At 40.7% G+C, this 116,378-nt stretch overlaps 4 protein-coding genes across 5 annotated transcripts; 2 read left to right on the top strand and 2 right to left on the bottom strand.

The window, feature by feature from the left end:
• Positions 1-6,933: 6,933 nt before the first annotated feature.
• PEX19 (peroxisomal biogenesis factor 19) lies at positions 6,934-12,678 on the bottom strand. Its single transcript, XM_044673097.1, has 8 exons — positions 12,601-12,678; positions 11,142-11,251; positions 10,382-10,544; positions 9,858-9,943; positions 9,450-9,611; positions 8,713-8,889; positions 8,285-8,329; positions 6,934-8,080 (listed from the first exon to the last, which is right to left on the bottom strand). The coding sequence occupies exons 1-8, from the start codon at positions 12,662-12,664 to the stop codon at positions 7,997-7,999; spliced, it is 891 nt and encodes a 296-aa protein (XP_044529032.1). The 5' UTR covers positions 12,665-12,678; the 3' UTR covers positions 6,934-7,996.
• A 16,489-nt stretch (positions 12,679-29,167) lies between these two features.
• COPA (COPI coat complex subunit alpha) lies at positions 29,168-71,429 on the bottom strand. Of its 2 annotated transcripts, none has more exons than XM_044676531.1 (33): positions 71,315-71,429; positions 68,332-68,445; positions 66,139-66,212; positions 62,961-63,041; positions 61,096-61,172; positions 60,101-60,210; positions 54,728-54,837; positions 53,856-53,955; positions 53,307-53,442; positions 52,382-52,464; positions 48,336-48,486; positions 47,308-47,374; positions 45,592-45,667; positions 43,397-43,479; positions 42,086-42,225; positions 41,891-41,976; positions 41,654-41,819; positions 40,191-40,353; positions 39,915-40,061; positions 38,282-38,471; positions 38,092-38,187; positions 37,501-37,589; positions 37,183-37,306; positions 35,832-35,921; positions 35,539-35,648; positions 35,103-35,180; positions 32,713-32,781; positions 32,233-32,369; positions 31,788-31,974; positions 31,594-31,704; positions 31,111-31,272; positions 30,145-30,339; positions 29,168-29,906 (listed from the first exon to the last, which is right to left on the bottom strand). In XM_044676531.1, exons 1-33 carry the CDS (start codon positions 71,352-71,354, stop codon positions 29,847-29,849), a joined length of 3,702 nt encoding a protein of 1,233 aa, XP_044532466.1. In that variant the 5' UTR covers positions 71,355-71,429; the 3' UTR covers positions 29,168-29,846. The 2 variants fall into 2 exon arrangements, with proteins under 2 accessions (XP_044532466.1, XP_044532467.1); XM_044676532.1 differs by having other exon boundaries at positions 41,654-41,792.
• Positions 71,430-71,482: 53 nt separating this feature from the next.
• On the top strand, positions 71,483-89,299 carry NCSTN (nicastrin; the record flags this gene model as incomplete). Its single annotated transcript, XM_044674997.1, has 17 exons — positions 71,483-71,657; positions 72,792-72,896; positions 78,784-78,907; positions 79,314-79,432; positions 80,012-80,157; positions 80,726-80,876; positions 81,221-81,330; positions 81,683-81,835; positions 82,598-82,702; positions 82,914-82,991; positions 84,241-84,413; positions 85,693-85,795; positions 86,060-86,152; positions 86,530-86,617; positions 86,881-87,035; positions 87,335-87,547; positions 88,562-89,299. Coding segments are annotated over 17 exons (2,214 nt in total), but the record flags the coding sequence as incomplete, so codon positions are not given.
• An 11,980-nt stretch (positions 89,300-101,279) lies between these two features.
• NHLH1 (nescient helix-loop-helix 1) lies at positions 101,280-101,681 on the top strand. Its single transcript, XM_044676724.1, has one exon. The coding sequence runs from the start codon at positions 101,280-101,282 to the stop codon at positions 101,679-101,681; it is 402 nt and encodes a 133-aa protein (XP_044532659.1).
• Positions 101,682-116,378: the final 14,697 nt, after the last annotated feature.

Raw genomic sequence — 116,378 nt, 5'->3', positions numbered from 1 at the left:
CCGAGCAGGTCAGGGGGTGTCCGGCTGGGGCGGTTACAAGCCCGGGAGCCGGCGAGGCTCGGCGCCCTGCTCCCTGCCTTGGGGCATCCTCCTGCCAGCGGCTGCTCTGGCTGCTCCGGGCCGGGCCGCCTGGTCCGCTGCCACCGCTGCCGCCGCCATCTTACACTGGCCAGCCGCCGCCACCGACGCCACCGACGCCGCCGCCGCCGCCGCCACTCTCTGCGCTTGCGCCTGCGCCGCCGCGCTTTCCGGCCCCGTTTGCGACGAGGCGCCCGAGTAGACCTGGAGATGGGTAGGGCGCGAGCTCCCGTCCCCCAACACTTCTCTGCAGTCGTGCTGGGCGGGGTGAGGCCGGTGGCTAACGGAAGACCTGAGGTCCGGCGCGTGCGTATTGCGGCTCCAGAAAGCCCCGAGGCTGTGGCTGAGGCGTTCCTTCAAATGGTGGAGAACGAAACTTCAGCTCGACCATCCTCGGAACAAAAATAGTCTCCGTATCTCAGGGGCTGTGCAGAGGTCCTGGCCTGCACGCAGGCGACGCCTGCCTGCTGCAGGGTACGGAAGATAGGCTATCGGAACGAGAAGCCTCAGCCGTCAGTGCCGTGCAGCCCCCGCCTGGCGAGGCACGCGGTTCCCGTGCCCCTACCCGCCAGCCAGCTGTGTGGCCTCAGTGGCCCTTCGCCTGGAGGAAACGCGTCTCCTCCGTCCTTGAGCTAATTTCTGCTGAGCACTTCCAGCGGCGAATCCAGCCTTCCCCTGAGAGCGGCCATTTCCACGTTTGTCTGATTGTTTGGGAGTGGGGCTGAGGTGTTGGGGTAAGAAAGCTTAGGTAGAGCGAGGTGTGGCAAGACTCCCGAGAGTCGATTCTCTTCCGAGATGTGACCTTAGGAAGGCTATTCCTGTTTTCAGGCTCCTGGGATCGTGGGCTGAATACCATTGATGCAGCTGAGCCTGGCAACGGGAAGGAGAATAGTGGTTCTTTGATCCTCTTACTAGAGTTCCTTACCTAGGAGGAAGAGGTGACCCAGGATTCCTGGGACCCTGGGGTGGAATGGGAAATGCAGGCAGGGAGTGTTTGGGTTACCCCAACAAGGCACTTCAAATAGGTACACCCTATTGGACACTATGTCTGAAATGCAATTTGAATCTAATAAAGGGATATGGTTAGATAGGACGCCATCCGTCAGGCGGCTGGGTTACTATCCAAGGTGATTTGGAAATGTATAGATTTTGAGATTAAAGGTATCTGGTATAGTAAAATTAACATGTCGTTAAGAGAAACTGTGATGTAATTAGTTGGGCCAAGTTGTTATAGCATAAATATGGTGTGTGTAGCACATGCATACTACAGTAGGATACAAGGAAAATAGAGCTATCCAAAGTGGATGGACTGCCCAGGGGAAGTAGTGCATGTCTCCTCTCTAAAGATCAAAGGCCCTCAGCCATCTAGTATGACCATCTTCCCCATTTTACAAATGAGGAAACTGATGGTTTGCCCAAAGTTACAGAGGTATTAAACCTTGGAATTGGGATTTGAATCCATATTTCTTTGACCAGAGTTCCCTGTACCAAGCTGCTTCCACATCAAGCAAAAGCCATTTATCAGGGATGCTGCAGAGTGGATTCTTGTTCAAGTACAGAGCTAGTCTAGATGCCCCCTAATGACCTTTTAACTATGAAATTATATGAAAAGGAGTGTTATTTTGTCTCTAGCACCAAGTAGGCTAGAGAATGCTGATTTTAATGGATGGTACCCATTAGCTAGACATTAATATGTAGAAATGGGAATAGGCAATTCATTAAGCTACCACCAAAATATTACTAGATAGTTTAAGTACAGCTTATTTTCCCTTTTCTCTGATTCTGTTTCCTATAATTGGCCTCCTAAATCAACTTAACTATTTAAGAAAATAGTGTTCTGTGTAAGTATTAACTTAATAGATTTGTGGGGGACAGTTTTGTCCTCCATTATAAATTAGTAAATTGCATTTTGACTTATGGGGGTCATGAGTTTGGTTAGAACAAGTTAGTTCCAAGAGCCTGATAGAATTTGGTTTCTAAACCTAGAAACCTAAGAACTAGACTCTAGATCCAGGATGCAGACATACTGTGAGACTCAGCCTAGTCTCATAACATCTTAACTGAAACTGTACTTGATGGGATTTTCTCATGGAGGCTGAGTATACTTTGACAGAAAGGCTCAGGGTATGGACAGACTGAATTTCTTGACACCATAAAAATAGTCGTTCCAGTGATAGTCCTGAGTTCTACTGACAACTTTGTAATAATGATCATGTACTTAAGAGTGGAAGTGGGAATATGAAACCTGGTGTCCAGCCTCCCAGCACTGAACAAAACAAAAACAATTCTTGATTTTGCATCATAACCAGAGAAGCCCATTTCCTAACTTTCATTTTCCCCTATCTGGGGTTTTTCCCCCTTTTTTATCATAAAAGCCTGTTGAAGCCTAGTGTCTTCACTGTCTCCATGTCTCAGGACAAAGGGAATGTAAGAACTCTTTCTGTCTTCTCACTTTATAAAGCAAGCAAATAAGCCTTGAAGAGAAGTCTTAACAAAAATACAGCCTCCCAATCCCAGAAAAAAATACTTTCTGGTTTCCATCTAGGTCAATGCACATTTGGAAATTTTTCATCTATAACCTTAGCTTTAAGACTTCTTCCAGGGAAAGAGAACCCTCCCTCTGCAGTCTCTTCAGCTTACTCTTGTCCTTTGTTGCCTAGTTTTCCAGGTGTTGGACTAGATAGCACCTGAGGTTCCTTCGATCTGTGGTCTGACAAAGCAAGCACGGCAGCACTTTCATCTTCTTGGAAGCTCTGCTTCAAGTAGTCTTAAGTTTTCTTGGCAACCACACCACTATAGACACACATAGAACTTGAGATCCACAAAAAAAGGCCCAGATCTTTTTCCAACTGTCTAGTCTTGCCTAATCCATCTTGTTCTTTTAAAAGTGACACTAAAGAAATTCAGAGGACTTTTGTCCCTTGGCTAAAGATAGTACATTGTAAGTGTGGAATGAGGGATACATTCAAGATAGCCAGTGTACAAATTGATTTTTTTAAAAATTAATGCATAAAACTTTTAAGTTCACTATTTAATCTCATCTTGGATGACAATTTGGGCATTTCAGACTAGATGTCCTAGAGATATCTTAAACTCAGCATGTCTAAAACTGAGATTGTCATTTGTTAAATTCTCCCTCTTCCTAACTTATTTTTAACACAGGATTTATCTTGGACTTCTTACTCTTATTCCACCTATCCAACTGGTTGCCAAATGTCATTTCTACTTTTCTAACATCTCTTGTATCTAACCTGTCTCTCCACTCACAAATCTATGATTTTTTTCAGTCCCTCATTTCAGCAGACTTATTGTCTGCCTGCCTCAAGCCTTTCTTGTACAAAAATGCTACCAGAGTAATTTTCCTCAAGTGCAGATCTGACCTCTACAGGGTCAACACCAGTGGCTTCTGTTATAAGCTATTTACCTTTTAAATTTTTTCATAAGGGGCAGTTAGGTGGCACTGTGGACTGGAGGACCCTGAATTCAAATCCGGCCTCATTCACTTCTTGTATGAGCCCGGGCAAATCACTTAATCCCAATTACCTAACCTTGTCCTTCTGTCTTAAGAGTTACTAAGAAAGTTAGGGTATTAAAAAATAGTCTTTCACAAGCTGTTCCCAACCTGTCTTTATATCTTTAAAGGACATTATTCTCTCTCAGATTCTGTGATTCAACCAAACTGATCCTCTGGATTCTCACACTGTCAATTCTCCTTTTGCACTAGCTATACCTTATGCTAGGATGTGATTGCTTTAGCTCTACCAGAATCCCTCTCTTCCTATAAGATACAGCCCAGACATCTGACTCCAATTGCTAGTTGCCTCCTTCCTAAACTCTTTTAACTCCCTTGTATATATTTGCATTAACTTTATATTATGCCATACATATTTTCACGTGTACTTGTCTCTCTCATTAAAATGTAAGCCCATTGTGATTGTTTCATTCTTAGTATTTGTATCCCCAGCTCAATACACTTTAGGAGGTGCTTAATACTTGATTTGTTATATTCTATCCAGTTTTTTAATGTCAGCTAGTTTCATTCCACCTGCATATGTTAAAGTCTGCTTCCTATACATCTTTTTCCAAGTTACTGATAAAAATCATAAACAGCACAAATCACTTACAGATGTCTGGGGCACTACACTGCTGATCTTCCAAGCTGATATCAACCCATTAATAACCACTCTGCCATTTATCTAGCTTAGAGCTACCCAATTGTATTATTGTCTGTCCCAAAATCCATGCCATAAGAAGCTAGGTAAGCTATATCTACAACATTCTTATCTACCAGTTTAGTAAGCTGGTTGCAAAACAAAATTAAAAATTTTGCATGACATGATCTTGTTGAAGTCATATTAGCAATTCATTGATAACCTTTTCTGGAGGTTCACTAGCTATCCTTTTAATACATTGTAAAACTCTGTTAAGGTTTGAAGTCAAGCAATATATGTAACTTACAGATTGCATGTTTTTTGCTTTGTAGGGGGAAATAATGGCATTTGTTGTTCTTCAATCCTACAGAACTGCTCCACTTCCCATTCTCCTTGCTCCAAGAATGATTAGATAGTTGTTTAACTTACATCTGCCTTCTCAGTACCCTAAGATGTATTTTAAAGTAACCTAGATCAAGTGACTTGAAATCACTAATAAAGGCCACTAAGTACTCTCACAAGCTCCTTATCATATTAGCACTTTAGCCACATTTGTTCATGTCCTTTCAGGTCCAAAGAACATTGTTTGGCAAAGAAAAATAGAAGCAAAAAAGGAGGTTGGAAAACTATGTTTGTATCTTTTAAGTTTTCCCAATGTAACTAAACAAAACTTTGTAGTTTTTAACTCTTCTCCCCCCTTTGCCCATTTTGATCCCTAGAACTGCTGACATTCTTCTTAGAGGAAGCTGCCAAATCTGTCACCATCTTGTCACCTGCCCTTGCTTTTATCTTTTGAGTCTTAAAATCTTGTTTGCTAAGACCATTGAGTATGTACTTTGGTCTCTAATAAAATAGCTATTTTTTTTTTCATTAAATCAATAGTCTCCTACTTTATCTTACCTTTGAACTGTGCTGTCTCAAGATCAAGGGTGCACCTCAAACTTCCTGGCTTTCTTTTTTCCTACTCTTTGTTAGGAAAAACAGAGGGGTAGAACCTAAGAAAATATTACCATTTGCCCCCCAGACATTGAAAATTATATCAGACCCAAGCTTCTTACATAGTAAATACTTTATCATTCCCTTCTAGTGCCACAGGCCAGCTTCCTCCTATTCTATCCCCCTACTCTCTATATTAAAATTCTTGGCTGGGATTCATCTCTGTTCCTGGCCTACCTTCAGCCTAGCATATTGTAAATTTTTGGGGACTCTCAGAAAAAAGAGCAAAGTTAGATAGCTTCAAAGGACAGCTAAAATGAGAACAGACTAAACTAGCCTTTCCAAACAAAAACAAAGATGATATCAGTATCTATAAAGCTGATTCATCTATTACCTCCTAAAATTTGTGGTTAAGGAAAAATAAAATATATGTCATAGTAATATGGTATCTTTAAATAGCAGAATATTGAAGCTAGAGTCAATTTAACAAGCATTTATTGAGTGCCTATACTATATGCTTAGACAGTTATTGATGGTTAGAAGAGCACTGGGGACTAATGTACAGCCCCCTTTACAGATCAAGAAACTGAGTCCCAGAAATTAAATGACCTGCGCATGGTCATATTTAGTGGGAGAGGTAGGATTCAAACTCAGGTCTCATGAGTCTTAACCCCAGTGATATTTCTAGTGTACCTTACTGTTCCCCATAATGGAGATGGACTGTGGGGCAATGATCTATCAGGGAAGAAGGCTCAATAGAGGAAACAGACTGTCTGCCATAGCCTTCTGTTACAGTGAACTAGTTTATAGTGTTGGCATGAATCTCCTCCTCCCAATACAGACCAAAAATCTCAGGGAATGGGGTTTAGAAACAAAAATGGGTAGGACAGCTACTTGAGTTTCTTGTTAGTGGTAGCCAGTACTAGGAAAATAGATGGCAGGAGGGAAGTCTTTCACTTGCAAAGCCACTTCCTTTCCCTCCCCTATCTGAAGTGATCTTAAGCCTCCTCAGCGTCCTGGTCATCTTCCCTCAAACCTGAGCCAACTTGTCAACATCCTAGGAGTGCTTAGAACCAAGTACAACACTGAAGTTGTGCTGCCACCCCAATAGAAAATATAAGCTTATTGAAAGCAAGGACTGTTTCTTTTTTTATGTTTGCCTAACACATAATAAGCACTTAAGTCAATATAATTAGCACTACACTCTTCTTTTATTCTGAACTTTTCTAGCACTGCAACAGAAAAATGTTTCGGGGTTGGTTGTTGTTTTTTTTTTTTTGGCTACCATATCACAGTAAGCTCAGAGGTGTCTAAAAATTCCCATATTTTAGTGAGCTGTACTTGACTTTAAACCAAGCCTGACTTCACCTTAATATCAGATAATCTGCATAACACTTAATTCAGAGGGTTGATCTGGCATAGTGCTTACATTATAAGGTAAACAAGAAGCCCCACAATATCAATGGCTCTCAGATCTAGGGCTGGGGAGAAGAAACAGTAGCTAAGAGAAATAGTTTTAACATTAAACAATAAGTTTGAAATATCAAGTAGGATGAATCAGTAAAACAACTTTAGAAACCTCAGAACTTTTGGCTAAAATCCTTTTACAAGCAGAAATCTAAGCCTAAGCTGGGTGGGAGGTGAGGGGAACCACTGTCAAACCTCTGAACAGGTGGTTTAGGACCAAGCTTTTATAAGGATTCACCCCAATCTATCTTTTGCCTGTAGAAGCTTATGGCAAACAAGAAACAGGCCAAACTCCCAAAAACCTAGCTCAGGATGTTTATTAGACATCAGCCAAGGCATAGGGGACTAGGAAGGATTGGGACAGGACAAGCTGCCAGCCCTCTCCCAAGCCACTGCCATGAATCAAGGTTTTTGATATTAAGGGGATCAGAATTCTCAAAACTGCCAAAAGAACAGCTAAAGAGAGAAACATACTCCACCCTTTACAACTCTGTATTTGCCAGGGGATCAGCTGTTGTGCTGAATAAGAAGGGGGAAACAGGGGTCCCCTCAGTCACAGGCGAAGGAAGGTAGAGGGATGAGACAAGTGGGAAAGGGAGACAGGAGGCACAAGAAACAACACTGGTACATTCAGGATAACATTTGGCTTCTCAGTTTAGACCAGGAACAGAGGCATCTAGTATCTTAGAATTGAATTTCCACCTCTTTTCCTCATGTATACATGCACCTTAGGGAAAGGACATATGGCTGGCAAAGGCCAAAAAGACCCTATTATTGCCAGAATATGACAACTATCCCTTCTCTTAATTTCTACACTAACATTTCTTCTCTGCCCTGAGGATCAGATAACCAAGGATGGGTGTTCAAAGCCAAGGGTCTCCCCTAGCCCCATGCCCAGAACTGGCACAGCACCTAGACCCCAGAAGGAATAGGGAACAAGGCACATAGACCCTGGGAGTCAGAGAGGGGAGCATCAATGCAGGTGTACACATACATAGACACAGACATACACCCTATCTTGGGGGGGAAGGGGAAGACATGGTCTATAAAGGATACCCTCCTAAACCTTAAGCAGGTTGAGATAGGCACCTCACTAGCAGCAGAGAAAAGGAGGGGGAGAGGGAGTAGGTAGAAGACTCAGTAAGAACGATTTAAATTATAGGTCCCATTCCCAGAAACAATAGTCTCAGTGGCTACAGAGGGACCCATGCTGGTGCAGAGTAGTTTTGGGGTAGGAGCTTGGGAAGGGGAAATGGGCAAGAGGCAAATGGGACAGGCAGGCAGCTCCTCCACAGGATCACCACCCCTCCCAGCCCCTGATGACTCTGCTGACTTCAGGCTGGGGATGGGAAGGGTGAAGAATTTCACATGATCAGACACTGCTCGCCACTGGCACTTGCAGGGCCCGACAGATTCAAGGTGTCAAGGTCAAAGTTGAAGCCAGGGGGCTAGAGAAAAAGGTAAAGGAATAAGTTCAGAAGTTTTATACATCCTAAATCAGGACTCCCCACATTCCATTCCCCAAGGTTAGCCTATAATCTTTCCCCATCACCAGGATTAACAGCCTCCTCACACTGTTTTGAGTTCACTGTTTAATCAGAGTTCTGAGAGTTGGGGTCCTAAGGGCCATCTAGACAAGGAAAGATACTCACCGTTTCCCCTGCAAGCTCCTTTGGGGGATGGCCCAAATCCTGAAGCTAAAAGATAAGAACTTGATTAAATTGTACAAAATACTTCAGTACTTGGCAGACATTTAATATGTGGTTAAGGAATAAATAAGGGAATTGGGGAAATCCAAATACCTCAATCTCAAGAGGGGAATCGGAGCCATCTCATATCCATGTCCCCCATGTTTATCCAAGGTTTCTCACTTTCACTTTTCACTTAGTAAACTAACATATGGGGGTAAATATATTGTTGCTAGTTAGGTCAGACAGGCCTTGGTGTCCTTCCTAAATGCCATCTTGCAATACCTCAACATTATACCTCAGTCACCGGGGAAAACTACTCAATACTTCTGTCCTTCATGACTCAGAGTCCATAAAAGAGGAATGATAGGAGATGCAAGATGTGTCCTTACCTGCTGCATGAGATCTAGCACCATCTCAAATCGGGCCTTCTGTGTGGCCTCACTGTCTGCAGCTGTCTCCTTTTCAAACTGCTCACAAATCTTGCCCATGACATTGTGCTGTTCCTGGTACTTCTCAAATTGTTCTGGAGGCAGTGCTTCTCGGTGGCTATGCAACCATTCTGGGTACTAAAGAAAAGGAAAAGAGGTGAAGTGTCCAGGCAAAGAATTATAGGAGTCTGATGTCAAAAGATGAGGCAAGTAGACAAAGATCATGGTGTGAAAAATGGAGTGACTCAAATTTCAAATTACCCAGTGCTTATTATTTATACCACTTCTAGGCAACTAACTTTATTCTATTACCTAATTTTTTCCAAGTACACATTTTGTCTTCCTAAAGAGAGTATAAGTACTTTGTTGTGGGGAATTTTATATTTTTTATCCCTCAACACAGAGCAGTGCTTGACCATACAGCAGATACTTAGGGTTAAATAAAAAGAGAGAGGCTTCTTAAGAGTACAATAATGGGTCTTATACCAATCTGATATCTCCTCCAAACACATGGCCCAGTAGTTCATAATGCTGATTCTTCAGGGCAGTGGAACAAAGCAAAGTAAGAGTCAGAGAAAGCATGAACACCAGCCACTACTATCTATATTGGAATTGATCAGGCCACCGTTAAGTCATGATGCCAAGGAGGCAGAGATGACCCTAGGAAGATGAAGAGTGGGCATCGGAGGCTCACTAACTTTCTCTGTGATCTCTTTTAGTGATGGATATAGTACATCCTTAGATAGTAGGTTCTGCATGATGCTCTGCATAAGGGGGAGTATATTGCCTTCTCCTTCCCCTTCTTCTATGCCCAGCCCCTCCATGGCCTTGGTCAGCTCTTCTTCAGACATGCCAGAGTTCTAGAAAGGACAGAAGAAAGGTAAATTGAGATAAATAACATTATGAGATAACTCACCATTTCATAAGAGGCTTTAAAAGGGATGTTTAAAGAGAACATAATCTGCTAATAGTCAGAGTATGCATATTTTAGATAAGAATTTAGGTGCTAATTTTTTCCTGTTGAAAATTCTATAGTGAAACAGGTTGCTCTTAGTTTAGGTCTCTAAGAAATTATTTTCCTTCATATCCTTTCCAAATGGCCTCACCTGAAGGTCAGTGGCATTCTTTGCTAGTCCACTGAGTGTCTCCTTCAGACAGGAAGCAAACTCTTGTTGGGATGTTGTATCACTGCCTGGGAAAATGAAAGGACAAGAGTCACTGAGGATATAATCTTTGTGCTTCAAGTCACTGGTGCAGTGTAGACATATGCATGAGCTAGAGGTAGAGGTATAGGAGACAGTGAATTCCCCAGCCTCTCCAAACTTAAGACAATAACTCTGGCTAGAGGTAATTTTCGAGGTCATAAATCTACAGAGGCTATACATTAAACCATATTCCACATTTAAATTGAAGATAAATTTTCTATCTTTAAAATTATGGTCTCCTCCTCCCCTTTTCCCTCCTACTATACTCTTCTTTTCTCTCACTTCAATGAGAAATCTTGTTCCCTACTGTCACAATCTGCCTGGGGAGAAAGTGCATTGTTGATACTGCTAAACATTTTGATATGCCAAGCAACTACTTGAGAAGCTAGATAAGACTATGTCACCAAGGATGCCCCACTGCTCACCCACTCTCCCTGCAGCCTCTGAGAGCTTCTGGAACTGCTCCACCAGGTGGGGTTCCTCTTCAGCCAGCTCCTTCATGGCTTTCTCAAACTCTGCAGTGGCTTGGCATGCTAGCTCACTGTCAAATAGTTCTTGGAAAAATTCTTGGGAAGCAAAGAGGGCATCCTACAAACAACAGAATTGGGAGACTTAAGTATTTTCCTAGGCTTCTCATTATATAACTTCAGAATTGAGAGGGAATGGAACTCAAAAGTTCTAACTTCTCTAGAAGACAGCAAAAAAGACACCTGGCTAATATGTGGGTTCAGTGGTTTCAAATTATCTATTTTAGAATGCTCTTAGAGGGAACAGCTGGGTGGCTCAGTGGATTGAAAGCCAGGCCTAGAGACAGAAGGTCCTAGGTTTAAAACTGGCCTCAGACACTTCCTAGCTATATGACCCTGGGCAAGTCACTTAACCCCCATTGCCTAGCCGTAGCACTCTTCTGCCTTGGAACCAATACACAGTATTGATTCCAAGATGGAAGGTAAGGGTTAAAAAAAAAAAAATAGAATGTTCTTAGACCTAGGAATTTCCCTCTATCCTAACTTTCTTTCCTTTCCCCTTCTCCTCCAATCCATTTCAAAAAGGCAATCCAAAAGTATTAAAGCCAGATGCCAAGTCCCTCCTCCCCTCCCCTTTGGCCCACACAGGCTCAGTCCAACTTTTGTTAAGAGCTAGTCACCCATCCCCACACCCTCCCTTAGTGGGTAGATTTTGTACTTTAGCAGTATCTGCAGGCGATCTCTTCTGGGAACCTGAAGCATCAGGGGTGGTGATGGTAGGAGGGGATGCTGGGGTGGGTTTGGCTTTATCGAAATCATCAAGGGCACCTTCAGAAACAAGAAATACATATGTGTATATATGTATGCATATATTTGTGTGAGAAGAAAGGGTTTTGAGAAAGGGGAAAGCCTTGAGGGAAAAAGTCTTATAGATAATTCTGCAGGAAGGGTACTAGGGCAAAGGTCTTTCAGATTACCTACCTGATTTCTCCTTTCTTTCTTAATTTCTTCCTCCTATTTCCCTCCTATGAAAGGAAGGATCTTTGGAATTCAACACTCAGTAGTAGGTCAGCCTATTTCAAGACTTAAGAGGAATGACGGAAGATCATAGAAGGAGGCAAAGGGGAGTATACACCACACAAAAAGTACCTTTAGCACCTGTGCCCAAGGCTATGCTCTCCCCTAAACCCCACACAGATATCTCATAGGAACAGTATGCCTTAATCTTCAACCTAAATTTCCTGAATGAATAAATAGCTTTTTGGCTACAAAGCAGAAACCAGAGGAGAAAGGGAAATCGCACATTCCCCCCTTCCAAAATAGCACTGTTCCTGTGCAAACTGCCCCTAATTTGCCAAATTAACTTCTACCAAATGTCTTTTTAATAATTTTTGGAGGTTCTTTTTCTACAGAAAATTATGTGCAAATACAGAGTTATATCAATTTGGCTCCCCTTATCTTTCACTCTACCCATATTTCCGTGCCCAGGAGTCACAGCAGAGTTTGTTCTGCCCTAGAACGCCCATTACACTAGTTTGCCAGGGGTGGGAGGGTAAAGCAGATGTCCCAGAACCAATACAGGACACTAATAGCTTAGCGGAGAGGTACTTGTGGTCTGCCTAGTCCCAGTTTTTGTGTAACTAAGGTTAAGTCACTTGTATCAGCCTTTCCCTTCTTTCAATCTTCTCCAGCTAAAATATCCATGACCCTACCAGAGCTAAAGGCCACCAACCACCATCACGACGAGGTTGGAAGGGCACTGGAGCTGGAGTACCCCAAAGCTTTGGTATCTCAACCCAGTTGGCAAGGGGCCAGCAGTAAGGGCGAAAAAGCTGGAAGCTAGCCTAAGGAGTCAGGGGTGACAAAACTGGTTTCACCATGCCGATGGAGAAGAGACTGGGGAGGAGTGGGGGAGGCAGACGGAAGACCTTATGCCTACGGAGGCTACCGCAGTTGCCCGGTGCCCCGACCCTGGGCTCCCTGGCCTGAAGAAGTTCGTCACCGAACCGGGCCAGGGGTTGGCAGCCCTTCCTTGCAGCGAACCCCCGACCCCAGCAGGGTGGACCCTGAAGGGAAAGACAGCCCTCACCCGGCGCCAGCGTTTGCGCTTTTTGTCATCCTCTAAGCCTGTCATCCCAGGTCCTTCGGCCCCGCAATGTCCCCAGCCTGCCCCTTACTTTCCAAAAGCTCGTCCATCTCCGGGTCCGCGCTGGAAGGACTCTCTTCCTCCGCTGCGGCCATCTTGCTACCTTCGACTTGCCGTAGAAGGCTGGGCTCCCGTCTTCCTACCACGTGCTCCCCTCTTCCTACCCGCTGTCCTTCGGCCTCGCGCAGCCAATAAGAAGAGAGGCACGCCGGGCGCCGCCATTTTTAAAGAGACAGATGACCTCATTTTTATCGTGCTGTTGACTTCTCTCCTGCTGCTTCTGCCAGATTGGGCTGTTCATCATCCCCGCCCCCGCCCTCCTGCATCCCCCTTCCACAAGTCTCCACCTGTTGAAATTCCTTCAAAGCCCAATTCTGGTATCACCCCCTCCCAGAAATTTCCCTAGCCCTGTCTGAAAACGATCTTTCTTCACTTTATTCAAAGCTTTGCACCGTCCCTTGACACGTTATAGCTCGCATTAGCTATTTTGTACAGGTTTAGTCCTTTTCTATTGCAAACTTTGACGGGAAATACTGTAGCAGTCCAGGCATATATTAATCTTGATAATATTTTAAGGGTGCTCAAAAAGCTGACATGATTGGTTTCTGTAACCTTGAGTTAAGTTGAACCTTAACCTAGTCAAATTCCTAGCCCTTCCCTGAGGCTAAACTCCTGAAGACTGGCCAGTTAACTCAGTCTACAGGTTTTGCCAATAACAATTAACATGTATCAAACAAGCTTATATGCTTTAGGCCATATGTACTCTAGATTTTGAGTGTTAACTGCATCTATTGTCTTTGGGGGCAGTTTGTGTCTTGTGATGATTACCTAACTCGTAAGACCACCTTCCCCCTTCCTTTTTGTAACCCTCACAAAAATGAGTATGGCCGAACACAAGGAGGCTCTATTCCATCCAAACTCTTGACCACCAAGCTCTTCACCAACCGAACACAGCTTACACGCTCTCAAGCCTACTCTTTGGCTACAATTCTTTTGTCTCTGAGTCTTTCTTCCTTTGTTGTGTTCCCACTCTCTCTCTGTTCCCTTCACCCATTTTCCCTCCATTTCTAGCTTTCCTTCTCAGGTGTCCAGCCACAAATATATCAATTTGTAGCTGCAAACAGCCACAACAAATCCTTTTGTGTTTTCCACAATGGAAAGAATACCAGACATCTGTGTGACTGTGAAGGCCATTTAACCTCATCTGTAAAATGTTGTTGATAATGTTTGTAAATACAAAGCACTATGCAAATATATAATTTCATCTTTGTATATAGTGCTTTGCATTTTTAATAAATGTTTGTTAATTTGAGCCTACAAATTAACCTAGACCTAGATCAGACACAGAGTTTAGTAACATGACTTTTTTTTGCCCTCCTTCCCTTAATCTTTTTAGAGACTCTATAAAGTCATAATAAATCTTCCACAGTCCCATCCTGAGATGTAAGGAGGTAACAGCTTGAGACAAATTTGAAGACCACATGTAAGTAACTGACAGGTACAATCTTACAAACAAAAAATGAATGCTTAGTAATTGCATATATTTGAAACCAATCTTTCTGCTGCCTCTCCTCACTTCTTAATTTATTAACTTCAAATTTTACACTAGTATCCATCTTTTCAAGCAGTTAAAATTAATAACAGCAGGCTAACCCTGCTGGTAAATAGGTAAATATCCATTCAATTCCTTAGCACATCAACATACTTTGTGTTCTGTGTTTGCTATATTTGTCAAAAAGCATTTTAGGAAATTGAGCCTGTTATCCTCTTGGATGCGTCTGCTTCTCCACTCACATAATTCAGGCCCTCATTGACTCTTCTTCACCCCTTACCTGTATTTAATAGCCTCCCCCTTAGGACGATGTAAGCTCTGAGAATGAAGGGACTAGTTGGGTTTCAGTGGAGTTTTTTTGTTTATTTTTTTCTTGGTTTTGTTTGTTTGCCTTTGTACCCCCATTACTTGCACAAAACAGGTGCTTATTAAATGTCTGTTGAATTGATTTTTTTGGGTGGGTGGTGCTTGAGCCTGTGATTTCATGTGCTAGCATTCCCTTCAATAATTCATAGCCTCAATTTCCCTTTAACTTAGAGTTTTAGAGAATTTTCTGAAACTCTGAGAGTTAAATAACTTGCCCACATCACACAATTAAAATGTGTCAGATACAGAATATTGATTGGCTACCAAACTGCTGAATGTGCATGCAAAAGGCACTAAATGGCCAAATAGGTCTGGCTCTTTCCTGGTGATGATCAGATTATGAACTACTTTGTAAACCTTTGTTTTGGATGAGATGTAATACACAGCAGCCTTCAGCCTTCCACTACCTCCTCCAACATACATACCCTGGGTAAGCATATCTGTGAATGTGATGTACTTGGTTTTTTGCCTCTGTAGTTTTTCTTTCCTGCTTTTAGGTATGTGAATATTGGAAATGAAATGGACTAAGGTGCAACCTTGTGAAATCTTTAAAAGTCTCGTCAGCAATTGAACCTTGAAGAACAAGCTGTAGGATCAGTAGCTCAATCAATCAACGATAAATATTAAATATCTACTATTGTTATGGGGTTACATCCGGGTGTTGTGGGGTACAATGGTGAACCCCTGGGTTCAGGAAGGATACCTTTTGCAAGAATGCAAGGCTCTGAAACTTAGCTTAAAAGTAAAAAAGAAAGATTTATTAGTAAGTTAACATTAATGGCCAGCAAGATGGCATGAGTGGAACAACCATGGGGGTTGCTCCCAGAATTCCTCAGTTCAGGAGTTTTTATACCCTTTACAATAGTGAGTACGTGAGGTTATGTCATGGTGTGGATGAGACTCTAGACACTCAGGTATTTTGATGGGGTGTGGGGTCTGCCTGAGACCCTCATGGTTTAGGGAACAGATGGATGCCTGAGATAGAGCCGCATAATATTAAGGTGTAGCCTGGAGGTGCATCTCTTTTTCTATCTCAACCTAAAGGATGATCCAAGGATAAGAGTAAACTCAGGGTCTTATAGTGGCTATCAGATGTTCTTGGGTAGAGTCACAAGGACAGAAAGGAGCAAAGGAATTTCCCTGCTTATAGTTTGCCTGAGTTAAAGAGTACAGTGTTCATGGCATCTCTGTACAATGTCCATGCCATCTCCCTTCCATGCCCATGCCATTATGTTGTAAGCACTGTGCTAAATGCTGAGGATACAGAATGGCAAAAGATCCCTGCCCTCAAGGAGCTTACAAGCTAATGGAGGAGACAACATGCAAACAAATAGATACAAAGCAAATTAAACCTAGAATAAGTAGGAAATAGGAGAGGAGAGGTACTAGAGATGGGGGGAAGGCTGCCTATTTTTAATAAAAGGGATTTTAGTTGGGACTTAAAAGAAACCAAAGAAATCAATGGGCAGAGTTGAGGAGAAAGAACTTTTCCTGCTTGGGGGACAGCCAGAGAAAATGCCTAGAGCGTAGGGAAAGAACAACACAGAGGAGTACTTACTGCTGGGGGAGTAAGGCATAAAAGGACTAAAAGGCAAGGGGGGCTGGTTATGAAGGACTTTGAATGCCAGACATTTTAAGCATTTTGAATTTGACCTCAGAGGCAATAAGGAACCATTTAAGTTTACTTAAGTAGGAGAGTTGTCATGGTAGGATCCTCACTTTAGAAAAATTACTTTGGTGTATGGACTATGGATTAAATGTGGGCAGAGATCTCAGATAGGCAGAACTATCAAAAGACTATTACAATAGTCTATTCACTTTATCACCTGAACTGAGGAAGAGTGGAGTGATTAGAACCAGAACAACTTGTATGGTGACAATAATACTATAGAGATAAAAAGTTCTGAAAGACTTGGGAATTCTCAACATAACAACTACACAATTCTAGAAGTCTGATGATGCAATATACTACACAACTCTTCCTAAGAGGTGAAAGGTGCAGAATGTGACAAATACAGTATATATTATATATGCTTATATGTGTATACACATTTATATTTATATATTTTTCTTTAAGACTTAGTCAATGTTTAAATTTGTTTTACTTGATTATACATGTTTGTATCAGGGGTTTTGTTTTTCTTTGATTTTCCATTGCAGGGGATAGAATGGGAGGGAGAGAGGGAAACTTTATGCTAATCTTTTAAAAATTAATAGGTAAGTTCAGAAGAGAATGGATGTTTAGGAAAAAAGATGAGTTTTCTTTTGGACATGCTGAGATTGAAATACCCATGGGACATTCAAAGGCAACTGCCAATACAAGGAGAGAGACTAGGATTGTCTCTGTTTCTCTTTCTGTCTGTCTCTGTCACCGACTCTTTAAATATTTACATGATTGAAGAACTTGCAATTAGAGTATTTGAGAAAGTGCTAATATAATGTTCAAATTCCCCAGTGCTAATATAATGTTCAAGTTCCCCAGTATGAAGACAAAAGTAGGATGGAGAGAAAGACTATCAGCCAGGTACAAATCTCATTGAGGTAGAAAGGAGAATATGGTGGAGCAGTGGATAGAGTGCTGGTTCTAGAATCAGGAAGATCTAAATTCAAATTTGTTTTCAGACACTTTATTAGCTACATGACCCTGGGCAAATCATTTAGCCTCTATTGGCTATTTCTTCATCTGTAAAATGAGGATAATAATAGCACCTTCCTCACAGGGTTGTTGTGAGGATCAAATGAGACGATAATTGTAAAGAGCTTAGCACAGTGCCTGACACATAGTAAGCTCTATATAAATGTTAATTTTTTTACATGTTGATGAGATTTTTAACAATAGTTTTCTGACATTTTGTGATCCATGTTCTCTCCCTCCCTCCTCTCCTCCCTACCCAAGACAGAAGTTAATATGATATATGTTGTACATATGTTATCATATATTTCCATGTCCATCATGTTGTGAAAGAAGACACATATGGCTTGTACTAGAGAATAATTCGTGGAGGAAATAGAATGAAGAATAGCATACTTCAATCTGTATTCAGATTCCAACAATTCCTTTTTCTAGTGGTGGAGAGCCCTTTTCATCATGAGACCCTTGGAATTGCCCAGAATCCTTGTATTACTAATAATAGCTAAGCCATCCATAGTTGATCACTGTACATTATTGCTGTCACTGTGGACAATGGTTCTCCTGGTTCTGCTTACTTCACTTGGCATCAGTCTTTCCAGGTTTTGGGTTTTTTTTTTGTGTGTGTGTGTGATCACCTTGTTCATTGTTTTTTATGGCACAATAGTATTCCATTACAATCATATACTACAACTTGTTCAGCCATCCCTCATTTGATAGACATCCCTTCAGTTTCCAATTCTTTCCCACCACAAAAAGAGCTGCTATAAATATTTTTTTACAAGTTGTTCCTTTTACCCTATCTCTGATCTCTTTGGGATATTGATCTGGTAGTGGTATTACTGGTAGGATATGTACAGTTTTATGGCCCTTTGGGCATGGTTCCAAATCATTCTCCAGAATGGCTGGATCAGTTCATAGCTCTACCAAAAGTGTATTACTGCCTTAGTTTTACCATACCTCCTCCAACATTTGTTATATTCCTTTTTTGTCATATTAGCTGGTCTGATAAGAGTGAGGTGGAATCTCAGGGGTGTTTTGTTAGCTATTATTATTATTAATTGATAGATAAAGGCAAATAGGATCTGGATTATGTGGTAAATTTGGATTAAAATGAAGGGAAAAGTTGCTAGGTATAGTGGCTGAGGCTGTTTGGAAGTGGCCATAAGGAGCCAGGAGCATTCAGATCCCCTCTTCCCTAGACTAGTGAGTCAGGAGTATGAATGAATGAATATACAACCAGAAATTCTGAACTACAGTGTTGATTGAATGGAGAGAAAATGGATGAATTCAAGAGATGTAAAGGTAAAAAGGAAAGATTTGGTAATTGAAGGTATACATGAGGTAGAAGTGAGAAGCTAATGCTGAACTTAGTAGTATGACTCTTACTACAAAACTGAGAACCCAGGAACCTGGAAGGATGTTAGTATTCTCTACAGAAATGGAGAAGTGTTGAAGAGGGCTGGGTTTGAGAAAAAGATCAGTCCCATTTGGGACATATAGAGTTTGAGATGCCCATTGAACATCTAATGAGAAATATCTAGTAGGTAGTTAGTGATGTGAACTCAGAAGACAGAATAGGACTAGATAAATAGATAGTCATAAAAATGGCCCCCAGGCATAGAGATAATAACTGAACCCACGGTAGCTGATCAGATGGTCATCAAGTGAGAGTCTAGAGAGAAAAGAGGGCCCAGGATAGCCTTAGGTACACACAGAGTTTGGGAGTGTGATATGCATAATGATCCAACAAAGGAAAATAAGGAGTGATAGGAAAGGTAGGAGGAGAACCAAAAGAAAAGTCACAAAACCCAGAAAGAAACATATAGGACAGAGAGTTCTACAGGGTCAATGCTACAGAGAGGTCAAAAATAAAGCACAATGGATTTGGCAATCAAGAATTCATTGGTAAATTTGAAGGGAATGCTTTCAGCTGAGTTATAAGGTCAGAAGCCAGGATGCAAAGGGTTTAGAAAAAAGTAAGAGGAGGGGAAGTGGAGGCAAAGCATATACAGCTTTTTCTAGAAGTTGGGCTGAGAAAAGGAGGGGATACAGGACACTTTTGTTAAGGGAAAGATAAGATTTTTATTAGTCTAAGGCCAGGCACACAGTGAAGAGAGAGTTTAAAAAGAATAAATGAATTCAGCACAGCAACAGTAGCAGATACCAAAATTGGGCACCTGGCATAGGTCTACTATATCAGACACTGTGCTAAATCTAGTACAAAGAGAGGACTCAACAATTCTTGTCTTTAAGAAACGTACATTGTGGTGTGGGAGGCTTAAAGGCTTGTACTCAAATAAGTAGATGGGTGTGCTGGGAACAAAACAGAGAACTAAAATGCTCTGGAAAAATTTGGGGAGAAAGAAAACACTTGCTTCAGTGATGAGTTTTGCTGATGGCACAGCTGTGTAGAACCATGATGAAAGGGTAAGATTTTGAAAGATGAAAATATGGAAGGAGTAAGTTTGGGTATTGGTGGGTCTATGTAAATGCACAAAAATGTTTAAAAAGTTGTATGAAGGGGAATGTGTGAATGAAATACAGCTGAAAATTGGACCCACACTGTGGAAAACCTTTGATACCAGAACTCACTGATATGGCTTGATGGTACTCATATTGGCTACAGAATCTAACTCAAATTCTCCTTTTAATTGATTTTATTCTTGTAAATATTGTGTGCACTGTTCCTTTGACTCTTTCTTTACTTTATACCACTTCATATAAATCTTGTTTCCCTAAATTCATAATTTCTCATGGTATAGTAATATTATATTTTCCCAAATGTTGAACACATTTTGATTTCACCTTATCCCAGGTAATGATTCTGGTAAGCATTTTTAAATATATAGGTTTTTCAAGAAACAAAGAAAATTATGAAAATATGCTTCAATCTACATTCAGAATTCATCAGTTCTCTCTCTGTAAGTGAATAGCATTTTTCATCATGGGTCCTTTGGAATTACTTTGGATCATTGCCTTGATCAGAGTAGTTAAGTCTTTTAGAGAAAACCATCATTATTGCTATTACTATGTACAGTGTTCTTGTGGTACTGCTCACTTTGCTTTGCATTTTTCTATGTTCTTAATATAAAATGCTATTAACTACCTCACCTACTCTGCTCACTCTCTTGTGTGATGTCTCTGCCCATTAGATTCCCTGATGGCTAAGATTGCCTTTTTCTTTCATTTTTTAAAATTTTTATTTGTAATCCCAGCAATTAGTACACTGCCTGACATATATTAAATGCTTAATAAATTCCTGTTTCCTTCTTCCCTATCTTAAAAAAATTAATATTTATGCTTTTTCTTATGAATAAAATTCTTGAGATAGAATCCCAGAAGTGGAATATATGGGCTAACAGATATGAACAATTCAGTTACTTTTCTTGAATAATTCCTCATATTTTTCAGAGTGGTTGATTCAATGAACATATCCAATAATCTTTAGAACAATGAATGTTTCTGTATCTTACCTATTTGCTAGCTTGTTAGGTGTGAGGTGGTACCTCATGATTATTTTAATTTGTATTTCTCTGATTATTAGTAATTTTGAACATTTGTAGGTGGTCACTGATGGTTTGTGTTCCTTCTTTTAAAAAGTTTTTTATAACTTGGCCATTAGGAATGGCTCTTAATCTTATATATCTGTCAATTCTCTATAGATTTTTGGATGTCAGACTTTTTTCAAATTATTTACTGGGGGCAACTGGGTGGCTTGGTGGATTGAGAGCCAGGCCTAGAGATGGGAAGTCTTAGGTTCAAATCTAAGCTGGGAAGCTTCCTAGCTGTATGACCCTGGGCAAGTCACTTAACTCTCATTGCCTAGCCCTTACCGCTCTTCTGCATTGGAACCAATACATAGTAGGTAACAGAAGATAAGGGTTTTAAAAAAGAAAAAAAAAGAGAGTTATTTACTGAAAAGATCTTTTCCCCCAACCAGATTAATGTAAATATTACGTTGGCCAATCAGTAAACAAGTATTTAAATACTTATTATAATAATTGTGTCAACATGGAATGACTCTTCTTGACTTTAGAAGCCTCTCCCAGTATATCACACCCTCCTTTCCAAGGATCAAACTCTGGATCTTCAGTTTATAAGACTTATAGTCTTAAATAGTCACTTATAGTCTTAAATAGTCACTTGGCTTAGGCTTGGGTTTAGCCCCACCTAATGATGATTGTCTTTTACCTAAAGGTCCACTATTCAGTCTGAAACTGCTAGCCTGAGATTCCCTTCAGGGTGGATTCTCAAGGGAACAGGGAAACAAGTATAAGCTTTGGGGTCTCCAACTTACAAGCTAGTCCTAAAACTTGGGGTTCATCAGATCTTACTAGGCTACAAGTTTGGGGTTTCTAGATTCCATGTTGACAATGTCATGCCACTTTTCTACTTAAGAAACAAGTATCATTCTAAGTTTCATGCACATGTTTATAGGCTTGAGAAGGGATTTTAAGAGATGATCCAGTTGAAACCTCCAATTTTGCAGATAAAGAGACTGAGACCCTAAGATTGTAATTTGTATAAGACCATATAGGTATGAAATAACAGAACTACTTTCTCCTAGCTACCCTATTCTTACTTTCCTCCTCTATTTCTCAGGAAGACAAAAACTAGGTCCCTGCCTTCTGGAAGCTCACATTCTTATGGAGGAATGTGAGGGTTAAATTTAATGGTTGGACAATAATTTTATGAAATGATGTGGTCACCAATATTTATTATATCTCAAGTCAGAAATGTATTTACAAATATTTACAAAATGGAGAGGAAACAATAAAGTGTAGAAATGTGAATAGGTTAGAGAGGTTATCTATCCCATCAACCGAAAAGTTTATTCGGTGTCTGCTTAATCCAGGCAGAGATTAATTAACTCTCCATCAGGAAGAGGAGGTGAGTAACCATATGGCCTTCTCCAAGATGGAAGCTAGTTTCTTAGGAAACTAGGAAAGGAATCAATCTTTCACTCATCCAATGAAGTAGTCCAGGAGTCAAAGCTGAAGCTTAACTTCAAGCCTAGGATCCGAGGCGCAGTCTCTACTGAAGCTCCCTCAAAGACTCTCCTCAGTCAAAAGACTATCTCCAGAAGACAATCTCTTCAGACTCTCTTCTCAAAGACAATCCCCTCTGTGGGAGTTTGGGGCTTGCTTTTATGATGACTTATTGTCCCTTCCCCTTTTTCACAGGGGCCAATCACAGTTTCCAAATTGTCTAGCACTGCCCAGGGGGCAATGTCTGTGGGATTCACACCTCTCATCCTCTGAAGGTGTCAACTCTTGTCAAAGGCCTCTGAAGGTGTAAACTCTGATCACAGAATTCATAAGTTTGGGACTGAGATAAAAGGGTGGAGCTCTCCAAGTGACTGTGAACTCCCTTACTTAAGTAGGGGTGTTTTTAAGTTTTTGGTTCCTTAACTCAATATAGACAAAGAGAATAAAGAAGTCACTTTCAGGAGATATACAAATAACTTTGTACCTCAAAAAATTTGCCAGAAAGGGTTTGCACTCAACATCTCTGAATCTTTTTTCACTTTCTTCTGAGCATACTCTGACTGACCAACTGTCATTCCTGGCTTTTACCACAATCAGTCCATTTTGAATTCCTATTATTCATTTTCCTGATGCCATCTTTTAATCCTTCTCTTATTCCAAGTTTCTCATTGGTTTTATACTCCAGCCTGCATAAACACTATAGGCCTCTCCATTACCCCTTAGGTGATAATCATTTTTAATTCTTCAGATTGTTTTATTTCATATCTCACAACTCTACAGTAACTCTGTGTAAGAAGGGGGGGTAATTAGGAGGATTGGGGTGTAGTTGGGAACCCACTAGCAAGATGTGCAATGTCCTCTCCCTCACAGCCACCCCTCCTTACTGGGAGACAAACAGGGTTCCCTAAGGAAAACAGGGGTCCCCAGAGAATTGTGCTGGGGTCTTGAGATCTATTTATCATCTCCAGATAATCTGATAAAGACAGCTTAGTTGATAAGGAAGTAACGGGACACGGGAGATCTTTCTCTTAGCTCATAGCTGCTTCTTCCAGCTCTCTCTTGCAGCATGGAGTTTATTATATATATTTCAAGACTCATTTCACACAAAAGAACCCCCTGGAAACTTTGCATTTGCGCAGAGAAACAAATTATGTCATATCAAAGCACAATAAAGTTATAGTCTTACAAAGACTTTTCTTATGAAGATAATGCTGGATGAGAAAAAAGTCCCAAGGTTAAAAATGAGCCTCACTTTATCTGAACGTTATTTTGCCTGAGCTTGCCACTCCGTGACCTTGGGATGCCTGGAGTAGTTAGAGAGAAATACCCACAGCTGCAGCTTTACTCTGCTGAGTGAAAAAAGGCTGTTAACTCATTAAGTGCTGGTTTACTAAGAACTTAAAGTTTTCCTAGAGGGCTATAATGTTTTTCAATAAGAAAAGGTGTGGATCATAAAAGGGGTCAAAAGAAGAGTATTAGATTTTCATCTATTTGAAACTTTGTTTCTCTTATTGGCCTCCCACACTGGGGTTAAGGGGCTAAAGGGATATTTTCCCCTCAAGGGGAAATGAGTGTAACACCCCCCCCCCCCACACATAGGATGATGGTATCAGTTAGGGTATACAGAAATCTCCCCTTGCTTCCCCAGCAGAGTCAGGCTTAAAATGGAGATTCTGCCTGCCTCCCTTCACTAACCCTTACACTATGCCTCCCACCAATAGGTACATGCAGATCTGACTTGATAAACTTGAGGGTTTATATCAGGAACTGATAACAAGAATGGGATTCACAGGAAAGAGGGTGTAGGGTAATTCCCTAAGCCCAAGTCCTTCACCACACCAGGACCCACTGAAATTCAGACCCCAAGATCTAAACCCAGTGTTCCCTGAACACAGCTTCACATTCCCATGCATGGGCACTATTCTATTTTCTCTAAAGTTATGATTTGATATTAGACACAGAGGGATACTACTGAGCAATGCCCACAGCAAGTGAGGGGTCTGGGGATCGGCTCCCCAAAAGAAGTCCAGATACCATCCCCTCCAACTCTGTTGAGGCAGTTGCTGGTTATCAGTGAACCTCAGGAATTAAGATGTATCAGGAGAAATGCTGGTTTTCTTTGAATGTTTGAGGAAAAACCTCCAAAGCTCACTTCTGAGGGTCTCTCTGCCAATTATCAACCACCTCCCACATTGGCTTTGTTATGAAGGGGGCTGGCTACACAGCAGGGGAAGACTAGTAGATGGAATTAGGCCAGTCCAAGGGGCTTTAGGCAGGAGTAGAAGTTGGAGTGCAACTGGGTCCAGCACCTAGTTGAATAAGAGGGTGAAGAAACTCCCTCACTAGTAAAGCCAAGGCCCCTTTAAGATCAGGGTTCTGTGCTTCTGCCCTGGGAAATGGAGACTCTTCTATTGATCAGTTGTTATGGTCAATAGGAAGGAGGCAGGCACTTCCTGAACCTAACTGATTAGTTTGTCAGCTGAAGCTAATAGTTTGTTCTGGTTGCTGATGTTACTTGGTCTTTGGTGAAGGTAAAGTAATTGACTTTAAAGATCTTTGAGCTTGTAGGTTTCAAAGGGTTTATTGGTAAAGTTTGGATCAGGTAAAGGGAGTAGGTAAGAGGGTGAGGTAAGCTGAGATCTTGAATAACTAAGTTCACTAAACCAGTCTTAGGAAAGTGCTGAAAGGTCTTCTTATGGTGCAGAAATAAAGAAAGCCTTGAGGGCAATCTCTACTCTGATGTTCTTGGTTGCTGACCCTAGCCTGACAGTCTCATGTAATCATTTTCATTATTCACATCCCATTTCGGGTCTTGCCAGGGTCAATGAACCACTCCCCTTCCCTGAGCGTGATTGGCAAGAGAGATCATCTTTTCTCCCTTTCCGTTAAAAATTCCTGTAATGCATTTTCAAAGTCAATCCAAGTGGGGTCATACGTTTGACAAATATTCTCTAGCTTTTTGATAACTGCTATAGGCTCATCCTCAAAAGGAGTATGCTGCTTAAATTTCTCAATATCTTGAGGGGTGAATGGTGTTTGATGTCTTACAGAAACTAACTCTTTATAATTAAAGGTGGGTACTTCTCTTAAGGGGAATAGGCCAATAACTAGATTATTTCTTGTTTTGTTTTTTTTTTTCTCTTGGTTTCCTGTTTGAGTTGCCATGGAGTAGGTGAAAGGAGTAGAGTAGTAGGAAAAGAGAGTTTGGGGAGAGTGAGATAGTTTCAGTAGGTTGATAGATAATTTGGGCTAGTTGAGAGATTTAATTTTCAAGGTATTCTATCTGAGTCTCCATTATCTTTCTGTTGTGTTTTCTTGAATTTGTAAGGATCCTATCGGAATAATTCCAGAAACAGTAATAACCAGAGACAATCTAAAATTATGAGCTGTGCCAGCTCAGTAAAGCGGAGTTGTTTGAAACAGGTCAGAAACTGCTCCTTCATTACATGTGCCATGATCTCCAGCACCATACTGAATTGCCTATATATTCTTAACATTTCTAACTAACTACAGTAGGGATAGTTTAATAATAAGTGAGGAAAATAATCAGAACAGAAGATTAAAAGATTAATCAAAACTCCTGTTTGCCAAGAAATGTAAAGGTTAAAATTTGGAGCTTGACAGAGACAGGAGAGCAGTTTAACAAATTTTTGTTTTAATTGAAAAAAAAAAAGTAAAGACTTAGAGATAGGAGAGAGCTTTAACTATCTACACTAGTACTACCTAAAAACTACCTAAATCTTGTATCAACCTATAAACTATCATTTGAGAGAATCTAACAATAACTCTTCACCTAGCTAACCAGGCCAAACCTACACTATATATATATAAAAATACATACATATGTATGTATCCCCCCCCCCCCAATTCACTAAACAATGGTTACCAACCCACACACTCTCCTTCAATCAGATTCTACAATAGCCAACTGTCACCAGCAACTACCAGCAGCACCCTGCCCACAGGAAACCTTAGAGAGAAAAAGCCCCTCCTCACACTGTGCTTGCCTTTATATCTCACTGTCCAACAGTCATTCTTACCTCATTTCCTCTCTGAGAGCAGTTTCTATTTCCTTTAATTGTGGGCTGGTCTTTATGGTAAAAGAACCTCTTTTCTTTGGGCCTGGCTCTCTGTCCACTGGGCCAGCCAGCTCTTTCCCTAGCTAAATTAGAGGAAGGGATTAAGAATTCCCTTTTATAGTGGCAAAGTCTATCACATTTGATCATTCTATAATATTGCTATTACTATGTATAATGTTTTCCTGGTTTGCTTATTTTACTCTATATCAGTTCATGCAGGTTTCTGAAATCATTTTGTTCATTCCTTTCAGCACAATAGTATTCCATTATCATCATACACAAGTTGTTTAGCTATTTCCTGATTAAAGGACATCCTTACAGTTTCCAATTCTTTGCTACCAAAAAAGAACAGCTATAAATATATTTGCACAAACAGGTCCTTTCCCATTTTTAAAAAACTTTTTGGGATATAGTCTTGGTAGTGGTATTATTAGATCAAAAGGTAGGTGCATGAACTTTTTTTTCTTTTCCAATTTTTCCCCATGATTTTTTTTTAACATTTTAAAACCCTTAACTTCTGTGTATTGGTTCCTAGGTGGAAAAGTGGTAAGGGTGGGCAATAGGGATCAAGTGACTTGCCCAGGGTCACACAGCTGGGAAGTGTCTAAGGCAGGATTTGAACTTACCACCTCCCATCTCTAGGCCTGGCTCTCAAACCACTGAGCTACCCAGCTGCCCTGGTTACATGATTCTTGTTGTCTCCCTCCCCTCACTCCTCCCCACTCCCAGTTGACAAGAAATTTCACTAGGTTATACATATATTACCATTCAAATCTTATTTCCATATTCATTTTTGTAATTGAGTAATCTTTTAAAACCAAAACCCCAGATCATATACTCATATAAACAAGTGATAAATCATGTTTTCTTCTGTGTTCCTACTCCCACAGCTTTTCCTCCAGCTGTGGATAGCATTCTAGCATTGTCCTGGATCACTGCATTGTGTTTAGTAGCAGAGTCAATCATATTTGATCGTCCCACAATATATTATACTACATATAATGAATGTTCTTCTAGTTCTGCTTATTTCACTCTGCATCATTTAATGTTGGTCTTTTCAGTTCTTATAGAAATCAAGCAGTTCATCATTCCTTATAGCACAATTGTATTCCATCACCATCATATACCACAATTTGGCCATTCCCCAACTGAGGTATACCCCCTCATTTGGCACATGAACTTTTTATTTATATTTCAATATATTAAGTTTCCTATGTAAGCCTATATATTTTTTCTTTTATTTAAATCTGACTTTATTTGGATAAAAACCTTTATAATTTTATGGATTAAATGTTTATGAAATAAGTTAAATAAAAATCATAAAAATTTATGAATTAAAAAATTCTCAGGAGTCCATAGACTTCACTAGATTGCCAAAGGGCTGGGTTGCAAGACACAAAAAGGGTTTAAGAATCACTTGTTTAGACCAAAATAGATGCACAACCTATGAAAGGTCACACCATAAGAAAGTTAGAAGAGAACCAGATGAGTTACCTTTCACAGCAATGGCTAGAGGGTGAATTTTTAATTAAATAAAAGGCAGAGACCACAAATAAGAAAATAGATAATTTTGATTACATAAAACTAAAAACTCTGTGGGTACAAAATCATGTAACTAAGAATGGAAGTTAATGACTTCCTAGTGAAATGGATAAAAGTGTTAATTTGAAATTAAGAAAATGTGGGAACAAACTGTAACGATAGTGGTCTTACTACTTAAGTGACTTGTGAGCAAGTTAACTTCTCTGGATCTTGGCTTTCTCATCTATAAAATGAAGGGTTTGTATATAATAACCTGTAAAGTTCCTTTTGCTACTAAGTCTATGATCCTCCAATTAAAATACAAACTAAAACCCTTTGTATTAAATAACCCTGATATTCATGTTTTATAGGGAATTAACACAAGTATTAATACAAAATCATGAGCTATTCCCTAATGGCTAAGAGGCCAAACAAATTAGACTATTAACAATAATGAAAAATCACTCTAGATTACTATTTCTAAGATAAATCAAGATAACTCTGAAGTTTGATCTTATATCCAGCAAACTGGCAAACACGACAAAAGATGAGAAAAGATAAGAACATCAATACTTTGATGAAGCTGTGAACTGGTTCAACTATTCTAGAAAACAATTTGGAATTTTGCTAAAAATGTCATCAAAATGTTCATATCCTTTTGACTCAGACATCCCTTTGCTAACTACACACCCAAAGGAGATCAAAAACAGGAAGATGGGGCAGCTAGGTGGCTCAATGGATCGAGAGCCAGGCCTAGAGATGGGAGGTCCTGGGTTCAAATCTGACCTCAGATACTTCCTAGCTGTGTGACCTTGGGTAAGTCACTTAACCCCCATTGCCTAGCCCTTACCACTCTTCTGCCTTGGAACCAAATTCCAAGGCAGAAGAGTGGTAAGGGTTTTAAAAAAAAAAAAAAAGAAGAAGAAAGGTCCCATACACACACATATACATACACTATTAAGTATTCAGAGTAGTACTTTTTTTGTGGTAACCAAGTATTGGAAAGAATTGGGGAATGGCTAAATACGTTGTGGAACCTGACTAGAACAGAATATTACTGAGATATGTTAAGGAACAATAAATAATTTCAGAAAGCATGGAATAATTTACATGGGACTCATTTGATGGTTGCTTAGTTTTACTCTACTGCTTTTTCTCCTTATTTATTCTTTGCTAAAAGAGGCACAGTTCAGTGAGTATGGTTGGGGGAAGTGTTCCATTTTGAAAATGTGCTCCAGGCAACTTTCTAAGGGAGGTACCAATCAGCACTGAAAGAGATAATCTCCTTACCAGTTCTTTATGCCAACAAACCACAATTCTAGTACCCATCCCTTCAGCACTGCATACAGTATACTTAACATAGTAGAGATTAATAAATATTTGTTGAATGAATCCCTAACTTAATAAGAGCTAGGGAAGATGAAGGTGGATCTAGAGAAGTATGTGATGAACCAAGCTAATCAAGTAGTAAATTTACTTTATTAAATGTAAGAAATAAAACTTAGGAACAGGAACAGTGTCAAAGGGTAAATCAATATGAAAATGTTTCTTTTTTGAGAATCAGCTAGATCTTTCAGAACAGAACTCGGTCCCCTAGGCAAAAAAAGGACATTTACCTTTCTATGGAACAAGGAAATGGGATTCAGTTCAAAGGTCCAAGTAAACATAGTCAGTCCCATGTGGTGGTTGAGGGTCAAGTGGGGTTAAGGGCAGATATACCATACCAGAATATTTTTCTCTCTGAGGGGGGACAGAAAGAGAAGAGTACAGCGACAAGAATGAATGGTTGATTCTTTGCTCTGTAGAATCTTCATTCTCCTCTTGGCAGATCTTAGTCAAGGAGGGAATTGGGTGGGGGTGCAGGGTGAAGTGATGATTTACTGAGATAGGCCAACTATCATCCAAATAACAATTAACCACGAAAAAACTAAGGGTTGCAAAGGAATCAGTATTAAGTCATATATATCTCAAATGGCCACAGCCAGGAAGGATAGGAAGCGGGAAATGGAAGTAAGGAAACTTGGGTGGGGAAAGGTTAGAAATGAAGATACAAACAAATAAGAACATGGAGGACATTCTCTGGGAAGAACCATCAGTAGCAAAATGGTTCTATACCTCATCTCTACTCAGTATAGAGCCTCAGCGGAACTGCAGAGGACTGATTCTTAGACCAATCACATCTTTGCCAATTTCTGTCACCTATGAAAGAGAACAAAGAAAAAAAAAACTAGTAAGACAGAGAGAAGTTTAGAGCATCCAAGGATGAGGGGGTCAAAAAGATATTTATGTGGGTCTGAGAAGCCCCAAAACATATATGATGTTCCATTTTATTCAGTAAAGATGGACTCAGAATCCTTTATTCGCTGTCATGGAACAGTAGGGCAGATCAGAAAATAGAAATCTCTGTCCCTGAGGAATCCCCTTAGAAAGTACTTACTGTGGTGACACGGCAGATCTGGCCCTGAAATTCAGGACAATAACAAGCTCCACTGAGTGGACACTTCTCCACTGGCTTGCCACGGTAAATAGGTCGATAGGATGCAGCACAGATGTCAAAAGGGTTGTGCATGTCATAATTGAGTTGGTAGGCATCTGTTGGGTTCTTCTCACAAGCAGACAAGATCTTTCGAGTCTAAGGGAATGTTTGAAGAGAGGAAAGGTGGTGGTTCACAGAAGATCCTACCACCATTCCCTAGCTTGCTTTAGCAGTTTTTTGCCCCTTGTTACAGTGAGAAGAGCCCCCATCCATTTAAAGTTTCCTTTTATAGATGGTCCAGAACTATGACTAGTATGGCAGGTACTAAGAAGTTTAAGTCACCTTCTCAGGGTCACATGGCTAGTATGTATCAAAGAAGGGACCTGAACCTAGGGTCATTCTGACTCTGACTCTCTTTGTACTATGCAAGCTGCTACTCTAAACAATACATATCCCCAAGTTTCACAGGGTGAGGGGATACCTGTTCTTCTTGTTTTGTGCTCAGATATTAGATACTTTTGATCCACAGAGCTTTATAAACTGTATATTTCATCTCAGCCAGGGGAAGCCATGACTTTTTCATTGAACTGATGGGAACACTGTTATTTGGATGAGGGATGGAATACACACACACACATTATAGATACAGACATATTACACAAACATATGTTTTTTTAATTTAGGAAGAGGGGTTGCTATGGAATCCTGCAGAAACTGGGGGTATGTAATCTTCCTGCTGGCCCCATGTCTTTCCTTTTACCTCTGGATGGGTAAGTCTATTTTTTCCTCAAACTCCAGAGCCAAAGAAGTACCCAGTGAAGACTTGTCTGCTTCCATAGTACCTATTGTGGGGGCAGAGATCCTAGGGTTTCTCTTTCTGAACTAACACCAATTTCCCCTCTATCTGTCTAAGAAAGTGCTGATTACCTGTTGGGACACCTCAGGCTTGGGTCCCAGCTCTAATAGGCGCCGTGCAAAGGTAGCAGCTGTCTTGAAGTTCTTGAGTTTAAAGAAGAGATTAAGAGCTGTTCGAAGCACCAGGATCATATGCACAGGCTGCAAATTGGAGTGGGTGAAGTAAGCTGCCATCTGATGGGGGAAGGGAGAACGTAATTAGTGCTCAAGTTCTGGCAGCCTGAAGGTTTCCACATCAGGTTGGTGCTATAAAAATTAAGAGTTTAGTGTGAGGCTATGACCTAAGTTTGTCAACAGAAGGACTAAGTAGAAGGTACTCCAGAAAGAGAGACCTTGTGACTTGAATAAAAAGGAGAGCTGTTCCAGCTCAACCAATCTTATTTCCTAGTGACCCTGGATGAACAAACATGTGAAGATGGAGCCCCATTACCAAGCTATGGTGAAAGCAGATCACATAAAGAACCCAGGCCTGGTGAGAGGGCCTATAGTTCTCACCTCGCAGATGCGCTTCTGCTGTTCTAGGCTTTCTTTAGGTAACTTCTTTCTCTCAATTTCCATGGACAAACCCACAATGTACTCACGACAGATGGCAATGAGCTGCTGGGCCTAAGAAAAGAGGCCAAAAATGGCACAGTCAGGGCCCAGAAGAGAAGGTATGAAGAGGACCAAGAGGTCACAACACTTCTTACCTCAGCTATTTCTTGCTTATTGTCTACTACAAGGAGTGGAACACTAAGCAGGATAGAACGGAATTTCTCCACTGCCTCCTCAAACTTGCCCGCTGTAGTGAGCTGGTAGCACAGTTGCAGGCGCTGGATCAGGTCATTAAGCTTCAGCCCCACAGCTGGCACACCATTCTTCAGCCCTGCATCCTTCCTGGAAAGAGGAGGATGAGGAAAGGAAGATGATAGTAAGGGCTAGATAAAGGACATCACCTACTTTGTCAGTGCCCTAATAGCTGGTGAGAACATTGTCAAGGGGAATGAATATTTTAAATCGCAACTTTTTGCTGGCATTGATTCAAGGACAAATCTGGCTTTGTCACTAGCCAACTTGTGGGCTTTGAAGCTGAAATCTTGTTATTTTCAACATTTACTCTATTATTTGGAGAGCAAGGGGAGAATAGGTCCTTACCAATTGCGGTTTGGGTAACCATACATAGTAGGTAGGCATGGCAGGGCTTGGTATGTGGTCCGGCCCCGGGCATATGTCTGGAGAAATAACTGCTTATAGGGACCAAACTGGGTTACCCCAACCTGGTCATGAAGGAGCTGTAGGGAGAAGAAAAAAATTTGTGAAAAACCTGTAAAGTAAACCAGGCTACTTTTACTCAGTTTACAGTATAAAAATGTGTTTTTGAAAAGGTAATTATTCCACTGATAATGAACTAGAAAGAAGAAAGAAAAGAAGGAAGGGGAATTGAGAGGAACTTCTATTAAACAGTGGGTCAATTAGAGATAATGGGGAGAGGAGGAGGGAATCAGATGGATGGAAAGAGGCTTATATATTCAAGGGAAAAGAGAGAGGACAGCTTTTATAGCATCGAGATAAATGCCTTGAGTTTCCTAGGGGTCCTAGATGAGTTAAGCTGGAAGTTACCCTGAGAGGACTTACCCGCATAGCTGTCTCAAAGGAGCCTGCCAGGATGTGGTCAACTGGCAGCTGGGAATTATTGCACCAGATCTGATAGGGAAAAATAAATGCCTTAGCAACTAGATGACATAGTGAGGAGAGTGCTGGACTTTCAAGTCAGGAAGATTTGAATTCAAATCCTGCCAAAGACATAACTGTGAATAAGTCATAACCTCTTTCTACTTCAGTTTCCTCATCTATAAAATGACAATGCTGAACTCAAAAAGCATCTAAGGTCCCTAATAGTTCTAAGTATGGATTCTGTGATCTTATGGAGGTGAAAAGCTCATTACATATTTTCTTCTCTTACCTCATACCCCTTCAAGTTTTACCAGACTCATTTCTCACCAAAGACATATATTAGCTAGGTCAGAAAGAGAGCAACACCCAAGGGAAAAAAATCAGAATTATGTGTAGAGATAGAAAGAACATCAGTGGCCAGCTAATCTAATCTATGCCTGGAAAAAAAAATACTTTATATCCTTCTACAAGTAGTTATTCAATCTTTATTTGCAAATCCCTGGTAAAGGAGCACCTACTACATAAGGAAGTACCTTTTATTTTTGAATAGTTCTGTAAAAAAGTTTCATTACAATAAGTTTCAATTTGCTTCTTTGCAATTTCAATACACTGTTCACAATTCTGTTTTCTGGAGCCTAGAAGAACAAGTCTAATTCCTCCTCCAATACTTGAAGAATATTAATGTGCTCATTCCCATGTCCCATCCCCTAAAACTTCTCTCCTCCAGATGAAACAGCCCCAATTCCTTCAACCAATTTTCACTTGGTTGCCCTTTTAGGGACAACAATCAGTTTTTTAATGATTATCCTAAAATGTGATACCCAGCACTAAAGACAATATTCCAGTTGTGGCCTAACTAGGGATGAATACAATATGATTATCACCACTTAATTCTTGGCTATGCCCTCATTATGACCTACGATTGTATTAGTATTCTTTTTTTTTTTTGGTTTAAATATTTTATTTTTTTAGAAAAATTTTCCATGGTTACATGATTCTTGTTTTTACTTTCCCCTTCAACCCCTTTCATCCCCCTGTATTAATATTCTTTTTTTTTTTGTTTGTTTGTTTTTTTAAACCCTTGTACTTCGGTGTATTGTCTCATAGGTGGAAGATTGGTAAGGGTGGGCAATGGGGGTCAAGTGACTTGCCCAGGGTCACACAGCTGGGAAGTGGCTAAGGCCGGGTTTGAACCTAGGACCTCCTGTCTCTAGGCCTGACTCTCACTCCACTGAGCTACCCAGCTGCCCCTGTATTAATAGTCTTGACAGATGGAATCACACTGCTAATTCTTGTTAAGCTTGCAGTGCACTAAAACTCCCAAATCTTTCTTGAACCAACTACTTAGTAATGCCTTCTGAAACTCATTTTTTGAAACTGTTATCCCTATGAAATTTGATTTAAATAGATAAAACCCAGTATCCTATCCTGTCAAGACCCTTTAGAATACTGTCATGTTAATTAACATGTTCTCATCTATGTCTTTAGCTAAATCAATGGTAAAATATTAAACACAAAGTGCAAAGTCTAGCTCCCTGGGAGTGTCTACTCCAGAATCTGAGTCCAGCTATTATTCAACCACCTCCAAAGCTACCTAATTTGACTATTGCTTAGCTCACATCTCTGCACATGTTCCACAAGAATAGTATGAATTATTTTATCAAACATTTTGCTAAGACCTAGGCAGTTCGTTGCTACAGCATTCCCCTAACTGACCAGCTTAGTAACCTTGTTAAAAAAAGGAAATAAGTTATTCTGCCATGACACATTTTTGATAAAATCATATTGGCTCTTTGTGATCACTTCTGCCTTTAATATATTAACTATCTTACCTTAGAATAAAAGAAATAAAAGTTAAGTGCTGTTTTCTTCACTTTTTTGAAAACTATTGTTTTCTTTTTTCTGTGCCTACAGCACCTCTCCAGGTGATACCCTTCCAAACAGCACTAACACCTGGTAGTTCTTTGAGGACCTGAGATGACTTAAACCCAACAAAGGTGGCTAGGGTTCTATTACTATCTTACTATCTTCTTTTTATCTTAGGTATCAACACCCTAGTACCTATATATCCATGTCAATTCAATAAACATGTTTAAGTGCCTACTATGTGCCAAGCATTGTGCAGACCTCACTTCCCTATAGACAAGTAGGTGAAGTAGTGCATATAGCATTGAGCCTGGAGTTGGGAAGGAGTTCAAATCTGGCCTCAGACATTTTCTTAGCTATGTGATCTTGAGTAAATCTCTTAATTTATTCCAGTTTCTTGGGAATAATAATAGCACCTACCTCTAAGAACAGTGCCTGGTACACATGAGGTACTTAATAAATGCTTGTTCCCTTCTTCTACTTACCTGAGTGGGACTTGTTCCCTTGGTGGGGGGGACAAAGAACCCATCTTCAGCACCTCCAGCTGCCCCAGGAGAAATATCCTGCAAAGTAAAAGAATTCCCTAACTTGGCTTTTTTATCCCTTTCCTCTGAGGAATCCAAAGCACAGGAACTGCTGTTGTCTCAAGCCCCCACACCCAGTAAAATGAATAAGATTTGTCTAAAGTCATGGAACCAGGATGAGAATCTAAAAACTAACTCACAGAAGAAAACTATTTAACATTTTCTTAATGTGGGCCCTTACCGACACCATCTTATCCCGCCAAAAAAAGATCAGATGAAGCCCAAATAGAAGCTACCAAAGGATAGAAATCCCAGATTGCCATCCTTTGGGAGACTTCAGTTTGTGCCACATCCCCTTCTGAGCAATGCACAAAAGCAGGAATGAAACTCTCCATACTAGTTCAGGTGGGAGTTCCAAGTCTTCCTCCACATCCCAGCCACCTCCTTCTTCCTGTCCTTTAGCAAGCACTTCATCGCCAAAACCCTCTGATGCTTCCACAAAGCCATCTGTAAGGAAAATCCAAGTTTCTGTTGGCCTTCAATAAATGTACAGCCATAGTCTTGGGAAAGCAGAACTCTATAGGTTAAGTTGGCCCTCAGTCTGGAAATCTTCAGATTGTCCCTCTATGTTCCTATCCAACAGCCCCCTCAATCCCTTCATCTGTTTCACTGGCTTTCCCTTGTTCAAACCTTCATCCAGTTGCAGCTCTGCATCTTCTCCCCAGCCTTCAGTGCCAACAGTATCAATGTCAATGTCAGCGGCTAGTGCGCCTCCTTTTCCTGCAAGGATAGGAAAGAGAGGTCACACAACTAAGGGAACAAGAAGGTTCTGACTCTCCAACAGATGATTTTTTAAATCTTGTTTATTCCTTACAATATTCCAGCATAACATATATAGGAAGGGTTCAGCAACTCTTCAGAAGGAATACCCAGGGTTCTGTTGTTTTCTCTTTTGGTATTTGGGGGAAAAAGGGGATTGTATATTAATTCTTGAAAGTTGGGAGCTATTATTGTGCTGAACATTGCAGTCAGGTCATAATAAGGACAGAAGGAGCTGTAATAGAACCAGCCTATATGCATCTGAAAATTAGTCTTTGGGCCAAATATACTACTTCCTTATGGTCTTTCAGTTCTCTCTGAAATCTAGCCTAAATCTGTCTTACTACAATTCAAATCCATTAAAGATGTTAGCTACTCTTTACAGATTGATATTTTTATTCTGTGTTCCTTCAGCTTTCCCTGTAGGTGATTCAATCTTAAATTTAACTTTTATCTCTACACATCATATGTAGCCCTTCTATTACTTCCACTCTCTTTTCTAAGTTTCCCATGTCTTTTTGTGAATAAAAACCAGCATTCTTCTCAGACCCCCCCTCCCCCTTCTCTTCCCTACTATATTATTACCCACATTATATAGATAGAATTCTGAGTGGAAAAAGGCCCTTGAGCAAGAAAGCTTGAGTATCATTTTTTTTGTATATACTTGGTCTGAAGGATCAGAAAAGAACCCTTCCTCTATATGTTATGCTGGATTCTTTACTGGAGGCTCTAAGTATTTTATAATCAATGTCCTGGGAACAGATCAATCTGTTCCTAGCTAGAAGGCAGAACAAGGGAAAAGATGTCCTTTGACTACATCTAACTACAGGTTTGTCTTATCAAGGTGAGGATAAGGATAAAGTGAGGTGGAAGTTATGGTTCTTATAGCATACCAGGGTTTTAGTTCTCAAGAACAGACAGAATGATAGCTCAAATGCTTAAATAAAGAAGGTGGGAAAATGGTAACTGCCATTTTAAAAATCCATACAATAGAGTGTGAAGCAGATGAAGCTGCATTTTAAGGCAGTGTCGTAGTACAGGCAGCTTTTCAGAGAGCTCCAGAGGCTGCGTACTTCATAGGAGTCCACTCAAAAAAAGGGCAGATGGAGCCAAAGTAAAGGATAGAGTGCTGACAGTACCCACTGAGTTCTACCCTCTACAATTAATCAATCAATAAACACTTATTAAGCACCTGTTATGTAGATGGTAGATGTATACTTACCCTTACTAGCAATAGAACCCTCAAAGAAGCCTTTGGAAACAGTTAACAGGGGCCAGTTTGTGTCCAATGGCATGATGGGTGCAGGTGGCTGGAGTAGCCTGGCATTGGGGTCAATGTCTGGAATCTAAAGGGTGATCAAGAATAGTCACAAAGTTGTAAAGAACAAAGGGAAAATGTCTGGGGTCCTCTCTGATCACTGATGTTACCCTCAACCTTCTGGAAACCATGTGGGAAAGATAGAGATTTATAGACCAATGTCCCTATGAGAAGCTCACATTCCCCCTGATTTAGACCAAAGGAACCCAATCTGGGACTTACTGTCTCCTTCTCTGGGTCAAATGTCTCCTTGAGGCTCTCTGCTTCCTCATCCAGACCATGAGTAGCAGCTGTAAGGTAGGCCAGAGATTCTGTGGAAGAAACAGATCTCAATTCCAGACATCTACTCTATTTTAACCCGAGTATCAGTGTTCTATTTAGTGAGATCCTTTTCAGTTTCTGGTTTCTTAAGAAGTGAAAGCTCCTTTTGGAAGAATGAGGTGTGGAAGGTTCTGAGGGGAGGAAAAGCATAGGTCTAGGGGAGAAGCAGACCCATTATTACCTTCTCTACCAGTTGATTCCTAAATTACTATTCTAACCTGTGGCTGGTTCTAGTCTCCTAATCTCATCCCCTTCCTTCTAGCTTGCTAGGACATCACAACCCAACAGACCCAGTAATGTGAATGATGTCCCCCTTGGTACATCAGGTGGTAAAAGTAATAGCGGATGGATAAAGCAGAAATTATTCTTGATCTGAGAGACTTAAAGGAAGCATATGAATCCAAATCCCTGACCATAATAGATAAGTATAATGGAATGGAAAGCATATGGCTCTTTAAGATTCTAAAGGACTGAAAGGTATTTTAAACTCACTCTGCCCACAATTCTTCAGGATGCGCACACGTTCTGAAACATCACCCAGGTACAGAGCATTCTGGTAATGGCCACTCATGTCTTTTCTGATCTCAGCTGTACAATAGAAGAAACATCAGATCATGGCCCTTTCTTTTTCTCCCTCCTCCTCCATAAACCCTCTTTCCATCCCTGGCTTTAGGGGCCTCACCAATCTTCATCATCTTGCGAAGTTTCTCAAGGTTGCCAGTGATGAGATAAAGGAAGGAAAGCTTATCAAAGTTCTTGGTACGTTGGTAGCACATCTCCACAATCTGATGGTTTCCCTGGAGTAGGGCCACTTCTCCTAGCTTTTCCCAGCAATTCTTATCATCTAGGGCTTTGGCTGCTTCTAGGGCAATCTGAGGATATCCGAAGAGACAAAATTGAGTGCCAAGAGTGACTGTTGCTGTCTTTGGTACTCTAACGGGTAAGATTTCAAGTAAATTTGCTGGGATACTGGCATGCTTTGATTTGTAATGTAATCAGACTCCAACAGTTCCTTGTATAGTTTTTCAACAAATTATTCAACAAAATGGTATCAGAAAAGCTGTGGGACTCCATGGAATCAGTTCTAGCTTAGCTCTACCCTGTTGTCTGAATGTCATATTATTAGGTCCTTAAAGGTGAGTCACCTGAGGTCTCATTTGTTTTAGTTGGATCTGAGTCTCTGACCCCATTTGAGGTTTTCTTGGCAAAGGTATTGCAATGGTTTGTCATTTCCTTCTCCAACTCATTTTACAGATGAGGAAACTAAGGCAAAGAGGGTTAAGTGACTTAAGATCATACAACTAGTGTCTGAGGCTAGATTTGAACTCAGGTCTTCCTGATTCCAGGATCAGCACTCTATCTGTGGGAAGCCAATAAGAGAATAGATAAAAATCGGAGACTCCTCTTTTGACCCCTTTTGTGATCCTTGTGATTTCTTGTTGAAAAGTATTGTGGCCTTATTGAAGAGCTTTAGGTTCCTAGTGGGCCAGCATTTAAAAGATTAACACTCTCCGCCTTTGGCCAGGAATGCAGCTGCCTGGTATAGCCAAGGCCAAAACCTTAGCAGGGGCAATTCAACCCTGAGAAAAATATTCCCCAACTTGGCTTTCTGATAAGAGCTCAGTCAAAATTCAGCCTTGGCCTTGGTCTGTTCTGAAGCCAATGAGACCTTTTGTATTTTGATATGACATAATTTGTAACTTCTGTGCATTTGCAAAGTTTTTTTGGGGGGGGGATTCTTTTGTGTGAAATGAGTCTTGAAATATATATAATAAACTTCATGCTCCTGGAGTCAGAGCTGGAAGCATGAGCTAAAAGATCTCAGTGTCCATTAATTCCTTATCAACTAAACTGTCCTTATCAGATTATCAGAGGTGATAAAGAGATCTCGAGATCTATCCACTGAACAAGAATAAAAAGGAGACTATTCAGAGTTGAATAGATATGATTACTCTTTCATATCATCATGACATTTCATTGGACTGTTTTCAAAGAGGCATTTTATTAACTCCTTTCTCTCTCAGCAATCACAGCAATGAATACTGGGATTTGTTCTCTATTTTGACTATCTGTTCCTGTCTTGGGAGTAATATAGTGAAAATAGAAATATGACAGGTTATGAGATACTCAGATAAGGATACTAAAGATAAGGAAAGGTAGGCGTCAAAGAGGAAGCAAATATATTGATGAGATAGTTTATCATTTATAAACCCTAAACTACATTTAAGGACTTTCACTTACAAACTCAGGACCAATTATCTAATTCTTCAAATACCAAACCATGCCCTGTTATTCCAAGAGACTGGTGGCTTTACCTCAATGTTTCCACATTCCAGGGCCAGACTGAATCGAGTCTTCTCATCCTTAACAAAGTGCAGTGCCACTTCAGGATAGCCCTTCTTCTGAAGATAGGCAATGATGGACTGGCCCACCAACTTGGCATTCCTCACCATGTGCAGTACCTACAGGTAGGTGTGTGTGTGGGTGGACAGAGATGGTGGTGAAGTCTACTCAGAAGAGAAGTAGCAATTCTTGCATTTTCTGTTACTCAAAGATATTCCCTCTCCCCCCAGGCCTTTTTTCCATTGTACCTCATCATATTTCCTGTTGATTAAGGCTAGTTTGAATTTAAACTCAGTGGGATCAATGGTAAGCACTCGTGGGCGACATTCCCGATCAAGGCAGTACACATTGTTGCCTTTCACCCGTGTGACATAGATTGGCAAATCAAGGGTACGAATTATCCCATGGTCCCTGAAGGTGGGAAGAGAGGAATAAAAAACAGCTATAAGTACCTGTGGAGACAGGGCAAACAAGGGGCTCCAACTCCTTATTACACTGCTAAATCCTATCCAGCTATTCTTAATCTGATAATTGCTACCTGAGTTGATGAGGAAAGGACTCATAACATGAGGATGATACCTGCTGATATTTTTAATTTTACTTTTTCATGTAGTGTGCAAATGGAATCAGCTCACCCCATTCATAGTTAAAACTCTAGCCACCAGAGATAATGTTATCCCACCTCCCTGAGTGGGGAAGGGAGATTAGTTACCTATACATGACAATAAGTAACAAATCAAGAACAAGGGACTGCCCTTGGGCAGTCCAAAACAGTGTTGAGACTGACATTGTCCACTTGAAATTAGAGGTGGGTGCAGGAAGTGACGAAAGCGGCTGGTAACTTCCTGTGAGGAGTTGGTGCTTTGAACTTGGGGTAGAAGGATCTCTGGTGAGACCTCAGATGGCTTCCCTCTGAACTGTCACGTGGGTAAGTTAGGCTGACTTCCCTTCGCCTCTCTTGGTGTTCTAGAATATCTACCCTCAAGGCGGCTTCTTTGACTCTCTAATTGTCAAGGCCTTGTGGCCAGTAACCTTGTTTGTTTAGCTCTAAATCTGTCCATTTCTCTCTCTCTCTATCTCCCTACCTTCAACCTTCCTAATTGTAAATAAACTACAATAAAAGTCATCCTGACTTGGGCCTATTTTTAATTATGGAATCAATCTAAATCTGATTGATTCCTGGCGACCACACCTTATATTATATTATATATATATATATATATGTACATATATATACATATATATACATATATATATATATATATAAAATTTCCCTTCTTACAGTAGAATGAAGGTAAAATAGGGAAACTGGGTTTTCCTTCAGAAAAAAATTATTGTTAGAGGTGGGAGATAGATAAAAGAAATTGCATGCATTGTTAGACTCTTAAAATATAGGTTAGTTTTACTAAACTGCTTTTTTTTTTTATTTTGTCAAAGGGATGATTCTCTGGGGAGGGAAAGGGAAAAAGATATGGTTGAAAAATGATGATATAAAAGAAGATATTGGGGATAGAGGAATGTTATATAATTATAGGTGTAGAGGAAGTCACTGGTGAGCAAAATGGATTGCTTTTTCAGAGAATGAAGCTGACCACTGGATTTGGCAAAAAGATATCTCCAAGTCTCTTGAGGAATGAGACAATGGTCTTAATTATACCTAAGATAGTTCAGTCTTTTCAGAAAAACACTTTCTCCTAAAAGGAGAACTTACCCAGTAGTGACAGCATATTTGATGTGGTTGCTGGTGGTATAGATAAACACACCACTTTCATCCCAGGCTCCACTCTTGACACGAATATTCTCATGGATGTTACAAAGTGATTCTAGTTTACGATTGCAGATCATGATGGCTATGAGAATCAGAGAGCAAGAGATATAATGAGTACCCAGCTGGAACAGGAAGGGAAGTACAAGTAGATGAAGGATCCTGCTCTGAGTTAATCCTTACCATGCTTGGCTAGCAGGGCTACATGGGACATATCTGCTGACCAAATGACATATTTCACTTTGGAAATTTTCACTGATGCCAGAGTTCTAGAAGGAAAGGGGAGATAACAGAATGAGAGAGATGTCATCCCTTTATCCCAGGACACAACCTAGACCCTTTTGTTCTTCAGGGGACCAAAGGAATTGGGATAATTACCGCTTCTGTTGTACATCAAAAAGTGTAATGGAATCAGCATCTCGAAGTAGCAGGTTCCCTGTGCCTGCATAAAAGATCTCATCACAATTGGGGACCTGCACTTTCTTGGTGATTTCATTCTTCAAGTTCTTGATCAGAAGCTGAATTGAAAATGAAAGGATGAGGCATTCAGTGTACAAAAAGAATGTGGTAAGGCTCCTTTCTGAGTAGCTAATTTCTTTGCTTTAATTAGTCTTTTCATTCCATAAATCTTATGCTGACAAGAGCTCAAGATTTGTTACTAGGTGGGAGGTCCTAGGTTCAATCTGGCCTCAAGACACTTCCTAGCTGTGTGACCCTGGGCAAGTCACTTAACTCCCATTGCCTAGCCCTTACTGCTCTTCTGCCTTAGAACTAGTACACAGTATTGATTCTAAGACAGAAAGTAAGAGTTAAAAAAAAAATCTGTTACTAGTTAAGAGTATTTTTTTTTCTAATTTTTTTTTTTAAACCCTTAACTTCTGTGTATTGACTTATAGGTGGAAGAGTGGTAAGGGTAGGCAATGGGGGTCAAGTGACTTGCCCAGGGTCACAGAGCTGGGAAGTGTCTGAGGCCGGATTTGAACCTAGGACCTCCCATCTCTAGGCCTGGCTCTCAATCCACTGAGCTACCCAGCTGCCCCCTAAGAGTATTTTTATATCACCTCAACACTAACTTCTTCTAGTCCTTTCCTCAGTGGGGCATTCAGAGAAGATTGGCCAAAGATTATATCAAAGAAACCTGAAATCTGCAGTGTTGGCATCATAAATATGCAACTGATCTTAATATCTAATGGCAGAGGGGCAGCTAGGTGGTGAGGGATCTGAGTTCAAATCTAGCCTAAGATATTTCCTAGCTGTGTGACCTGGGCAAGTCACTTCACCCCCATTGCCTAGCTCTTGCCCTAGCCAGAAAGTTAAGGGTTAAAAAAAAAAAACCTACAGGGAGAAAGATAATACTGCTTGCTGATTACTTCAGTTTCCTAATAGCGCATAGTGGTAAGAGAGACATTTAAAGTATAGTAGGCTGGAGTTTATTATAAACCTCAGGGTAAAACATCTTTCTTAATCAGTATTAAAGGAGAGGCACATTTTATTATAGACCACAATTTTTCAAACTCTGTGGCTTTTTGTTACTGTAAAGAGCACCTTATTTTAGAACTTAGTCCTGAAGTGAAGTAACTATGATCTCAATTGTCAATCTCAATAGGAAAGGAAAGATATTAATAAACCAATTCTGCTTATTCCATACCACTCAACTGAACTCTAACAAAAAGATCTGTCATAACTCACCGAATGCATACGATCTAGAACAGCAAACCGATTTCGGGCAACCCATACAGCTGTCAGACCAGAAGACCGTTTCCCTTCAGGGGCTAGAGAGAACAAGATTGGGGGTAGAGGGGGAGGGGTTAGGAAAGAGGGACATGTGGTGAGCCACTGGCAGGTGACAGAGTCAGGTGCTATGGAATTGCCAGTCCTGCTGGCTGCCATCTTGGCTATGCCAGCTCAGCTGCTTCCTAACTAATTCAGTCATAACCCGAGGCTATTGATGAGTGACTTTTCCCCACCATTTTTCTCCAAATGCCAGTACCAGTCCCCCAATCCTCTTTCCCTAGGCCAAGTGGCTGCCTGTCAGCCAATGCCATGTGCTGGCAAAAGGGCTGCTTGTCCCGGGAGACAGAATACTCTGTCAAGCTAACGAGCAGGGCCTTCCTGGCCAAGCTGTGGCACAGTGAGGGGTCTGTCGGTGGCCCAGGGCCCCCTACTGATAGGCCGCTAAACAAGCTGGAGGAGAGGCAGAGCCCTCTCCCTAGCTCGCAGCTGTTCTACTGCTTTTAACATGTAAATGCAGGCCTCCTTGTGGAGTCCTGTGGGACTGGGTGCAGAACTCTGAGAGCATTCTGAGGGGAGTTCTTAATAAGGAAGGTATACAATTAGTACAAATCCAACCACTGCTATTAGCCCTTAGAAGACTTATAAAACTTCACCATATCATATTTTACTTTTACCAGTTGAATATTGAAACTAGCCCCTATTGTCTGGGCACTCAGTATGAGGAAAAACAGAAGGATGCATTGTAATGCTCCTTTATCCAACAGTAACAGGAGATAATATGGCAGAACGTATTGACCAACATACCAACTGGCCTGGCCTAAATTTCTCAAACACCTGGGGTGTCTGGCTATTTACAAGGCTAATTATTATTGTAGCCAACACTCCATTACCAGGAGCTTGTGATCCACTGTGTGGATTATCCAAGTCTTTTACTTCTCCTCCTCTTTTCTTCTGCTGCCCATCTTTGGGCTGTTTCTTTGCTAATTAATAATCCCATCTTTTTCCTCCAGGATAAGCAAGGAAAAGGAAGAGGTAAGAAGACAAAACTAAAACTCTTCAATTTTTCATAAGCAGTTGAACAATCCTGAGAGGAAAAATAAGTTAGATTAGAGAGAAGGCTCCTCTATGATTAAAAGAAATTCTAGAAGGATCCCTAAATATCCATCACTGAGGTCTCTGATTCTATCCATTTTTGTATCATCTACACTTTGGTGGTCTTGTGAAACTTATGGTCCCCTTCTCAGAGAACAGTTTAAAAAAGAAAGTTCCTAATGGAAGGAAGTGCTAAATTTCAGTTACAAGTTAGTAAAACAAGTTCACATTCCCTGTTGTGACCTAATAGGTCCTTATGGTCTCTGTCACCATCCACCACAGAGCTGGCTTTAATAGAAAGAGCAACAGCAGTAGCAATGCCACAGAACAGAGCAATAGTCCCAACAAAGAGGACACACCCCAACAATTTAAACTATCAATGAACAAAAAAAAGTTCCTCTGGAACCTGCTAGTAGGGGTCAAGAAATGAAGACCTAAGGTCTTGCTGGCTCCTGCAGGATGTATAGGAAGGACCACAGGAAGAGAAGTGTGAATAGGAATCAGAACCACTCCAATAATCAGCAACGTCAGCAAATTCTGACAGGAAGGCCATTTGCAGTGGGGTAGGAATGATGGAGGAGGCAGCAGGGTCTCAGCTGGATCCTGAGATCCCAGGTGGGGCTTGGGGCTGTTAACAGCCACATCTTTCTGACATGTGAGGGGAGGCAAATTGGAGCTGGAAGTGGATCGAAGAGCATAAATCCCCAGCCCCAGGGTGACACATTCCCAGATTGGAATCACATTTTTAAATAAATGAAACTACCAGGGTGAAAGTCATCTCAGCTGACAATAAACCAGGAGAGCACACTGTGCTGAAAGGGAAAATGGAGAGTTTCTAATAACCAAATTATAAAATATATATATCTAGCTAGGGTAATAAAATGTGGGAGGAACATGAATTTTTCACAATGTCTATGCCTATGATGCAGTTGTCAACAGCACCTGCCAAAAAGCATGAGCAATGTGGATATGATCTGGGAAAGGAAGGTGGAGGACTTGAGGAGAGATGATGTGAGTTAGGGGTGGAGCTGGAATGAGTAGAGCAGCTGAACACTTACCATCAGGATTCTGAGAGTCAGCATCCTTAGGAATGGTATATAAGTCATAGGTGCTATTTTCTAGGTTGCTGGCTCTCTGCAAAAGAGGGTAGTGAAATTGTTAAGGAAGAGAATAGCAAAGCTCTTCAATCTAACCTCCCCCTGACCCCAAAATTTTCTTTTACAACCATGTAACCATGTAATACTCTGAATATCTGATTTTAACATAGCCAGTCCCTCCTCTTTTTGAGATATGTAAAGAATGTACATATAAGCAGGGTTTATAGGAGCCTTTTCCAAAAAATGTTCACATATACATAATACCACTCATCTTCCTCAAACCCTGAAAACTTAGGATAACCATAGGCATTACTCTTTTTCTTTTTTTCAATTTTACAGATTATCAAGTTGAAAGATAGACGGGAAAAGAATCTTTCCCAAATTTCAGAGAAAAATGCCTGACTGCAGGTAATTTGTTCTGCTCCCTTAGAGTGCTATTACTCCTGCTTCTGGTATTCTTCAGTGAACTGGAAAAAAAAAAACAAAAAACAAAAAACAAAAAAAACCCAACAGATGTTTACTTAAAAGAGAAACTGCCATTGAAGAATTGGTCATCTTTTAAAAATGGGGATTGGAGGAAGAAGAAAAATTAGCAATTGAGACCACGAATCAAAAGTAGAATAGGAACACTGGTCTCATTTTCTTAATTTGGCAGCAGGGGAATATTGGGAATTGTTTTTTTTTTTTTTTTAATTTCACTGCAATATGGACTGCAAGAAGCAGAGATGGTTACATGGAGACTCTAAAAGTACCTCCACTTAAAAGGCCTATTAGTCACCTGACCCACTCTTTTAGGTGATCCAAAAAGGATCAAATTAACTGCTTCCTGGGTTAAGAGCAATACATTGTTAAACACTATCAATTCAAAAGAAAAGTGTCCCTTTGAAAATCTAGGACAGTTTATACTTCAAAGGACTATAAGAATGAATTCGCCATTCTTGAAGTATATGTCATTTAACAATCTTTTACCCATGATAATGGAACTATACCTGATTTGAGTCTACTGACATTTGCTAGACTAATCCTCAAGAGAACATTAACTTTTTTTTTACTTAAAAGACTCATAGCTTTCAGTTTTTTTTAAATTAATTAATTTAGAACTTTCCCCATCGTTACAGGATTCATAGTCTTTTCCTCCCCTCATCCCATCCCACTCCCATAGCTGATGCACAATTCCACTGGGTTTTACATCTGTCATTGATCAAGACCTATTTCCATACTATTGATATTTGCACTAGGATGATCGTTTAGAATCTACATCCCCAATCATATCCCCATCAACCCATGTGATCAAGCAGTTGTTTTTCTTCTGTGTTTCTACACACACACAGTTCTTCCTTTGAATGTGGATAGTGAAGAACATTAACTTTAAAAATCTAAGCTAATACCTAAGGTTACTCAAAACTCTTGTTACCATTGGAAAGAAAGTATTTAAATCCTGGATGCTCTGAGGCAGGGGTCAGCAACCTTTTTGGCCGTGAGAGCCATAAATGCCACATGTTTTAAAATGTAATTTCGTGAGAGCCGTACAGTGCTCACAGTGCTGCTCCTGTAACAGTGCCTGAAAAAAAATTGACTTTATGGCTCTTGCAAAAAGAGCCAGATATGGCTCGAGAGCCATATGTTGCCGACCCCTGCTCTGAGGTTTAAGAACCCACCTCAATGGTGATTACTCACTGTGCACAGCAAGACTGCATTCTCTGCTGGGTTATATGACATATTGAATACTGGAAATTTGGAACCACTAGGAGGATAAAAAGAAGAAATTGTGAAGAAACATCAGAATAGAATTCAGAGAATTCAGCCTTTGGATTTTTACATTTCTTTCAAAATTATGTTCACTTTTTTCCTACCTTATCTAACTTGAGTCTTTTATTCTAAGTAAAAAGCTTTTTGAAACAAACCCAGTACACCAAGTCAGTGAATAGAAGGTGATGGCAACAACTGGGAAAGGACAGGCTGTAGGGGAGTAGGATCAACCTTACTGAAATCCAAATTCCTACACACAATTACAATTGACACCACAGAGCAACACGACTTTGATTTGTCTCTGGCAGTTTTCTCTAGTTCCTTGGAACATTTATATCAACCCAACTTTTATTACAGCAATACTGGCAGAGGACAACAAACCTTCCATGCCAAGGTTTGTCACCATGAATGTTTCAGCATCCTGATGCAGCTGGCTTTCCAAGAGGACAGTGCCTTCTGCTAGGAGTCCCAGAGGTTATCATATCATCTGTGTACTCTAGTTTGAGGTACTATATATATTTTCCTGCTGGGCAGTAGAAGAATGAGGGAGAAGAATGTGTACCAAACAAATACAAATGCACCTTCCCCTCAGATGACATTCAACTCTTTAATTTATCTCCCAGTCTGACCTGGGATGATCCAATCTAAGGTGAATGTGGTACCACTAAATTGGGATACTCTATTAAAAGAAAATTTCCCTTGTTATGGATAAGAACAGATAGATGAGTCAAGACCCTGGTAAAAGAATTCTTTATCCCAGGATTCATTAACTCATAGAGAAGACCCACTCCCAAGGCTACCTAAAGCTATCCTCCTGGGTAGCAATAAGAAGATCCAAACTGTGATATGAATGAAAAAAATCCCAAATGCTATTTAAAGAAACCTCAGATGAAAGGCCTGAGGGGATCTGTTTTATTATAGCTTTAAGAAGACAGAAGAATTTAAGCCAGACTTACCTCCTCAACTGCATGACAGCAACATCTTTAGAGCTGTTAAAATCTAGCTGGCGCAAGAATCGATCTTTGACGTAGTGTAGCATGTTTCCATGAACGGCATAAGCTGGTCGCTCCCGCTCCAGTTTAAAAACAATCATGCCACCATCATGACCTAGGTGGAAGGAGAAAGAATGGTTAGCTGTGCTCAGAGACAAAGCTAAGGAACAGACAAGGTTAGAGAAAGGCTTAAGACTTGGTAGGATGTGGGGTTGAGAGGAGGTTCAAACTAGAATGAGAAAGTCAAGCAAGTCTGTTGAATGTTTGCAGAACAGAAAAAGATTCAGAATCACAGACTTAAAGAGTTAGAAGAGAGCTCGAAGAACAATCTAAACTACTGTAGAGATGCAAGAATTCATTCAACTTCCTCTTTTCTTTATAGACATGGAGGACTAAGGATGCAGGAAACTTGGAAATGGTATATAGGTCATAGTTGCTATCTTCTACGTTGCTGGTTCTATACATTCATGGACTTAAATGACAAGAATGGCTCTGCATGGGGGAGGTGAGTGATATATTTTGAAATGAAGGTGATTAAAAAAAAAAACCCCAAATGATATCAATACTTTATTTTGGTAAAAATATACAACATTCACCTATATAACTATACAACATTCACCACATATAAAGATCCAGTGATTATTTGAGGCTAGGAAGATCCCTTTACCTTCTTTATTCCTATTTGTGTGCTGAATACCACTGGAGGAAGCCAAACAACTTTGTTGTCTAGGTCTACTGTTATAAATTTTTCAGTTTTTCTAAACTGTGTCCTTGCTTTTGCATAACAATCTTTTTATTCTTCCTTATTTACTCCCTATCTTCCTCCACAGAGAAGCTGTTCAAAATCTCACATTCTCTGCTCATACCATCTCATGCCACTTCCTCTTTGAAGAGGACCTCACTCTATATTTTATTAAGAAAACAGAGGCTAAGAGTTTCCTCTTCTCCCCAACTCTATACTTCAAATGCCTTTAATCTCATCCTACATTTTGCTCCTCTTTTCTCTAGTCTCTGATGAGGAGGTAGTCTTTTGCTAAGGCAATCTCATTATATCCCTGATAGAAGTTTCCCATTTTTCTTCAATAAGTGATGTTTCCATTAGTCCCTCTCTTTAATCTCCATTTTCCTTATACACTGGTTTGGATTTGCCCTTATCTTAAAAAACATCAATTTTATATTGCTACACTCTTAAATTACTGTCCTATATCTCACCAAACTCCTAGAGAAAGTCATCTATACTCTGTCTCTACTTCCTTACCTCCTACTCACTTAAACCCTAAAATTTGGCTTTAAACCCTACACCCTCACTGAAACCATTCTATGGTTAACAATGATCTCTTAATTGCTAAATCCAACAGCCTTTCCTCAAATTTTATTCTTCTTGACTTCAATCTACTTTTGACACTATTGACCATCTGAGAATCACAGAATTTTAGAATTAGAAGAACCTTAATAGTCATCTAGTTTAATCCACAAGTGAAAGAAATTCTCCACTATAATATGACAAATGGTTGATCAGCCATTACTTGAAGACCAGCATGGACTCACCATCCTTCTAGGTGTTCCATTCCACTTTTGGATAGCTTTCATTGTTAGAAAGTTTCCCCCTCACATTAAGCTTAAATTTGCATTTTTGCAGCTTCTACTCACTGTCCCTTTGGGGCCAAATAGAATAAGTCTAACCCTTCTCCATGACAGAACTTCAAATACTTGAAGACAGCTATCATATCTCTCTAGTCTTTTCTAAGTTAAATGTGCCCACTACCTTCAACCTTTCATCATATGAAATGGACTCAAACCCTCCTGTTGACACTAGCTTATCAATGTCCTTCTTAAGCCATGGTGCCCAGAATTGAACATAATACTCCAAATGGGAGCAGAGTACAATTAGACTATCATCTCCCTAATTTTTGGATGCTATGCCCCTCTTAAAATAGCACAAAATTTTACTATTTTTTGGGTGCTGCCACAACATACTGTTGACTCATATGGAGCTTACAATCCACTAAAACCTTAAGATCTTTTTTTCAGAAAAAACAAACAACTGTTATCTATGTCTTCTTCATGGACTTAAGTGCCTTAAATTTATCCTGACTGAATTTCACCCTATTAGATTCAGTCCAATGCTCTAGCCTGTCAAGATTTGTTTGAATTTTTTATCATCCAGTATGTTAGTTATCCCTCTCAGCTTTGTGTCATCTGTAAATTTAATGAGCACAACAATCCAAGCACAACTCCCTGGGTTACTTCCTTAGACCCTTCCATGTCATATTGACATCAAACCATTAACATACAACTACTTTTTAAGTCTGGCCATCAAACAAGTTCTGGATCCATTGAACTGTATTATTTAAATTAGGGGGTTTTAATTTGTAGTCCAATAATTTGTTTTTAATATTTTGATAAATATAATTACAAATAACTGTAATTCTATATATCATATATATATATATGTATATTTTACATTTTACACATTTAAGAATATTTTTAGAAGGGTCCACAGGTTTTACCAGATTGCCAAAAAGGTCCACGCCTCTCCCAAAATTAATGTAACTGTCTTTTCCACATGAACATCATGAAATGCTTTATCAAAAATTTTGCTAAAATCTAGGTAAAAAATATTGATAGCATTTCCCCAACCTATAAGTTTAGTAATCTTACTAATCTTGTAGATTCTCTTCTCTTTCCATCTTTTCCTGTATAGTTCCTGCCCTCCAGTTAATACTACTCTCTCCTGCTTCTCATCCTACCTGATTATTCCTTTTCAATCTCTTTTGCTGGCAGCTCAGCTCCCTCATATGCCTCTATATAGAGGACCTCAGCGTCCTTTCCCCTTTACTTGTATTCTCTTGATGACATCATCACTCCTCTAAGGTCAATGATCATTTTTATGCAGATGACTTTCAAATGTACTCATTTCCTTTCTGAGCTTCAGTTTCATATCACCAGTTACCTACTGGACATCTCCATGTGGATTTTCTCTCATAAGTATTACAAATTCAACAAATCCAAGATAGGACTCATAACTTTTCCCCTAAACTCACTTTTCTTTCTAACTTTATTTTTGTGGCAGGCAACCTTTGATCTTCTAGTCATGTAGGTTTTCACATCAGAGTCACTTGCAAAGTAAAATATTCCTTTTAAACTTTTAAAATAATTCTTTTACCTATGACTCTCTAACAGTACAGTTCTCAAGAGTCATCCTTAACTCTTCTTTTTCCCTCCAAGTTTCGCAATTTCTATTTTGTGTGTGATATGCCTGGCAAACAGGTGGTCATTCAGTCTTTGCTTGAAGACCTTCGGTTATGGGGAACTCACCATGCCTTAAGGCAATCCTTTCCATGTTAAGATTGCTTTGTTAGGAATTTTTTTTTCCTAACAAGCCTTAACTTGTCTTTTTGCAATTTCCAATCATACTGCTCTTGGAGGTTAGGTAGGATAAGTGTAATCTCTCCTCAACATGACAGTCCTTCAAATAGTTGAAGAAAATTATCATATCCCCTTCACTTCATCTCTCCTCCCAGCAATACTTATATTCTCCAATTTAAAAAGCTCTAAGTTCTTTCAACTGATCTTGATATGATATGACATGACCTCTAAGCCCTAGTTGGTTAAGAAAAATATGAAAAAACTTGATAATTTCTACTAGTGTTTTCCACTCTCATAAGGAGACATAGCCTCTTACTACTTTTCCCTATTGGTCTGAGAAAACTATACATGTGTAGTTTCATATTCTCAGGGCCAGGGATCAGCATTGGATAGGCTCTAGAAAGAGAAAGCTTGTGATCTGTCAGTGAAATTCAGAGTAGGTAGGTCTCTGAGAAAAGAGAGCATCTTTTCTCCAAAAATATTGGAGAAAAAAAGAAACTAGAAATCTAACCAACTGACTGAGAATCTTGCTCTCTCCTAAGTCAACCTCATGTACATCTCCTTAAAAAGTGATAGAGAATAACTCTGCTCTATTCTAGACCCTGAGGCACAATTAGGAAGGAGGAAAAAAGGACTCTTACCTGCAGCAAAGAGGTTGAGGTTGGGATGGGCAGCGAGGACCCAGAAACGGTCATGATCTCTACGAAAGGTCTGAACTCCAGTCCTATTTATAAATTGGAAAAGAGGGGGGAAAAAATGGAAAAATAATCATCAGTTCCCCAGGAATCTTCAATCTGAAAGACAACAAATTAAAGGAGGGAATCAAGCCATGCCAAGAGAAGATAACCAAGAATGCTGGACTTGGAATCAGTAAGACCTGGCTCAAATCCTGCCTTGAACACTAACTGTGTGACACTGGGGAAGTTATTTAACCTTTATGAACCCATTTTCTTACCTGCAAAATGAGAGTTGGATTCAGTGACCTCTAAGGCTATAATGATAACTGATCAATACCTACCCCATCAAGAGACTATAATGTTCTTCAGTTTCCTCATCTCAAGCATGTTTCTGATTTCCTCACTTCTTGAACTTACCATATTAGCAAGGAGAAAAAAAAATTTTGTTTGAATTTAGAGGAATAAAGGTTGGGAGATCCCCATTTGATTGGTAGAGTGGAATGAATAGCTTATCAATGTATCTTCAAACTTGTACAGTTCTTGGTTTGATTTTCAAAATACTAAAGATAATGGACACACGAAAAACTAGTATGTTTAAAGAGAAAAGAGTGGACCTTACTACCTTCCTCCACTCTTTCTTAGGCTTATAACAATTTTATTCCTAGTATTAAGCTCACCACAAACTACCTTACCATTTTTTTTTTAAAACTCTTAACTTCTGTGTATTGATTCTTAGGTGGAAGAGTGGTAAGGGTGGGCAATGGGGGTCAAGTGACTTGCCCAGGGTCACGCAACTGGGAAGTGTCTGAGGCCGGATTTGAACCTAGGACCTCTCGTCTCTAGGCCTGACTCTCAATCCACTGAGCTACCCAGCTGCCCCCTACCTTACCGTTTTGACATATCCCACACCCGGATACTTTTATCTTCGGAATTACTAAGGATGAGTTCTTGGCGAGGGTGGAAGACAGCACAGGAGACATTGTTGTAGTGACCTCGGCAAGTATCTACTTCCCAAGCCTTAGATTCTGGTAAGAAGAAAGGAAGAATGAGGTTGCCAGAAGTACCCCTCTCATTTTGTACTGTCACTGAATTTGGCTATGTGGTAGTGAACTGCTCTCAACCAAATGCTCAGCATCAGCAAAAACAACAACAACAAACAACTCTCTAAGAGTGGGTTTTAAAGATCAAGGTACTTCTTCCCTTCAATAATTTCAAATTTCTTTCAACTTCTCTTTTAAAAATTGCTCTTCTTATTCAAACTCCACGATGCCAGAACAATATTTTTAAAAGAAAGGGGAAAGGCCAGCTTCTGTGCCTCAGAATTAATATGAAGAACATGATTTCACAAGAAGCTTATGCCCTTCTTACCTACAGATGGTAGGAGTACATGTCACAAGTCTGGGTTTCCTAGTACCCAGGAGTGGAGTGACCTACTCACCATTCATACGCCAAATCTTTACTTGACGGTCATCTGCCCCAGATACAATGAGAGGCATAGTAGGGTGGAAGGCAGCCCAGTTAACTCCACGATCATGGCCCTATGTAGAAATCATATAGGAATGAATCTTTTAACATAGTTTTGCACCTTGTGACACTTTGCCCACAGTACATCAATGACTCATGCTAGATGACGGAAAAAGATTCTAGTGTCACTGATTTTACTCCTGTGGATAAAATCCTGGAATCATAGTTCTCTAAAATTATGAACTCAATATCACCATTTCAAGTTGTTCAATATTACCAATTACATGCATGCCATCTCCTTTTCTATGTTTGGAATGTACTCCTTCCTTATCTTTATTTCCCACAATCCTTATCTCCCCTTCATGACTCAAGTGATAGCTACTCTGTGAAGCTTTCCCTGACATTTTCTTACTTCTCAGTTATCTACTATCTTTCAATTCCTTAAAGCTAGGGGTCATTTTTTTTTAATCTTCATATTTTTTTAGCTGAATTATTCAGATTTTAATTTTTACATGTAAAATGTTGTTTCCGTAACTAAATCGTAAGCTTTTCAGGGACAGGGACCATGTCTATTCCTTATTTGTATTTCCCTAATTCAACTATGAACTGTACCTATTTGTAGAGAGAAAGTGGTATTTTATAAATATTTATTTAAAAACTGATTAGATCTCTTGTAAGAGGCTTGAAAAAAGGCTTAATTCTGTGATGACAAGTGAAAACTATGATCCAGTCTCTTCCTTCTTCTCTTTAGATACACACAATGAAATAACTATGCTTGAGACCAATATGGTCACTTAATCCCTTTCTGGGGAACCTATGCCTAACCACAGATTCTAGAAACAGTACCTCCAAAACGTGTTTTACGACTGCATCCGTTGTCCCAAAGAGATCAACCCCTGTTATTCCCCTCACATCTGACTCCACAGCTCCAGGGGAAAGGTTCTTCTTCCTCAGACCTTTGAGGCATGAAGAGTAGGCATGGGAGAAGCAAACATAATATTACCAAAATGTAAAGCATCAAAGGTGAGGTGGGCACAGCGATAGACAAACATTTAAGAAAAAGAGGGGAAAAAAAATCAGAGACAGGAGAAAAGAAAAATCAGAATATAGATCCAATTCTTTCCTTAAAATGTTTAATACTGGCAAGAGTTTGTTAAAAAAATCATGTCAGAACTTTACTTGACACTTCAGCTGTGTCATACTTTATAAAAGGACAATCAGAGTTGGCATGGGCCTTAGAGATCATTTCTAAACCAACACTCCCATTCTACAAATGAGGAAACTGAGCATCATTTGGGTGATATGACTTACTCATAGTTATAATACTAAGTGGCAGAACTGGGACTTAAGTCCAAGTCCTCTTACTCCAAATCTAGTGTTCTCTTCACCTATGGTATATCATATTCCCTTTCTTTAAGAGATTTCTTTCACTGTCAAGTCTAGAATCATCAAAAATTTTTCTTAAACTTTAAAAATACAATTTCTAAAAGAAGTTTCTCTCTACACTAAGCTGAGCAGTACTTTAAAACGATCCATTAACTTCTACAATCTTCCTTTCATACACAATGGTCTCTGTTTCCAAGTATTAAACAATTTGGAAATGTGATCCCAAATGGTAAGTCAATTTCACTTTATCTATAGAATTTTTTTTTCCTATGTCATCTCAGGAGTTCCAAAGAAAAACTATGTGGGAAGGCCAAAGCTCAGAACTTAAAAGTTATTTGTGGGCTGAGTAAATAGGGTAAAAAGCAGACCTCCTTTTATGGCTTACAAGGCTTATAGCACTGATCGATTTTTTTAAAGTTATTTTTTAAAACCTTACCTCCTGCCTTATAATTGATACTAAGTATTAGTTCAAGGCAGAAGAGTGTTAAGAGTTAGGCAACTGGGGTTAAGTGACTTGCCCAGGGTCACAGAACTAAGAAGTACCTGAGGTCAGATTTGAACCAGGCCTGGCTCTCTACCCACTGAGCCACCTAGCTACCCCAACCATTTATATTAAATACATTATTCTCAAACTTTTAAAAGACAGTCTGTCTAAGGGGTAGCTAGTAGCTCACCGGATTAAGAACCAGGCCAAGAGACAGGAGAACCTGGGTTCAAATCTGGTCTCAGACACTTCCTAGCTGTGTGACCCTGGGCAAGTCATTTACTCCCCCATTACTTAGCCTTTACCATTCTTCTGACTTAGAATCAATACAAAGTATTAATTCTAAGCTGGAAGGTCAAGAGTTTAAAAATTTTAAAAACTAAAACAAAAACAAGACAGACTGTCTAAAAGGGGTTATCATGCTGATTTATAATCCTGAAAAGAAACGTAAAGTAACACTATTTCAAACCAAAAGCTATGTTTCTACATGGCCCACATATACAGCTTACAGTCTACAAGATGCCTAACTTTAAAAATCATTTGGAGATGATAATTCCTTGTAGTCACAGACAAGCTCATGATGATATATTATTTAGACATGGCTTTATGATTTTCAAAGAACTTTCATATTTATTATTGCATTTGAGCCTCATGATAACACTGAGTTAGGAAAAGCAGATGTTATCACTGCCACTTTACCCAAGGAAAGAGGATCAATAGGGTTAATGACTTGCCCAAGGTCACATTTCTAAAAAAAAAGGAAGAGATCATGGGACTATAACAAAGCTCTTCAAGTCTAATGATCTTTCTTTTTGAATAATAACTTGGCCAAGCACTCAATATTCATGAAAACAAAGTATCTTTGAAATCCTTGATATACTGTCCTTAAAATGCCTAAATTGCAGAAAATCTAAAATTTAGTTGCAGAAAAACTCAAATCATTTGAATGCTTATGCTTCTATACATTTTAAAAGAACTACTAACACTTTTCCTGCCATACAGAAGACCAGATGGGAGCAGCAGACAGCCAGGAGGTGAAAAGATGAGACACAGATTTATCTTGCCCCTTGTACCTAGCTGAGCAGTGTGAAAAAACTCAAGAGCCAACAGGTTGAAAGAAACAAAGCTAATGCTTTCAAAAAAATCTTTCAGGGCTTAATAAATAGATTATCTCAGAGAACCTTCCTTTTGCTTAGTCAGCCTGTCCCTTTAACAGGATCTGTCAGCTTTCTTTAATGATCCTGATGCATGAAACAGAATCAAAGGAAAGTACAAAGATAGACAGCTGGGAGGAACTTCACCTCCAATAAGCATCAACAAATACATTAAAAGGGAAAGCTGTATGTCAGAGTGGAAGCCTTTGTTGCACTTGCATGTAATGACCCAGGAAAGGGGGAGGGGAAAAATGGACAGATGAATAGTGACAGGCAGTGAAAAGAAACTCGGAAAAGAAATACTTGAGCCTTCGACAAGCCACTCACTAAGACTGAACGACAGATGGAAAATTTCTGCAGCAGCTACACAAATCCAGAGGGAGGAGTAGACACACTCAGAACGGACCAGTTTGGTGCACTCTCCAAATGGGGTGGGGTGGGGTGAAGGAAGGGATAAGGATAAAGTCTGACATCTGATTAAGAGACATTTAGTACAGAGGCATTCCAAAGACTGAGATTAGTTATATGAGGTTGGCATTCAAAGGGTTAAGCATATTAAAGAAAATAAAATATTAATTCACTCAGAGCTCAAGCTGCAGAAATAGCCAATTTTCCCTGATACGGTACTGAAAATTATTTGTATTAACCAGAAACTTCTGCTAAGGTGAGGCCTTGAAAGATTCAAATTCTTAAAAAGAAGTTAGACAATCTTTTAGGTGGTAGTGGAGGTAGTAGGGGAGGTTCCTCCTCATGAGAAGGTTAAACAAGGTAAAGTCTCCCTGTCAAAGCTGTTCCATTCATTTTCACTCAAGGAGCTGTCCCCTTTTTTTAAGACAAGAGATTCAGAAAAATAGAGGAATTCACACTATACTTCAATTGCTTTGTCATTTTATTTTCAATCAAGTAACTGTACCCAGGATCAGAAGTCACAAGCTGTCTCCTTAATATTAATATCATTGGCTCTAGAAAAGTCCCAGTTCGTAGTAATGAGAAGCTAACTTGTTCATCTATGCTTGGTGTTCCCTTGAATAAAAACAAAAAGAACTGAAGAGAGTCCAAAGGGCTCTGAAAGAGGGGAGGAACTTGGGCAAGAGCCCAGCCATAAAGCTCACTTCCTCTTGGATTAAGAGATTATTAGGAATGAAGAGAAAACAGAAACTACTTTGCTAACAAAATGGAAGATGGTAAGACAGAACATTAACATTAGTACCGAAGCTAGCAAAAGATTTCTTACTGCCAAAGATAACCCTTGTTATGACCCAGCTGACCATGCACTGTTATGTTGAGTAGGAGCCAGCACACATCACCACCAGGGTTAAGCCACTTCTTTCTCTCTTTTTTCAGACACAGGGCCCCTAACTTTGGTGGGGAAATGGCCCCTTCTGACTAAAGGTAAAGAAAAGATGAGTACCAGTCATCTAGGCTTCCATGTCCAAAAACCAAGTGATTACTTTGCATTCTAACTGCCCCAACTTGGTTTAGTTTGGCCCAAGGGAATAGACTGTGCTGGCATCAGGCACTATGTGCAGTGTCCCTGTGGGGTGAGCTCTAAATGACCATCCCAGAAACCACTAGAACAGAGTGGGCTTGGTTCCAATCCTATTTGGCTCCTGTATCCTCAGAGAGAGAGAGAGAAGCAGGGGGCAGGGAATATGTGTGGTGGAAAGCTGCAGCTAGGTTACTGGGAGAATGGATATTAAATTCCCCCATGTTGGCAGTGAGGAGAGGGCATAGGCTCTGACAGCTTCGTAGTGCCTATGCCTAGCTCCTCCTGTTGGCATGGCTGGTCCTGAGTCTGGGTAATGTACTTCAAATGGCATAATCAGTCTAGTGGAAAACTGCAATGGCAAATGTTGCTCCAACCCCACCCTACCACCATCCAGTATCAAGTCTTTTGTAGGAGACTTTCTATCAGTTCTAACACCAATTCTTGCAGGAACTTCAAAAGAGCCAGTATAATCTGCAGGTAGTGCTCTTAAAACACTGCTTCCCAGGCTTGTGTTACATGTTACAGTTAGTCTTTAAGAAGCTGAGACGGGCAAAATTCCAAATGATACACTGGGGGTGCCAGATTCTTCTCAACTTGCTCTGATTGCTGCTGTTTACTAACAGCTGGAGCAGCAATAAGTACTCCCTTGCTTCAGTACACCCTGCAGCCGGTCTGCAGAGCAGCTGGGAGAGGGTAAGCTAGTCCTCATGTCTATATAATACTGAGGCTGCTTACTTAGCCTGAAGGACTTGGGCAAGGACTCTTAGGAAGCCTTTCCCTTTAACTGCAGGATAGGGGATAGTGTTTGATAGTCTCTGACTCTTTCTACTACTGCCCCTTTATGGTATGGACTCTCCAAGGATCTCCAGGAACCCTAGAGCTCCAGATATAAAATAATACAGAGATAACTCAGTGAAAGTTGACAGAACTATCTGGGCAGATAGCCTTGGCATTTGGACCTCTTGCTTCTCATTCCAGCCATAGAATAAATGTTTTCAGACATCTAATACTTTGTTTCTCTTCTAGGTGGTATCCTTTCCCCATATGTGTTTTCTGCTTAATTTGGAAAGTAAATTCTATGGGAAGAGATTATGTCCAAATTGAAACATCATCTAAATTAAATTAGTACCTCAAAGCAAAGATGTATACATTATAAAATGTGATAATGCACAACTACCCAGAAACTTTGAACTGTAGAATTCCTCATCTTGGAGGACCTTTGAAAAAAAGGTATTCAAATGACCAAAATTCACCTTTCTAAAACAAGAAAACATTCTCATGTTAGGATTTTCCCTTCTTGGAACAAAAAGACAAAATCTAGGAATCTTGCTTCCCCAAATTAACCAATACACTACTTTCTCAAATGAAATGCATTTTGCTGATGTTTCCCTAGTATGAGTCATTATTCCTGGTCAGCTATTCTTAATGGAATTCATATGATTTCTGAAAGCTGATTTATCTGAAACTGACATTTTCTTCAGAGCCAGGATTATGAATATTTTCAAACAACTATTTCTCTCAGTATTATCTACTCATATTTAACATCATCAAAGCTGATTCTAGATAATGGGGTCCCTACAAAGGTAAAGACATCTCTCAAATAAGTCCCCATGGCCCTTTTCCAAGTAAACCATTCTCACTGCTTTCAGCAATTGCAGTTTTCCATCAGGTTTGATCACACTGTCCCCTGAACTTGGGTAGCTCACCAGAAATATCCCAAACACGAACAGTCTGGTCCAGGCTAGCTGATACCACCAGGTCTTCTGAAGGGTGAAACTGAGCACACATCACATAGTGGTTGTGTCCTGTTAGCACACTGTAAGGATATGAGAGAATATCAAATCAAAAAGACATCCAGAGTCTCAAACTGAACACCATTCCCCACAGGTAAACATCACAGATTTATGTTATTATGTTTTGGGCTTTTAACTAAATTCCCTGACTATCTTTATGCATTCTACTCTTTACTATCTATCTAAAAATTACTGATTCCTGAGAATTGTGATTGTGTTGCCTTCAAACTAAATGCATTTTTTTCAATCACCAGAGCCAAATTAAGAAACTTGAAAATATAGTAATAACTTGGGCATATAGTGAAGGCACCCCAAATACAATTGTAATAATTCTCATTGGGAAATTATCACTAAATTTTAGTGGGTTACCTCTCCCAAAGACAATCACTTAGAAGTGATCTAGTGTAACCCTCTCAACATCTCATGGAAAGACCACATAGGATCCTAGCCAAAAATACAGGTAGATCATAATAAACCTAGACCCTAGCACAAAGCCATGATAGTTGAAAAATGGATGAACGGCTTAAATTCATTATTCTAAAAGCTTCCAAGTGATGCTCCAACTATCTCCAAAGATAATAACAATTTCCACAAAACCTTGGGCTTTGATCTTCCTAATTTGGCCCATTTAAAAAATTTCACTTTAGGATGCATTTTCTAAGATGAAATTCTAAGTTGAAATTCTAAGTCTTTTGTCACCAGTCTGAAAAAAAAGGATCTCAAACATTTGTGACAATGTCCATATCTAAAATTCTGTAATTTTAAACATCTTGCAATCAGTAATTAACTAATATTGCATAATCCCCTTGGGAAGAAGGTCACAATGATATTGATGTACTCTATTATGTAGCAGATTAAAGTACTGAAGAGGCTAAAGACTCCAATGAATCATCTGCCTCCAATATTACCAGACACAGGTCCTAGACTGCCAATTCCATACACGGATAGTCTGATCATCTGAGGCACTCAGAATCCAAGGATATTCCTGAAAGATATTCCAGAAAAAGGGATTTATCATATGAAACCCATTATTTTTCTTATATTATTATTCTATATTTACTCCAATGACTACGGTCTTACTATATTTACTAAGAGGCACTGAGTCTATGGGTCAGAGTACTGTACTCCAAGAGACTGAATCCCTTATGGGGATTTCTCTCCTATGTATTTGAGACATGTCTTAGATTTAGCATTTTTAGAGTATAAGACATTGGAATACAGATGGAAAAGGGACTTAGAGCCTGGTTTAGGATGAATTCCTAGGGGCAGAAATTATTACTACTAAGAAGAATGCAATTTTATGAATTATGAGTAAAAATTGATCAGCCCATAAATACTTCCAGTGTCTGCCTTCCCATTAGAAGATACAAGTGTTGTCATTCCTTGCCTAGCATTTATTAATTCAATTACATAGTAGACACTTAATAAATGTTCTCTGATTAAGCACCTACTAAGTATAAGGTATTATACTAGTTACTGTTAAGCAAGTAAACAAAATAATAATAATAATAATACTTGCCCTAAAGAAGCATAGATACTACTGAGGGATATAATATGTATAAAGATAATAATAAAAATTTGTATTTAAATAGCACTTTAAGATTTGCAGAACACTTTATAAGACATTAAACTTACTGGGGTCTCACAACAAATCTGTGAGGTAAATACTACAAATGATGTTATCTCTGCTTCCCAGATCAGGAAACTGACAAAGAGGTTAAGAAACTCATCCACGATCATATGCAGCTAGTAAATGTCAGAGGTGGGATTCAAACTTGGGTCTTTATCCTTGTAAGTCTAGAGCTCTAGCTACAACCACACCATGGGAAAGCAAGGTAATCTGAAGAGTGGAAATACATTAATAATTGCTTTGAATAAAGTTACAGAATCTAAGATATGGCGGTAAAGAATGAATAGGTTTCTTGGGCATAAAAGGGACTGAGATAGGAAAGAAAGAAGAGTCAGGGGAGCAGCTAGCAGATTAGTTAGGCTAGAACCTTTAGCATGCATGAAGGAGAAAAATATGAAATAATTTTAGAAAGGTAGGTGGGAACTAAACATGATGACTTGCTCTAAATGAGGGACTATGCAATTTTCCCCCTCAAAGTATGAAAATGCCAAATTATTCTTTTTGCATGGATTCCTAGATTATTTTAATGAGAACTGTTATTTATTTGAATGTCTCAGTTGCCTTTTACTTTATCCTATTCACATTACCAAAATGTTTTTCAATGAAATCTGAAAAGAACTTTATGGAAATCATCTAATCTACTCTCTGGGCAAGACTTCAATATCAACAGTGAAACTATTTAGACAGAGCTATGTGCCTTTTTCTCAGCCTGCCTTTGTCTCAGGAGGCAAAGGCAAAAACAAATAAGATCCATAATTTTTAATGACTTGCCATGAGCAAATATGTATTTGAAAAGTTATATTGCAATAAAGCTTTCTAACATGAGATTAGCCTACAGATTCCTTTTTTTTTTTTGCTTTCAAGGTTGGCAGGTCCAAATCAAATTGCTTCCTTGAGTGAGAACTGTTTCAGTATGAAAATAAGAAATAAATACAACCTTGATTGTTCCTTCTGCAGAAGAAAAGCGGGTGGCAAGAGAATCAAATACATTATATTAATTTGAGCAAAGCTGAAGAGTAAGAGATGCTCAAACTGCTCATTTTGCTAACAAAGCATGATCTCTTTAAAGTGTTTGGGTGGCAGACTCCTGTGTGGGAAGCAGTAGACAAATGTTTCAAAAACAGGGGTGTTGTAGATACTCACATGATGAAAAAATGTGGTACGGATATAATCTAGGTGTCCAAGCAATGTGAACAGACAGCGACGAAGTTTATAATTCCAGACCTGAAAAAGAGAAAAGTCAACCAAGACAAAACTCTCTTGCTAGATGTAGTAATGGAGTTCCAAGTTTCCCAAGATTTTTGACCTTATCTTCTTACATTTTTGAGTCAGTCTAGGAACTATAATTGGAGAAGAAATGGAGAAAGTTGACAGAAGCCCTCAAAGGATATATTAGGTCATCTCAGGGAAGCAAGAGAGGAAGAACAATAAAATCTGAGGACCTTCTCAGAGATGAAGAAGTACTTCCTTTATCTGGAGAAATCATCCTTTGACTAATGTAGAGTGAAAATATTTGTAGCAGAACTTTTTGAAGTAGTAAGAACTAGAAAAGTAGATATCCATGGATAGAAGTAATTGAACAAATTGTGATTTATGAATGAATTGTTCTCTTTTTAAAAAAGTTGTCAATACTTTATTCTTCTATTTTCTTCAGTAATATCTCTATTCTTTCCCTTTCCCTCCCTAAGAGCTATTCCTTGTAACAAACAAAGAAAAAAAAAAGAAAAAACAAAACATTTAATGAAACTAACACATCAACTGGGTCTGACAGTTTATGCAATATTCTGTACCCATAATTACTCATGCCTGCATGAAAGGAAGATCATATTTTCATCTTTTCTTTAGGGCCAATTACACATTCAGAATCTTCTCCCCTCCCCCCATTTATATGATGTTTACTGCTTACTTCACAGTCAGTCTATCAATTCATTTAAAGGATTATAATGCCATGAGAAATGGCAAATATGAAGAATTTGGAAAAATCTATAAAAACTTGTTTGAACTGATACAAAGCAAAATTACCAGAGTCCAGAAGGCAACTTGCACAATGACTAAAATGATGTAAAGGAAAACATCACTCAAAAACTTTAGAATTTTGAATCAATACAGCGACTAATCGTGACTTCAGAAAACTGAATGATGTAGCACAAGGCATATAATTTCAGACATTTCAAACAATATGTTGATTGATTCTGCCTGATGGTACTTATTTGTTTAAGGAGGGAGAAGGGTTTAGGAATTAAGGTGAGGATGGTAGAGGGGGGAAGGGTTGTTCCAAGAGAGAGGATAGAGTAAGTAAGGAGAGTCTTTGGGAAGTAAAAGAGATGGAAAAAAAATTAGTATAACATCGAAGAATAAAAAAACCAAACCACAAAAACTTTAGGATGAAGTATCTACCCAAGCTCAATATGATATTCCTTCCTAATGTTCTCTCTCATCAGTGTATTATCGGGCCCTTTTCTCCCAAACCACCAGAGCTCTCAAAACTCAATCCATCTGGAGCAATAAGGCCATTTATAAATATAACTCAATAAAGAATATAGCAGATAACTCAAAGGAAATCAGAACGCCTTATACTGACACCATTTTTTAAACCTTTAATTTGATGAAAGATGTATAGATATTTATACTTTCACACACTCACTTTATAAATCATTTTTAGTGACTGTTACCTATGTTCAATACTGACTAGAAGTTTTAAATTAGGAGTTGGAGCAAAACCTGAAAAAGATAGCACAACTAGGACGTTCACATTTATGTTTTTTGGCCCCACGAGGGGGCAGGCTCAATGTTTCTCTGAAATTCAAAATTTAAATTTCAGAAGACAAGTATTTTCATTCCTTGTCTAGCATATATAATTCAATTACACTGTAAGCACTTGATTTGTAATGACTGATTGATAAAGCATCTACTAGGTAAGGTAATGTTATAGGTATTGGAGATGTACACACACCCACACACAATAAAAGCTGCCATTTAAATAGTACTTTAAAGATTTGCAAAGCACTTAATAGACATTATCTTCTAGAGTCTCACAACAAATCTATGAGGTAGATACTACAAATGTTAACATTCCAGTTTCACAGATCAGGAAATTGAAGGTCAAAAGGACTAAGATCTGTCCATGCTCATACAAATAATAAATGCCAGTGGCAATCTGAAGAGTGAAAAACCACTAACAATAGCCTTGAAAGAAGTTCAGGATTTCAGTATTTCTTGATTGAAGCATTCCTTCAAGCTCCCCAAACTATCAAGTCCTATAGGTCCAATCTATAGGGTTGGTAGTGGTTTAATCACTTGCTTAATTTCCTCTCTGTCTCACCTCTTTGGAAAAAAGTAACAGGGAATAAGGAATTCCATAGAGGCAATTCCCCCCCCCCCCCCCAAATCACTAAATCTTACTTATTTTTTTAAAAATTCTTATCTTTGGCCTTAGAACTGATACTAAATATTGGTTCCAAGGCAGCAGAGTGGTAATGGCTAGGCAATTAAGGTTAAGTGACTTGTCTAAAGTCCCAGAGTTAGGAAATTTCTGAGGCCATATTTGAACCCAGGCCCCTCCTGACTCCTGGCCTGGTGCTCTACACATTTTGTTACCCATCTGCCCCAAGATCACTATTATGAACATAAATTATTGCAATGTAAGCCTCTGAAATGCATAGGGCTATTGATCCTATGTGAAATGGACTAGAGGTCTGTCGCACACATAAAAAAAAAAGGCAGGGGGCAGAAAATAAAGTGTTTTCTAATCAACCAACAAGCATTTATTAAGTGCTTAATATTTGCCAGGCACTGCACTAAGAACTCTATTTCTTTTGTATCATGCTGTCACATCCATCATTACTTACAATATTTTTTCCTCCTTGGTCTTGTGTTTCCTTTATGAATTTGCTGTATTCTCTAAAATTATTAATATGTATATGCTACATCCCTCTGTTAGACTCTAATCTTCATGAGAGCATGGATCATATTAATTCCACTTTTTGTATTTTTCTCAGGCCTGAAATAATGCTCAGCACATGGAAAATACATCTCAGATGTTTGCCGAATTAAATCATTGTTGCTGTGTCTTATTGCTATAATTTGATGAACTGATGGTGGCCTTGCCTTCCCTACAGAGAAGAGTACTTTACTGTGGGAATAACTCTGGGCAAACTATTTATGGTTCATGTCTTCATTTATTTCAAGGTTTATAGCTGCCTCTGTGCTAGTTCAGGTTGCCAGAAGTCAGATATTCAGTTAAGTGAGGTGTCCCTATCCCGCCTACTGTTCCCAACCTTCCCACATTCTGCTAATTTGCCCCAGATCATGTTCACTTTACCTTGATCTTATAATCATCTCCTCCAGAAACAAACAGTGGCTGCTGTTTGTGGAAGTCAATGCCTCGTACAGGACCTAATGAGATGGTAGCAGAGAGAGAGTAGAAAATATGTTAAAGGAGTTATAAATGTCTACCTTCCAGGAAAATCTCTATTTCATAGTACAGAGTCCCATCTAAACCATTACCTTTTCCAAACCTTTTTAGTTCCAAAGGATTTAAGTTCAAGTGATTTTCTGAGTATGAGTGACAATAGATGGGCAATCACAAGTGCTACACTGGAATCTACAAAATACTAAATGAGCCAGAGAAGTTTTCTAATGTAGATACTCTATAGACTTTACAGAAAAACATGGTTAAGAATTGTAAAGATTAAGAGGGTTAAGATGAACTCAGATCTATATTGATAGAAAGAGTAAAATAAGAGCTAACATTTAAATAATATCAAATGATTTATTTTTTATTTTATTTTTTATTTTAAACCCTTAACGTCTGTGTATTGACTTATAGGTGGAAGAGTGGTAAGGGTAGGCAATGGGGGTCAAGTGACTTGCCCAGGGTTACACAGCTGGGAAGTGTCTGAGGCAGATTTGAACCTAGGACCTCCCATCTCTAGGCCTGGCTCTCAATCCACTGAGCTACCCAGCTGCCCTATCAAATGATTTTTTAAAAATACTATAAGATTTTAAAGCATTTGATTTACATTATCTCATCTGATCACAACAAATCTTCAAGGCAGGTACTTGTATGTATATTATTCCCACTTTATAGATGGGAAAATTAAAGTTAAGAGAGGCTAAATAACTTGTTTACCACCACAAAGATAAGTAGGGCAATAGGCAGTATCTGTAGCCAGGTCCCACCTAACTCCAAGTCCAACTTTCCATTATACTATATAGTGTAAAACAGAATTCTTTGTTCTCTGAGTTCACACTTGTGAAAGGGAATCCCTTATTCTTTTTTTTTTTTTAAACCCTTACCTTCTGTCTTGGAGCCAATTTGTTCCAAGGCAGAAGAGTGGTAAGGGCTAGTCAATAGGGGATAAATGACTTGCCCAGGGTCACACAGCTAGGGAGTGTCTGAAGCCACATTTGAACCTAGGACCTCCCATCTCTGGGCCTGACTCTCAATCCACTGAGCCACCCAGCTGCCCCCTCCCTTATTCTTTTTGCCTAGTTGGAGCTAGTACTTTAGTTAACACTAACTTAAGTATAAGCTTGAACTAGGTGGAGGAGCTAGCAAACCATTTAGTGAATTCATACCCTGCTTAGTGCTAAGTGTGAAGTCAGCAAGATACTTGGAAAATTCCACCTTTTTTCTAATTCAGTTAGAAACTTATGAACTCTTTTAAGACTTCACACCCTCAGAAATGGTGAACCCTTTCAATGAGTATTCACCCTTTCAGAAAGGTGCAAACTGGTTCCCACAAACACTGCCCCTTGGGCAGTGCTAGACTATTTGGAAACTGTGATTGGCCCCTGTGGAGAGGGAGAGGAGACAAAAAGCCACTATAAAAAGCCCTGAATTTCTGAGGCTAGGGGATTGACTCCAAGAAGGAAGTCTGCTTTGAGAAGGTCAGCTCAAAGAAGAAAGTAGGCCTCAGTATCATCTTGAGCTCAAATCACTGTCTTGACCTGCCTCTTGGAGGGAACTTGGATGAGAGGATTGCTGGCTTTCCCTTCCTGTCTTCTGAAGAGAGTTTAATTCAGGTTAGCAAGTCCTGGCTGAGCCAAGCACTGGAACAATATTTAGTTAGATAGGTTAAAATCTTCTCTACCCTTTTGTATTCCTTCGCTTTCACACTTTCCACTCCTCTGTAAATAAAAGATTTAAAAATTTCACATATATTTAGCCAAACCATTAATTTTAACACTTATGGTGGGGACCTCTCAGATTAAAGAAAAGTCACAGACCCCCTGAAATTTTGAAGTAGGATGCTACAATCATCCCTAGAAAATGGTTCTTAAATAGGCTGGTTTTTATAAACCTTTCTAAAATAGGGGTTCTTTTTTTTTTTTTTTTTTTTTTTGTGTGTGTCTTGTTCAACTTTTGCACTCTGAAGTCTACTAATCTCTTCTCTGAGTAAGGAATGAAATAAAATGCATCAAATTACAAAGGAAACCAATTATACTGAACTAGTTAGAAAAATATTTTCTTAAGAAGGTACATAGACTCTTCTGGAGTTTATTGTCTTACCATCATGCTCATCAAATTTGTCAATGAGGGTACACATACGGTAATCCCACAGCTGGATGACTCCATTGTGAAGACTAGTCAAGATCCAGGGTCGTTTGGGGTGAAAGCTGAGTCCTGGGAAGAATGACATATAATAAGATAGGCCTAATAATTCAAGCTCCTAATGATTCAGACATGAAAGAAGAGTTGCTTGGTCCTCAAATTTTACTGCAACTTATGCTTGCCAATCAGATAAAAAATACTCCTCACTACCAGAAAATTAAGGCTCTTAATTCCCTATAGAATTTGAAGCTCTCCTGGCAGAAATCAATGCATCTCAGAATCCTGGAATTTTAACTTGGAATGGATCTCAGAGGTCATCTGGTCTACCACATACTTGATCTAGAATGGCTTCTAAAATAGCCTAAGTAATTATTCTATCTTGAAGACCTCTACAGGGGGGAAATCCAATTCTAAGGAATTCATGTCACTTTTTGTCAGCTCTAACAGTTTTGAAATGTTTCTTCACGTCAAATCAATTTGCCTCAACTTTGTCTCATCCACTTGCTGCTTCTAGTTTTGCTCTCTAAGGCAAAGAGATGAAGATTCAAAGAGTTGAAATAGCTATTATGTCCTCCCTAAATCTTCTCTTCTCCAGATTAAACATCCCTCAATTCCTTCACTTGGTCATCATACAGTCAGTCCTTCATTTCCTCTGGATGCTCTCTGGCTTATAAATGTCATTCTTACAATGTGGCATCCAGAAAGGAACACAATATTCTATGTAATCTGAGCATTAAGTATAGCAGGATTACCACTTTCATGCTGGACATTATACCTCTCAATGCTGCCTCAATTCCCAATAGTTTTTAAGCCACTATGGCATACCAATGACTCATCATATTGAGCCTACAATCCATTAAACACCCAAGATCTAAATTAAGAGAACTGTTGACTAGCCAAGTCTTTCTTCCATCTTGAATGTGTGAGGATCATTTTTTTTAACTTAAGTAATAAGCTTTATATTTTTCTTATAAAAAATTGGTTATATTAGATTTTGTCCAACAGTATATACTGTTAATATATTTTTGGATAAAGTTGTCTATTTGAACTTATTTGACAATCTTGTGGTGAATTTGTAAGGGTATAGAGGTATGTATGTAAGTAAGGGCATCTTTTATAATGTAGATGTATTATGAATAGGTTTGAAAGTTCCTGCAAGATCATGTTTCTTATGTGATACATACATATATGTGTAATCAATACACCAATAAGCATTTATCAAGTGCTTGTACTGTTCTAGGTGCTGGGGATATAAATATAAAAGAAGATAATCCTTGTCCTCAAGAAACTTTCATTTTACTGTGGGAAGCAATATATTGACAGAAAAGTAACCACAGCATATAACAAAATAAATACAAAGTGATGGAGGGGAGGGAGCAAATACTAACAAGAGGGGAATCAGAAATGATCTACTGAAATCGATGCTATGTGAGCAGGCTTTGAATGGAATGAGGGATTCCAGTAATCAAAGGAGAGGTGAACATTCTAATAAAGGGGATAGCCAGCATAAAGGCACGAAGGTAAGAGATATAATACTATTTATTAAGAATAGCAAGTAAGCCAGTTTAGATGGAACACAAAATGTGCTGTAATAGGTGGGGAGAGGAGCAGATATTAACAATCTATTACCTCTCTCCATTCTACCTTTTACAGAGAAGTCAAAAGATAGCTACATTTTAACTCTCATTTATTCAGAAACTAAGGCCTTTGTGGGACAGATGGTTTGCCCATGGCCAAATAATCAATATAAGAGTTGACCATTCTGGTCAGGGGATTTTTATTTAAAACTTCTTCTACAGAGCTTCTGACTATACACCAATGGTTCTATGTTTTTTTTTTTTAATCTTATTTGATCTTTACAACAACTCTTTGAGGTAGATGCTATTGTCATCCCCATTATGCAGATGAGGAAACTGAGGCAATCAGAGGTTAAATGACTTAAGAGTTAAGTAGCCAAATTTGAACTCAGGTCTTTCCTGATTTCAGTCCCAACATCCTGTCCTATGCACCACCAGCTGCCTCTAAAGATGGAGGGATAAAATAGTCTGGGGGCAGAAGAGATCATGATGAACAAAACGGTGTAGGAATAGCACAATTTCTAAAAGTAGAGGCATTTAGTCCTTATCCCTAAAAGGCTCCTAATTAGAGTAGGGAAACTGAAAACAAAATCAGAGTTCAGAACCCAAGAACTACTTAGTTTTTATATATATATTAAAAAGAGGCTTGACGGGTACAGAGAGACCAATATCTCTGCAAGACATTGGGCAGGAGCTGGCAAGTGATCCTGTCCTTCATTTTACGTTTTCAGAGAAGTCAAAAGGAAAACAAAATTACATCGAAGTTAGTAATCTAACAACCCTCATTAATAGCCCTGGGAAGTCTAGGGAGGAGAATGAAAAATGGGATGGGAAATCCTAGGGGACTGAGTTTGGTGGGGAGTGAGAGATCCGCAGAAAGTTCTACCAACCTACTTAGGTTGCACTAAGTGCCTACTCTGTGCCAGTGCTAGGCGCTAAGGTACAAAAAAGAACAAATATGAGGCAATCTTTGCCCTCAAGGAGCTTACATTCTAACAGGAAAATGAAACATAGTCACGGGTAAGCAAATGAGGGATACGAGTCCTCACCCACCCACCCACCCAAAAATACATTACTGTTGGAGGAGAGAGCGTTCTGGATAGCGAAACTACTGGGGGGGTGGGAGGGTGGGGATGGGCGAAGGACGGGGACGTAATAAAAGGGGTCAGGGCTTATAGAGGGGATGGGGGAAACCCTAGGAATCACGCGAGTCCCTCTCCTTTCAGGCGGAGACCCTCACCCATCCCCCTCAGGCCTCTCCGATAGCTCTTCCTCCCCTTCCCCCCACCTCAGGAGAAAGCGTCCCATCAGCCGCCACACCTCCACCCCGTTCCTGGGACCCTCGTCCTTCCCTTCCTCCCCACCTTTGACTCGCGCGCTCTTGGTCTCGAATTTGGTCAGCATTGTCACCTGCCCTAACCCCAGCCCCGACTTCGACTCCTGCGGCAGCCGGACTCCACCGGGTCTCCTCCACGTCAGCACCGCCCCACAGCCGCAGCCGGAAGCGTCCTACGCCTAACGCACTTCCGCATGAAGGCTACAGAGACAGGGAGTCGAGCGGCCTAGAGAGGCTCCTATCAGGCTGGAAGGGGCAGGAGGCGGAAGCGGCCCGGAGAGGCAAGATGGCCACTGCTGGGGGTGGCAGAGGACTCGCCTCCGGGGGCCGGCGAGCCTGCCTTCTCCTTTGCTTTGTTCCTCTGCTGGCAGGTGAGCCCTCCCCGCTTCCCAGAGCCCCAAGGTCCTCTTTGCGAGAACTTCCCTCACTCTGAAACCGCTCAGGCGCCCTTGTCTGCTCTCGGGTCCTCCGTCCCGCCGACTCCTAAACCCCCCTACTCCGAGTTCCCCCGACACAAGTTCCGCCCTTCTGGAGTATTTAAAGCCCCCAACCCGCCCCGAAGCAGCCCTCCAAGCGTCCCGCCCTCAGGTCGGAAGGGCTGCATTATCTGAGGCCACCACCTCCTACCCTGCTTAGTTAGGCTTCCTGGGGTAGTCCTCTTGTTGATACTGGGATGAGGCTCGTTCCTATCACTGTGCCTCAGTTTCTTCTATCAAGTAAATTGGGACAGACTTAATGCATTCCTTAACTATTCATAACTTCGAGGCAATGTTTCCAGGAGCCTGAAGTTTTGAGGGTTTGTTTTTTCTTGGGTAAGGGAGGTGCTGCAGCAGGTGTTTGCTTACAAAGATTTGCTTTTCGTGTAGGATTGTTCACCTTGTGGGGTTCCTAAAAGGTCTTCCTGCTCTCCTCACTTTCTCAAGCAGACACTGGTCCTTCACCAACCCAAATGTTGGGAGCTCTTGTCCTTCGGAATCTTCAGAGAAGGAAGAACCCCCACACTCACTCACACGACTGACTATTGCATTAGGTGTAATTGTAAGCTGAATCTGACAGTTGTATGTGTAATATAGAGAAAGATGGAATTTGAGCTCTTAAAAATTAATCAGTAGTCCACATGCAGGGCTTCCTTTGACCATATTTTCCCTTACCTGGGGAACAGTAGGACTACCAGGATTTGTAATAATCCTTTTGAGTTTCTAATAGTGGTTTTGGAAGAAGGGGTGAATAGAGTAGGTACCATCTTGGATCTAAATGGAAATATGAAGTGAATATAATTCATTTTAAAGATAATAAAACTGAGCTCAGAAAGGGTGAGCCATTTGCTTAATGTGACAAGATAGGTTAGGGACACTGATAAAGCTAGAATGAAGCTAAAAGTTTCCCATCCCAAGATTTTTCCAGCTAACATATACTGACCTCTTGTCACCTCCTTGCTGAGATGAGTGAGGGAACTGTACCTCCTTTTTTAAGCTTCTTTTTTACACCTGTTGCTTTCTCTTCAGGTTTGTGCCAAGCAAATTCTGTGGAGAGGAAGATCTACATCCCTTTGAACAGAACGGCTCCCTGTGTCCGCCTGCTCAATGCCACTCACCAGATTGGTTGCCAGTGTAAGTTGAAGATTCGTGCTTTAATATTCTCAGTATTCCAGCCTCTGTATTAGGTACACTACATGTTAATTGCTGGTAGCAGAAAAGCTGGTAAGAATAGGAAAGAAGGGAAATCAGTGTTATCACACATGTTGGTCCCTTTTTCCCCCCCTTACCTTCTGTCTTAGAATCAATATTGTGTATTGGTTCCAAAGCTGAAGAGTAGTAAGGGCTAGGCAGTGTGGGTGTGTGTGTGGAGGGTGTAAGTGACTTGCCCAGGGTCACACAACTGGGAAATATCTGAGGCCAGAATTGAACCCAGGACTTCCCATCTGCAGGCCTGGCTATCAATCTATTGAGCTATGTAGCTGCCCCCTATATTGATCTTTTTAAAAAAATAATTTTACTGATATATTGTGTTTTGACACAACAAATGCTTCCCAATAAACAGCTAAGCAAATCCTTTTACAAAGTATATTCCCCCCCCAAAAGATTGATATTTCAAAATCCTGTATTTTGATAACAAATTTCCATAGTTTCTAGTTATATGATCAGTATCATCTCCCTTCCTTCTTCCCTCCCCCTCCTAGAACTAACAAGTTGTTGATTTTTTCTAAAGGAAGAGAAGTGTCTTAACTTTTTATAGTACTGATGGACCAGTTTTTTATCAGACCTTTACCATACCATACTAATATTAATGACATCATTATTGTTGCTATAAATAGATAATCTATATATATAAAGATTTTTTCTTTTTATATCTATGTATTGATAATCTGCCTTTTGCCTCTGATTTACTTCATGTTTTCCTGCATTTCTCTGAATTCTTCACATTTGTCATTCTTTAATGCTTGCTAACATTAAATTCACAGGTCATAATTTATTCACCTATTCAGTTGTTGGGAACATATTTTGTTTTTAGTTCTCTGTTATCACAAATCTTGTTGTAAACTTTTTTAATATAGGTCTTTTCTTGCTGTCATTAAGCTTCTTGGGATATAGGCCCTCTAAATATCTGGGTTAAAGGGAGTGAACAATCTAATAATTTCTTATATGATTCCAGACTTTTCCAACTCCTAACTCCAGTATCAATGAAATGATCATGCCTATCTTCCTATAACCCTTACAAGGATGAGTTTTCTCTTCTTTTAACATCTTTGCTCCTTGGTGCTTGTGAGATAGTACTTGAGGATTCTCTTAACTTGCCTTTTTTTTCCTGATAATTAATGACATTGTACATTTCTAAGTGGTTATAAATAGCTTTTATTTCTTCTTTTGAAAATAGTTTATGTCTGTTGCATGCAAGTATGCTTCAATAGAAAGAATACTGGCTCAGAAATAGAAGACCTCAGTTCAAATCCCACCCTGTTGCTTGCTTTAAATAAGTCATGTAATCTGCTTGGGTTTCAGTTTCCTCTTCTGTAAAATGAGGAATTTGGACTAGAATGTAAGCTTCCTCTTCTTTTTTTTGACTAATTAATTTATTACATGTTCTAACAAATTTCTACACAAGTTTTCCCAAGCTATATGATCAAACTTATCTCTCTTCCTCCCTTCCCTTTTCCCAATTTTGCCACATCCTCTCCAACATTTATCATTTTCCTTTACTGTCATTTTAGCCAATCTGATAGTCGTGAGATGCTACCTCAGATTGTTTTAATTTGCATTTCTCTAATCAAGTGGCATTTAGAACATTTTTTTCATGGGATTATTGATAGTTTTGATTTCTTCATCTGAAAAACGCCTATTCTTATCCTTTGACCATTTGTTTATTGGGGAATGACTTGTATTATAAATTTGATTTAATTCTTCATATATTTCAGAATAGAATGTAAGCTTCTTAAAGACAATAACTTTCTTTCTTGCTTAAATTTTTATTTCAAAAGTGCTTAGGACAGGGCAGCTGGGTAGCTCAGTGGAGTGAGAGTCAGGCCTAGAGACAGGAGGTCCTAGGTTCAAACCTGGCCTCAGCCACTTCCCAGCTGTGTGACCCTGGGCAAGTCACTTGACCCCCATTGCCCACCCTTACCAATCTTCCACCTATGAGACAATACACCAAAGTACAAGGGTTTAAAAAAAAATTTAAAAAAAAAAGTGCTTAGGACAGTACCTAGCACTTGGCAATTAATAATCTGAATGGCCTCTGAATTTCCTTCTAGGTCTAGATCTATGATCTTTTGATTGCTTGTGTAGTGTACAGTCTGAGATATTCTTCTGAGAAGCAATGAGTTATTTGATAAGGAAGAAACTCTGAGAATGCTAATTAGTAGTTATTTATGGGAATCAGTAAAATCATGAATCTTCTTGTTATTAGGAAAAATGAATGTAGTAATAAGTCCTATATAAAAGAACATTTCAGGAGAGAATGGGTTGATTGACTCCTGTAGTCTTATGATGTGATTCTCATTCCACCAATAGTACCTATTCTACACATCCCATTTCCTCTTGAAATAGAAAGTTAAGGTATAGCCAGGTGGTTTAGGGGATTGAGAGCTAAGCCTAGAAACAGGAGAGCATAAGTTCAAATTTGGTCTCAGACACTGCTGTGTGACTCTGGACAAGTCACTTAGCCCCATTACCTACCCCTTGCTAGTCTTCTGCCTTGGAACCAATTGGTTCTAAGACAGAAGGTAAGAATTAAAAAAGAAATAGGAAGTTAGATTTTTTTTTTAATGATGAATTCTAGCAGAGAGTCTGGTAAGAAACTCTTAAATATTATGTCACTGAACAAATTATTTCACTTCTCTGAGATTTGGGTTCTATTCTTTCTGCAAAAATTATCCCTCTTTAAAAAATGACCCCTCTTCTTTCTTTTCTTCGGTGGAGGATTTGAAGTTCAGTGAGAGTATCCATGGAAGCATTTTCAATTCATAAAGATAAGTTTAGCAGTTAAAGAAAGCATGGTCTTATAAGCAAAGCTGAACACCGATACTGAAAGGAGGAGGAGCAAGATTTAGGCTGTTTTCTCATTAGAAAATTTTTTTCTTTTCAGTCTAGGTAGGTCTAAGTCTCTCTTCAAGTTCATCCACCTCTGAACCAAGCTACACCCTTTTTAATTGGAGTTGCTAACATGATAATCCTCTGGGGAAATGGTGAGACAGGGTGTTATTTTACTGATAACAATGCCTTGTGTTTATTGGACTCCTTTCCCTAGGGAGCTCAAAGGGTTGTTGTATGGGTTTCTTTTTCATACATTCTGTTCCTATAGGGTGAGATGGGTGGAGAGAGCAGACCAACTGATTGTCATTGATTTCCCAGAGAATTTAAGCGAATTGTTTAAGGTCGTATAATGGTCCAGGAATGCTCCACAGACTAGAATCTAGGTTTTTCATCACTTTTCTTTTCCCCAGGCTTCATTAATGTAAGAGTTATTAATTTTTCATAGCCAGGGTCCTTTTTTTTTCTCCCCAAGTTGTTACATATAGTGCAACTACAATGGTCTACCGTAGAGGTGTCAAACTCAATCAGAAAATGAACCATAGCTTACATATTGACTTTGAAAACCACATATTAACATTATCTGTATCGTAATGAGTTTACTATGTTCTAGTTATATTTTAGCTTGGTTCTACAGCACTATGGTTTTGCAGGCCACAAGGGGCCTCAGTTTGGCTTCTTTTGTCTGCCATGTTTTCAGATGTTGGTAAAGTTGTTTCAAACACAGAACTTTTTCCAAGTGTTCATTATTTACCAAGCAGTTTCTTTCTTTCATGTCCAACTATTCTTTCAGGTCCCCAAACTAGATTCTAGGAGAGAGATAAGCTAGCAGCTAAATATGAAACTGCATGAGAACTCATGATTTTATTCTGTGTATGCCAATCACTGATATTCCATATTTCAGAGCAATAATGTTTGAATGAAGTATCCAGTATCCATTAAATAGGAAGGAGACATTAGGGGAAATTGAGGTGTATATATGTGGGTCACTGGGAGATTTGGGGTTATCTCTACAAAAGTGTCTCTACTAAGGGATTACTAAACCAGTTGCCCAGAAATCCCAACATTCTCGATTAATCCTCACTTGAGGCACACCAGGAGCAAGTATAGTTGTTCCCATTGAGACACCTGAGGCATAAGGGCCTAAGTGACTGAGTTACAAAGGAAAAACTAGAGCAAGAATCTAGGAGCTAGAAGCACAAACACTGAATATATATGGTCAAATCTGGTGATCTTCTCTCAGTCTTAATTCTTCTTAAATCTTCTGCTACATTTCACTCCCTTCTCCTCCTATATAACTACTCTCTTGGTTTTCATAACTTTTTTCTCTCCTGGGTCTCTTGTCTGCTTCTTCTTATTCTCCTTTGTTGGCACATCATCCTTTTTAATGCCCCTTATTGTACACATTTCCATGGTTATGCCCTAGGCCTCTTCTCATTTCTTTAAATACCATGAGTTATTAACCTTTTTTGAGTCATAGACCCTTTGGTAGTCTAGTGGAACCTATGGATTCCTCAGAATAATGGTTTTAAATAAAAAAGATTACAGGGGAAACCAGTTATATTGAAATAGTTATCAAACAAGTTTTAAAAGTTTACAACCCCCAGGACTGGATGTCCTTGAAATATCTCAAATTTGACATATCCAGAACTCAATGCATTTTGCCTCAAACCTCCTTTCTTCCAGACTTCCTTATTTCTAAAAAAAAATACTTTCTTATTCCTATAGAAAGCATAACCATCATTTTAGTCTTGCAGGCTTGTAACTTTGGCATTATCCTCAATTCCTTGTTCTCCCTTACCCATATATCCAGTCAGTTGCTAAATCTTATTACCATTTCTATTTTCACATTTCATGTATCTGATCCTTCTTTCCACTCACACAGCTACTATCTTAGTTCAGGCTCTTGTCACTTCTCTCCTAGTTTATTTCAACAGTCTCCTGATTGTCAACAGTCTCCTGATTGTCTGTCTCCCTCATTCAAGTCTTTCAAGTCCATTCTTCACACTGTTGCCAAAATAAAACTTTGAACCAGACACACTAGACTTTATTCTCTCTATCTTCTCCAAACACTCTGACTCTCCATCTCCCAGCTGTTGAAGTGGCTACGATACATTCCTGGAATGTTCTCTTTACTTCAATTCAGAGCATCTCTCTCTTCCTCTAAGACTCAGCTCAGATACCATTAAAAAAAAAAAAAACCCTTACTTTCTGTCTTAGAATTGATACAATTGGTTCCAAGACAGAAGAGTGGCAGGCAATTGGGGGTTAGGTGGCTTACCCAAGGGTCACACAGCTTAAAAGTGTCTACTGCTTTCTCCAGGCCTAGTCGACTATCCACTGAGCTACCTAACTGCTCCCAGACACCATCTTTTGCATGAAATCTTTTCTGATTTTCCTCCATCCTCTAACTGTTAATGCTATCCCTCCCAAACTACCTTGTTGTTTTTTTTAGCTACTTTGTATATATTAAGCTTTATATGTATACACATTTCTCCCATTAGAATGTAAGCTCCTCACTTATAAGGATTGTCTTTTTTTCTTTTTTACTTATATCTCTAGCACCTAGCATCTACCTGGCACGTAGTATACACTTAGTAAATATTTGTTGATCTGTTGATATAATTTCATTTAATAGATATAGGCTTGTGAATTTTGGGTGTTTTAAGTAAGATAGTTAAGTGTAGATAAAGCAAAGATGAATGAGGTAGTGAGGACTATAGCTAGCTATCATTTCACTGATTCCCATGACCACTTCATCCACATATCTAGCAGACAATCCTTTTTCTTCCTTATTCCTGTCAACTTTCAGATGAAGTTAGAATGATCTAGCTACTAAATATTAGCTTAAAGATAGTTTGATTTCCCCACACTTTTAGAAGTTTCAGTGCATGCTTGCCCAGTGAAATAGGGTCAATAGAATAAATCCTAAATAAATAAATCTTTACTTTGTTCCGTCTGGTCCTTGCAGCTTCCATTAGTGGGGACACAGGAGTAATCCATGTAGTCGAAGAGGAGGAAGACCTGGAGTGGGTATTAACTGAAGGCCCTAACCCACCTTACATGGTACTACTGGAAGGCAACCTTTTTACAAGGTGAGGTCTGGGTGTGCATTCCTGGAAAAGGTGAACAAGCAGAGGAAAATATGAGTCCCCTCCCAGCTTTGAAAGATGGGTACTACCCTTGACTTCCCTGGTATTGGCTCCTTTTGGAAAATGTTAAAGATTTTAAAAGAACATTTTCAGTGATCCAGAAAATAGATCTGTCATCTGGCTGAGGACTGTTTGGGTAGAGGGATAGCAGCCAGCATTATCCAGAGTCCAGAGAAGCTGGGATTAGGTTTAGAATCAGAGATCCCACAATAGGGCTAAGTGAGGAAAGATATGGCTTAACTCTCCAGTCAGATATTTTTAACTCTTCATAGGAAGAGAGTCAAGGATGTTGGACTGTCTGACATTTTTTTTTTCTCTTCCTCTATCCCAATATTTCTTCTTGTTATAGGAAAGTGATGGAGAAGCTGAAGGGAACCCTACGAATCTCTGGTCTTGCTGTGGCTCTTGCCAAACCCAGTCCTGAAGATGGTTTCTCTCCCAGCCTTGAGTGCCCTAATGATGGGTTTGGTAAGAGCCCTGAAAAGCCAGGCACTACCACCCATGGCTTATTATTTGAATGCCATTGACTTGGTCATTTGTTGCCCCCAAGAGGATCTTTAAAGGGAATGCATATGAGTGTTTATGTGTATATGATCATGAGAAATGTGGTGTGCTAGATATGTGTGTATGTATTCACCTAAATGACCATCTACACCAATGATGGGCAAACTTTTAAAGAGGGAGCCAAAGGAAAGGAAATGCTCATCTGTCAGCTTGTTTCTAAGGCAACTCTTTCGAAGTTTCATTGTATTGTATCCTACTCATTGTATTTGTCAGATTAGGAATAATGTCCTGCAGCAGAATAGAACGTTTCAGGGGTCCACATCTGCCCTGTGGGCCGTAGTTTTCCCATCACTGAGCTACACCATAGAAGATATTGCCTCATCCTTTCCATCCACCCCATTCCCAAGACACTCAGATTTCAAGATGGATAACATGGTTCCTCTCTGGGAACTGTGCCAGCTCCTGTAAACACTAGGCTCTCAAGGTATATTCATTTTGTATTACATGCCACACTCTTCAGTTCTGGATTCCTCTTCCTCTCAGGTATCTACTCTAACTCTTATGGGTCAGAGTATGCCCATTGCAAAGAAGGAAATTGGAACCAGCTAGGCAATGGGTTAGCCTATGAAGATTTTGACTTCCCCATCTTTCTGCTAGAAGATGAGAATGAAACACAGGTTATCAAGCAGGTAACAATCTGTTTCTTTTCCTCTCCCTCCTTCTTGCATTTCTGTTTGGCTTGAGAAAAGAGCATACAGAGAACATAAGCATTCTCCCATCTGCAGAGAATTGTATTTTATATAAAGTTTGTATTTCCCTTAGTGCCTACCATACTGTGGATGCTTAATAAATGTTGAATTTTTGGATTTTTTTATGCTATAGAATACCCTGAGAAATGCCTAAAAGTGTGTGCTTCCTGTCCTTCCTGTCCTTTTTCACTCTAGATAATCCCTACTGTCTTACTTAATGTTGGATAGGAATTGGGGGCATATTCTTAGATAGAAGAAGCCCATTAGGATATAATAAAGCAGAGGTCTCTGAGTTAAGCTGGGAAAACTATGTGAGTCTAGCCACATTAAGCCAGTAACCTTTGGCACCCAGCAGTAATAATGACAAAGTTTCCTGGCCCAGGCTAGCATTTTGGAGACTTTCCTAAGTGGTGCATGCAAGAGTACTTTTCATGTGAAACAGAGGAGGAGGTCTTTGGAATAGTTCACTAGTTCTGACCCTTTATTTCAATGGTTCTCTTTCCTCTAGTGCTATTGGGATCACAACCGGGGAGTGAATGGATCTGCCCCTACCTACCCACTGTGTGCAATGCAGCTTTTCTCACACATGCATGCTGTCACCAGCACAGTCACCTGCATGCGGCGTAGTGCCATCCAAAGCACATTCAGCATCAACCCAGGTGAGTCTGGGGCCTAGGGGTAGGGGTATTCATGGCATTAGCAGAAGGTATTAGGGCACAGGAGTGATCAAAAGGAAAACAACCCTAGTCTGGTAAGGTTGTATTCCTGGAAGACTTCCTCAGACGATGATATGGTACAGTGCTCAGGAGCTCTAACCAATATATCAGTAATTCCACAACCATTTTGCATGCTTTATACATTTTCTACAATGGTGGCAAGACAGTAGAGGGTGGTGTGTGGCAGAGAAAAAGACCAGGAAGAGATGGAGGATCTGGTCAAAGGAGCCTTCCCTGTTTCCTTTATGCCCCACCTCCCCATCCCAGATAATCTCTGTCCTCTCCAGAAGTTGTCTGTGACCCCCTGGCTGACTTCAACGTGTGGAATACATTGAATCCTTTGAATATATCTGGGACGTTAGAGCCTGGGGACAAGGTCATCATCGCTGCCACCAAGGTTGGTGCCGGTCTAGATGCCATTAAGTGTGGGAAGGGGGAGCTATATCTATTATCAGGTAAGATGGAGTTGATTGGCATGGTACAGACTTCTCTCAAAAATGTCAGGCTTTAATACCACAGGACAGTTGCAGTAGGGACCTAGATGAGTCAGGGCATTTAAAAGAGGCAATGTCTTGCTTAAAAGATGGAGCCATTCAGTAGAATTATTGGTTTTATTCTTAGCACAAAGATATATTTCCTCTTGAGTAGAAGATAGGGTTTATGGCACTTAATTGGGAACTTTTCATAGCTTGGGGAAGGCATGCTACTAACAGCTTCCCTTCTCTCTCCTTTCTTTTTGCTATATCCAGTTGGACAGTCGATCATTCTTCTGGAATGTGGCTCCTGGGGCTGAGAGTGCTGTTGGTTCTTTCGTCACCCAGCTGGCTGCAGCTGAAGCACTGCAGAAGGCACCAGATGTGGCAACTCTGCCCCGGAATGTTATGTTTGTCTTCTTCCAAGGGGTGAGGGCCCTGATTGGTAAAATGGCTTGTGTTCTAAAGCATTTGAGTTTTGACTAGGGAGGGCATGAAAGCCCTGCTCCCATGTTCTGATGTCATTCACCAGATAGTTGCTGAGGCATATCAGTCCTTCATAGAATTGGTATGTGCCTACTCAAAGGGCAGATCAGCTTGGGAGCCACTTGGGAACTTGGCACACTTTTCCATCTCATCTTAGATTTGAATGGCTTCATCTCTTTTCTCCTTTGCCTCTGCTCTTCTTTGCTACCCCCCTTCTTCAAGCCCCTCGTGTTGTCAGGTGGTTTTGGTCTTTTCATTGGAGATTCTCATTGAATATTGGCAAACTTGATATTACAGTATTTCTCCCCACCCCTCCAAATTCAGTGTCTTTGCTGGCTTCTTGATGCTAATGCTAGATCTTGGCTATAGAATGTGGTGGTAGCAACAGCTAGGGCAGAGGCATTGAGGAGAGAGGGGGAGAAAAAGTAGGTGCTTCACAGCTGATGTTCCCCTAAGGTCTCCCCTATGGCTGCCTCTCATTTACTGGGCTCTTGTCCTGGGACCCATCCAAGGTGGGGCCATAATTCTTCCAACAGAGCCGATATGTGGGCAGCTTCAGAGTCTCGTTGCTGTGGCAGTTGACCCTGGGTTGGGATGATGCAAGCCTCTAGCTTGAGGAACAAACTGGTGCTATGATCATTTGTACTCTCTTTGGCTGCCTCATCTCAATGATACAATTCTCATTCTTTCCCATTTTTTTCACAGGAGACTTTTGACTACATTGGTAGCTCACGAATGGTGTATGACATGGAAAAGGGCAAATTTCCTGTCCAGTTGGAGAATATACATTCATTTGTGGAACTTGGACAGGTATGTGACTTGCTTTTCTTACCCACTCCCATCCTTTTGTTTCCTCTCCCCATTTCCCATCTCCCTCAAGTTTTGCCTCTTCCCTCTGATCCTTTGTCTCTTGAATTTTTCTTCAGTTCCCCTAATCTGGCATCTATCTCTTCTCCCCCAGGGAGGGGTCCTGAGCTAAGAGGGCTCAGTTTTGCTGCTGATTCCTGTTCTTTGTCCATAGGTAGCCTTACGGAATTCTTCCGACTTGTGGATGCATACAGACCCTATGTCTCAGAGAGATGAATCCATTCGTACTGAGGTAATCATCTTCCATTCCTTGCTCATGTAACTTACCCAGAGAGCCTTAGGTTGAGAGGAGGATAAAGACAGAATACTATGTTTCTTTGTGAAGCCTTTCTTCATCTCTTAACTGCTGGCTTCCTCTCTTCCAGACTCCCTTGTCTTTAATTACTTTGTATATATTTATGCTGTATATATTTATATATGTACTTCTTATTTCCTTCTATTAGTATATAAGCATCTTGTGATTAGAGCTTGTTTCATTTCATGGTATTTCTATCCTAGCATAGTGCCTGGCTCACACAGTAGGGCCTTAATAAATACTTGTTGATTGATTACCTGCTAATTTCAAGCCCTGGGGAGAATATTTAACATGTTTCAGTAGTATAGGACTACCTAGGAGAGGAGGGGGGTGGATCTCTCCTATTCCCTCTTTGATGAGCTTTTCATTTCCTTCTCTTATTATTTCTCTAAGTATCCAGCCCCCAAAACTCCCTTATCTCAAAGTTGGAGCAAGGTTAGATGTGAGTTATCCTGCTTGAAATTGCTTCCCTATTCTCCTAGTTTATGTAAATCCTACCTTTCTTTCTAAGAGTGGTTCAAATCCCATTGCCTTGGGGTTTTTCGTGATTGGTTCAATTATAGGTCACTTTCCTATGAATTCCTACCTATAGTCTTTGCCTCTCACTTGGCATTTAGCATATTCTTCCTAGTTTTTATATTTTGATTTTTGGATCCTGTTTTCCAGACTAATAATAAGCCACTCAAGATTGAGGACTGAGTCTGAATCCTCATGAATTAGTATAGAATTTAACACATAGTAGGTGCTCAATAAAGGTTTGATAAAGGTAATAATTGAAACCCTCAGCCTAGAAGCAAATGTGCTTGGGTTTCATTCTTGGCCCTCTGCCTCTGACTCAGAAAAAGTTCTTTCCTTCTTTCTGCATCTCAGTTTCTTTCTATGTAAAATGGAAAGATACTCAGAATGCCTTGGCCCCAAGAGGCTAGAGGAATTCAGACCTAGAATGGCCTTGACCATGCCTACCATCATGTCTGGACATTGAATTGCAGCAAAGTAAGAACTATCTAAGCTTAGGCCATATGGTAGTTTAAGAAACTTTCAGGAGGTCCTGCTTTTCCTTTCTCTCTTCCTGCTCAAGCATGATTAGACTTGGCTTCAGAGGTCTTTTTCATTGTTCAGATTCCATGATTCTTACTAACCTGTGCATCTTTCCCCTTCTGTTCTGCCTCTCACATCACCTCTCTAGGTCCAGAATCTCCTGACTATTTTGAGGAACAGCAGCATTGGTGTCCCTAATGTGACAATGAAAGATGTGAGCCCACCACGTTCTCTTCCACCATCCTCGCTGCAGAGGTTTCTCCGTGGCCAAAACATCTCTGGGGTTGTGCTTACTGATTACTCTCATTCCTTTTCCAACAGGTATCCAGTGCCCCTTGCCCTGTTTTCCACTTTGAGAAGTAGCTCTGAATTCAGGGACCCAAGAAAAGAGGAAGATAATTTGGCCTTCTTTGCTTGGGAGAGATCAACTGTTTTTTTCCTTTCATGTGGTCCTCTAAACTCAATGCTCAGGTTGACTCAAATCCCCTCCCCCAGCCCCCAGTTTAGTAGGCTCCATCCCTGACATGGTCCCAGGGCTCTCCCACCCAGCCCTTCTCTCTGAGTTGTAAAGTTCTTTCTGGCACCTTTCTCTAAAGATCTTGCTAATCCTCCCTGCCATTTTAGGTGCACATTCCTACTCCTTAAGGCAGTATTTCAACCAGGCTCTCAAAAAGGTCTGTGGCCAGCAGAGGGCAGCAGCCCAAGCAGGAGCACTGTGGAGTGATTTGGGGGAGGGACAGTAAATAGGGGGCTGTCTGAGTGGTACTGAAGATTGGGAAAGAGTTCTTCACAACTGGGAGGGAAGCAGAGGTAGTTAATATGGCTTCCCTCCCTGCCCCCTATTATTGTTATTGTTATTATTATTATTATTACTCAATATCCACTGCAACACTTGGTTGCAAATGGGACTACAACTTGCTAAGCATGAAGCTTATGGAGATGGGCTCTTTTCTCTCAACTTTGAGTCTCTCTCCAAACTACCTTCCTACAACAGGTCAAATTGGGCAAAGGAAAATGAGTTAGGCCCAGAGCCCTCTCAGATGGGGAGCCCATTGTAGCCAGGAGTACCTGTGTCCACTTACTCAGGGTCAAGATTAGTGAAGAGTAAATTAAATTCAAATCACTTTCATTATCCCTATTCACTCTATGGATTGAGAGTTTATCTCTGCATGGGTATATATTTTCAGTGTGTTTATCAGGTTATGTAGTTCTGTGGGTAGACTAGGGCTTTTACTAAGAGTGATGGCTAGAGGTCCTTCATAAACTTGAAGTTCACATGATTATAAACAAATTTTTCTATAGCATTCTATTAATTCTAGATTCTCAGGTTGACAGGTTCTTGTCCATCTTCCAAATTGCCCGTTTGCCCATTCCTAAGTCTTCCAGCCATAACTATCAGGAAATCGTTTATGTTTCCCTAAAACTCCTCTTGCTGGACTGTTAGCCTATTATATCTTCTCCCTGTCTTCAGCAAACTGACCTTATATGTCAATACATCTCCCCCAAGGGGGATGAAAAGCGAAATATTTAGGCATTGAGTCACGGGAGAGTTGAGGGACAAGGACTTGACATCTACACTCATTCTGGTCCCTCCTGGCAGGTATTACCAGAGCATCTATGATACCCCAGATAATATTGGTCTGAAGTATCCTGCAAGCCTGAAGCCTGACGAGGCCATGGATTTTGTGACTGACACAGCCAAGGTAACCCAACTCTGAGAGGGCTTTGAAGGAGCCAGGTGACATTTTGGTGAATATTAAGAACCTGGTATGTCTGTAGATAAGGGGATGGAAAGAACCACTGCTGGAATAAGGCATTTGGACATAGTGGGGAGAGAGCACATGATTTGGGTTGAAGATGAAGTAAGATATCAATGCTTGGGTGGGGTATAGGTAGAGAAGGGAAGAAAGGAAAGGTAAGTTTTGCCTGAGATTGGCCTCCCCATTTCTCCTTTCAACCTTCCCCAGTCCTTGGCAGCTGTGGCCACAGTGCTAGGCCGTGCACTATACCAGCTAGCAGGGGGAACCAACTACACCGCTGTTGAGGCTGATCCAAAAACGGTAAGAGCAGATGGGGCTCTAGTCCTGGCAAGGTACCAGGGCTCTCCTATCCCTCCCTTCTGTCTCGGTGTGTTTACACAGCAGGCTGCCCCCTGTCCCTCACCACCCCCTGCATGTTTCCCCAGAGTCTCAGGATTCAGATGGTCTGGCTTCTGCCAATAAGGACTCATGACACATTTCCTTAGGGAGTATCCATAAAGACCTCATTCCCATTTCTTATGTGCGAGCCACTTTCTAGTTCTAGAATCCATCTGACCAGGCTTCTTCTTGTCTTCTTTTCTTTAGACCTAATGATAAATTTTCTGATTTCCCCATCCCTTGCCCATACCCATATCTGGAATTAAGCTGATGGGACCCCCTCTCTTCCTTGATCCCAGGTTTCTCGCTTGCTTTATGGGTTCCTGGTTAAAGCCAATAACTCGTGGTTCCAGTCAGTTATCAAGCAGGATCTGAAGGTCTTCCTGGGTAAGCTGCAGAAGCAAGGATGAAACTTTTGAGCAAAGAGAGTGGGGACAAGGGAGGTGGAGTCATTTCAGTTGCTTTAGCCTTGATTCCATTTTCTCCCTCTCCAATACTGTTTCCCTTCTTTGCTTTTTCCCTCTTCCTTAACCCCCTTTTTTTTTTCTGTCTTTTCATTTTCTGGCCTGTGTCTGTTCTTGCCTCTTCCTTATATACCTCCTTTTTCCTGTTTCTTACTACTCCCACCCAACCCTCCAACCCCCAATCAGGAGATGGGCCCCTCCAGCATTACATTGCTGTCTCCAGTCCCATCAACACTACCTATGTGGTGCAGTATGTGCTGGCAAACTTGACTGGCACTGTGGTCAATCTTACCCGGGAGGAGTGCCAAGACCCAAAGAAGACTCAAGATGCAAACAAAGATGTGAGTCTGGGGGTAGAGGGATGCTGTGAAGGTGTTTCTCTTTGGAAAAATGAACCTCTATTTCTGATATTGGACCAAGGGAGTTGAATTGGGTTGTTAGAAGGATTGATATAGAGTCTATATCATATATATAGAGAGAGTCTATATTATAGACCATGATCAACTCCTAAATTGACCCAAGTGGTAAGGGGGAGGGGGGGAATGAGGCTATCTAGGCTATTGGCTGTTCAGAGGGAAAGTCTGGTATAAAGGTCAAAAGGCATGATGGATTCAGATATGGAATCTTGTTCTGTGTGTAGCTGTATGAGTATGCATGGGTACAAGGCCCCATGGACCCCAGTGGGACAAATAGACTCTCTCAGTGTGTGCGCTCCACAGCAAGACTTGTCAAGGCTGTGTCTCCTGCTTTTGAGCTGCAGCAGTGGGAATCATCTGAATATTCCACCTGGACAGAAAGCCGCTGGAAAGACATCCGTGCCCGAATTTTTCTTGTAGCTAGCAAGGAGCTCGAGGTGAGGACCTGAGGACTTGGGCCAGGGTTGGAAAAATACAAGAGAATCAGAGCAGGCTGGAGGAAGAGATGAGTACTCTATTTCCTTTTAGGAGGCAGAGTACCATTTTGGAAGAGAATGTATCACCCACCTCCAACAACAGTTAGGTCACTGTTTCCTTTCTCTAACAGCAACCCTTGTATCTCTATCCATGGCCACCTTATCCAACTGGGAAAGAATTTTCAGTTCTAGTTTAAGATGAAATTTCATTCTCTATATCATTTTGCCTCCATAGTGAGATTCTTTAGAGATTATGCTGGTGGTCTTTGGAGTTTGAGATACCTTTGTCCCAAAAGAGTAACAGAATGAATTGTGGTGTGGGAAGAGCACTGAACTTGAGGCGAGAGGCCTTGGGCTCAAGTCCCTGATTGGTCACTTATTAATGTGACCTTGGACAAATCACTTTATATCTCTGAGCTTCAGATCACTCCTTTGGAAAATGAGGGGCTTTGTCTGAGATGCCTCTTAAGTCAGGAGGCCAGGTTTGAACCTAAGTTCTCTTATCTCCAGGCCTGGCTCTCAATGAGCAACTTAGCTGCCCTAAGTCAGGAGTTCTTAATTTTTCTTGTGTTATTGCTCTTTTTAGCAATTTGGTGATGCCTTCTGGGTCCTTTTTTGGGATAATGTTTTTAAATGTATAAAATACATAAGATTACAAAGGAAACCAATTATATTGAAATAGTTATTAAAATATCTTTTAAAAAGAAAACTAATGGACCTTAGTTAAAGAACCCTTGTTCTAAATTAAGCTTCCTTCTATCTCCAATATCAGTGATCCTATGATATCTCATCTCTGGTTCTAGATCAGTTAATTATTTAATATTTTCAGAGAAATATAAACCTGTGTCTCTGCTTTAGTAGTTAATAGTATAGTTGAGATTAAAGTGCAAGAACGAATCTATCCCAAAACATACTTTTTCATGTTGCTCTTAATTCTGATTGTCTCTTTTGTCTCCTTGACCTCCCTCCATATAGTTTGTCACCCTGATTGTGGGCCTCAGCATCCTCTTTGTCTCTCTCATCGTTACCTACTTCATCAATGCCAAAGCTGATATCCTGTTCACTACCCCTCGAGAGCCAGGAGCTGTGTCTTACTGATGGTGGGAGACCAAGTTCCTCCCTTCCAGCTCTCCAAATCCTTTCCTGGATGGCCAGTCTCCCTCCAGGGCACAAACCACTAGGTCGACACTGGAAACTCCCCTGGCCTGGGTCAGACTGAGTCTAATGGGCAGGAGCGGGACTGTCCTACACAAGAGACAGACAAGCAGACAAATATTACCTCCCTTTTCTTCCTCCTTCCTTCCTCTTTTCCTCCCTCCCCCCATTCTGGAATTACAAAATGAGGGTGCCATCCCCTGTAACTTTCCTTTCTTGCTGCCTCTGCCTTCCCTTCTCCCTATCCTCACCCTTATCTCTTACCTACCACCCCACCAGGAATAAGTGGGGGTGAGGAGAGGGAATTCTTGCATTGAATTATGTGGTTCTCCTTAGCTAGGATGGAAGGAAACCTTTGTGGGCTGAGCTTGATGCCTCTTTCCCAGTGTACTTCTTCCAGCCCCTTGATGACACATCTGGGGTTGGAGTGCCACAGGGTCGGGGTTCCCTCTTTGACCAGTGATGGTCAATTGTATTTTTTTCTTAAATTGTAATATCTTTTGTTGTTGGTTTTGTACATATATAAATAGTCAATTTCATTAAAACAGATTATCCCAAGTAGCCTGTACCTTATTATTTCAGGATCTCTCCTTCAGTGAGGCTAAGGTAATGAGTTAAGGAACTGAGACTTTCCTGACTGTTGGTGACCCCACTGTTCTCTGGGTTTCTGAAGAGTCCGTAGGAATAGAATAGGCTTTTGAGGAAAAGGATGGAAGTTTGGGAAGAGAGAGGAACCTATGACCTGCTGCCTTGGATAGTCATGAAACTCCTTTTTTTCTTAGTGACTCCACCCTTTTGCCCAGGCATGTGGTTGTTTGAACTAATGAAAGGGCAAGATTCTAGAAGAGAGTAGGGCTAGGGGTTGGCATTGGACTAAGGTTGGCTCAGGGGGGAAGCTAGGTATCTCAGTAAACAGACTACTAGGCCTGGGAGTTAGAAAGAACTGAGTTCAAATCCAGCAGCAGACACTTACTAGCTGTGGAATCCTGGACAAGTCACTTCTGTTTCCCTTAATCCACTGGAGAAGGAAATGGCAAACCACTCCAGTGTCTTTGCTAAGAAAACTCCACTATAAAGATTAAAAATAATAAAGGCTGAGATAAATATAGAAATTAGTATTTTAATTAAAGCCATGCTGATAGATAAAGTCATTAGACCACGTGCTTGTAAGAATTCAAAACTGCCGCCCCAGCCATTATTGTTACCTCCCTTCCTGAGTCTGCTGGCCAAGAGGGCCACTCTCCCCTAACCCAGGAGATTTAAACTGTTCTCTGCGTGGAGACGTAGGCGTCCCCATGCCCAAAGAATCGGAACCAGAAACTCGTTGGACCACGGGAAATGTAGTTTGATAATTTCCACGTGTCCATAGAAAATACATATATATATACTTAAAGATGGCATCTCCCAAATTTCATTCTTACACCACAGACAGCATTGGCATTTGATGGTCCATAGGGTGATGAAGATTTGGACATTACTGAAGAAGAACAGCAACAGGATTGAAGGAGAGATCAGGAAATTTTTCTTATCCATCCCTTCATCATTGGTCAAGGGGGCATCTCTGATAAGAAGCTAAAGGTGATGGAATAAAAGAGAGGGATAGTATATGCTCATCACAAATCTAAGGACTTTGGCTGTTTTATTTTCTCTGATAAGAAGACTCATCCCCACCACCTCACATCCCTTGGGTGGGAGAGGCTGGGTAGGGAAGCATATTTGGGGGGCTGGAAAATAATGGGTATCCTGCTGCTTCTTCCCCACCCCCTCATCAGCTTTGTGCTGAGAAAGCTGTGTGCTGGCGGGAGATGCATACAGCTGCCTCCATCATCTGGGCCAGTTCTGCGCCTCCCCTGGCCAACAGGTCTCCCAGTGGATGGAGCAATAAGCTCCCTCATCCTGCTGGCAGCCTCAGGGAGAAGGGGAGCAGTTGGGTGCCAGCAAAGGGGGTTGGGCCCTTAATGGAGAGGATAAGTTTTGTTCACACCTTGGTGGGAGGGGGTATGGACACTCAAATGAGCCTCTAAAACCTCACCCCCCCTACTTTTAGCTAGTCCACACCTTTCTCTCAATCTTGCCTCAGATCAAATTAAAAAAGTGGATCTTTTCCCCTCAGTCTTAATCTAAACACCATCCTCTCCCCTCCAAAAAGCTGTGATTGGTAGGAACCATGTCTATTATCTTGTCTGGCAATTTGGATGGGCAAAATATGGACAAATTAGGAAAGGGGTACAGAAAGCTTTCTTTCTGAAGGAAGGGAGATTCTATTCCTGGGCTTGCTAATCAGTGTCTTAATATCTAGTCGTCCTCCTGTTGCCATTTTTTGTCTGGGTTGATACTTTTCCTAGCCTATGCAGAGCAGTTCTTTTCTCCACCCACAAGAGTGGGCTGGGTAATTCCATTACCAACCTGAAAACCCAGACAGATTTGGACCCATCCACTCCTCTGGTAATCCCCTTTCTCCCATTCCACTTTATCTGGGGGAACCCATCTAGCTTTTAACTCTGCACATCTTTCCCACATCTGGGTCATCTGAATTTTTGAGCCTAAAAAGAAGTCCAGTGACCTTGTGCCCAAACTCTTAAGGGGGAGATAGTTTTAGTTGGAAAAGTATTATTTTGGTGGCTCTCAAAACTCTACCCTATTGCATACCCCATTGAACTGGTGTTTTAGATTAATTGGAACTGGAAGAAACCTTAGAGGTAATTGAATCGTGGCCTAGAGAGATGAAATGATATGTAAAAGTCAGTCATAGCATTCTGGTCACAGAGTTAAAACCCAAGACTTTGGGTATCCAAATTCAATGTTCTTTACAGTATCATCTCGTATTTAGCATGTACTACGTGCTAGATGAATCACTTTGCTCTGATACTACTAACATGGGAAGTCAGGAATGCTTCCCAAACATAACTCATGTTTATATGGTGCTTTTAAGTTTTACAAAGCACTTTCCTTACAACAGGCTAGTAAGACAGGTAATTGTCAGCACTATTGTTCCCATTGTATATACATAAGGAAACCAAGGCTTTGAGAAGCTTTGACTCCATTGTTGCACGGTTGGCTGTAGGATTGGAACCCAATTAGAGTACTTTGTGACTGCTTCAGAGGAGGCAGTATGAAAAGTTCACTGAACAAGGTTCAGTAAACATACCTCTTCTGTGTGCATACCTCACACTCTATCCTTGTATCTCAGACTCTTTTGGTCAGGGAAGAGGGTGTTTCATGTAGTTAGGTACATTAGGGGCTTAGATTCCTGCTAGGGGGACCATTGTTCTTTGACTCATCAACAAACTGGGAGCAGGGAGGAGGAAAGCAGAAGAGATATAAGAATCTCAGGTGAGGAATTTATTGTGATTGGTTCTGGGAGGTGGGGAGATCTTGAGAAACCACCCATTTCCTATGCTTTACAGCCAAAGTCAGAAGTGGGGCCAAACATAGCTACCAACCTTATATCTTCTTGTGTTTGGGTCCCACATCCCTGCTTCCTACTTGATTCTCTTCTCCTTTTTTCCCCCTGCAGTCCCTAAATGAAACCTTGCTTAGCTCTAGGGGGCAACAGGTAAATGTCTCAGAATAGTGCTTAGCCTGGAGTCAGGATGATATGAGTTCATATCCAGTCTATGACACTAGCAGTGTGACCCTGGGCAGGTCACTTGACTACTATTTACTTTCATCTACTGGAGAAAGAAATGACAAACCAGTATATTTGTCAAGAAAACCCCATACAAGGTCACCAAGAGTTGACACAATCAAAATCAGAATCAGAAATCACTTCCTTAAGAAATCAAAGCTATCAATAATCATATGAAAAAAATGTTCCAAATCTCTTTTGATTAGAAAAATTAAAATTAAAACCGCACCACCTCACACCTATCAGATTGGCTAATATAACAATAAAGGAAAATGATAAATGTTGGAGAGGATGTGGCAAAATTGGGACACTAATGAATTGCTGGTAGAGTTGTGAACTGATTCAGCTGTTCTGCAGGGTAATTTAGAACTATGCCCAAAGGGCTATAAAACAATGCATACCCTTTGAACCCAGTAATACCACTACTATGTCTGTATCCCAAAGAGATTTTTAAAAGGTGGGGGGAAGACCTACTGGTACAAAAATATTTTATAGTTGTTCTTTTTGTAGTGGCAAAGAATTGGAAATAGAAGGGATGTCCATTTATTGGGAATGGCTGAACAAGTAGTGGTATATGATGGTGATGGAACACTATTGTGCTGTAAGTAATGATGAGCAGGATGATTTCAGAAAAAACTGGAAAGACCTTCATGGACTGATGAAGTGCAAAATAAGCAGAACCAGGAAAATATTGTACAGTATACAGTAACAGCAATATTGTGGAATGATCATCTGTGATAGACTTACCTATTATTGGCGATACAATTATCCAATACAATTCTGAGGGACAAAGAATGCTATCCACCTCCAGAGAAAGAACTGTTGGAGTCAGAATGCAGATGAAAGCATATGATTCCTCAATTGTTTATTTGAGTTTATGTTTTGGGGTTTGGGTTTTATAAGATTACTCAAAAAAATGAACAATATGGAAAAAATTAAATAAAAAAAATCACTTCCTTAACTCCCAAGCTGAGTAGTGACAGAATTTTCATACCCATCCTCTAGATCAGTGATGGGCAACCTTTTGAGTTTGGTGTGTCAAATTTCGCCAAAAAACTGAGCATAACTTGGGTGGTGTGTCACTTCCAGAAAAGAAAACCATAATTTCAAGATATTTATAGTTTAAATCACACAAATGTATAATTGTAATATATAACTATTTAATAAACCAAAATATGTATATTAATATAGGTAGCATTGTCATCTATAGTGCACAGAATGTCTACACTATGGCAAATGTTTCATCCTCGGCATGCGGCCATGTCATCAAAAATGGCTACGTGTGTGCCATAGGTTTGCCATCACCACTCTAGACCCTAACCTAGTGAGAAGACAGTGGGTTTGAGGGGGACCTCTGAGAGGCTCCCAGAGAAGCAGTTTCATTGAGATGATGTAATTGTCAGTGAATGTTACCCAGTCCCTGGCTCAGGCTGGAAGGTAAACAGGAGCTCTGGGACTAGGTAGGGGCTGTGGACTCAAGGATTCTTTGGTCTGCTTCCTAGCCTCATCCTGTCCTGTTCTTGCTCATTAACTTGACCAGCTCTGCTAATTCATACCTCCCCACCCACTTTGTTCTTCGTTCTCTCCTGAAACCAGTTGTCCTCAGAACATATCTTGGGTTCAGGATGCAGCAAGTGGTTTCTTTTATGAAGGTTTGTTAGGGCAAATGGAAACTGCTGGATGGGAGAGTGCTGAGGGAGGGAGAAACTGAGGAAGAGAGAGGAGAAATAGGGAGAAGAGGGAAATGGAGGAACTGAGAAGAAAAAGAAATGAAAGTGAGAAATTGAAGAGTGGGGTAGAGACAGGAGAAGAGACAGTCCATAAGTGCTAGGAGAGAAGGGCCTAGAGGGGAGAGGGGCCAGGCGTGGCCATGAGGGGAGCAGGCACAGAGCTGCTGGTGACAGATGGATGGACACAAAGACGGGGACTGTGGGGAAGACAGATGGATGGGGGAGGGAAGAAGATAGGGGTAGGGAGGGGGGGGTTGGAGTCCATAATGAGATTGGAGCTGGGCTCTGAGTTGGGAGGAGGGAGGTGAATGGGGGGTTGCCTGGAGAGACAAAGGCAGCAAGGTGGTGGTGGTAAGAGAGGCAGGGCTATGGGTTAGGGAAGGCTTGAGGGCTGAGCAATGAAAAGGGCTAGGGTAGGGGGAGAATTCCAGGCCGGGCTGGCGGCAGAGGGAGTGACAGATTGTGTGGTTAGTGAGAGTGGAGACCCGCTGTCACCTCTCAGAGACATGGAGATAGAGAGACAGAGAAAAGGATGGAGGGAAGGAGGGAAAGAGAGAGACACACACAGAGACAGAGATAGAGACAGAGACAGAGAAACAGAGGGAGAGATGAAGAGAAGCAGGGAGGTGGGCCAAAACAGAGATGAAGAGAAACAGATGGAAAGAGAGCCAAGACCTGCTGCCGCATTCCAGAGACACAACTGCCCTAGACTTCTCTTGCCTTCTACCCCCAGGCCCAGGTCCCTTTGCCTCCCTCCTTCCCAGTCTTGTAAATTAATAAAAGTCTGGCCAGCCAGCTCCTAGGCAGGGTCAGGCAGTGTGGAATATCGAGGGTTAACTCCGTCTGCTCTTCCTGCCAGCCGCAGGCCCGGCTGGGTCCCCAGGGCTCCCCACATATGTCACACCCTCTCCTGCCAAACCCAATGCTTCCTAGCTCCTTCGGGCCACCCCTCCCCCAGCCCAGCCCAGAGGCCTGGGCTTCTGCTCCACCGACCCCTTCTGGCTTCCCCTCCCCCCTCCCCACCTCTGCACCCAGTTACTTCTCTCCCTCTTTATCCCTCCTTTCAGGGTTGTGAGGTTAAAATGAGTTAATGAGTGTGAAAGTGCAATGAAAAGGGAGAGGCCTATCCAAATACAAGGGGAAATAATGATAATAACCTATAGCTATAATATCAATAATAATTTCCCCACCTGGATCCTAGCCCCTACTCCTACAGCACCTTCCAGCCCCTGGAACTAGTACCTCTAAGATTTCTCTCTCAGGAGGAATGGGGGTGGAAGGTGACAGACTGAATGTTGACCTCAGCTTTAGCCAGGACCTGAACTCTCCCTCCCTCCCACACCCTGCTCCCCAAGCCTGCCAGAACTGTGCCTCAGCTCCTAACCACCAGAGTGTGAGCTGGCCAGGGCAAATATGCTTATTGCCTGGTCTCCCTGAGATGTTAGTGGAGTGTATTACAAATGAGTGATGGGGATTGAATCACCCAGTGCTGGATGGGGCTTCTGTCCAGAGTCAGGGAAACAAAGGCAAAAGAGACCCCAAGTCTCACACGTACACTCTCAGCTGCCTTCTTCCTTCAGGCCTGTTTTTGTGGGATAGAGGCATAATTTGGTCTGGACTCATAGAATGCTACAGCTGAAAGGAAACTCTGGAGGTCATTTAATCCAAGTTCTTTATTTTAGAATGAGTAAACTAAGGCTAGGAGAAGGGGTTTGGCCAAGGGTCAGTCCATAAGGGAGTAAGTAATGGAGCCAGTATTTAAAATCAGGTCATCTAACTACCCAATGCTTCTTCCACTATATTTCATTGCTTTCATAAGACTGTAAGACTTTTTTGATGGAGAAACTGAAGCCCGGAGGAGAAGTAGTATTCTCAAGGTCTTGAAGAGACTAGGGCTTACTAATTGGTCCTCCTGACTAAAGAGCACCAGATTTGGAATCAGAGGGCCTTGGATTTGAATTTTAGTTCTGATGCTTATTACTTGTCTGATGTTGGGCAAGTCACCTGGCCTTTCTGAACCAGGGCTCTCCATTTGTAAAAAAGAGGCAGTAATTGGACTAACTGACCTCTAAGGTCCTTTTACAGTTGTAACATTCTCTAATTCTATCAACTCTTTTTATTTCTTATGGTATAAAGATCTCCCCTGTGTCTGTATTTCCCTAGGTGTCTCAGCCTCTTTTTAGCTCTTCATTTCTCCATTTCATTGATAGTCATTCTGGCTGTCCTTAGATGTTTTTGTGATTGTCTCCCCAATATGTCTCCTCTCCCCTAGAACCATATCTAATCATAATTTTTAATCTCTCTATCTCTGTGCACCTCAGTATCTCCCCATCCCTCTTGCTTTTGCCTTGCTCAGATATGTGAGCTTATACTCCCTTATACTCTGTGTCGCATTTCTTGGTGTCTCCCCCATGGTTGCCGTCTCCTCATTTTCCTGTTTCTCCTACATCTATCTCCCCATCTTTCCACTTTTGTGTCTCCCTTAAGGGCTCTGCCTCCCTGAGATTTTCTCCGTATGTCTCTCAGGTCTCTGTGTCTCCTTGTATCTTGGGAGCATGTTGGGGTGGGGGGAGTGCTGTTATTGCTGGGGGCTCATTAGGTGGAGATTGGTTTTTAATCAGCACCATGGCAATGATGATGCAAGAACTGAGTTGCCACCTGATCCCCTGCCCCCTCCCTCTTCTCCCCCCTCCCTGAGCCTCTTCTCCCCTCCAGCTCAGCCCATCTGCTGGGGCCTGGGCACCTGTCTGGGCCTGCCCAGGTGGGAGCTGGCACTGCCCAACTGGGGGTGGAGAGGGAGGAAGTCTGGAAGAAAGACCAGAGAACACCTCTAGTAAACCTCACTCATACAGTCTACCTCTATCCCCAACCCGGAGAAAATCCAAAAAGCCTGATTAGGGAGTGGGAAACTAGTCCTGGAGTTTAGTTAAGGGAAAAGGGTATGGGGATGTGTGTGGTTGATTCTGGCCCTCTTCGTCATGCCCTTTTTCCCCCCTCTCCCTTAGTAAATCAAGTGGGGAAATTGAGGCCTAGCTTTTTCAGAACCTGTCTTCCTACCCCAACTAGACACCACCCATTTTCCTATCGGAATACACTAGTCTTCCTAAGGACCCCTTGCTCCTAGCCTGGTCTGGGCTGCACTGCTGCACATACACCCCTGCCTGCTCCCTAACCCAGACCCCTCTCCCCAATTTCCAACAGCCTGTTGAATGTTATTATGGGACCACTGTCTAAGGACCAGTCACCATATATGCAGGTGACTTATGGTTGATTCGTGGGTAAGGAGTGAGAAAAAAGTAGGGAGGGTGGATGGAGGTCTTTGCTGTCTTCCCTACTCATAGTTTGCTATGAATGTTCAGGAAATGTTCGGTGAGAAAGACATTTGTGAGGCGAGCTGAGGGGAGAAAACCAGACTCAGTTCTGGTCCTGGAGTTTCCTCTCTCTTAGGCTTTGCTGGGATACCCCATGACTACCCTAGAACCACACATGGGCTCAAGCTTCTCACTCACTTGGACATAATGGATAGTATTTGCATTTATTTTGCATCTTGTTTTCACATTACTTGAATGTCCCAAAACATCAGCCTTTCCCCCCACCAGCTCTGCCCCTTTCCCCCAGGGTTGCCCCTCTCCCTCTAGCTCAGAGTCTCCCAAGAACCTATCCCTCTTGCAGAGTGTGTCCCCCAACCTTTTCCCCTTCAATTGTCACCCTCACCCCACCCCCATGAGATAGGTAGGGGTTCCCAGCTTCAAGAAACTGCCAAAGCTCTGGGCCAGGTGAGTGGGCTTCTCTGCTCCTGCCCTTTCCTTGCAAATAAGGGCTAGTGAGGCAAGGGCTAGCCAGACGCAGTTGCAATATACTGGAAGCAATAACCACTAACAGAAGAGTGGGCTGATTGGCTGGTCAAGGCTTGGCAAGGGGTCAAGGTCCTGGGAAAGGGAGACGAAGAGGAGAGTAGAGAGGCAGAACTCTTGGGTCTTCTTCCGGGTTTATTCTAGACCAAGTCCACCATGCTCAAGGTTCTGTTCCTCCGAACTGTACCACTGAGGCACCTCTACCCTTCTGTGGGAGAGAGTGGGAGCAATGCCCAAAGTCGGAAGAATGCCGGTAGAAAAGGTTGCCAAGGCAATATCCTGAACTCCTGGTGGGACCCTGATTGAGTCCTGGCGCTCTAGCTCCTGGGGTGTTTCTGTCCTCTCTCACCTCTGGTGTCGGAAACTGAAAGGGTTCATCTGCGATCCTGCTCGTTGTCCCCCCCCCCCCCCCTGCCCATCTCACCCTTTTCCTATCTCTCCATTTCTTCCTTATGAAATATGCATGGAGAACAGATGTCCCCCGCTCTCCATTCCCGCCCCACCCCCCTCAGGGCCAGCCCCCTCCTTCAGTTCCCGGGGGGCTCGGTGGACTCTCCACCAATGGCAGCCTAGTCTAGCTAGTTAATATTGATAATCCGGGTCCTGGGCTGGCCAATGGAAGGCTAGGGGAGTTCTGTGCATCTCCATATATATACATAGGGCGGGCAGCCCAGGTGTGTATGTATGTGTGTGTGTATGAATGTGTGTCTAGGGGTGGGTGTGTGAGCTGGTGTGTGGGTGCTAGATTGGGCTGAGCTCTCTCCTCTTTCCTTACCTTTGTCCCCCCCGCCCCCTCCCGCTATGTATTCCACTTTTGCTTGCCTTGGTGCCCACAGGGCACTCCCACACCATCCCCAAGCTCCCTAGGAGCTGGATGCAAACTTTACTGAGCACAGACGGATGAGCACAGATCTGCCAGAGGAGCCAGGGGCCAGGTCAGTGCTGCCCCTCAGGGGCCCCCTGCCGGGCTGACGAGCACTACCCCTTCCGGCGGGTCCCTTGTAGGTAAAGGGGGCAGCGTGTTGGGGGCGGAGGGAATCTTACTCCCACTCTGACTCAGTTCTCTTGGTATGTCTCTGCATCTCTTCTTTAAGAAGACAACTCTTGTTTTTCATCTTTATGTGTTTTTTCATCGCTCTGTCTTTGTCCTTGTTCCCAGGGTAGCTTGGGAGTTGAGATCAGTGAAGTCAGGGGCTTGTAGTTCTCCCATTCATCATTGCTCTTTCTTGATGCTCAGAGCTTGGAACTAAAAAAGCAGAAGCTGAGCTAGGTGAGCACTTGCTTGAGAACTGCTGCTTCCAGGACAGGGCTAAGGGCTGGTGCTGAAAAAGGGCTGCTGGGACAGAGCAGTAATAAGATTAGGACAAGAATGGAACACGAGGGAATGGTATTAAAGGAGAAGGAAGCATCTGGGAACAGCAGGAGCACAGATGGGGGCACAGGGTAGGAGAGAGACGTGATGGAGAGGGGAAATGGGTTGGGATGGAGAAGATAGCTGTGTTAACAGGTCAGTCCAATATCCAGAGATCAACAGCTGACTCCTTCTGCCTGGAGACAACACACCCGCGTCTCTTCATCCCTTCAATCTGAGAGAGGGGTGTGAAGAAGTACCGACAGGATATTTCCATTGAATCTGAGAGGGAGGAGAAAAGATGTGGTAACCCTAGTGCTCTTGCTCCAACCCATCTTGGCTTCAGGGAGAGGTGACAAAGATGAGACAGGACTAGGGGATCCTCACCCATGTGAACATATTTTTTAACTCGTGAGTGTCAGGGATGGGAGCGGACAGTGGATGCCTGGTAAGGGATAGTGCTGATTATGGGGGAGTCTGTATGTGCATTTCCCCCTTAGTTGTGTTCATTCTCTGTCGACTGTAAAGTGTTTTGGCTGGAGAGTTTGAATTCTCTCTTGATCTACCCTCCGCCCCCCCCAATCACCCTGGGTTTCTTGCCTTTAGCACTTCTTCTACACAGGCCCCAAGGGTGAGTAGAAGTAATTTTGATGGGGAGAGTGGGAGAAGTGAGAGGGCGAGGGCGCTTTTAACCCTTGGAGAGACTCTAACAAATGGAGTAATTTAGGGAATGCTCAAAGTTTATCAAGCCTCTCCTCTCCCTTCTTCCCTAACCCAAGTCTGCACCTGGGGCTAAATATGGAGCTTTTTTATCAGCCCCTTGGCCACTTGACCTTAGGGAGTTGCCCTCAGTGCCAGTAAATTGGAAAACATGGACGGGGAGTAGTATGGAAAAAGACTTGTTCTGGAGAAGAGTGTGGATGACTTTTCTAGAGAGAAGTAGGGACTTCTGGGGAAGTAGAGCTGTGCAGCAATAAGATTAGACAGGAATTGGGGTGAGTCCCAAAGGTCTGGGAGAGACTTTTGTAGGCTCTATCCTTGTAGGGGTGCTCAGCTTTAAAAGGTCTGCAGTCTCCCAATAGTTTTACTTCATTCCATAATTTAAAAATTTTGCTCATTCACCTTTCTCCACTCTCACCTATCCTCACATCTACAGGCCAAGAAGATAAAGTATGAGGCTGGGCATCTATATCCACTGGAGCAAACTTTTTTTCCTTACTACTCTCACTTCTTCTTTGTGTTCCCTTCTCTTTACTTTGTCTATGGAGTTGTTTTACTTCCTTATTTTTAGATTCCTTGGTGATGGATCAATTTCTTTTTTGATTTCTGATTTCTTTTCCCTAGGTCTCTCTGTTGTTCACCTTTCTCCCCAACCCCACCCCACTTCATGTATTGCCTCCCTCTTCCCCATCCCATTGAGGTAGCCAAGGAAGTTCAGCTGGACTGAGAATAGGAAAAATTGAATTCAAATCCTGTCTGAGACACCATCTCTATGACCCTAAGAAAATTATTTAACCTCTTAGCCTCAGTTTCCTCATCTATAAAATGGGGATATTAACATTGTAAAATAATAATAACATGTATAAAATAGTTATAAAGCCCTTAGTGCTATATATATATATATAAATGTTAGCTATTACTATTATTATTATTACCTACCTTCTAGGGTTGTTGTAGGGATCAAAGGAGATAGTATGAGATAACATTTTGCAAACCTAAAAGTACTATGTAAATATTCACTATTACTTACTATCTGAACCCTTTCAGGACCAATCTTCTCTTATTCTACCCTTTTTATTTAATCTTTCCTTTTTTTTTCCTTCCAGGATCTTGGCTTTTTTGGGCCATGGAACTCTGAGGTGCCTGTGCTCAACAGAGCTCCAAGGACCTAACCTTCCAGGGCCCTCCTCCAGATCCTCCCCCTCCAACCACCATCCAGCTAGAAAGCTCTTCTGGGGTTGGGGCACCCTGCATCATGATGCTTAATTCAGACCCTATGGAGCTGGACCTGCCTCCCACCCATTCAGAGACAGAGTCAGGTTTCAGTGACTGTGGGGGAGGTGTGGGTTCGGACAGGACAGGACCTGGAGGTCCTGGGGGAGGCCAAGCCAGGGGCCCTGAGATGGGAGAGCCTGGTCGGAAGGACCTGCAGCACCTGAGCCGGGAGGAAAGGCGGCGAAGGCGGCGGGCCACAGCCAAGTATCGCACTGCCCATGCCACTAGGGAACGGATTAGAGTGGAGGCCTTCAACCTAGCCTTTGCTGAGCTTCGCAAGCTGCTGCCCACCTTACCCCCCGACAAGAAGCTCTCCAAGATTGAAATCTTACGCCTGGCCATCTGCTATATTTCCTACCTGAACCACGTCCTGGATGTCTGAACTCTTTGATCCCTTATCTGGGGGAATCCTCCCCTTGGGGTTCCTTCCTCTCCTGGCAGAGAATATCTTGCTCCCAGCTCAGTCTCTCTCTCTCTCTCTCTCTCTCTCTCTCTCTCTCTCTCTCTCTCTTTATGTTATGTCCTCCCTGAACCATGTTCTGGGCTCCTGAGTCCTTGTATTGCCCCTGCCCTGTCCCACTCTCATACTCATAAATGGCCACTTGTCCAGGGAAAGTAATGACTTAGCTCAGACCAAGGACAGAGAGGCTATTTTTACAGGTTAACTATGGTGGCAGTTGTTTGTGTTTGTGTGTGTGTGTGAGAAAGAGAAAAGAGAGAGACAGACAGAGACAGATAGCAGGGCTGAGCTGGTCAGACATGTTTTCTGTGTCAGCTCATGTGTGGCCTTTACCATATATTTTAGGCTTTTCAAGCCTATTCTTTGTTTCTACCTAGCTTTTGGTCAAGCTGCTATATTTCCTTTCCTCATTTGGAATGTTAAAGACTTCTGATTTCAATTCTGACACTGTCTTACCTATAAAAACACATTTCACATCTACCCTCCCTTTTCAACAATTCCTGCCAACAGCTAGAGGGAATAAGATGAAGAGGAAAGTAAAGGAGGCTGGAATCAGGGTAAATGGGGCACATTCCCTGGAGATCTCTTCATATAAGAAACTGTATTATTTTTGTTATCTAGCTGATCCTTGAAACTTATCTCCCCCTACTTGTAAACTTCACTTTTTTGGGTTACTTGGCTATTTCTACTTTGCTAGCCCTTTCCTCTCCAGTTTTTTTTTTTTTTTTGTGGTCCAGGGAAAGTATTATCTGGAGCTGTCCCAAAGGTTAGAGTAACCAAGGGCCTATCCAAAGCAGATCTAATATATCCATAGGAGACCCATCGGTATTTAGATAGCTACTTACAAGTGTCCCATCACCCCCATGGGGTGTTTTTGTGTGTGTATGTGTGTTGGTGAATTTCATTCCTCTTGTTTTCTGAAGGTTCTATGACTTCTGATGTAGTATTTTTTTTCCCTTCTTCCATCATTCCCCATCAAAAAGAAACTGCCTCTCGTATTTTCCTGGCAAGGCCTCTAGGCCAAGAAGAAAGAGAGAGAGAGAGAGAGAGAGAGAGAGAGAGAGAGAGAGAGAGAGAGAGAGAGAGAGAGAGGAGAAAGAGGGTGTGTGTGGGTGTGTGTGTACAACAGTGTAGGGGGCATAAGCTGAAGGGACCATTGGCTGGTATAGGAGTGACAATGCTGCCCCCTTTCTTCCCTTCTCCTAACACTGCCTTTGCCCAAACTTTCACTACCACAAGGATATTTATTTATTTATGTTATTTATTTAATTTATTATAAAAGTTGCTATTTATTGCTGTGTTGTGCACTTTGGTTTAGAGTGAGGGTCTGAAGCAGCTCTGGCTGGACAGCTCTCTTTCTCCTTCCCACCCCTTTCTCCAGCCTTCGGATTAGCTTCCTTACTTTCTCATCACATCACCCCCTCCACTATCCGATTTGTATCATTCCCCTCCTTTGACCCTCTCTCCAAAAAGAACTTCTCAAAATTCTCCCAGCATTCCTCACAAGGATTTTGGACTTCTATTTGCACCACTCTCTCCCAAACCCCATCCAGCATCAGCCTATGAGCTTTGACCTTCTGCTTTGAAACTCCCATAACCCCAAACAGTCCCTGTCTCATTGTCCTGTATCCTATGCGATTCCCTTAATGACAGTTATGATTTTCACACAAAAAGGAAAATTAAAGTGACCTCTTTCCAGTTTCCATAATGTCTGTGCTTCATTCCTACCTGGGTCTAAAAAGTTAGGATATCAGTGTCTATTCCTGGAGTAGGTGAAGAGGGTAGGTAGATTCTGTGGGGTGGGATCTCGTGATATGAGGAAACAAGGAATAAGGGGGACTGGGAGAAATGAAGAGTAGACAAAGGTTGGAGTAGTCCAGGAAACTTGATATATCCTGCTGCTTTAACAAAAATTAAATCTCCTCACAAACTTCTAGTCCCTAAAAAAAGGCTAAGGGACTCACTGAATAGAGTCATTGTTTTTTTTTTAACTTTTTTACTCCTCAGATTTTGTTCCCTTTTTTTTTTACTATGGAAGAGAAAAGGAGCCCTAGGTGAATATGTCTCAGTGGTTAGTCACCATTGTGAACAGTTATTTCTCTGGGAATGGGCCAATAGGGTCCTTTACAGTGTTCCCAACTTGGATTAGATGCTCAGAGTCCCAGGCTCATTCTTAGATTCCCCAAATCCAAATGAAAGGATCATGGTGAAGGACTGAACATAAGATAGGGATGAGGCTCATTGAAAAAAATCTGAAAGATTTGGGATGATTTCTCTAGTAGCATTATATTTTTCATTTCTGGGTACCACTCTTTGAGAAGGGACGTGGAAGACCAGGCAATGGTTAGGAACTTGGAAACCAAGTGATATGAAGAGCAATTGAAAGAACTATGAATTTTTAGTTTGGAGAAGAGAAGGCTTAGGAGACAGGGAATCAATCTTCAATTTTTTTTAAGAACTGTCACATGCATCAGAGATTACCTTTATTCTGTATTTCTCCATAGGCAGAACTAGGACCAAAAGATAGAAATTACAATAAGGCACTGACCTTGAGCAAGCCAATTCACCCTTCTGTGCCCAAGTTTCCTTATCTGTTAAATGAAGGGTTGAATTAAATGACTGCTAAGGTTCCTTCTAGCTCTAAATCTTTGAGCCTATGAGTTCAACAGAAGAAATAATTTTCCTATCACTAGAATTGCCTAAAAATGGAATAGGCTGCCTTGGAAGATAGTTAAGCAACTTCTTGTTACTTGAAAAAGGTAAGAAGAGGCTTGAATGAATATCCTTAGACAAGTTCCTGCATTCTGTGGTTGGCTGAATTCTAAGCTCTCTCTCTCTCTCTCTCTCTCTCTCTCTCTCTCTCTCTCTCTCTCTCTCTTTAAAATGGTCTAAGACAAAGTGGAAATCTAGATGGAGAGAGGTTGATGGTTAGTGGTAGTGGTTGGGATGGATGTGGACATGAAAACCTATCCCCATGAAGGTTCTGTTCTCTATCTCTCAAAAAGACAGAGTGAAAGCCTCAATAAGAGATTTTTGGATTGTATATAAAAAAGAATTTCCAGATGGAGAAAGAGTTTAAAGTACTGGGACAGAAGAAAGTGAAATAGATGGAAAATCATTTCTTAAAAAGAGAAAACTTGGCCTGTTTAGACTGGATGTCACATGTTTTGCCCAGAGACAAGGGATGTCCTGAAATGACAGAGGATTCTTGAATATTAGTGTTGGAAGCAACTTTATTGATTATCTTGATGGGCTGGAGCCAGCTCCAAACTGGAGTTTGCCTAATTATTTAATGATCAGAATGAATATTTATACCTCAGAAGTCATCAAACTATATAAATTGGGGCCTGATTTATCATTTTGTGGCTTGTCTACATCTAAAAATGTGTTAATAGTATAGTTTAAACTTAAAAGTATGTTATCTGTACATTTCCTCCCCCCAAAGTTGATAGTTAAACATTTATCAGGACACTCAAATCTGAACCTAACCCTGATCTTTCACTGATTAGATAAGGAAATGGGCTCAGCCCATCAGAGAAATGAAGGGACATACTCAAGGACCTAGAAAAACTAGAACCCAATTTTTCTGACTGAGTACAATGTTCTTTTCACTACTCTATGTTCTGGCAGTTGAAGACTAATAACAGTCCACATTTACAACAGCAGCAGAATTTTCTTACACAGTATAGACATTATTATTTCCATTTCATAGATGAGGAAAGAGGTTTGGAGATGTTAGACAATTTGCTCAAGGTCACACTGCTAGTAAAAAGTCAAGCTTCCATTCAAGCTAGACTTCCTGACTGTAAGTCCAATGGTCTTTCCACTAAATTATGCAGCTCTTTATTCAGTGTTGCTTCTCCTCTTCCTTACCTCTTTCCACTCCAGGCTGGGGTGCTGAATGGGTTACTGAGCTCCTCCCATTGGGGCTCCCTCAGGACTAGGGACAGGGGGAAGCTGGGCTCAGCTGCAGCTGTTCTCCCTTTCGCTCCAAATTTCTTTGGATAATCAATTGGCTTCGGCTGCCGCTCTGCTCAGCAGGATGAGAGGAGGAGGAGGAGCAGCAGCAGCGGAAGCAGAAGCAGGAGCAGGAACTGGAGGAAGAATCAAGGGACAAAGTGTGGTGGGGAGGAGGTCAGAGACTACGGAAATAGGAAACCCAAGGTTAGAGTAAGAGGAAGCCAGGGTCTGGAGGTTGTGAAGAGGGGGAAAGTGGGGAATTGGAGGAGATAAAGGAGTTGGGAAAGAGGGGCTAAGGGATGTGGAGGCAGGAAAAGTTATTGGTACAGAGAAATGGCTTGGGGTAAAAAGAGGGCCTCCAAATGGAAGGAGCAGTATAAAGCTTCCTTGTTTTTACTTCACCTCCTAATTTAGGCTTTTAGGCTGGTAGGTAGGCAGGAGGTAAGCCGAAGCAGTAAAAGAGGAGAAACTTTTAGCCTTGCTCCTTCCTGGCTGTACCTCAAACCTTTCTCCTTTCCTAAGTCACTAATGGGCTCCTAGTTTTGAAATGCCTCCCATTAGGTGCTGGTCTTACTTGTCCCTTCCTCTCCCTTGCCACCTCCTTTTTCCAGTGGCAAAGCAGACGGCAGGGCCCCAGGGGTTTCAGGGTAGAGTGTGTGGAAGGGGGTCTGCTCTCTGCCACTTAGCCTTCCCCTTCCCCCACCACACACACATTGTCTTATGCTGTCCAGCATATGGCTCCTTTGTGCCTGTACAATGGAGGCCCTGCCTGCTCTCCCCCTTCTCCAGACTGGGCACATGGGGCTCCCCTCCCTCATTCCACCCATCTCTCCTTGCTCCCCCACCTCCTATTCCAACCTCTCCTTCATTCTCCCTTTTTCCTCTAGAATCTTTTTGTTGGCCTTTTACTTGTCCTTTCTCTTCATTTGACTTGGTCTGTCTCTCACATTGTCCCTTTTCCTAGGATGAACTTGGTTTTGATACCCTTTGCCAGGCTTAAGGACTCTATACAGATAAGGTTAGCCAAAGCCTGTGAGAGATAGTGAAGTAGGGTTGGATTTGGGCTATGGGGAATGGGGACAGAGAAAAGAGAAGAAATTGGCTGAAAATCTGAATGACTGAGAGGGAGGTCAAAGCCCTCCACTCTCTGAAAGAAGGAAAATAAAATGAAGACCTAAAAATCCACTTTCTTCAAAGCATTAAATAGGGTTTTAGGAGGAGCAGGGCTAAGAAGAGCTAAGATTCTCTGATGCTCAGAGCTGTGAGAACCTTTGATCTGGGGACAGAAGTCATTAATCTAGAGTCTAAGACGGTGGAGGAGTTATGGTCCAAAGACTTTCTCCTTCCTGTCTCCCGGTGTGCCACCTCCCATTCACCTTCCTCTAACCTGCAGCTATAATAGCCTTGTGATTATTGGTGGTTGGATGCTGCCTCCTGGTGGCCATTGGCAGGATTTTCATTCCAATCCCAGGCTATAGCACTGTTCTCACGTAGGTCTTGGTCAGAGGCTGAAAGCAGGAAGAGAGGAATGTTTGAGGGAAAGATAACCTAGAATTTTGCTAGAAAAATATTGGCTTCATTCACATAGCATTTAGCCTCCTCTTATTCCTGAATCTTTTGCAAACTTACCTTCTGTTCCATCACTTAATGGAATCCTCTCTCCAAAGTTACTGAGATCTTAATTGTCAAACTTGATGACCTTTTCTCAGGCCTCCATCTTCTCAGCCTATGTGCTACATTTGATTCTGTTGACCTCCTAGATTGGTGATGGCAAACCTAAGACACACATAGCCATTTTTGATGACACACGGCCACATGCCGAGGATGAAACATTTGCTGTGGTGTAGACACTGTGCACTATAGATGACAATTCTACCTGTATTAATTTACCTATTTTGGTTTATTAAATACAGTTATATATTACAATTATACATGTTTGTTATTTAAGCTGTAAATATTGCAAAATTATGGGTTTTTTTCTCACACCACCCAAGTTATGCTCAGTTTTTTGGTGAATTTTGATACACCAAGCTCAAAAGGTTGCCCATCACTGTCCTAGATACTCTTTCCCTTCTGGGTTTTCATACTACTGCTCTCCTCTTTCCTGTCTGGCTGACCCTTCTTATTCTCCTCTCATGGATCATCACCAGTATCATACCCTCCAATTGAAGATGTTCCCCAAGTTTTCTCTTATACTATCTCTCTCCTCCATTTATATTTTCTTTCTTGGTGACCTTATTAGCTCTTATGGATTTAACTATCACATATATGCAAATAAATTACTGATTAATAAATAATGTTACAGAGAAAAGACTTGAATCTAGGTCTTCCTGACTCCAAGGTTTTTAAACACTTCTATCATGCTTTTTTTTTTTACCATTCTCTTTTATTTTTATTTGTTGATTTATTTTATTAAATTGATTTATTTATTTAGAATATTTTTCCGTGGTTACATGATTCATGATCTTTTCTTTCCCTCTCCCTTCTCTTCTCCTGGAGCTAATGAGCAATTCCACTGGGTTATACATGTTCAAAACCTATTTCCATATTATTAATATTGGCAATAGAGCAATCCTCTAACGCTAATACCCCAATCATATCCCCATTGAACCATATGTTTTTCTTCCCCATTTTTACTCCCACAGTTCTTTCTCTGAACGTGGATAATGTTCTTTCTCATAAATTCCTCTGGATTATCCTGGATCCTTGCATTGCTGCTAGTAGAAAAGTCTGTTACATTTGATTGTGCAACAATGTTTCAGTTTCTGTATGTAATGTTCTCCTGGTTCTGCTCATTTCACTCCGCATCAGTTCCTGGAACCTTTCCCAGTTTACATGGAATTCCTCCAGATCATCATTCCTTTCAGCACAATAGTATTCCATCAACATCAGATACCACAATTTGTTCAACCACTCCCCAATTGATGGACACCTCTCATTTTCTAGTTTTTTTCTACTATAAAAAGCATGGCTATAAACATTTTTATACAAGTATTTTCCTTTATTATCACTTTCGGGTATAAACCCAGCAGTGGTATGGCTGGATCAAAGGGCAGGTAGTCTTTTAAAGCCCTTTGGGCATAGTTCTAGATTGCCTTCCAGAATGTTTGGATCGATTCACAACTCCACCAGCAATGTATTAGTGTCCCAATTTTGCCACATCCCCTCCAACATTTATTATTTCCTTTGTTGTCATATTGGCCAGTTTGCTAGGTGTGAGGTGGTACCTCAGAGTTGTTTTGATTTGCATTTCTCTACTTATTAGAGATTTAGAATACTTTTTCATGTGATTATTGATAGTTTTGATTTCTTCATCTGAAAATTGCCTATTCATATCCCTTGACCATTTGTCAACTGGGGAATGGCTTGATTTTTTTTTTTTTTTGGTAAATTTGACTTAGTTCTTTATCTATTTGGGAAATTAAGCCTTTGACAAAGAGTTTTGTTATAAAATTTTTCCCAGGTTGTTTCTTTCTTTCTAATTTTTGTTGCATTGGTTTTGTATGTACAAAACCTTTCTTAATTTAGTATAATCAAAATAATTCATCTTACATTTCTCTATCTCTATAGATAATGTTCTCTATCTCCTGCTTGGTTGTAATATCATCCTATTTCTTGATTGTAACTATGCTATACATAAATTTCAATATTGTGTTGCATGTTCATACATATAGTGTGGTGTATCACATATACTTTTTAGGGACTACAAAATTTTTTTTGAGGGGAGGATATGATGTAGTATATGTGAACCCACAGAATATTACTTTACGCCTGGATCAGTTCATTCTTTATATTTCTCCACCTTCTCACCAGTCACTAACCTATTTAGGAGAAACCTTAGCTTTGATACCCCATTGTTTTGATTGGTGAGCCCCTTACCAGGATCACCATTTCTGGAGTCCCTCAATTCAAAACCTAGAATGTCTGTAACTAAGGGTCCATACTAGCCACATATATATAACAAAAGTTGGAATGTGGCTCAGCAGAAAAAAGACAAAGATCTAGGGACAGCTATATGGCACAATGGATTGAGCACTGGACCTAGCGTCAAGAAAACCTGAATTTGGGGGCAGCTGGGTGGCTCAGTGGATTGAGAGCCAGGCCTAGAGACAGGAGGTCCTAGGTTCAAATCCGGCCTCAGACACTTCCCAGCTGTGTGACCCTGGGCAAGTCACTTGACCCCCATTGCCTACCCTTACCAATCTTCCACCTATAAGTCAATACACAGAAGTAAAGGGTTTAAAATTAGAAAAAAAAAAAAGAAAACCTGAATTTAAATCTTGTCCCAGATACTTACTAGCTGTGTTTCCCTGGACAAATTACTTAGTTTCTGTTTGTCTCAGTTTCCTCATCTATAAAAGAAAGATAATAGCAACATCTACTTTCTGAGGATATTGTGAGGATAAAATGAAACAATAATTGTAAAGTGCTTAGCACAATGGCATGTAGTAAGCACCCTATTAATGTTCCCTGTTATAATAATAACAACACCAATGATAATAATAATAATATTATCTTATGCCCTTGGCTTGGCTTTTATTCTTGCTCAGGTATATTTGCGTGATATAACCCAAAGGATTTTGGCAGCCCTTCCAAAAAACTGAGGTGATTCAGACATATGCTATTCTGTAAAAGTGTCTTTGGCAGAGTCTTGAAATGAATTTGGGGGCACAAGATCACTATGAGAGAATTAAATGAGAGTTACAAGGACTTTCTAACTCTAAGTCAAATGGAAGTCTGGAACAAGTGTGTATGTGTGTATACACCAGCAGAGGAAAATAAATTCAGAAATCAGACAATCTTAGCTGAGGGGTATTCTGTCATGCTTTTGACCCTTAACTAGGTTCTGTGGTATATGCTCAATGGTAACTATATGCTTTGTGAGGCTATAGGGAACAGACAAAATAGGAATAATACAATGATATCAGCTGTCCTTCAGCATTATAGACTTGGGTTGCCTTTCTGTAGAAGCACCATGACCATACAAATTCTTGTATATGTGTTCTTCTACATATCTTTCCTAGCAATGTTCACTCTAATGAATGTATATTTGTGAGTGAGAATGCTTCAGGTTTACGGGAGAAGTAGCCTATTTCTATTTTTATACTGTATTATTTTATTAAATGTTTTTGTTTTGAATTAATTGTGTGCTATGACTGACTGGTAAAAATAAAGTTATTGATGGGGTACTGGTAAGTTATGGATTTTGAGCAGATGTGAATCCATAAAGTACCACTTTATTCCTGGATCAGTTCATTCTCTGTATTTCTCTTCTCACCAGCCACCTGCCTATCTAGGGAAAACCTTTGTTTTGATACCCCATTATTTTGATTGGTGAACCCCTTACTCAGATCACTATTTTAGGAGGTCCCTCCACTATAATCAATCTTTTCCTACCATGACTCATTATCCAGACTTCTACATTGTTTTGTCAGATGTCTTGTCTTCACCTGGATTCCCCATTCTCTTTTCTAATTCCTTTTTATGTGTTGAGTTCATTCATAGAATTTTTTTTAAGGGTTGAGACTATCTTGATTGTTTCTTTCATATCACCATTACTTACTTGGCACACACACACACACACACACACACACACACACACACAACACTTAATAAATATTTATGTTACCCTCCTCTCCTCTCTTCTTTTGTCTTCTCTCTGGTGGTAGCTTCATTGAACAGATCTGTGTGGGAGTGGAGGTAACTAAAAAGATGATGAAAATGTGGCACCTAGAACTGAATACAGTACTGTGATGTAAGAGAAGAGTAAAGCAGAACTGTTGTCTCCTTTCTCCTGGACTCTATGATTTTTTTTTTAATTCAGCTTAAGCTTTCCTTAGTTTTAGTAATTTTAAAAATTCTGAAAATATATGTAATGTGAAACACTTGTGGACTTCCCACCTATACAAAAATGTGGAGCAGTAGCCTCTTTTGTCTCTTCTTTTATGTCATACTTGCTCTTTATAAATTTACAACATTCACTTTTGATTTTTGTGATTTTGTTCTTTCTCTGTATATTGTTTTGCCATTGTGTCTACTATTTCCTTGGCTTTTCTTATATCACTCTGCATCATTTAATGTAGATATTTATTCATCACATTCATCATTTCTTATAGCACAGTAATTGCAGGCTATATGATGAAACATCAGGGAAGTTTTGGTTTACATTTCTCTTTTTTTTTAGTGACTTGAAATATTCTTTCATGTAGTTCTTAATAGTTTGCCATCCTTTCGAGAACTGCATGTTCATATCTTTGGACAACTCATCTACTGAGGAATGGCTTTTGGCCAAATCTTTATATGTTAGATAGTAAACCCTTATTAGAAAAATTTGAAACAAAGATTTTTTGACCACTTCCCTTCTTGCCCTAGGTACATCAATTTAGTCAGCAGAAACTTTTCAATTTAAGGTAATCAAAGTTACCTATTTTATCTTTTGTAATTGCCTCTATCTCATTGTTACCCTCTTATCCATAGCTGCGAGAGGTACATGATCTGTTACTCTTTTAATTTTTTAATAGTATAGTTCTAATTTTATAGTATTTAATAGTAAGTTTACATATTCATTTAGAATATATTATAGAATATCATATAAAATGTTGTTGTCAGCCTAATTTCTGCCAGAATGCTTTTCAGTTTTCCAAGCTGATAGGGAGGTGTTTTTTTTTTTTGTTTGTTTGTTTTCTTTTTTGCTCAGATAGGGAGTTCCTTCTCAAGTAATTTATGTTTTCTAGTTTATCTATCACTGGGTTGCAAATATAATATATAGATTAGTCATCTCTTTTATTCCTACTTACTTAGACTCCTAATTTTCTTTCTCTGTACCCTTATAGTCCTGCTCTTTATAGGTCTTCACATTTCCCTGCTTCAAGGACAGACAATAAAATAAGATATCTCCTGCGTAGAGAAATAAGGGGACACAACAACTTCAGCTGCTCCTCTGTTGCTGACTCTTCTTGGCTTTGTTAATTTCTAGTTATATAGTGTTTGGCAAATCATTTCACCTCTCTGGGGATCAGAGAACATATAATAATAGTGTTTGGGTGAGGGTCAATTAAGGCAATCACCCAATTCCTAATAAATTAACAAGTTTGTGAAAGATCTCTAGTGAATCAATCAACCAATCAATCAGAGATAGGAACTAGAATTGAACACAGCCTAGATATCTATATTGAATTCATACATCAAAGGAATCAAACTAATGTATGCCCTGTCACACCCTGTGAGTCTTCTTTAAAACAGTAAGTCAGTTTGGAGCATCAGCTAATATACAAGAAATAGCAGTTCTAACCACATCCATCAAAGGAAATAGAGCCTCTATCCTACCTCCTCAAAACTTGAACAGAGGAAGACCTTGTGAACTTCAGATTTTTAGAGGATTTAGATTTCACATCCTAGCAATCTTTTGAGGGAGAACAGTCATTCGTCTACTTTGGGAACTGAAGACAAATTAGATACATTAAAGAAAGGTAGTTTAAGATGGCTACAAGGAGCCCTGTCAAAAGCTCTGCCATATCAGTGGTAAACTCATGAGGACTCAATGAGGTGGGGATGGGGGGAGGATTATAAGCAAAAGAGCTTCCAGGAGTTTATCCCTTTGGCTACATGTGCTCTCTAAACTTGAACTCACTTTGCCCTGGATTCCATATATTCTTGTGGGGGAGTATTCTTCTGGTTTGTGGAAGGATGTTTTGTACCAACTGTTCTTAGATAATACCTACTTCTAAAAGTCAATTGTCTGGCTAACTGATATTAACTGATAATCAGTGGGGTAGGGGAGTACACTAATGGAAAATCACCCCTATTTTGACCCAGGGATTCTACTTCTAGGTTATAGCCCAAAGAGATTAAAAAAAAAGAAGAAAAAGACTCCATATATACAAAAATATTTATAGCAACTCTTCGTAGGAGCCCCAAACCATAAACAGAGGGAGGTCTCTACCTACTGGGGAATGACTAAACAAATTTCTGGTATATGAATGAAATGGAATATTAGGAGAACAATTTATATGATAATGTTATAGAAAAAATTGGAAAAAACTTACAATTCTGCTTAATACAATAACAAAACATGTATAGAGAGGATTGAGTAAAACCCTATATCCATTTCTTGTTAGAGAGGTGGAGGATTTAAAATGCAGAATGAGGCATTTTTCAGGCATTACTTCTGTGGGAATTAGCTTTGATAAACTATACATATTTGTTATGAGGGTTTTCTTTTTTCTTGTTCAACTGATAATTTAGTCATCCTGTCAAAAAAAGGAAATCAGGTTAGTCTGGCATGACCTGTTCTTGATGAAACCATCCTGACTCTTTCTAATCACCACTTCCCTTTCTAGATGTAATAGGTGTGGGGGTGGACAACTGGTTAATAAGGGCCCAGAGCTCAGAGGATGGGCAATATTTGCCTGTTCCAAATCTATGTGGAAGTTTGGTAAATTGGCACCCAGAAATAAGTGATGGAGGAATAACACAGGGAACCTTTCCTCCCCTCTTTAGAGCACATACAGATATTCTCTGATTTTCTTGTAGGTTTACTGTATGCTAATAGAAATACTTTTATTTGACTTCTGTGTTGGAACTGAGTAAGCATTCAAATCTTTTAATAAAATAGAAAACTCTCATTCTTGGTAGTGAACAAGGCAAGAATTGCCATATGCCTCTGTGTGAGGAGAGGTAGCAAGTGATATTGGCTGCCTCATCTCCCCAACCAGGTAGATCCATGGCTATCTGTTTCTTCTGTCCCTTTTTTGTTCATTCTTTCTTGATATTATAAGTATCAGTGACAGAACCTTCTTTCTTGATGTTATAAGTATCAGCAAGGTCAGAAGAGTAAGCAAAGCCTAGCAACAAAATCCAAGATCAACTTTTTTTTTGGGGGGGGGGAGATTTTATTTAATTAGTTAATTAAGAATATTTTTCCATAGTTACAAGATTCATGTTCTTTCCCTTCTCTCCCCTAACCCCCTCCCATAGCCGATGGGCAATTCCATTGGGTTTTACATGTGTCACTGATCAAGACCCATTTCCAGATTATTAATATTTGCATTAGAGTGATCACTTAGAGTCTACATCCCCAATCGTATCCCCATAGAACCATGTGATCAAGCAATTATTTTTCTTCTGTGTTTCTACTCCCACAGTTCTTCCTCTGAATGTGAATAGTGTTCTTTCTCCTAGGTCCCTCAGAATTGTCCTGGATTATTGCATTACTGCTATTAGAGAAGTCCATTACATTTGATTGTGCCATAATGTATCTGTCTCTGTGTATAATGTTCTCCTGGTTCTGTTCCTTTCACTCTGCATTAATTCCTGGAGTTTGTTCTAGTTTGCCATGACCAACTTTTGTCTGTAACTGTAGCAGCCAATGCCAGTGAGGAGTCAGCCTTGAGATATGATCTGCTTGACCTGTCCTATCAAAGTGAATCAACTTGGTAGTCAAGCCATTATGTCCTGCAAGCAAGGAAGCGACCTATTCACTGGTTATGCAAGTCTCAGAAGTAAACTTGCTGGGAGGGATTGCTTTGCAATAACCACATTAAGTTTGAGCTCACTTTTCCTGGTCCAAGTGCCCTGGTTTGGGGTGATATATTTGCACTTTCATTCTTGCTATATCTTCTCAGCAAATATTCCTTTGAAAAGGTTAATGAATATTAATTGCTCAAGTCTACTAGGGCCATAATTACTGGTTAGACAATTTTTAGGAACTATAAGCTGGTGACAATATTAAAGGACATAGTCTTTTAGGGGAACTTAAAATGGTAGTTTGAGGGTACCATATTCCTAAACCTCTCAGAGTTGCCCCTAAAACTGTGAAGGGAGTAGTAGCCATGCTCTAGAGACCAGACCTACTAGTCTGAATGTAGATTAGAATAGTGACCCCAAAGTCTGCATATGTTACATAAATATTTGCTAACCATTTCTTGAAATATCTGGTCAAGAATTTTTTTAAATTTTTTTAACATTTATTAATATTCATTTTTAACATGGTTACATGATTCATGCTCCACCATTTCCCCTTCAACCCCCCCCCCCCCGCGCCCCCTCCACCCATGGCCGATGCGCATTTCCACTAGTTTTGTCATGTGTCCTTGATCAAGACCAATTTCCAAATTGTTGGTAGTTGCATTGGTGTGGTAGTTTCGAGTCCACACCCTCAATCATGTCCACCCCGACCCATGCGTTCAAGCAGTTGTTTTTCTTATATGTTTCCTCTCCTGTAGTCCTTCCTCTGAATGTGGGTAGCTTTCTTTACCATAAATCCCTCAGAATTGTCCTGGGTCATTGTATTGCTGCTGGTACAGAGGTCCTTTACATTCAATTTTACCACAGTATATCAGTCTCTGTGTATAGAGTTTTTCTGGCTCTGCTCCTTTCACTCTGCATCAGTTCCCGGAGGTCTCTCCAGTTCGCCTGGAACGTCTCCAGTTTATTATTCCTTTTAGCACAATAGTATTCCATCACCAGCATATACCACAGTTTGTTCAGCCATTCCCCAATTGAAGGACATACCCTCCTTTTCCAATTTGTTGCCACCACAAAAAGCGCAGCTATGAATATTTTCGTACAAGTCTGTTTATCTATGATCTCTTTGGGGTACAAACCCAACAATGGTATGGCTGGATCAAAGGGCAGGCATTCTTTTATAGCCCTTTGAGC

The sequence above is a fragment of the Gracilinanus agilis genome, chromosome 4, assembly GCF_016433145.1.
Source record: "Gracilinanus agilis isolate LMUSP501 chromosome 4, AgileGrace, whole genome shotgun sequence".
NCBI classification, from domain to species: domain Eukaryota; kingdom Metazoa; phylum Chordata; class Mammalia; order Didelphimorphia; family Didelphidae; genus Gracilinanus; species Gracilinanus agilis.
The sequence above is the reverse complement of the archived record's forward strand: the minus strand, read 5'-3'. Positions and strand labels throughout refer to the sequence as shown.

Coding starts and splice junctions, on each gene's coding strand:
- PEX19 (XM_044673097.1), bottom strand. CDS start 12,664: ATGGCCGCAGCGGAGGAAGAGAGTCCTTCCAGCGCGGACCCGGAGATG. Junction 8,890..9,449: donor TAAAAGAGATCACAGAGAAA/GTTAGTGAGCCT, acceptor CCTTTTCTTTAG/TACCCAGAATGGTTGCATAG. Junction 8,081..8,284: donor AGGAGCTTGCAGGGGAAACG/GTGAGTATCTTT, acceptor CTTTTTCTCTAG/CCCCCTGGCTTCAACTTTGA.
- COPA (XM_044676531.1), bottom strand. CDS start 71,354: ATGCTGACCAAATTCGAGACCAAGAGCGCGCGAGTCAAAG. Junction 52,465..53,306: donor GTGTGGGATATGTCAAAACG/GTAAGGTAGGGG, acceptor ATTTATAAATAG/GACTGGAGTTCAGACCTTTC. Junction 40,062..40,190: donor TCAACAGGAAATATGATGAG/GTACAATGGAAA, acceptor ACCTACCTGTAG/GTACTGCACATGGTGAGGAA.
- NHLH1 (XM_044676724.1), top strand. CDS start 101,280: ATGATGCTTAATTCAGACCCTATGGAGCTGGACCTGCCTCCCACCCAT.